The 135,865-nt window shown below is 48.4% G+C and overlaps 10 protein-coding genes, 1 long non-coding RNA gene and 2 other non-coding genes across 25 annotated transcripts; 9 read left to right on the top strand and 4 right to left on the bottom strand.

Moving 5' to 3' along the window:
* The first annotated feature begins 11,591 nt into the window (after positions 1–11,591).
* ZG16 (zymogen granule protein 16) lies at positions 11,592–14,439 on the top strand. 2 transcript variants are annotated; one of them, XM_090277588.1, is made up of 4 exons: positions 11,592–11,612; positions 12,779–12,840; positions 13,009–13,141; positions 14,011–14,439. In XM_090277588.1, exons 2-4 carry the CDS (start codon positions 12,786–12,788, stop codon positions 14,324–14,326), a joined length of 504 nt encoding a protein of 167 aa, XP_090133714.1. In that variant the 5' UTR covers positions 11,592–11,612; positions 12,779–12,785; the 3' UTR covers positions 14,327–14,439. The 2 variants fall into 2 exon arrangements, with proteins under 2 accessions (XP_090133714.1, XP_090133713.1); XM_090277587.1 differs by lacking the exon at positions 11,592–11,612 and adding an exon at positions 11,945–12,062.
* Positions 14,440–26,120: 11,681 nt separating this feature from the next.
* KIF22 (kinesin family member 22) lies at positions 26,121–42,595 on the top strand. The gene is made up of 14 exons (XM_090277585.1): positions 26,121–26,210; positions 35,077–35,272; positions 36,566–36,693; positions 36,783–36,937; positions 37,160–37,369; positions 37,448–37,678; positions 37,815–37,968; positions 38,086–38,221; positions 39,907–40,075; positions 40,626–40,794; positions 41,157–41,224; positions 41,990–42,202; positions 42,306–42,365; positions 42,453–42,595. Exons 1-14 carry the CDS (start codon positions 26,153–26,155, stop codon positions 42,498–42,500), a joined length of 1,995 nt encoding a protein of 664 aa, XP_090133711.1. The 5' UTR covers positions 26,121–26,152; the 3' UTR covers positions 42,501–42,595.
* Positions 30,310–30,472, top strand: LOC150009643 (U1 spliceosomal RNA). The gene has a single exon (XR_016511469.1). It is a non-coding gene; the product is annotated as a U1 spliceosomal RNA (small nuclear RNA).
* A 717-nt stretch (positions 42,596–43,312) lies between the features above and the next one.
* MAZ (MYC associated zinc finger protein) lies at positions 43,313–48,329 on the top strand. Of its 4 annotated transcripts, XM_090277583.1 has the most exons (7): positions 43,313–43,392; positions 44,002–44,088; positions 44,172–45,022; positions 45,401–45,464; positions 45,735–45,906; positions 46,695–46,919; positions 47,226–47,286. In XM_090277583.1, the coding sequence occupies exons 1-6, from the start codon at positions 43,357–43,359 to the stop codon at positions 46,895–46,897; spliced, it is 1,413 nt and encodes a 470-aa protein (XP_090133709.1). In that variant the 5' UTR covers positions 43,313–43,356; the 3' UTR covers positions 46,898–46,919; positions 47,226–47,286. The 4 variants fall into 4 exon arrangements, with proteins under 4 accessions (XP_090133709.1, XP_090133710.1, XP_090133707.1 ...); XM_090277584.1 differs by lacking the exon at positions 46,695–46,919 and having other exon boundaries at positions 47,226–48,329; XM_090277581.1 differs by lacking the exon at positions 43,313–43,392 and having other exon boundaries at positions 43,804–44,088.
* Positions 48,330–49,314: 985 nt separating this feature from the next.
* PRRT2 (proline rich transmembrane protein 2) lies at positions 49,315–52,893 on the top strand. 2 transcript variants are annotated; one of them, XM_090277579.1, is made up of 4 exons: positions 49,315–49,485; positions 50,156–51,099; positions 51,441–51,573; positions 51,733–52,893. In XM_090277579.1, exons 2-4 carry the CDS (start codon positions 50,221–50,223, stop codon positions 51,741–51,743), a joined length of 1,023 nt encoding a protein of 340 aa, XP_090133705.1. In that variant the 5' UTR covers positions 49,315–49,485; positions 50,156–50,220; the 3' UTR covers positions 51,744–52,893. The 2 variants fall into 2 exon arrangements, with proteins under 2 accessions (XP_090133705.1, XP_090133704.1); XM_090277578.1 differs by lacking the exon at positions 51,733–52,893 and having other exon boundaries at positions 51,441–51,716.
* Positions 52,894–53,073: 180 nt separating this feature from the next.
* PAGR1 (PAXIP1 associated glutamate rich protein 1) lies at positions 53,074–55,331 on the top strand. Its single transcript, XM_090277580.1, has 3 exons — positions 53,074–53,984; positions 54,188–54,270; positions 54,945–55,331. The coding sequence occupies exons 1-3, from the start codon at positions 53,503–53,505 to the stop codon at positions 55,142–55,144; spliced, it is 765 nt and encodes a 254-aa protein (XP_090133706.1). The 5' UTR covers positions 53,074–53,502; the 3' UTR covers positions 55,145–55,331.
* Positions 55,332–55,555: 224 nt separating this feature from the next.
* On the top strand, positions 55,556–78,709 carry MVP (major vault protein). 4 transcript variants are annotated; one of them, XM_090277575.1, is made up of 15 exons: positions 55,556–55,715; positions 62,240–62,378; positions 62,566–62,761; positions 69,497–69,620; positions 69,721–69,852; positions 70,757–70,851; positions 71,159–71,395; positions 72,791–73,072; positions 73,914–74,158; positions 74,235–74,432; positions 75,437–75,823; positions 76,560–76,676; positions 76,882–77,008; positions 77,524–77,712; positions 78,438–78,709. In XM_090277575.1, exons 2-15 carry the CDS (start codon positions 62,254–62,256, stop codon positions 78,630–78,632), a joined length of 2,649 nt encoding a protein of 882 aa, XP_090133701.1. In that variant the 5' UTR covers positions 55,556–55,715; positions 62,240–62,253; the 3' UTR covers positions 78,633–78,709. The 4 variants fall into 4 exon arrangements, 3 of the variants coding, with proteins under 3 accessions (XP_090133701.1, XP_090133700.1, XP_090133702.1); XR_016511190.1 differs by lacking the exon at positions 78,438–78,709 and adding an exon at positions 77,326–77,405 and having other exon boundaries at positions 55,647–55,825; positions 77,524–77,588; XM_090277574.1 differs by having other exon boundaries at positions 55,647–55,825.
* Positions 78,710–82,208: 3,499 nt separating this feature from the next.
* CDIPT (CDP-diacylglycerol--inositol 3-phosphatidyltransferase) lies at positions 82,209–85,968 on the bottom strand. The gene is made up of 6 exons (XM_090277573.1): positions 85,338–85,968; positions 85,105–85,239; positions 84,275–84,428; positions 83,766–83,847; positions 83,295–83,376; positions 82,209–83,160 (listed from the first exon to the last, which is right to left on the bottom strand). Exons 1-6 carry the CDS (start codon positions 85,378–85,380, stop codon positions 83,015–83,017), a joined length of 642 nt encoding a protein of 213 aa, XP_090133699.1. The 5' UTR covers positions 85,381–85,968; the 3' UTR covers positions 82,209–83,014.
* Positions 84,998–93,678, top strand: LOC150009636 (uncharacterized). 2 transcript variants are annotated; one of them, XR_016511189.1, is made up of 3 exons: positions 84,998–85,162; positions 87,764–87,821; positions 88,383–88,641. It is a non-coding gene; the product is annotated as an uncharacterized LOC150009636 (long non-coding RNA). The 2 variants fall into 2 exon arrangements; XR_016511188.1 differs by lacking the exon at positions 88,383–88,641 and adding an exon at positions 93,378–93,678 and having other exon boundaries at positions 84,999–85,162.
* Positions 93,679–94,969: 1,291 nt separating this feature from the next.
* On the bottom strand, positions 94,970–112,887 carry SEZ6L2 (seizure related 6 homolog like 2). Of its 4 annotated transcripts, none has more exons than XM_090277566.1 (18): positions 112,309–112,886; positions 111,274–111,405; positions 110,276–110,575; positions 109,785–109,924; positions 109,319–109,520; positions 105,138–105,323; positions 104,299–104,467; positions 103,508–103,671; positions 101,690–101,890; positions 101,101–101,239; positions 100,103–100,299; positions 99,772–99,966; positions 97,318–97,509; positions 97,043–97,234; positions 96,507–96,545; positions 96,208–96,325; positions 95,998–96,094; positions 94,970–95,536 (listed from the first exon to the last, which is right to left on the bottom strand). In XM_090277566.1, exons 1-18 carry the CDS (start codon positions 112,385–112,387, stop codon positions 95,507–95,509), a joined length of 2,772 nt encoding a protein of 923 aa, XP_090133692.1. In that variant the 5' UTR covers positions 112,388–112,886; the 3' UTR covers positions 94,970–95,506. The 4 variants fall into 4 exon arrangements, with proteins under 4 accessions (XP_090133692.1, XP_090133694.1, XP_090133695.1 ...); XM_090277568.1 differs by having other exon boundaries at positions 110,276–110,455; positions 112,309–112,885; XM_090277569.1 differs by lacking the exon at positions 99,772–99,966 and having other exon boundaries at positions 112,309–112,887.
* Positions 112,888–114,050: 1,163 nt separating this feature from the next.
* On the top strand, positions 114,051–117,668 carry ASPHD1 (aspartate beta-hydroxylase domain containing 1). The gene is made up of 3 exons (XM_090277571.1): positions 114,051–115,127; positions 116,268–116,381; positions 117,030–117,668. The coding sequence occupies exons 1-3, from the start codon at positions 114,257–114,259 to the stop codon at positions 117,137–117,139; spliced, it is 1,095 nt and encodes a 364-aa protein (XP_090133697.1). The 5' UTR covers positions 114,051–114,256; the 3' UTR covers positions 117,140–117,668.
* LOC150009634 (U6atac minor spliceosomal RNA) lies at positions 116,663–116,786 on the bottom strand. The gene has a single exon (XR_016511601.1). It is a non-coding gene; the product is annotated as a U6atac minor spliceosomal RNA (small nuclear RNA).
* On the bottom strand, positions 117,418–131,009 carry KCTD13 (potassium channel tetramerization domain containing 13). The gene is made up of 6 exons (XM_090277572.1): positions 130,739–131,009; positions 129,268–129,437; positions 120,673–120,762; positions 120,531–120,583; positions 119,676–119,871; positions 117,418–118,206 (listed from the first exon to the last, which is right to left on the bottom strand). Exons 1-6 carry the CDS (start codon positions 130,980–130,982, stop codon positions 117,970–117,972), a joined length of 990 nt encoding a protein of 329 aa, XP_090133698.1. The 5' UTR covers positions 130,983–131,009; the 3' UTR covers positions 117,418–117,969.
* Between the last annotated feature and the right edge of the window lie 4,856 nt (positions 131,010–135,865).

Below are 135,865 nucleotides of genomic sequence, written 5' to 3'. Positions count from 1 at the left end.
TTGGTGACTCACTCCAGTGGAATGTGGCAGAAGTGACAGCATGGTTTCCAAGGCTAGTTTTTAAAAAAACGATAGAGCTTCCATCTGGCCTGGGCATGCTTCACCCTGCCACTTGATGCACGTCCATGGAACCCAGCTGTCACATGTGAGAAAGCCCAAGACACCAGCTAGGGTCCCAACTGACAGCCCACTACTCAGCCCCAGCCCTCCACCCACTTCAACTGATGCCAAGTAGAGCAGAGGTGAGAGCCGCCTTGAGCTCTGCCCCAAACATGGATTTGTGAGAAAAATAAATATTACTGTTTTAGGTCATTAAGTTTTGGACTGGCTTGTAACATTCTACACCAGTGGTTCTCACCAGATGAGTAAGGACAGTGGGGCCTTCTCCAGCGTTCACTCTATATCCCTATCACCATGCCCCCTTTCTATTGCACTATTTTAGGGTCTGAACTGGGGAGGATGAGGAGGCACACAGCAGCAACAAAAGTGTTGAGCTGGTTGAGAAACACTGCAGGGGATTCAGACATGCGCTTCCCCTAGGTGAGATCCGCCAGCCTCGTTCTGTCTAATATAGTAGCCATTAGACATGTGTGATTCTCCACATTAATTCAAATAAAATAAAATAAAATCTTCAGTTCTTCAAACTCATTCATTACAAGTTCTCAGTCAACACATGCAGCTAGTGGCTGTTGTATCGGACAGCACGGCTACAGATGTTTCCGCCACCACAGTGAGTTCTGCTGGACAGCGCTGTGTTGGAACCTCGCTGAAGACCAGCAAGGTCAGCATTCCCTAGGAGCGCACAGGATACAGACTCTCAGGCTCTGCCCAGACCTGCTGAATCAGAAGCTGCATCTTATCAGGTGATCTGCAGGTGCATGAACATTTGGCACAAAGCTTGGCACTAGCCAGAAGTTCTCAGCCTTGGCTGTACATTAGCAGCATCCAGGGAGCTGAGTCATCTGAGGTGGGATGCGCATCAATCTTCTTTAAGGTTTTAGGGGATTCCAACATACAGCCAAGGTTGAGAACCACTGCTCTAGTCTACATCTCCTGGGGGGTCCAACAGCTTCTTCCCTGTAGTGGGCACCTGCTGGATTATTTGAGCAGTGCCACTATCTGAGAAATTATCTTTCCAGAATGGTAGTAAGAGCAGTCACATTTGTGCAATGTCAACTCCCATCTAATCTTGAGTTATTGAGTTGGGTGCCTCAGGCATGCTAGACTAATTACTGTAGCTCTTTCCCTTGGAGTTTTGAAACTGAATGCTCTCTGGGTGATTGAATCTGTTAGATGTAAAAGTTGGAAACCCTGTCACTCTGTGATACGTTGTTGCCCAGCAGAGGTGCCCAGGGGAAAGCAGGGCCCAAAGGCCAACCACATCTTTTCCCAGCTCGGGCATGTGATGAGCCTGACCATACTTGGGTTCTTAGCCTGATTCTGGTGGAGATAGATGTTCTCAAGAAAACATTAAGCTCCATACACTCTACAACATACCTGGCTACCACTGGCCATCAGGAAAGTTTACTACCTCCGAGCGCTGTTAGCCACCTGAGATCCAGCTGGAGGACGCACTTGGTCCTGTTCCAGGAGATGCATCCGTCCTCCAGTGCTTCTGTCCCAATGCCTGGGACTTCAGCTGGGTCCTGAATACACCAGCCACTGCTGCACTTTCTACATGCAGCGGGACTGGGTGGCCAAATTTTATTTAGTATTATTTCTATTGAGCTATAATTCACATGCTATGAATTTCTCCCTTTTAAAGTGTACAATTCAGTGGTTTTAAAGACATTCATAAAATTATGCAACCATCACCACTATCTAATTCCAGACCATTTTCATCACCTCAAAAAGTAGCCCTGTACCCATTAGTAGAGTAACTCCCCATTCCCCACTCCCCCATTCCCTGGCAACCACTATCTGCTTTCTGTCTCCATAAATTTGCCTTTTCTGGACATTTTATGCAAATGTAATCATATAATATGTGACCTTTTGTCCTTTCATCCATGCTGTAGCATGGATCAGTACTTCATTTTTTTATAGTTGAATAATATTCCAGTGTATGAATATACTGCATTTTTATCCATTTACCAACTGATAGACTTGTGAGTTGTTTCCCCTTTTGGTTATTATGAGTAATGCTGCTATGTACAGGTTTTTAAAATTTTTTAATTGATTTTAGAGAGAGAAAGAGAGATGAAGGGAGAGAGCGAGAGAAACATTGGTCTCTTATTCCACCTACCCATACATTCATCGATTGATTCCTACATGTGCCCCAATAGGGGATCGAACCCACAACACTGTCGAATGAGGACAAAGCTCCAACAAACCGAGCTACCCAGCCAGGGCTCCTGTACAGGTTTTTATGCAGACATATGTTTTTCATTTCTCGTATGGTAACTCCATGTGTAACTTTTTGGGGAACTGTGGGTGGCCAAATTTACATCTGCTGAGTTCATCCACTTTTCCTTACTTTCTGCTCAGAGCTCTCCTGCAGCAACAGGAGCTCCCTGCCTTCTCACTCTACGTTGTTGAGTACCACTGTGAACCAGGCCCCTGGGCAAATGTGGAGGCCACCAACTTCAGGCAAGAAAAGGATCAGCAGCGGGCACCAGGGGAGACTGCTGCAGGAAAACGTCTGATCCCTTCCTGCGATGCTCATGTCACCCATTCTGGCGGCCCTCTTCTTATGCAGTGTTAATGGGGCTGCAGTTCTGGATTTTAGGCTTCAAGCTGCCTTCATCCACACACACCCCACCCCCTGCTGACTGTGGTGTGCTTGGGCCTTGCCATGCTCACCTGTGAAGGAGCAAGCAGCAGCAGCAGCCAGAACGGTAGGGGAGGGGAGGTGATCAACTCAGGAGGCTCTTGGCTCATGGTCCAGGCTGCAACTTGAGCAACAGCTGAGAGCTCTGAGCAGAATGTTGGGGAAAGTTGCTCTGCACTTCAGAAGTTCAGCTTCAGCAGATACAGGAGTATACAGTCAATCCTAAACTTCTGACCAGACAGAATTTAAACCTTAATCACAGTTCATGGGTTTTCTGAAAAGCACACCCCCAGGTGGTGAGAAGCAGAGAAATGGGCAACAGAAAGATGCATTTTAACTCAGAAACTGAGGCTCAAAGGACTTGAGTAGCTTGTATGGAGTGACTAACTGGGAATATCCTGATTTTAGCACTGAAAGTTCCATGTCACAGAAAACCCTTCAATGCTGGGCCAACTGAGAAAGTTGGTCCAGGTCATCCAAAGTCACACAACCCAAGTTCTGGAGCTGAATGTGGACCCAGATCTCCAATGTCCTCATTCCACTAAATGAATGAATTGCTGAGCAGGTCAATCACATGAAACATATTCAGAGATTCAACAGGAGTAGAATAGGCACTTCCTGCTGCTCTTCCCTTCACACTTGTCCTCTCTGCAGTGGGGCCCAGCCCAGTGAGGGCTCCAGCCCCCACCCAGAGCCATTTTGCTGTCAACAGGGAATAAAGACAGAATTGAGCCCAGGAGTTTCATCACTTCTCAGGGCTGACCAGATCTCACCTACCTAGCTCCCCAAGATACCAAGAGCGGAAGTTCCAGCCTTGAGAGCTGTGAAAAATAAATTGGAAAGGTCTCAAGTGCCACCTCTTTGTGGAAATCTGGGGAGGTGGAAGGCACGTGAGCTTTGTAACCAGTCAGTCCTGGTATTAAATCTAAGCTGCCCAGTTTAGCAGCTGTGAGACCCTTGGCAATCTATTTAATTTGTATCTGCATTTCTATTTTTCACAAATCCCGAACTTGAAGGGCTGTTGGGAGGATAATATTAGATAGTTTATATAAAGCACCTCATACACTGGGCATTCAACATTTGGGTCCCCTTCTGCCTTGAACTAGCATTGCTTCTCATCTTTGAAAGAGCATGAAGAATTTACTTTTTCACATTAGGGACTCACCTTCAATCTTGATACCATTCAAGACTGCTCTACATTGACCATCAAATTCCCCAGGCTCTGAGACTTACCTTTCTCCCGTTCCACCTGCTGCTGGTCCATCTTATTGACACTTTTCCCTGGAATTCATCACCGACTACTCACCCTCCCTGACCTCACTCCATTTCCCCTATAACCTTGACTGTACAGTACATTGCTTCAGCCCCTCTCTGTTCAGCACTTGTCATCCTGGTCCTTCTGCCACCCCTTCCTCATAAATCTTCTCTCCTGGACCAATACACCACCTTCCTTTTGTCCTATACCAGGTTAGTAAGTTCTGTGGAGAAAGTCACACAACTCATCACATTTAGTGTCTCCAACTCCACCTGGATGCCCAATCAACCTGTAACATGGATCTGGGCAACTTTTTCTCCCTTACTTAGAGTTGCTCTTCCAAACTCTCCCTAAAGAGCCCTGCCCAACTCCAGCAGCTCTCTCTATGAATGGATAGCCCTCTTCTTCTCTCTCCATAAAGAGAGTAGGAACTCCAGCTCTCTTCTTTGTTGATTCTCAGACTCCAAGGGAAGGGTTAGCCTCCTTTGCCACCCCAGCAAGGGTAGATTAGTAATCAGAAAATATACATCGTGCTCAGCTCTTGGCTCCACTCACGGCTAGCCTGGGGATTCTTCTTGGCTTCCTTTAGTCCTTACAGCCCTATCTGCCTTGATGCTTTTCTTCTGTAGGGAAGGAAGATGTGTCCCTTTGTGTCCTCTGCTGATCCTTCTACCTTGTTCAAATGTCTCCACTCCTCCTGTGCTATTGCTCTGGTCATAAATGATTGTGCGTCCTCTATGTGCCTAGCAATTTGCTAAGCACTTTTTATATCTCATTTAAACCTCTAAAATAACGCTTTGAAGTGGATCTTATCCCTCTTTTACTAATGAGGTTCAGAGATTTTAAGTAACTTGCCCAAGATAATGGCAGAGCTGGACCTCAGCCAGCTTCTCTCTGTTCACTCTACAGTCCTGGCATCTGTGACTAACCTTGCTGGCCATGGGCAGGATCCTCATTGCCTCCTCTGTGCCTGACCCAAATCTGCTGGCCTTGCTCACTCATGGCATTCTGTCCTTTTAGGTTTGCCCCTCAAGGTGGCTCTGAGCCCGTCTAGGGCAGGAAGCTTCATTTCCATTTCCAAGTGCCCTCTATAAATGTTTTACATTGCCTTAAATTCAAGCTATCTTTGCCTGTGTATCAGTGTTCTGTGATTAGTTGAGCATTTTGCCCTCATTCTTTTATACATAGAGTGGACATAAAAAAGTGATGAGACTAGAGAAAAGATATGAGATTCACAACCTTGGTGTGATAGGGCTGAAAAGTACTGTGGATGCTAAAGTCAGTGACTGGCCTCAGTCGGACACGCACAGGGCTTTGGTTGTTCTGGAGCATGTTCGGTTGAGAAGAAAAAGTGCAAATTGAAGCATATGTATGGAATGCTAGCAATACATGATTTAGATTTATAACTAAAGCAGCAGGGATAACTAGGAATTTTATGGTTTTTCTCATTTCCACAGGATTTCCACCCCTTAGAATGAGATTCTGATTTTACTTGTGCTCACTTGCTACATATGGAAAGACTTCCTTGCACTCACCATGCCCGCATGTGCTGGAGCTTTATTCACATTCATCATTGGATTCTCATAGCAACCTGAGACATAGGTACAGTTTTCTCCTTCTCCTTCTCCTCCTCCTCTTCCTCCTTCTTTAAGATGAGAAAACAGAAGCAGAAGTGAAATAACTTGGCTCAGGCATACGGCCTCTCAGTGGTGGCAGCTGGGTTCCCACAGGGCCTTGCTCTGAGCTAGGACCTTGCACTTCCCTGTCTAATGCACCTGTGGAACACACCGTGTGCAAGAGACCAGATCTGCTCATATTTTTAGATAATTTTTTCCTGACACAAAGCAAGAACTAGCACATGCTGGTAGAATGATCTAAGCACGCTCCCATGGTGGCAGCTCATCCTGAAGAGGGAGCCCTGGGTCTGGCTGAATCTAATCAACCCGGATGAGTGAGGGCTTCATCCCTTCGAATATTAGATTGCCATATGTTTAGAGACTGATTGGTCTTTGTGAGCAAGGAAACAAAGGAAACAAAGGGAAAATAAACTAAAAAATGGGGAAAAAAGAGTTGCAGTGGATCACTCAATTCAGTAAGAGGCATGGAGACTGAAAGCAAAAAGTGTGGAGGCTTTAAAAGCTACCATATAATTGTATCTCAATAAAAGGAAGTGAAAACCAAGTTCCCACGAGACTTTAACTCCAGTCATCCAAACCAACTTACATAAAATTCTTTTTAAAGTCTTTTATTATGTATTTGACAACATTTCTAGAATTTGAACTCAAGCAAAGCCATCAAGTAAAGCTACTCGCATGAAAGATCACGGCTGCCCAGATCAACTTGCTCTGAGAGACCAAAAAGAAAAGCTGTGTTTTGCAGAAGTCCACATGGAGAAGAGAATAAACATTTACTCAGTACCTACCACATGCCAGGTCTCTACCAGAAGGTTGAAAAAATTGGTTGGTCTAATTGTCTCCAAGTTACAGACCAAGAAACTCAGTGGGTCATGAAGCAAGTAAGGGCTGGAATCAGGTTTTAAGCCCATATCTCTTTATAATACAATATTCTGTCTGTGAATTCTTAGTACATTGCTATAGGTTTCTGACTTCAAAATGATTAACTCATTTTGTAGCATATATGTATATAAAATAATTATATTGTATACTTTAAATTAATACAATGTTATATGTCAGTTATATCTCAATTAAAAAATAATTAATAATGTACACTTACCTGTCCTGAGTCTGGGTCTCTGGTGCTGCTCTAGTTACTGCCCTAGAGGCGTCTCAACCATTTCTAGCCTGACAGTTTCTTTCTTTTTTAAAATAAACTTTCTATCATTGGAAATCTTTAAAAAATATATTTTAGTTATTTATTTTTAGAGAGAGGGGAAGGGAGGGAGAAAGAGAGAAAGGAAACATCGATGTGTGGTTGCCTCTTGCATGCCCCTAACTGGGGACCTGGTCCACAATCCAGGCACGTGCCCTGATGGAAATCAAACTGGCGACCCTGCAGTTTATAGTCTGGTCTCGAGCTACTGGGCCACACCAGCCAGGGTAATGTCCTATATTCTTCTGAATACAGAGTTTCCCCAGGGAAATTGGAAATAAGAAACTAAAGAAAACCCAAATACAACCCTCCAAGAAGAGAGACACAAATATGTGAAAAGACAAAGGAGAAGCATTAAATGGAAGTGTCTCTGCACCCTAGGCATTTGACAGTCATTTATGGGGCACCTGCTCTGTGACAGGTGAAATGTAGGAGCTGGGCATTCAGAAATGGATTAGACAGTCCCTGCCTCAGAATGTGCTCAGGCCCCAGCTGGGTAGCTCAGCTGGTTAGAGCATCATCCCAATATACCAAGGTTCAGGTTTAATTTCCAGTCAGAGCACATACAAGAATCAACCAATGCATAAATAAGTGGAACAAAAAATTGGTGTGCTCTCTCTCTCTTCCCCTTTCCTCTCTCTCTAAAATCAATCAATCAGTCAATAAAGAAGACTGTGTTCAGGTTTAGTAGAGGAGGCTTCTATATAAACAGATAAGTTACAGTGCAGTGTAATTAGAAGCAGACTAGTGATGTAGGAAGAACAGCTGGAGACCAAAGAAAGGAATGAGGAATTCTGTTTGAAGTGGAGGCACTGGGAAGAGAAGGGACCCAAGGAGTTTGTGACAGAAGGCTAGTTGGCGGGTGCAGGGGAGTGGCGGCGGTGGCAGTATGGGCTGAAAGTCTTGAGGGCAAAATATAATGGGTGGGCAAAAGGAGGAGAGCATTTTAGGCGGCTGGAGTAGTGTGAGCAAGCCGCAGGGGCTGGCATGGGGGCACAGGGCACACAGGGGAGGACATGCAGGGACCCTCTTTGCAACTTAGTGAAGTCACTTCTGCTCACCAGACTCTTCCTTGGAACAGTGAAGGGTGAACAGAAAAGCAGTGTCCATATTTGTTTTTGTGGTAAAATCCTTTGTTCAGATGAAACTGCTATGAAGGCCCACTGTGGAAGTGAGGAGGTAGAGAATTTTTTCTCCTTAACAAGAAACATACATGCCATTGTTTGGAAATATTTTTTTGAAAAATCCTTGATGGAGATAAAGCGGCAGATTGTCATTTTAAGGTCTGAATTTGTATCAGGACTTTAAGAAGAGGACAAAGCTGCTTTGTCTGAGAGAGGCAGTAGCTCTCAGACAGTCTAGGAGGGCTGGGGAGAGACCCAGTGAAACAGGAATGTCCACGTGGCTCCTGCTGTGGCCTCCTGCTTACACGCTGACCCACCCTCCAGTCCTTTCTCCCTTTATCAAAGTCCAGAGTAGGTGATTTTCGGAAAAGTCAAAACCCTTCAATGGCTCCCCTCACTCTCAGAACGAACCCAAACTCATGACCATGGCCTCCCAGGCCCCACACCCCCTGCGCCCTGGCTGCTTCCCAGGCCTCGCCTCCCGCAGGCTTTCCTCGCCTACACTAGCCACCCTGCCCTCCCTGCTGTTTCTGCAGTCATCCCACACACTTCCTGCTTACAGCTTTGGCTCTTGTCCGTTCTGCCTGGTCTACTCTTCACCCAAATATCTGTATTTCTCTCCATCACTTACTTCACTCAGGTCTCTTCACAAATATTACCTGAGCTGGGGGCCCCCAGCACAGGAACAGCCTCCCCATCCCTCCTCATGCTCTCTCTGCTTTATTTTTTGTAGTATATGGCACGCAGTAACATAGTTGTTCATTTGTCAGGCTGCCCACACTGGAGTGAAAGTTCCCAGCAGGCAGGATTTGACTCTCTTCATTGTGCTATCTTTCCAGCATTACAATGGTGCCTCCAACATAGATGTTCCATAAATGTGTGTTGAGTGAGTTGCTTTGCCAAGGGGGCAGAGGAGACCACAAAAGGGGTTGAGTCAGCAGGAAGCTGTCAATAGCAGGAAGCTTTGGAAGAGTTTGGAGTTTCACTGTCTGTAGGACTGCAGGTGGGATAAGGTTTAAGGCAACTTCATCTGGATGTTAAGGGGCAGGTAGGCTCCCAGTGGGCATGTGGGTCAAATGTGAAACATATCAAGCCGGAGCTGATGAGATGGAAGCAGAGTGGGTCCTGGTGTCCCATTGCCTTCCCCTTCCTCCTTCTGACTCTTCAGGCACTGCATCTGAGCAAACCCTAGAGGTAGCAGCGTTAGCTACACAGTGGACTTCCTTGTCTCTGGGACCCACAGAAGATGAACCCGAGACACCTTCCACCACAGGAAAGGCAACTCTTGCACTCTGGAGAGGGGACTGGAGACTTGTCTTGGGGAACCCAGGGACCAGTCTGCAGGCCTGGAAGAGACTGGATCTCTGCACAGGTGGGGTCAGTGCATCAGAGTGAAACTTTAACGCTGTGGGAGCTTGTAGTCTGAGGTTCCCAGATGTGTCATGCATGTAAATACCAGGACATGCTCCCATAGTATTTACCCCAGACCTCTCGGGGTGGCCATCATTGATTTCCTGACTTTGGTCACATATTGTGTGATATGCTCCTAAGAAGAAAGAGTTGAGATGGATAATAGTGAGAGGGGACAGAGAGGAAAGAGAGAAAGAGCTTGGAAGAGCTGGAGAAGCAAAGAAGAGGAGAGGCAGAAGGAAAAATGGATGGAGAGAGGAAATTTAAAGAAAAAGTCTCAGAACAAGAGATGTGTGGGAAGATCAAGACATAAAGGGAAATGTCTGTGACAAGAAAAAAATTCTGAAACTTCCTAAATTAAATTACAGTGGGCAGGAGAGGAAGAAAAACAGGCAAGAATAATTAACCAGTTAATCACTGTGGGCCAATGAGCAAAAGGCTACCGACACTGCTGAGTGTGTATCACAGCTTTGAATCAAGCTCCAGGCGTCTGTCAACCCGCCCCCGGACACCACGGCATCCTGAATACGCACTAACTTTCAGGACCAATCAAGAGTCATAAATATTTCTTCCCTATGGATTGTGCACCTATCCTAGAACTGCTTCTCTTCACCTTTTCCAGCCCCCTTTGTCTGTAGCCTGTGCAAATCCTTTCATAACAACTTACATCTTCCTTCCCCAAAACATAATGCATAAAACATTCCTTCAACTCCAGGACAGCGGACAAGCTTGTCGTTTCCACCCAGCCCTGCTGCTGGTGTTTCAGACTTCACGACCCAGGACCTGGTCCTTTTCTGACTAGCATATAGTTCAATAAACTCTTTTAAAAAGGCTTCCAGCCACAGAAGTTATGTTTGTTGTTTATCATGAGAGAATTGGGGAAGAAAAGCAAACAGAGAGGACAGGGACATACAGAACAGAATGGCTGGAGTTGTAGAAGTCATGTCACCCGGACATTTTGTTTTGGACTAGGAGGAGGTGGACAAGGAGAGCTCAGACGTGGCATCCTTAGCCGTTCTCCTGGCACCCGGAATCTCCCTGCCAGGAGCCCCACCTTATCTCCAGCTCCTCAGGGTGGGGATCCTATCCCCTTGTTTCCTAGGAGGAGTGCCCAGTCCCAGGTGGTGAGCCTGTAATGGGTGTGGTGCTCTGAATGCCCCATTAATGGTCGTTAATAACTGATGCCCCACCCTTCTCTCCACTTGGAAGGACATGCTGACTCAGGGTTAGAGGACCGACCCTAGAGAGGTCACAAAGTAGAACTCAGGTGTCGGCCCTAGGGAATTTAGGTGGAGAGGAATCACCCTGGAAGAGAAGAGCCTGCAAAGACAATAAATCAACCCTTATATCAGCCCTGGGGAAGTTTAAGACCTACTAAAAGAAACTATTGTTTTGTGTAGGCTGCAGGGCCAGGAGTCCTGGGGGCCCTGAGCGCAGAGCGGCCTCTGCGGGAGGACCTGTTCACTCTCAGCCCCTCATTTTCCAACCTGGGCACTGAACTGACTCTGTGCTTTCCTGGGAGGGGATCCGCATGTGTTCAGTGTCCACCTGCAGCCCCAAGTCACCCTTTTCAGAAAGAAAATGTTTGTGAAGAATCTGGAAATTTGAGGATGGAGAGATGGGAGGGGAAAAGAAAGCAAGTGCAGCAAAATATAACCAAGATAAAATCTACATGGCATGTATATGGTGTTCACTGTACATTCTTCCAACTTCTCTATATGTTCAAATTTGTTTCATATAAAATATCATGGGAGAGAGAAAAATTGTCTGGCAAATAGCAGGTACTCCTAAGTATAAGATGTGGACACTGTAATTCCTTTCTTGGAGAATTGATATTTCAAATGTCAGGAGAAGGCAATGTTATCTCTAAAGATGATAGATTGCAGGTGAGAGCACCTGCAAATATTCAATAGAGGGGGGAGAACCTTAGGTCACACCCAGAGGTGATTAGTACCTTTGTCCACTGAAAGCTGTTGGCTATTTGCTTGGAGACCTTTTCTCAAGTTTATTCTGCCCCTCCTGATTGGACCCCACCCTGCCACCTGTAACCCTTGGGAGGAGGGGCAGGATAAGATGTTCTAGACCCTGCCTGACAACTGACCCTAAGAGATTGATCATGTTTGCCCAGGAGGTGAGGTTCACACGATAAAGAGCAGAGGGAGGGCTTAGACCTGGTATAAAAGACCTGGAAGATTCTAGGGGGTTACTTTGCACCTGAAACTGCCAGGTGAGAGGTGCCAGAGGCCTGGGCTAAGGGTGACAATGATGCCTGGACTTGAGTTAGGGGGAATTCAAGCTGAGTGGGAGAAGAGCCTACCTGGATTGAACAGCAGAGGGTGACCTGGGTGTCAGTTAACTGGGGATTCTGGATCTGAGCTAGACATAGTTATATCGATATCTGGGTCTCAGTTGATGGACTGGGGACATTTGGGATGCTCAAGGGTATGGATATGGCCAAAAATGTGTTAGTGGAGGAAGAATTATGACAAATAGACCAGGCACCCAGGATCTAATATCTTAAGCTGGTCCAGAATCCTACTTTTCAGTCTATCCCACCGCCACCAGAACTGCTTGGAAACCAGTGTTGGCATAGTCTCTTCTGTCACTGCTTTCACTCCCCAGGCGACACAGAGACACACCTCTAAAATGCTCTTTTCCTTCTGAGACCAGGGTGAAGGTAGGAATTTAAACTATACCCCAGATGCCCCATAAGCCAGGTCAATCTACCACAAGTGGACTTTGGCTAGGTTTTCTCAGATTCCTGGTTTGGTAAACCCAATCATTTCTATGATTTGGCGATTTCCTCTACTTTTTCTTTATTTTATTTTTATTTTTAAAATTTTAATTTATTTTTAGGAGAGGGGATGGGAGGGAGAAAGAAAGGGAGAGAAACATCGATGGAAGAGAGAAACATCTATCGGTTGCCTCTCCTACACGTCCCAAACCCACAACCCAGGCATGTGCTCTTACTGGGAATCAAACCAGCGACCCTTTGGTTTGCAGGCTGTCACTTAATCCACTGAGCCACCCAGCCAGGGCTCTATTTTTTCTTTAGAAAACTCCTTTCCTGCTTTGTGCCAGGAGGGAACAAGGCATGACACAGCTTAACCCAGAGGGAGTGTTAGGACTGATTTTCTGGCTTGGCACAGAAGAGGAAGGTTGACTGTAGGCCGACCAGGGAGAAGCAGAGGGGTTAAGGACACAGAAAATGGTATCTGTGAGTAGCAGGACTAGAGACTATGGGCGATTCTTTCAAAGCCCAACGTTATGTGGGCTAGGTATGACTTAAAGGACCAAGAAGCCTGAGTCTCAGCTGGAGGTCAGAGACACCTGGGTAAATAAAGTCCCAAGGAAAAGGGCAAATCTTCACTTTCTCATTTCTTGCCATTCCAGCTCCAAAATGTTGATCGTTGCTCTTCTTGCCCTTCTGTGTGCGTCCGCCTCTGCCAATGCCAGTAAGTGAGAAGCCAGGAGCCCAGTACCAGGGTCACTGCTGGTGGCCACGGCTTTCAGAAGCAGGCTTTGGGTGGTGGCAATTAAGTTGTGGGGAGGGGGATAGGGATGGTAAGGAGGAACTGAGCTCTCAGGGAATTTCTCCCTCTAATGCCTACTTTCCCATCCAGTTCAGGCTAGGTCCTCCTCCTACAATGGAGAGTATGGAGGTGGCGGCGGATCACGATTCTCTCATTCTGGCAACCAGATGGATGGCCCCATCACTGCCATCCGTGTCCGAGTCAACAGATACTACATTGTAGGGTAAGATTCTTTGAGTTTCTGTGATTTGTGGACCTTATTAGTTGGGAAGTTCTCAGTCACTTTGGGTCATATCTGTTCCAATCAACAAGTCCCAGGGACGACACGGTATGTGAAAGTTGTTAGAGCTTGGATTTGAGACCTGCACTCTTGAAACCTCTATAACCCAAACATGAGTGACCTTGGGTAAATCAGATGCCATAAACTCTCAGGGGCCTGGAAGTTGTTGAGTTTGGCCCCCTCCCAAGGTTTATTTATATTTATTAAGTTGAGATGGAAGGAGAGAGAAAGACATCAATTTGTTGTTCCACTTATTTATGCATTCATTGGTTGCTTCTTGTATGTGCCCTGACCAGAGATCAAACCCACAACCTTGGTATATCAGGTCAATGCTCTAACCAACTGAGCTACCTGGCCAGGGCCCCACCCAAGGTTTAAGTCCCCTCTGGCATCCCCATCTTTGCATGATGCCTCTCTCAAAACATATCCTTTTGGTCCTGGATCTGCATGTTGGAACAACAAAGACAAGTCTTCTTCCTCATGAGAGCCTTTCAGATATTTGAAAAATCGCTTCGCTTCTTTCAGGTATAGGGTGGGGGGGACACAGTGGGAGTCTAGACTTCAAGATCAAGCTCTGACACTTACTATCTGGGTGACTCTGGGCAAGTTGTCTTCACTCTGTGAGTCTGTTTGTGGTCAACATGAGGAGCTGAAGTTCCCTGTATGATCTACCAGCCCTCACATACTGTGGGACTGGCAGGAGACTTGTTCCTGTCACCAGTTTGAAGGTCTCAGCATATAGGCCAAGAGGTTCGGAGTTCTGATCGCCCTACTCAGTGTCTCCCTTTCTTCCTTCCTCACCCTGTCCCCAGTCTCCAGGTGCGCTATGGCAAGGTGTGGAGTGACTATGTGGGTGGCACCCAGGGAGACCTGGAGGAGATCTTTCTGCACCCTGGGGAGTCGGTTATCCAGGTGTCTGGCAAGTACAAGTACTATCTGAGGAAGCTGGTCTTCGTGACTGACAAGGGCCGCTACCTGCCTTTTGGGAAAGACACAGGCACAAGTTTCAATGCTCTCCCCTTGTACCCCAACACCGTGCTTCGATTCATCAGTGGCCGATCTGGTTCCCTTATAAATGCCATTGGCCTGCACTGGGATGTCTACCCCAGTGACTGTAGCAGCTGCTGAACCCCAGCCTCCTCCTGGGCAGGAGCAAAGCAGTGGGGGTGTGTGTGAGAACCCCCTTACCCCTAACCTCATCCATGTGGCTCAATTTAAAAAAATAAAAGGACATGGCTAAAGCTTGTGTGTATGTGGGTGTCTGCAGCTGGGATGCCCTCCCAACTCTGGGTATGGATGTGGGAGTCTCATACTTGGCTATCTGTAGGATGTCAGTCTGGGGAAGTGTGAGTGTGGGAGGATGAGGGAAAGGTGTTCAAGTCTTAGGGTTTTCTTCATTATTTATCAAAAGGTGATAAGATTCGGACTTGCACCAACTCATTTTCCAAGGTTAGCTCCTGAGAGTGTTTACCCAAATTGGAGTTCTGAGGCTGAGGGTAAGGCCTCGTTGTGACTTACTGCCCAAACCCAAAATGTTCTGCTCTCCATCCCTTCTCTCTCCTTGTCCTCCCCTCTCCTTGAGATAGCACCTCTTCACTAGGGCCATCACCTCACTCTCTTGACCTTAACCCATTCACTGTACGTTGGTAGCCTGGACTATTATCCTTTGTTTTCCCAGAACCCACCTGACTCCTAAAGTTTAGCCTAATGTGTCAAGGGCTCTGCCTATTACTCCAGCCTAGATCCTCCCCATCTTTACCCATAAGCCCTGGTATCCTTGCTTAGTTCTTTCAGAACTGTGGTTCCTTTCCTAGGAAGCCACCACTTCCTCACAGCTTCTATGATGCCAATGCCATCCTCAGAAAAGGGCATTCCAGCTCTGACCAGGTAGCTCAGTTGGTTAGAGTGTTATCCTGATACATCAAGGTTGTGGGTTCAATCTCAAGTCAGGGCACACACAAAAATCAACCAACGAATGCATAAATAAGTGGAACAACAAATTGATGTTTCTTTCTCTCTCCCTTCTTCTCCTACTAAAATCAATCAATAAAAATTTTTTTCAAAGAAGGTCATTCTTGCCCTGGCTGGTGTGTAGCTTAGTGGATTGAGTGCCAGCCTGTGAACTGAGAGGTCGCCAGTTTGATTCCCACTAGAGGACATGCCTGGGCTGCAGACCAGGTCCCCAGTTGGGGGCATATGAGAGGTAACCAATTGAAGTAGCTCACAAATCAATGTTTCTCTCCCTCTCTTCCCCTCTTTCTAAAAATAAATAAAAATTTTTAAAAAATAAAAATAAAATCAAAAGGTCATTCCTGCCTTGGCTGGTGTGCTCAGTGGATTGAGCACTGGCCTATGAACTGAAAGGTCGCCAGTTCAATTCCCAGTCAGGGCACTTGCTTGGGTTGCAGGCCAACTCTCCAATTTGGGGCATATGAGAGGCAACCTATTGATGTTCTCTCACACATCACACATCAATGGTTCTTTTCCTCTCTTCTCTCACTCTAAAAAATAAATAAAATTTTAAAAGGGGGGCATTCCAAAGTGGGGGGGTGGGTTCCATTGTGGGTTTCCATGAACATAAGTAAGGGATTGGTTGAAGTTCAGGGGAAGCATCAGAGTGACTGGGTAGACTCAGCAATATAAAGCTGCTTTGAAAATAATTCTTAGGACTCGAGTTCCCAGTCCTAAAATGTTTCTTCCCAATTAGACAAAAATAACAGTTATGCACATGTAATTTTATAAATATGTACATTATAGAAAAAACTCAGGCCTAGCCTATTTTTATAACAATCCTTTTTTCTTAAACTATCAATTTCGTGGAATGGAATTTTACGTCACTGTGATTTTCTTTATTGAGATATAAATCATATAGTATAAAATTCACTTCAGTGGTTTTTAGTACATTTGCAGATTGAACAACCATTGCCACTCTCTAACTCCATTATACTTCCATCACCTCAGAAAGGAGCCCCGTGCCCTTCCAGCAGGCACTCGTTCTCCTCCCCAGGCTCTGTAGCTGCTCATCTACCCTGTCTCTGGGGCTCTGCGTATCCCACACAGTTCATACAGATGGACTCTTACAACAATGTGGTCTGCTGGGTCTAGCTTCTTCCATTTAACATGTTTTCAAGGTTCATTCATGTTGTGGCATGTACCAGCATTTTAATCCTTTTTATGGCAGAATCTGACAGATTTTTGACAGATCATATATCTGGGCAACTTTAAGACAGCCTTTAAATCAGTGGTTTTCACACTGTGCCCAGTGAAAGCACTGGCACCTAAGAGGCAGCCACAGCAGAAGAGGACTAAGTGATGGGATTCCTGGCTGTTATCTAGTCTACATATTAGAATTTTGCAGATTTAAAGAAAACTTTCCTTAATAAAGTTTTTTTATGAAGTCTTTTTTAAAAAATATTTTTAAAATATATTTTCAGAGAGAGGGGAAGCAGAAAGGAGGGAGAAAGAGAGGGAGAGAAACATTGATCACTCACCTCTCACATGCCCCCACACAGGGACCTGACCTGCAAACCCAGGCATGTGTCCTGATCAGGAATCAAACTGGTGACCTCTTGGTTGACATGCCAGCACTCAATCCATTGAGCCACACCAGCCAGGGAAGTTTTTAAATTCCTGAATTGAGCTAATCACACATTTATCAAACATTCCCTGCTAGGTGCTAGGAACATAAAGAGTACTGAAGATTTATTTCTTTTCTTCTAGTCAAATAGTTTTACTAGTGCTGTAACAAAGGTGTTTTTCATTGGATGCAAGGAGCTGGAGGAGGGGTAAATTTCTCTGGGAGTGTCATGGAAGACTGTGAAGGAAGGGGTGTGTGTATGTATAGGAGGGCAGTACAGGGTGCTGGGACCAGCTTTTGCAGACATCTGAAGATATGAAAACCAAAAGTGGTTCAGCACAGCTAAAACGTGAAGCACAATTGGCAAAAGGTGAAATCTCATGGAAAGGCGGGGACCATGAATATCATGTTATGGGCTACAGGAAGGTACTGAACAAAAATTCTGTGCCTTCAAGGGATTGATACAATTTATGGGAAAATAAATTTCCTGGTGTAAGTGGGGGAAATGGACTGAAGGTGAAAGCAGGACAAGAAAATACTTAAGAGACTAGATCTACATCAGAAATGATGAAATGTCTGTACAAAGGCAGTAAGTATGAGGAAGAAAGGAAAAGGAAGAATTTGAGAGATTTGAGTGGGAGAGTAGACTCAGAAGAACTTGATAACTGGAAGAAAAGGGTGAGTGGAGAAAGACAGTCTAGTAGAACTACCATATCTGTAGCTTGGGCAGCTGAGAAGAGAGGGCTATTCTCCAAGATGAGGGAACACAAAAGAAAACATTAATTAGCTTTTGGACCTGTTACATTTTGATGGATCTGTGGTACATCCTGGTTGAGATCCAACATTAGGCAGAGGGATATTTGGGAATAAAGCTTTTTGATACAGGGCTTAGATTCAGGAGTCATCAGCACATAGATATTGACATTCAAGTGATGGGTGTAGAAGAAGTCTCCCAGGGAAACTATGGGCATATAAAATGAGAGACAGTCGGAGTCAGGGGATTGGGGAATATCAACTTTTAATGGTTGGTCCAAAGAAGAAGAGTTAGTTAAAGAAATTAAAAATGGAGGGTCTGGGAAATAAAGAAAATGAGGAATGATGCACTAGAAGGCAAGAGAGAAATTTCAAGGAGTGGTTAATGTCACTAAGTCAACAAAAGGACAGACTTAATTTCCTTGCCTTTGGCAATCAGGTCATTAATTATCTTGACGAAGTTTCAGTGGATTAGGGGTAGCTGGACCAGGCTGCAATTGGTTAAGGAATGAATAAGAAATACAGGCCATAAGAGCTGAATAAGTTTGGCTCTAGTAAGCCAAAAAAATAGGCAAGTCACCGTTATGAAGGATGTAAGGAAGGAGGTTTTTTTTTTCCTAGACAGGAAAGACATGAGCATGTTTATATGATGAAGAAAGAGTTAGAGGGAGAGGCTTAAGATTCAGGAAAGAGGAGATAACCGATGGAACAAAGTTTCAGAAGTGACTGGAGAGGAGGTTATAAAGTCATTGGAGCAGGAAACTAAAAAAAAAGAAAGAAAATAAATGAGTGAAGATATAGGTTAGTTTGTATGGGGAGGGGTATGGAGTAGAACTTGAGGGAGTTAGTACCTAACCTTTAGTTGTTTAGTTAAATAAGTAAAGCCATTTACTGTATCAGTCAGATTTTATGAGAAAGGACCAGTAGGAGATATAAGTACGTATATACAAAAAGCCGTTTGTTGCAAAGGGTTGACTTCTGCAACTGTGGAGGCTGGCTCTGCAAGTCTTAACTCTGGAGGGCAGGCCAGCAGTCTGAGAACAGCCCTGTCAGAAATCTCAGTTTTACTTCTTTTCCCCCCTGCAAATTAATGTGTTAGGTTTTCAAAATTTATACTGTTAATAATGCAGGTTCTTTAAATTTTTTTTCAAGCTTTATTGAAGTACAACTGACAAATAAAATTGTAACATATTTAAAGTATACAACATAATTTGATATATGTATATATTGTGAAGGGGTTCCCGAATTAACACATCCATCATTCACCTAATTACCCTTTTAAAAATTCAGTGAGCTTAGGACCTACTCTCTCAGCCAATTTCAATTGTACAATGATACAATAAAATATTATCAACTATAGTCACCATGTTGTACCTTAGATCCTCAGAACTTACCTTATAACTGGAAGTTTGCAACCTTTTACCAGCATCTCTCTATTTCCTGCACTTCCCAGTTTGACTTTATAATTTTAGATTCCACGTAAAATGATACATTCAGAATCAGTTTTGCTCTTAAGTCTTTCAGCTGACTAGATGAGGTCTACCAGATTATCCAGGATAATGTTTACTTAAAACAATTGCAGATGCTAACAATGTCTGCAAAATATCTTCACAGCAACAACTAGATTGGTTTTTTGTGTTTTTTTTTTAAAAGGACTTTTTTTTTTTCCAGTTCATTTTATTTTATTTTTAACAGGGTTACTTTTATTTTATTTTATTTATCTGTTTTTAGAGAGAGGGGAAAGGAGAAAGAGAGGGAGAGAAACATCAATGTGCAGTTGCCTCTCACGTGCCCCCAACTGGGGACCTGGCGTGCAATCTAGTCCTGTGCCCTGACTGGGAATCGAACCAGCGACACTTGGTTAGCAGGCCGACGCTCAATCCACTGAACCACAGCAGCCAGGGCCCAGATTAGTTTTGATTGAATATTATACTATAGCCTAGCCAAACTGATACTTCTAGGAATTTATTGCTACATAAAAATAACTGGCATCATTGTCCAGTGGTTGAGTGTTATATAGAAATAACTGAGATATGAGTGTGGAGAAGGTCTCAGACACATAGCATGTGATGACCTGGAATGGGGCATGTCTGGAATGGCTGCAGTCTGAGGCCAACTCGCATAGGAGGTGCTCTGGATTATGCCTGAAGTAAAGGGCCCAAAGGCCATGGGCTACAAAGGGAGCCCAAAGTTCTTCTAATGACACCTTGGGAGTTGAAAGGTAATCTCTCAAAAGGAAGACCCCCCAGGACTATAGGATGTCACCAAATTAACTGGGTGATTTGACTACTTCCTCATTTGGATCATCATGGACTCCACTGTGGCTGGTACGGATCCTCAAGCTCCCACCGCTGAGGGAAGCAGGGAGAAAGCTGTACCAAGGGGACAGGGACAGGCCTCTTGAGCAGTCCCAAAATTAGAGTCTCAACCTGCACAATGGATGCAGTCATCCAGGAGACAGCTAAGGTCAAATCCCTAAACAACAATTACCAAGAGAATTAACTCTGCAAGTAATGGAAGACTCCTCTTAGACTACAGTTCATGGATTTCAAGAATGTTTTGGGCTCAATAAATTCAAGTCCAGCCAATAAAAGTGTGCATTCCTTGGTGTTATGAATTTGGACTTGTGTGTGTTGGGGAAGGATAGCAAATATAGATCAATTATTAACATAGGGCATATGAAAGATCATTTAAGGATCTCTTCAGACAGAAAGACTATATTAACAGTCATACATGTTTTGGGGGAGTTATTTCAGAAAAAACAGTAGGGAGAGATGAAAAATGGAAGAGGCAACTAACATTTATTGAGCATCCGTCATGGGCTCAGGTACTCTTCAAAACCACCTCATTTCATTGTGATAACAAGCCTGTTGGAAAGTATTAATATTATTTCCATTTTTCAGATGAAGTCACCCAGACAGAAGGCAGCTTATATGTTTGTAGGGCAGACGAGAGATACAAGGGTAGATGTCAGAGGCCACTGTGTCCCCTTACCCACCCAAACCTACACCCATGACTATTCCCTGGCATTTAACAACTAAGCACACTCGAGCAAAAAGCATCTTTCCTATTCTCTGCTTCGGTTTGCCATCTAAAGGAAACTCACCCCAAAACCCTCTAAATCTTGGTAGAGCAAATTAAAATGAGATTATTTGGACTTAGTACAAAACTAGAGCTCAGAAAAATAATATTATTTCATTTAGTCACATTACAAATATCTGTTAGGTGCTTATGACACGTCAGGTACTCTGCTAAATGCTGTTACTTGTCCGAAGTAATAAACATAGTTTGTAGCAGTGGCAGGAATAAACTCGGGTCTTTCTGATGTTGCAAAACCTGAGCATTTTTCACACATCTATGATTTTCAAACATCTTAGAAACAAAACCTTACAAAAAGTTCCAATATGAGGATCACACAGTTGAAAAACCATGTCATGTTTTGACAAATGCATATGCCTATATAACCCAAACTCCTTTAAAGATATAGGACATTACTATCACCTCAGAAAATTCCCTCTGGACCCTTCCCAGTCACTTCCTGCTCCAGCTCCCAAGAGGCAACCACTCTTCTGACTGCATCTACGTATTATGTGGACTGTGGAAAACTTCACTTATAAGATAGTAAGAATGAAAAGGGAAATGACATCTTGGCATTATTATGAAACAGTTTTAAGTTTTCAGAGGCCAGGGACCCCCAGATCACATTTTAAGAATTCTTGCTCTAGAGATCACAATAGTTTGTTTTGTCTTAAACATTAATATACTATTCCTTTTTGTCTTCTCAAGGCAAACTCTGCAGTGAGCATATCAAACTTGCCCATGCACAGCAGCCAGAGCTAGTTTCAGTCCTCAGCGCCCCTTTGGGCAGATTGGTGTCAGCTTCCTGACTAGCTGTGGTGCTCTATCATGTAAGGCAGTGATTTTCCACCAGTGTGCCGCAAGAATTTTTAAAACATGCAATACCTGACTATTTAGTCAGGGTCACTGACCTCTTTTCCTTTAGAGTGTCAAATTAAAAAAATGACAACAGCCAACACAATAGCTGTCTGGTGTGAATGCATCAAAATTATACCCATTTTTTGTCAGATCAGCAAAAAATAACATTTTTTTGGTGTACCGAAGAACTTCAGTCATTAGTTTACGTGTAACATGAGATGAAAAAGGTTGAAAACAGCTGACCTAAGAACTCTTTCTCCACCTGGCCCTCCTAGTGTGGTCCTCTCTTTACAGCCCCCATTCTTTTCTTCATCACTGCCACTATGCCTTTTACCCCAGATTACCCTCATTTACTCTTCCTAGGCTTGAAGAACAGAATCATCTCCTCATCCACTAGCCTCTTTCCAATTTTTATGATGTAAACTCTATGTTCTACTTTGTTCTCCTTTGCTTTTTAAGGGCCTACTTTGGCCCTTTAAAAAATTTCAGTATATTTCTCTTTGAATATCAGGTGTTTACCCTAATTTCCACCAGGCAGATGCAGACCTTGATACCCAGTCTTCCCTTAAAAGTTCCATTTGTTGTCTGTCACCATCACCCACTCCCACACTCCTATCTCCACAAAAAACAAATTCCAGGAAAATAGGGAGCATGTATGTCTTCTTGGTCACCATCGTACCCCTACCACCTAGGAAAGTTGGCCCGCACACTACAAGCAAATAATACACTGTGAATGGAATTATCTTTTTTTATCTTCACCCAAGGACATTTTTTTCATTGCTTTTAGAGTGAGGGGACAGGAGAGAGAGAGAGAGAAAGAGAGAGAGAGAGAGAGAGAGAGAGAGAGAGAGAGAGAGAGAGAGATCAGTTGACTGCCTCCCATATGAACCTGCAACCTCAGTCTACGGGACAATGCTCCAGCCAACTGAGCCACACCAGCCAGGGCTGAATTATCTTGTTTTCTTTGAATATCAGCCCTAATTTACACAAGGCAGACACAGACCCTTAAACCAACTCTAGGAACTGGGTTCAACCATTATTCTCTCTTAAAACTTGAGGAAATGGAGGCACAAAGAGGCAAAATCTCTACCACGTGTTGCCTGGCACCAAAGCCCGGTACCTGAGCTATTTATTCATCCTTAAAAATCCTGACTCCCTGACCTACGCTGTTTCCACTATTTCTGGTAGGTATCTTACCAAATATCTAGCAACAAATGTGAAAATCTTAATAGCCCTTTCTGAGTGCAAGAGAAACCCAAACTGTCAAGACCCTATATCAGTGGTTCTCAAAGTGTGGTTCAGGAAGCTCTGGAGGTCCCTGAGACACTTTCAGGGGCTCTGCAACGTCAAAACTATTTTCGTAATAAAACTAAGGTGCCATTTGGTTTTTTTCCCCTTGCACTTACCATTTTTAAGTGTATACTTCAGCGGTTCTTAGTATGTCCATTATGTTGTGCAACCGTCACCACTAATTACAAAACACCACCCACAAAAGAAACTCCATATCTATTAGCAATAATCCCAATACACCAACCCCTCACCATCATCTGGCAACAGCTAATCTACTTTGTCTCTACAGAATTGTTACTGTAATTTTTAAGTGCATTAATAAATATTTTAAGTTTGTTTTAATTTCTAATACAGTAAATATGAACAGATAAAACCCATACAAACAAAAGATCTTTGGGGCTTCAATTTTTAAAGAATGTAAAGGGATTCCAAAGCCATAAAAATCGAGAACCGACTTCCAGCCAAGATGGAGGCCTAGACAGACACTCTGCATCTCCCTCCACAACTAATAAGGATACAACTACCTCAAAACTAGAGACAACCAGAAGTTCCATAAAATCAAGCTGCATAGAAATCCAACAAACAAAGATATAAAGAAGAAATACTTATCCAGACATGTAGGAGGGACAGAGCTGGGGCAGAGAGGACACAGTGTGATGGTGGCAGCAGGGTTGGTAGCGGCAGGCCAGCAGAAAGCACAGTCACATGTTTTAAAAAGTCAGGAGGGACACATGGGGAGCACTTCCAGCACCAGACCAGACCACACAGCTCATGGTCCAGAGCTGGGGGAAAATAAAGCCTCATTGCTTCTGACTGTGCAAACCAGTTGGGGCGGAGGAAGAAACTGCTGGTATCTCATCAGTCTGCAGGATTAAAGGGCCCCCATGGTCCTAGAACGTCCGCAGACCCACCCACTCTGAGAACCATGGCCAAGGCAACAGCTAGAGAGGCACCAGTCCCTTAGGGAAGTGGGAGAAGTGCCTGGAAAAGGGACGAGTGCTGAGCAAGCAGCATTGTTCCCTCTAAGACCCTCCATCACATACAGTGACATAACGTATGTAATGACGAATCCCTAAGGCTCCACCCCTTACAATATAACAGGTGCTACAGCTCTACCTAAGACACAGGCAAACAAACACAGGAGACTGTCAAATGAGGAGACAGAGAGATATGGCCAAAAAGGAGGAATGGATCAAGGTTCCAGTGGGGAATTAAGCAATGAAATAGTCAACCTAACAGATGAGGAGATAACCAACCTAACAGATGTAGAGTTCAAAACACTGGTGATAAAGATGCTCCCAGGCTTGACACAGATATGCTAAAGTACGGCAAATGCATAAGGGAAGAAGTGAAGGCTATGCTAAATGAAATGAAGGAAAATCCACACAAAACCAATGGTGAAGGGAAGGAAACTAGGGTTCAAGTCAACGATTCAGAACATAAGGAAGAAAAAAAAAACAATCAACCAGTACAGAATGAGGAAACAAGAATTGAGGGGAAAAAAGAGAAGCGGCTTAGGAACCTCTGGGACAATTTTAAACGTGCCAACATCTGAACCATAGGGGTGACAGAAGGAGAAGAGGAAGAGCAAGAAATTGAAAGCTTATGTGAGAAAATAATGAAGGAAAACTCCCCCAGTTTGGTGAAGGAAATAGACATACAAGTCCAGGAAGCACATAGAGTCCCAAACAAGCTAGACCCAAAGAGCACCACACCAAGACACATCATAATTAAAATGCCAAAGGTGAAAGATAAAGAGAGAAACTTAAAAGCAGCAAGAGAAAAGCAGAGAGTTACCTACAAAGGGGTGCCTATAAGACTCTCAGCTGATTTCTCAAAAGAAACTTTGCAGGCAAGAAAGGGGCTGGCAAGAAGTATTCAAGGTGATGAAAAGCAAGGACTTACAACCAAGATGACTCTATCCAGCAAAGCTGTTATTTAGAATGGAATGGCAGATAAAGTTCTTCCCAGACAAGGTAAAGCTAAAGGAGTTCATCATCACCAAGCCATTATTATATGAAATGTCAAAGGGACTTACTTAAGAAAAAGAAGATCAAAATTATGAACGTTAAAATCACAACTCACAACTATCAACAACTGAATCTAAAAACTAAAAACAAAATCCAACAAAGCAAACCAGAATAGGAACAGAGTCATAGGTATGGGGATCATCTGGAGGGTTATCAGCTGAGAGGAAGAAGGGGGAGAAATGGGGAAATGGTGCAGGGGTTAAGAAGCATAATTGGTTGGTGGTACAAAATAGACAAGGGGAAGTTAAGAATAATATAGGAAAGGGTGAAGCCAAAGAACTTATATGCATGACCCATGGACATGAACTAAGGGGGTGGAATTGCTGGAGGGAAGGGAAAGGGGAATACTGGGCAGATGGGAGCAAAGGGGGGAAAAAAAGTTGGGACTACTGTAACAACATAGTCAATAAAATATACTTTTTAAAAAATTGAGAACCACTGGACTAATACTTGTTTTGTTTTTTAATAGATTGGACATAATGTCTAAACCAGGGCCCTACCAGAAACTCAAAGATGCGATGGTCTTCACTGCTAAGCGTCCAGAAAGGTTAGGGATCTACCTAACAGACAGCTGAACCTATAGGATATGGGACCGACATGTTGAAAGCCGAGTTGCAAAGTAAGGAACATCTGAGCTGGTCTCCTTGGCTCAGACTTGCGACATAAGGGGGCACATCTGGTCTCTGTACCTCACTCAGCGACTTTCGGCTTAGCAAGAGGTGAGTGCCGCATGACTGCCCACAATGCAGCAAGCGTGCTCAGACCTACAGGACTTGGAGTGGTTAAAGCACCAATGACTGACACTGAGGTCAAGTCCCGCAATCCACAAAACGACCCGCTTCACAGGCGCCCTAAAGAACTTCTGAGGCAAGAAACTGGAGGAAGTGAAGATCGCTACCAGTCGTTTAGAATAATCCCGTTTCCACGCAACATTTTCCTTATTCGTATAATCAATCACCTCTTCTGCCACAAAAATAGTATTCGGCCCAGGGAAATTTTTGGATAAATTCATTGTTTTCGATTACGTCTGATTGGGGCGAAAAGTCTGCACTTACGCCAATTTACGCCTCAAAACCGGGAGCGCTCAGCAGCTCCCCCAAAGGCCACTGTCACCAATGCCCCGCGTGCCCGAGTTTGCCAGGAGCGCGGGCCGAGACGTCAACGGCTGAGTGGCTAACGTGCGCGCTTCCGTCCTCCTGCTGGGGAATCTTTTTCTTGCAGGACTCTGAGGCGAGGCCTAGGGAGCTGAAAGTTGCAACCCCCAGCAGGAACTTCCGGTGACAAATAGCCATGATTGGTGAAGCCTAAGAGAGGGGGCGGGGCACCGGGAAATTCGAATAGGAGAGGCGGGTCCAAGGAGGCAGTGGAATGGACGTGGGGATCTCGACGCATCTGAGACGACGCGAGATGGCGACAGTGACCTCAGGTACATGAGCCGGTCCTGGGCTGGTCGCCGAGGTCTGGAGCTTGGTTGGGTAATGCGTCGGAAGGTAATCCGAGCTCCAGAGGTTGTCCCTGAGGGGCGCGGGGACAGGCGGCGAAAAATGAGGGTCGCAAGCTAGTAAGCCCACCTCACTGTTTCCACTGTTTCCTACTCTCCGCGCGGATCAGTACACTCGGGTTGAGACCCGATTGTGGCACTTAGAGCCTCGTTTGAGCCCAGCACACTTTTCCTTTACGCGCTTCGGTTTCTTTGCAAAATAGGGGCGATGATCCCATCTCAAGAGATTACGTGAGTAAGCGAACGAGAAGTGGCAAGCACTCCAACCGTAGGGACAAAAAGAATGGAGCTGGTTGCACGTTTAGGGGGAAGGAGTCTGTGTATGACGCGTTGTTGGGTAGGGGGACATCCCTAAGAGAGGTAGGAGGGCAGGCGAGGTTTAGACGGATTGCAGCTGGGTGTGAGTTGACGCATAAGATATGCCGAGACCACAGAAAAGGGAAATAAGGGACTGTTTTCTTTACTCTAGCTGTGGAAGTCAGTGCTATTTTAAGGTTGGAAAGGCTGTTAGGACATTCAGAATCCTGTATTTGTTTACATACGTCTCTGCTCTCTTCCTGTGCACTGAATTCTTGTTAATGGTTATGGTAGGCACCATAGCAATTTATTCAGCCCCTTAGTCTTTGTCAGGCCCTGTGGAGAAACAATGCTATTTAGCAGAATGTCAAATACATGGTGAGCCCTTGCTGGCTGCCAGGCACAGTTATAAAAACTTATGGTGGTGAATCTTTTAATCTACGTAATGCCATGAGATGACTCACAATTGTTTTTTTTTAATCCTCACTGAGAATATATTTGATTTTAGAGAGAGGAAGGGGGAAAGAAAGAGGAAAACATTGATGTGAGAGAAACGTTGATCGGAAGGTATGCGCCAGACTGGGGATCAAACCCGCAACCTAGGTATGTGCCCTGATGGGAGATCGAACCTACAACCTTTTAGTGTATGGGATGACACTCCAACCAACTGAACCACCCGACAAGGCCTGAGGTGGTTTACTATTGTTGTCCTGGTTTTATAGATGAGGAAACTGAGGCATAGGTGAGTTAAATAGGTTGCTCAAAGTTAACACAATTCGTCAATATTGAGGTCTGAATTCACACTTGGGCAGTCTGATTCTAGAGCCTCTGTCCTTCACCATTATGTCCAAGCACATAAAATTCCTGCTGTCTGAGCACTGCCTGCTCTTACTCTTCTGAGACCCACTGTGTCTGGTATATAGGAGGTATCATAAAAACACTTGAATGAATATGAACCCTTCCCTAGAGCAGATTATAGTCTGTTTCAGTAGATAATCATAAACATAAAACAACCTGGAAAGCAATGTGAGACGTGTATAAACTGCTATAGAGAGTACAGAATCTGAAGTCAACCCTTGGGTGTTCTGGGGGGACCTTATTAAAGAAGTGATACTTGGGGTGTGCTTCAAAGGTTAGATAGGAGTTTGCTAGGCCTTGGCAGAACAAAAAGTCCACCAAGTGATTTCTTATTTATGATGTAAAGAGAGGCCAAAGATACGGTCTTTGGCTCAATTTCCTCATCATAAAAGAGGGAAGAGTTAAGTTAAATAAGGCTTAGGAAATTGTATGAGAGGGGAATATTAAAAGAAATAAGCCCCATACAACCTCAAAGTTATTTTCACAATGAAGTGGAGAGATTTGTCCTGTAAGCAGTTGTTTACATGTTCCTCTTCTTCCCTCCTCTTCTGGACTTTGAGCTTTGAGGCAAGAATGGCAATGAGCTATTTTTAGGATGAAAACAGGAAACAAGTTAATGTTTTATGTTAGTTTATTCATCAAGTCTTATTTTGTTCAGCAAATACTCTCTGAGAGCCTGCTCTGTGCTAGGTATTGGGGATGTGAAGGTGAACACAGTAAGATTTGTTTTCACTAAGTTCACAGTTAGATGGAGAAGGCAGACAAATGATAGTTACAGTGGTGTGTTACTAGTGCTTGGATGGAGGAGCTAGAGAGAGCCATGGGTGCACCTGACAGTACAAGGGAAGGTTTTTTTGTTTTTGTTTTTGTTTTTTAATAGGAAGTAAGGTGTGTTTACCTCAGTCACTTAGTGGGGTTGGGTGGGGTAGGGAAGATATTCCAGGGAGACAGAGTAGCGTGTGCAAAGGCCCAAAGGTGTGAATGAATTTGGTGTGTTGTGGGAACTGAAGGAATTCATTGTGGTTGAGCGCTGACAGTGTAAGGAAGGAAGTGGAAAGAGAATGATTGGAGGGGAGTGAGACTGAAGGCAGGGAGACCAGTTGGGAGACTGTTGAAGTGACGACCACCTGGGCAAAGGTCGTGCAGTGGGATAGAGAGAAGTGGACTCATTTAAAAAGGTAGAATTGACAGATGTAATGAATAACTTACGTGGAAGGTAAGAGAGAAGGTGAAGTTAAGAAAGATTCCCATTTTGGGGTTGGTTCCTTTCATTTCTTTTAGAGAACGTAGAAGGAGGATAATGTTGCAGAGAGGAGAGGAAGAGTCCAGTTTAGGACAGGTGGAGTTCCATGCACTTTCAAGCAATGTAAGAGAAGATGTCAGAGCAGCAACCTGGAAACGTGGATCTGAAGCTCAGGAGAAAGCTCTGGTGTTGGAGGTGGCAGGATTTATTAGCTTTAAGATAGTAATTAAAGCCAAGAGAGCAGGTGACCATGCCCATGAAGTGAATGAGTAGTGGTTCTCAACTAGGGGCAATTTTGTTTCCCATGGGAACATTTTTCTGGGTCATTTTTGGTTGTTACAGTTGGGGAGAGGGGTGGCATGAAATGCTACTGGCATATGTGTTTGCATGTGTGCTAAATATCCTACAATGCACAGGACAGCCCCACCACAAGAATTATGCAGCCCACAATGTCAATAGTGCCAAAATGAGCAGTCCTGATCTAGAGAGAGAATAGGAGGAGCCTAGGAAAAACATTTAAGAATGGCATAAACTGAGAAGGTGTAAACAGAGTGGGTGGCATGGAAACTAAGGGAAAAGTGTATTTCCCAAAGGAAAACAGATCAGGTTGCTGAATACTGCTGGGAAGTCAGATAGGAAGGGGACCGAGCTGTACTGGATTCAGCAGTAAGGAGGTCATTGGTAACCCTGCTGAATGGTGAGGGCTGAAGCTAGTTGCTGCCTTGGTAAGGGGGTAGCAAGAGAAAGAGTATAATAATAACAAAACAATAGATAACATTTACTGAGCACTTGCTGACAGCACTGTGCCAAACATTGTTTGTATACTTTTTTCTACTTTTTGACTCCTGACAATCTTATGAGGATACTATTGTTTGATAGATAGATAGATAGATAGATAGATACTCTTATTTTTATAAAGAGAAACTGAGTCTTGAAGACATTAAGCCTTCCCAAGTTCACACAGCTGGTAGGTGGAACTTGTCTTAGATTCCAAGGCACATAGGGATACAAAGATGAAGGGGCTGGGATGGCCTGGGGAGTCATATACTGTAATGAACTTTGGAGTTAGACCTTTTGAAGTTCTGTCACTAGCCAGCTATTGACCATGGGCAACCTAGCTAACCTCTCTATTCTGAGGTTCCCTCATTTGAAAAATGGGTAAATATAAAACACTTACTGAGCTTTTACCAAGAACCAATGCTGTCCTAAGCACTTTCACATGAATTACCTTATTTACTGCCTTAACAACCCAATGAGTAGGTATTTTTATTTATTCCCATTTTACAGGTGTGGAAATTAAGGCACAAGAATAGAACATTTCTTCCTTACGTTATTTAGTTAGTTGTAACTGGTAGAGTTTGGATCTAAATCTAGGCTGTCTTATCTTGAATAATGAGGCTACCTACTCAGTGCTAGTTATTGTGTTGGAATTTATGCTGTCTTTTAGTCCACATTAAGCTCTTCCAAGGCCCATCCCTCCCCATTTTATAGACAAGGGAACCCGGATACATGGATGTTAAGTCACTTGATCAAGGTCACAAGCTAATAACTGAGAATTTAATTTCTATTTACTTGCTGATGACTTTCAGGATTGCCACGAGGCTGACATTAAAACTACATGCCCTTATACTTACCTGGCAGGGGAGAGACCGTGATCAGGAAGGTGGTTTTCCCAGGGCAAGGCTTATCCATTGCACTCAGATGTGCTGACCCCTGCCATTTCCGCAAATGTGGGAAACTTGACTGCATAATTTGTGGTAGTGGGGGACTGTGTTCGCGCTCTCCCCTGGCAGTGGGGCAGGGGGGAACTGCATGCCCCAGTATTTTGTAAACCATAAAGTGAGAAATTATGTAATTAGCTTCATTTGTTAGTTTAAGGAGCAGAGGCCCAATGTTTGAAATAGGCCATCTGCTTATGGGTAAGCCTTACTTATGTATAAGATTCTTTACAGGGGTAGTCTGTCTACCTTTTTTATCTTGCTATTTCTGTGCTGGCCAACACATACCAGTTACCTACCTTATATGAGGCCCATGACTCCCTACAACCAGCAAAAAGGAGTCAGAGCTGCCAAGAACTTTCCTAGTTGGTACACAACAGGTTTGAATTTTGCTGTTAGCTGTGAACTATGGTATGGTTTCCTCTAATATAAAATAGAGAAATACCCTCTTCATAACATTCTTTTTTAGCTCATTCAATCCTGACAAAAATAGGTCTTTTTTTTTTTAGTTTTTTCTTCATGTGTTTTCTAATGATACTTGATCTTTTTTTTAATGACTTAAATTTAATTATTGAAAGCAAACTAAACAGAATCCTTACAATAAAGAAAGATTGCATGTCAGTGCCTTTTGCAAACTAAGCTGGGACAGAGAGAGACAAGGGGGCTGCCTCTCAACCACATCCCTTCCAAAGATGTCCACAGTGCCATTTTTTTAAAAAATTATATTTTACTGATTATGCTATTGCAGTTGTCCTGATTTTTCCCCCTTCTCCCCTCACGCCCTCAGGCAATCCCCCCCACCATTGTTCATGTTCATGGGTCATGGGTATAAGTTCTTTGGCTACTCCATTCCCTGTACTGTACCTTATATCCCCCTGGCTATTCTGTAACTGCCTATTTGTACTTCTTAATCCCTTCACCTCTTCACCCATTGCCCAAAACTCCCTTTCCATCTTGCAACCATCAAAACCTCTCTGTATCCATGATTCTATTTCTGTACTTCTTGTTTGTTTAGTTTAAGACTCAATTGTTGATAGATTTGTATTTTTTGCCATTTTATTACTCATAGTTTTGATCTTTTTCTTAAATATTATAAGTCCCTTTAACATTTAATGTAATAATGGTTTAGTGATGGTGAACTTCTTTAGTTTTTTCTTGTCTGGGAAGCTCTTTAACTTCCCTTTGATTCTAAATGATGTCTTTGCTGGGTGGAACAATCTTGGCTGTAGGTCTCTGCTTTTCATGACTTTAAATATTTCTTGCCAATCCCTTCTAGTCTGCAAAGTTTCTTTTGAGAAATCAGCTGACAGTCTTATGGGAACTCCCCTGAAGGTAACTAACTTCTTTTCTCTTGCTGCTTTTAAGATTCTCTTGCTCTGGTTGGTGTGGCTCAGTGGATTGAATGACAGCCTGCGAACCAAAGGGTCACTGGTTTGATTCCCACTCAGGGCATATGCCTGCCTGGGTTGTGGGCCAGATCCCCAGCTGGGGGTGTGCAAGAGGCAACCACACATTGATGTTTCTCTCCCTCTCTTTCACCCTCTTTTCCCCTCTCTCTAAAAATAAATAAATAAAATCTTTAAAAAAATAAATAACTAGAAGATTCTCTTTATCTTGAACCTTTGGCATTTTAATTATGATGTGTCTTAGAGAGGGCCTCTGCATCTGTCTTGTGTAGGACTCCCTGTGCTTCCTGGATTTGCATGTGTATTTCCTTCACCAAATTAGGGAAGTTTTGTTTCATTATTTTTTCAAACAGATTTCCAATTTCTTGCTCTTTCTCTTCTCCCTCTGGCACCCCTATGATGCAAATGTTGAAATGCGTGAAGTTGTCCGGAGGCTGCTTATACTATCCTTACTTTTTTGGATTCTTTTTTCTTCTTCTGATTGCTTCTTTTTTGCTTCTTTATGTTCCGTACCACTGACTTGAATCTCGGCTTCATCCCTCTACTGTTGTTTCCCTGGAAATTGTTCTTGATTTCACTTAGTGTATCCTTTGTTTCTGACTGGATCTTTTTCTAATGCTGCTGAGGTCCTCACTAAGTTCCTTGAGCATCCTTATAACCAGCGTTTTGAACTCTGCATCTGATAGATTATCTCCATTTTGTTTAGCTCTTTTTCTGGAGTTTTGATCTGTTCTTTCATTTGGGCCATATTTCTTTGTCTCCTCGTTTTGGCAGCCTTCCTGTGTTTGTTTCTATGTATTAGGTAGTGATGCTAGGACTCCCTGTGTGGCATAATGCAGTGGGTGTCCTGTAGGGTCCAGTGGCACAGCCTCCCCTACCACCCAAGCTGGGTACTCGAGGTGCACCCTTCGTGTGGGCTGAGTACACGCTCCTCTTGTAGTTGAGCCTTGGTTGCTGTTGGCAGATCAATGGGAGGGACTTACCCAGGCCAATCAGCTGCAAGGATTGGCTGTGACCACTTGCCACCAACCACCACCCTCCGTGGAGGATCAGCTGTGCAGGGGCAGGGTGGTGGTGCTCCAACACAGTCTGTAGCTTGTCCACTGGGTGCGCTGGCCCTAGTGCTGGGCCTGGGGCCCACTGAGGCCAGCTGTTGCTTGTTTGACAGGATTTAGGAAGTTGTGAAGCAAGAGCTAAGACCTGCCATTCATATGGAAAAGCAGCTTGGGTGGTCTGGCCAAAAGTTGGATGGGGCGGAGTCATACAGCATTAGCCAAGTTGATAAGGTCTCAGATATGGCACCAGCTTGCCGGATCTGTTGAGGGGCGGTTTAGAAAAGGAACAATGGCCTCTGATCACCTTGATGCCAGACACTTCAGGTTCTCCCTGGTGCTTTTCAAGGTGCTACCCTGGTGCTGGAGCTCAGAGGATGTGAGTCTGAGTAGGTGAGTCTGTGTGAGGTCTTTAAGAGGGACCACTTGGGGCTCAATCCTCCTGCTGGTTTTTGCAGTCAGAAGTTGCGGGGACTTATCTTCCTGGGCTGGGGGGCCTGGTGTGGGGCTGGGACTCATTGCTCCCAAGATGTCCCTCCTGAAGTTTCATCTGCCACATGTGGGTGAGGAACTGGCCACTTCCATGTCTGCGCCCCTCCTACCTGTCTTGATGGATGTGGTTTCTTTAATTTTGTAGCTGTCAGACTTCCATTCAACTTGATGTCTGACAGTTCTGAGGGATGGTTGTTCTATATTTTAGCTTTAATTTTAATGGGGTTGTGTGAAGAGGTGAGCCATGTCTGATTGTGCCACCATCTTGACCGGAAGTGTTTTTTGTTTGTTTGTTTTAATGAAAACATTACAGCATTACAGAACTAACAGAAAATAAACCTACATAATCCCCCATTAAGAGAAGGCCATCATTAGCAGTTTGGTGTGCTCACCCATGTATATATCGCATGTAAATATGTATTATAAACCCCAGATAAGAAATAGAGTCACAGAAAATCAATTCATTGAGTGATTTTAGGTGTGGGCAAATGTCAACTCTTAAACCTTATAGGAACCCTGTCAGGTGCTGGTCTGCTACACCTTGGCAATTCAAAATGTGTCCTGCTCTGGCCAGGTGGCTCAGTTGGTTGGCGCCTTGTCCCATACACCAAAAGATTGTGGGTTTGATCCCTGGTCAGGGCACATACCCTAGGTTGTGTGTTCGATCCCCAGCTGTAGTACATATGAGAGGCCACTAATGGATGTTTATCTCTTACATTGATGTTTCTTTCTTTCCCTTCCTCTAAAATCAATGAATGCATCCTTGGGTGAGGATTTTTATTTTTATTTTTTGAGTTTTAAAGTGTGTCCCACCAGCAGCAGCAGCATCACCTGGGAGTTTGCTAAAAATGTAGAATCTCAGGCTATCACCCCAGGTACAGAAGCTAAATCTGTATTTTAACTAGATCTTCCAGGTTAGCTGAGTACACATTATAGTCTACACCCCACTGAACCTACTTGAAGAGCAGGGAAGGAACTGAGGCCAAGCTTGGGGACACCCACAGCATGGCCAGGGGGGAAAAGAGCTCCTGAAATGAGCTGTGGCTACTGGCCCACCCAATGGTATCCCCAGAGTCCCAGCCTCCAGGCCTTCTTCTCATCCCCTGGTTATGGGCGTCCTTAGTCTTCTAAGATGCTGGGGTTTTGTTTTGCTTAAAAGACAATATAGGCTATGATATATGATAAAGTACTGGCCTCATGGCCCAAGGTATAAAATACCAAGGTGCTCACAAGAGCTGCTACTTCTCTATGAGTTTCTTCTTGATAAAATTGGACTAATAGAACATGAAGATTAAAGTGTGCTTGGCATGTTAATAAAGTGCTTAATAAATGTTAATGTTTGTTAAGTACATGATATGGTTTACAGTCCCTGATTTGTATATAATTTCTCTCCTCCAACCACCCCCCACACCATATGCTGCCTAAGACCATATATTTGATTCATATTTTTTCTTCCATCCTGCCCTTCTCTGCTCACCCTCCCCACCAACACACACAGAGTACTGCCTCACCGTTCTCCAAGGGATCGCACGCTTTCACACCTCTGCTTTTTTGCACATGCTATTTCTTCTACCTGGTATGTTTGGCAAGTTCCCATTCGTCCTTCAGAGCTCAGCTATATCAGATACCTCTTCCTCTAACACTCCTACCCTTTATATCTCACCAAAGCTCATCCGTAATTCCTCTGTGCTACACATACTTCATGCTAAAACTTCTCTTCTCCAGGAGCTGGTCGCTGTCGGCTAAGCAAAGTGGGAGCTGGTCGGCGCCCACCTCCAGCTCGAGTAAGGGTGGCTGTGCGACTGAGGCCATTTGTGGATGGAACAGTGGAAGCAAATGACACCCCCTGTGTACGGGGCCTGGATAGCTATTCGCTAGAGATTGCCAACTGGAGGAACCACCAGGAGACTCTCAAATACCAGTAAGTTTTAGGCCATTCTTTCTTCCCATACCTCTTTCCTAGGCCTGCCCACAGCTTCTCAGGCCTGCCCACAGCTTCTCAGACCTGCTTCCTCAGGATCCTTGTCCCTTCCTTAGCATACCTTTGTTCCCCATACCTTCATTTGTTCACTCAGTAAATATTCACAGTTGCCCGCTGTGATGGGTCCTCTGTAGGATACTGTGGGGAAAGACCAGAGGCTGAATCAGGCATACATTACTGTTCACAGTTTTGTGGGGGAAATAGGCACAAAGTAGGGAAGGAGCCCCAACTAGGATCCATTGTGGGAGGAGTTGGGGGAACATAAACCAGCCAACCAACCCATGCTGCAGCTGGATGGTGTCACAGGAGAGCACCCAGATTTGGGGGACAGAACTCACAAGGGCAGCTATCTTAAAATTCCATTGGAGATTTAAAGTTCAGACTCCTTGCCAAGTCATCCTCAGCCAGGGGGAAGCAAACTACAGCCTGCAGGAGTTTGACCAGTCTTTATAATAAAACTTAACTGGAACATAACCATGCTCATTTATTCACATATTGCCTAAGTCTGCTTCTCAATGGCAAGATTGAGTAATTGTGAAATGAGCCATATGGCCCACGAAGCCTAAAGATATTTACTCTCTAGCTTTTTTACAGAAAAAGTTTGCCAACCCTTTTCCAGGCCCTTAACAGTTTGGCTTTAATTTCTTTCCATCCTCATCTGCCCAATACATGCTATACTCCCTTACATTAATTCCTGCTGTGGCCTTGGCCACAGCTTCTCCACCAGAGTACAGTGAATGAACTATAGGTGTGTTGGGTCTCATTAAGTCATAAGCAACATCCTTTATTTACTCCATTATGGTGTACAAATACTATTCTATATATACTGTGATGCGAAAAAGATTGGGAAGCCCTGCCCTTTCATACCATGTCTTGTCTGTGTGCTATTTTTAATACTTAGGGTATCTTTCTCCTCTCTGGCAAAATCTTCCTTCCTCAAGCAGTATCAGTTACTTCTTCTACTGCATTTTTTGTTTCCTAAATCACAGCAAAGTATGGGTATCTATCCATTTTACCAGACTACGGAACTCCCAATAGCAGGGACATCAGATTCATCTCTGTATTCCTAAAACCAGTACAGGGACTGGGATGGAACAGGTGCTCAGTGGGTACTTTCAGGGGTCTTCGTGTAAGAAAAGGCAAAGAGACTCTTAAATCTGGGGCCAGTATTTTCCTCTTGGTCTGGGTGATATCCAAATCGTCCATCAATTCCCTCCTTTCTTCCTGCTGCAGGTTTGATGCCTTCTACGGGGAGAGGAGTTCTCAGCAGGACATCTATGCTGGATCAGTGCAGCCAATCCTAAGGCACCTGTTAGAAGGGCAGAATGCCAGTGTGCTTGCCTATGGGCCCACAGGGGCAGGTAAGGGAGCCAGAGAAGGAACAGCTATGGGTTAGAAAGGGCTCTGGCGTCAGAAAGAAAATCTCATAGCTCTCTCTATTCTTTCCCAGGGAAGACACACACAATGCTGGGCAGCCCAGAGCAACCTGGAGTGATTCCCCGGGCTCTCATGGACCTCCTACAGCTCACAAGGGAGGAGGGTGCTGAGGGCCGCCCATGGGGCCTCTCTGTCACTATGTCCTACTTAGAGATCTACCAGGAAAAGGTGAGGCCCTGCTGGTTGAGGAGGAGAGAAGCAAAGGGTCAAAGTAAGACCTAGTTCTAGAATATGAAGCTCTGCTGTAGCAAGGAGCTAAGATCAGGAAAGACAGAGGTTGGTGTAGGAGATGGTACAACTTTAAGAATCCAACAGAGAAAAGGAGAGTGATCCCCGGGAAGTAGGGAGCCTATGACAGGAAAATTGGCCCTACCTCTCCTGCTCCAATAGGTATTAGACCTCCTGGACCCTGCATCTGGCGACCTGGTGATCCGAGAAGACTGTCGAGGGAACATACTGATTCCGGGCCTCACACAGAAGCTCATCACTAGCTTTGCTGATTTTGAGCAGCACTTCCTGCCAGCCAGTCGAAATCGGACTGTAGGAGCCACCCGGCTCAACCAGCGCTCCTCCCGAAGTCATGCTGTGCTCCTTGTTAAGGTGAGGCCCACTGACAGGTGAGGACCTGGGAAGCCTCTTGGGCCTGAGCTAAGCCTAGGGCCTTGTTCTTACCCCCAGGTGGATCAGCGGGAACGCTTGGCTCCATTTCGCCAGCGGGAGGGGAAACTCTACCTGATTGATTTGGCTGGCTCAGAGGACAACAGGCGTACAGGCAACAAGGGCCTAAGGCTGAAGGAGAGCGGAGCCATCAACTCCTCCCTCTTTGTACTGGGCAAGGTGGTGGATGCACTGAACCAGGGCCTCCCTCGTGTGCCTTACCGGGACAGCAAGCTCACTCGCCTATTACAGGTCAGGCCACCCATATCAGGGCAAAAGGGGCTGGTGAAGGAGGTACTTAGGCATTCCAGGGTGCTGAGAAACAGTAGTCAAGGACTGGAAATATGGGGCCTCTGACCAGTCCATCCTGCCCATGCCCATCCCTCAGGACTCTCTGGGTGGCTCAGCCCACAGCATCCTCATTGCCAACATTGCCCCCGAGAGATGCTTCTACCTAGACACCGTCTCTGCACTCAACTTTGCTGCCAGGTCCAAGGAGGTGATCAACAGACCTTTTACAAATGAGAGCCTACAGCTTCATGGTGAGGGCTAGGGTTGGCAGGAGTGGAAAGGCTGGTCTGGACAATTGGGGGTTTGCTGAATCCGTGAAGCAGTAGCACAGAGGCTGACATACCCCCTACCCTATCTATCCTTCCTAGTTTTGGCACCTGTTAAAATGTCTCAGAAAGAACTAGTAGGCCCTTCAGAGGCCAAGATCACCCAAGGCCCTGAGGAAGAGGAGATTGGGAATCATGAGCTCCCAGCACCTCCAGTCTCTACTTCCCAGAATTTCAGGTGAGCAGATGGGGACAGACCTTGGGCATATTCCCTTTCCTGTTATGTCTGGGTTGTGTGCAGAGCAGCAGTGAGTTTAGCCTGTCAGATCCTTGTGCTGTGAACCTGTTCCTGTCCTTGGTGCTGTTGCCTGAGGCCCTACAAAGGCTTCCTACTTTAGCACCTAGCCCCCTCCCTTTACATTTTCCAACCCTTTTAATCAAAAACTTCACATTTGGGGGCAGCTGTTTTGAGGACAAGTACTTTTGTTTCTGGCTCAAGGAGTACTCTGGATCAGGTCTTTCAGGTCCAGGGGATAAGAGCAAAGCAAAGGAGACAAAGAGTTAAAGAGAGATGTATTGGTTGAGACCTCTCAGTCTGTGTTAAGAGTCTGATCTCATCATGGCTCTAAGGACGTGGTTGCTATCCTAACATTGCCCTGCTTATACTCTCAATCCAAACAAAGCCTCTCTAAACTGAGTCCCTTCTAGGTGTGTGGCCTCCCTCCTCAGTTCCTATAGCCTCATGGCCTAGTAAGCACTAAGCCTCAGGTCACCTCCAATTAGTGATCTTGCTTTCTATGTCTTGCCACATGCCTTCCTTAACTCCAAGGAGCCAGGTGCGGTTTTAATTTTGCCTCGTTTCTACCAAGCCCAAATAAAGCCTCTGTACACCGTATACTGAACAGAGGTGAAGTGAAGAGGCCAAGGCTCAGTGTCCCAGGGGGCTATTGTAGCTGAGGAAGAATGACATATATTACAGTGTGCTTGTTCATTAGAAACCCATCTTTCCATCTTGTCCTCTCAAGCTTTTTGTCAGCAGTCTCCTCTCCTATGTACACACATATACTTGCATATCTGTATCACATGTGAGCAGGCAAAATCTCTGCCAGATAGGCATTCTGAGGGTGAGCTCAGAGATGGGGCACATCAGACCTAGTCAGACCCTGACCTCAAAGGGCTCACATTTTAGTAGGGGAAATAAGATAGAAACATCAGTATATGATGCAAGGTAGGTAATACAGAGTGCAGTAAGGAAGGAGAAGCTGTTCTGTAAGAGTCAGAAAGGAAGAAAAGACTTCTAATGTTCACCCATATTTTCTGGTCCTGTTCTTCCTAGCACTTGCACACAAAGAACGGGGCAGTCCCTGTCCTTGAGGAGCTAGTTCAGAGTGTAGGAAAGATGATGTATAATCAAGCTGGGTATCATGGGAAAGATGGCATCAAACTCACTTTGAATGATAATTGAGATCAGATGTGAGGGGAGAAGGAACAGATGTTAGGCATTATTATGTGCAGGATTCTACTTGAATAGCCCTTTCCTATTGCCCACAGGAAAAAAGCCTTGGCATTTGAGGTCTTTAGTGGCTTTCAAAGCTCTGTGGAAGATGACCTCCTCTGTGAAGCTTCCCTGATTGCTCCTCCAAATGGACAGGCACACAGGCCCTGAATTCCTAGAACTTAGGTGTTCATTAAATGCCCATTCTCATCTGATCTGGTATCCCTGAGAGGTTACTTGGATAGGTAGTGATTGATCTCCACACTGCACTCAGAGTCTGGATGACTTGCTCAGAGTTGTCCAACAAGTTAACACTAAAGTTCTGGAACCACATAATACATCAAGTTAGGCATGATGAGAAGAATCCTGCTGCTGGAGAGGATGATGAGAGAAGAGGTCGGTGGGGAGTAACCTCCTTGTCTACTCAGCCCCCTACAGAAGCTAAGTAGCATGGACCCAGCCATGCTGGAGCGCCTTCTGAGCTTAGACCGTCTGCTGGGCTCCCGGGGGAACCAAGGGACCCCTCTGCTGAGCACCCCAAAGCGAGAGCGAATGGTACTCATGAAGACCGTGGAGGAGAAGGATTTAGAGATTGAAGTAAGTGTTGGAGAGGTGGGGGCTGGGATTCCTGTTGGCCTTGAGAAGCAATCTGAGGATCTGCAGACAAGGAAAGACACTGAAAGTCTGGACTAGCATCCAGTTTTCACCCAACACTGAAATCCCTCAGTTTTTCAGCTTCTGCCTGAATTTCTTTAACATGGCTGAACTTTGAAAAATAATTGAGATCAGATGTGAGGAGATGGGGATGGGGGGAAGTCCAGGTAAAAGAAGCAAATGTAAGACATTACCATTATCTTAAAACCTAGCTCTCATTAAATTAGGGCTCTCCGCTTGAATAGTCCCTCCCCTATTTCAAAAAGACGCTTGTTTCACCAGCTCTGATCACCAGAAAACCCTTAATTATATTGAGTTCCCATTGTCTCCTGGTACCTTCTCCCGTCAGCCCTCACCCTGCCCTCTAGGGTCTTGGAACCCTGCACACTCACTTTCCTAACCCACTGTCCTTCCAGCTGCCCTAAAGTTGGTTCTGGGTCACATCTCTCCCTGACACCCCCCCCCCCCCCCCCCCCCCGATCCTTTTCAACAGAGGCTTAAAATGAAGCAAAAAGAACTGGAAGCCAAGGTGCAGGCCCAGGAGGCTATGGACTCAAAAGAGAAAGAGAATTGCTCTCCCATAATGCTCCAACCCCTTGCCCGTCGCACAGTCACAGTGGCTAAGTCACTCAAAAAGGCTGTGGTGATTCCCCTACAACTGAGTAAGTGTGGCTCTAGGGGCCAGAAGGGCACAGATAACAGAGAATGTGTTAGCAGTAGTCTTCATGTCACTCATGTCCTCCCACCATATGCCAACCCTGGGGATAGGAGAAGAGGATCAGAAATAGAGCTAATGCTCTGCTCTCAGGTGCTTAGTACAATGGGGTAGACTGACAAGTGCATGATTGATTATCATGCAAGACCAACTGAGATTATTTCAAATAATGGTATAAGAATGGTCACATGGAAACACAACAAAATTAGTTAATTCTGGGTGGAGGGGAGCTGGGGAATCAAATGGGAGAACCAAGTGGCTATTAGGGAGGGTGAAAAGTAGCTTCTGTAATGACTCTAGATCTTTCAGTTCAGGAGCAGGCAGCATCCCCAAATGCCGACATTCATATCCTGAAGAAGAAAAGCCGCAAGAGAAAGGTGAGAGTAGCTGTAGGCTTATGCTATACCTAGAGTCTAGAAGTAAGGGGTAGAGAGCTGTAGTGGGAGAGCAATGGCCATAGTTACATGATCTATTAAAACATTTATCAGCTACTTACAACTCTTCCAAATTGCTATGGTCTCAATATAGAGATAACTCACAGGGGATTTAGGAGGAAATGCCACAATATATATGTACCTAGCAGAGTGGTTGTCTACTATTTGTGACTTTACTTTCTTCCTGAAAGCTCTTGACACTCAGTAACTAATTACTAGTATGGTGTATAGGCTGGGTCCTGCCCTCTACAATCTTAGGAATCCGTATAGGAAAACATGACCTAAACAATGGAGAAATCAAACAACAGTGGAAGAACTACCTAAAAACTGAGATGGCATGGTTGGGGGAGGTGCCATTTATTGACTACCTTTTCCTATGTGTTTTCCTAGGGGTGAAAAGAGAGCTTGTTCTTTTCTAGAAATGAGGGACCATATTTAAGAGCTTACTATGTGCTTTACATTCATTGACTCATTTTATCTTCACTCTATTACCATTCCTTCACAAGTTGGATAAAATTAGAATCAGATTCACTGACCAGAGGGAAAAAGTTTTTGGACAGACACTTGACAGGAGAGAAACAGAGGCTGGAGAGGGCGGGGAAAGTAGCTGCTGTTAGGCTCCTATTCTTGGTAGAGGAGTCCAAAGCCTGCAGTGTGTTGAGCAGCACACTCTGCTGTTTTTGTCACTCACCTCCCACTGCCTCATAGTTGGAGTGCCTGGATGCCACAGAGCCCAAGGAGAAGGTTGAGGACTGCTGGGAGCTACAGATCAGCCCCGAGTTACTGGCCCATGGACGCCAAAAAATACTAGAGATGCTGAATGAAGGCTCAGCCCGGGATCTGCGCAGCCTGCAGCGCATTGGCCAAAAAAAGGCCCAGCTTATTGTGGGCTGGAGGGAGCTCCATGGCCCCTTCAGCCAGGTAATGCCCCAGGGAGGGCAGCCATGGAATGGAGTTGGAAGATTTGGGAAAAAGCTTGGTACCCGCTAGACCCTTTCTTTGCCCATCGCTTTTGTCTTGCCAGGTGGAGGACTTGGAACGTGTGCAGGTCATGTCAGGGAAACAGCTGGAATCTTTCCTGAAGGTGAGCTCGTGGCTTGGCCTCTTCCTCTCCCTGGCCTGTTCCCTGCCCCTAGCTCTAAAGCTGCTCTCTCCTTCCTTCCTGTTGCAGGCGAACATCTTGAGTCTCGCTGCGGGTCAGCGCTGTAGCTCCTCCTGAGTGCCAGCCCCTGTCTTAGGCCTTTTTTTTTTTTTTTTTTTTGCAGTTCTTGTATTGTATAACCCCTTCTTGTATAAATACAGTTTAACTCCGTTGCTTCAGCCTGGTTCTTGGGACTATGGGGATGGGGTCAGGGGTATAATTTCTCTGCAGACTGGTCACCTTCCTTGCTAACTTATTTGGGCGCCATCTTTGGAAAAACCTGAGGTGGCACAGGATTGTAAATAAACTATGGGAGCTGGAAAGGACGGTGGCCGATATGAAGCAAAAAGCAATCGCGAAAGCCTGAGGGCGACGACCGTTAGGCGAGTGCGCGCTTTGATTTTAGCTCCGCCCCATCTATACCCCCTGGCGCGCGCTCCCTTTTTCTCCTGTCCATCGACAGCGGTTTTATGCGCGTGCGCGTGAAATAACGGCCGCTGGCGGAGGGAGAAGGGGGATAAAAATCTTTGAAGGGGGGGAGAGAAGCCGCTGTCTCCCGAGCACCCACCACCTGTGCCATCATCAGCCAATCAGCGGCCACCTCAGGGGTCTCGAGCTTGGGACGACTGGGGTTGCTGGGCGGCTCCTCCAGCCCCTCCTCCCACCAGAGTCCGTCTCCTACTTCCCCCCTCCCGTTGGCCTCCAGCGCGCTCACGCTCGCGCCCGTTCCAGCCTCTTGTGTGTCCTCGCGCCCCCCGCCCGCCCTCCCCGCGCGCAGTGTGCTCTGCTCCCCCCACCCTCCTCCTTTCCCCCCTCCCACCCGCCCTGCGCACCTCCTCCCTAGGTTCCCCCTCCCCCACTGCCGCCGCCGCCTCCTCCTCCTCCTCCTCCCGCCCCAGGGTGAGCTCGAACCACCTCCCTCCCTCCCTCCGCCATGGATCCCGGCAACTGGAGCAGCTTCATCTTCCAGGTAACAACCCCCTCCCCCCGCCCCCACCCCCCCCCCTTCCCACACCCCCTCCCTACTGCCCTCCCTCCCATCCCAACACCCCCTCCGCGAGCCCGGTGCGCGCGCAGCTGTCCCCCTCCCTCCCTCGCGCCCTCCCCCGCCCTCCCCGAGGCGCCGGCTGGGCGCGCGCGCGGCGGGGGCTGAGGCTGCTCCCTCGCTCCCCCACCCCGCCCCGCCAGGCTCCAACTGCCGCCGCCGCCACCTCCTGGGCCCCCGCCCCCGGTCCTCGGCCCCACGGGGCCTCCTGCCCCCACCGTCGCTGCCGCGCTCCGCGGCCAGCCAGGCGCCCTCCTTCCCTCCCTCCCGCCGGCCGGGGTGCGCGGGCGGGCGGCGGGGCGGCCCTCGGGCCATGCGTTCGGCGCAGCCCAGCCCGGCCGGCCGGGGGCGGCGCCCCGAACTCGGGCCCCGAGCGGCCCGCGCCCCCGGCCCCCGCTGAGCCCCAGGGGGCCCGCCGTGGCCGAGGCCATGTTCCCCGTGTTCCCTTGCACGCTGCTGGCCCCCCCCTTCCCCGTTCTGGGCCTGGACTCCCGGGGGGTGGGCGGCCTCATGAACTCCTTCCCGCCACCTCAGGGTCACGCCCAGAACCCCCTGCAGGTCGGGGCTGAGCTCCAGTCCCGCTTCTTTGCCTCCCAGGGCTGCGCCCAGAGTCCATTCCAGGTGAGTAGGGGCCTGCCGTGGCGGGCCGGGCCGGGAGGGCGCCTATCAGAGGCCGCGGCCCACATGGTGCCTTGTCTCCGCAGGCCGCGCCGGCGCCCCCACCCACGCCCCAGGCCCAGGCGGCCGAGCCCCTCCAGGTGGACTTGCTCCCGGTTCTCGCCGCCGCCCAGGAGTCCGCCGCTGCCGCGGCTGCGGCCGCCGCCGCCGCCGCCGCCGCCGCCGTTGCTGCGGCACCCCCAGCCCCGGCCGCCGCCTCCACAGTGGACACAGCGGCTCTGAAGCAGCCGCCTGCACCCCCTCCTCCGCCCCCGCCGGTGTCGGCGCCCACAGCCGAGGCCGCGCCCCCTGTCTCTGCCGCCACTATCGCCGCAGCCAACGCTGTGGTAGCCCCAACCTCGACGGTCGCCGTGGCCCCAGTAGCATCTGCCTTGGAGAAGAAGACAAAGAGCAAGGGGCCCTACATCTGTGCCCTGTGCGCCAAGGAATTCAAGAACGGCTACAACCTCCGGAGGCACGAGGCCATCCACACGGGAGCCAAGGCCGGCCGGGTCCCTTCGGGTGCTATGAAGATGCCCACCATGGTGCCCCTGAGCCTCCTGAGCGTGCCCCAACTGAGTGGAGCTGGTGGAGGAGGGGGAGAGGCGGGTGCCGGTGGCGGAGCGGCCGCAGTGGCAGCCGGTGGCGTAGTGACCACCACCGCCTCGGGAAAGCGCATCCGGAAGAACCACGCCTGTGAGATGTGCGGCAAGGCCTTCCGCGACGTCTACCATCTGAACCGACACAAGCTGTCGCACTCCGACGAGAAGCCCTACCAGTGTCCTGTGTGCCAACAGCGCTTCAAGCGCAAGGACCGCATGAGCTACCACGTGCGCTCACATGACGGCGCTGTGCACAAGCCCTACAACTGCTCCCACTGTGGCAAGAGCTTCTCCCGGTGTGCACGGGGCCTTGGCCGCTCACTAGGCGGTGGGGAGGGAGGGACTGCGATGGAGGTGGCCTGTCCTTGGCTGGTGGGGAGGGAGGAGGTTTCTGAGGATGGGGACTGGGAGCCACTCCCAGGAAGGAGGGAGAAAAGCCTCTCCGGGTTACCAGGGAGCAGGGGGTGGTACTTAGCAAAGGAGGTGGGTCTTTGGATTGTTGGAAAGCTTGGCCTGGACAAGGCAGGGGAGATATTTCCTGCCTAACTAGGACTCTGAAGCCCCGGGCTTGGGAGAAAATGTAGACCTTTGAAAGGCCTCTTGTACTAGGTTAGGCATATTTGGGAGCACCTCCACATCACAGGGCCCTAACCCCGCCCCCAACGTATCCCCAGGCCGGATCACCTCAACAGTCACGTCAGACAAGTGCACTCAACAGAACGGCCCTTCAAATGTGAGGTAGGAAATCCACCTCCTCCTGTCTTGGTTTTCATGATTTTGATCCTCATTATAGTTGTCTGAGTTCAGCCTCTCAGACCCCCTTTTTCTCTCTTGCTTTTTCACTCCATTTTCTCATCCCTTCTTCAAGGCCTCATCGTCTCACTACCATTTCCTACAGATCAAAGATCCCCAAGACTCTGATTCCTTTAACCTCTTGCTCCCCTCTCCCCACTCCCTGAAGCTTTAACTCTCCTGACACCCCCCCCCACACCCCTCCCCCTTCCCCAGAAATGTGAGGCAGCTTTTGCTACGAAGGATCGACTGCGGGCGCACACAGTACGACATGAGGAAAAGGTGCCATGTCATGTGTGTGGCAAGATGCTGAGCTCGGCTTATATTTCGGACCACATGAAGGTGCACAGCCAGGGCCCTCATCATGTCTGTGAGCTCTGCAACAAAGGTACATGCTGAGGGATGCTGGGAGGGCCAGGGACACAGGGTGGGAACAAAGCCAGAGGCCCTTTCACAGATGTGAGTTAAAGGTGCTGTAGCTGAGAGCTTGTGGCATCTAGAACCCTCTAGGAAGCAAATGAAGTGACATTGGGACCACTGGACATCATTAGGTTCTAAGAGGTCATGGCTGGAAAAGGTGATCTGCCAGAAAGAATCAACTTCTGGGTGTACATGGGGAGAATGGGAGTGGGACATGGCTGCTTCGGTGAAGGAGTGGTCAAGAGAGCCAGTGCCCAAGGACTGAGGGATGGTCTTAGCTATACAGCCACAAGTTCTCATCTTCAGCTCCTGGGACAGGTGGAGTACTTGGCAGGGGTTTCACAAGCATGCACCCTGCCCCAGTAGTAGAGAAAGTTGCTTTTAAATAGATTTACTTATTCACTGAGTAACTGGGCTGAGACTGTAGGGGACACTGGAGGGAGGGGACACAGCCGTCTCTACTGAGGGTCAGCCCTTCAAGTGTCTAGGAAAAAGTGGCCTGTCACCCCAGGAGAGATGGAGAATGGGTTCTGGGTACCAGTGTCAAGAAGCAGATCCTACTCAATCTGGTCCCAATTTAAGGATGGGGCTGTGCCTTACCTGTCCCAGCAAAATAGTTGGCCCCAGGTTACCAAGGATGTGGTGGGTGGAGGACAGGGCCACCATCTGAGGAGGGCGTCCCCAGCCTAGGAGAATAACCCCGTCTCTGGGGTCTCCAACTGGCTGACCCCATCCCCCCATCCACCCCCCCAATAGGCTTCACCACGGCAGCATACCTGCGCATCCACGCGGTGAAGGACCATGGGCTCCAGGCCCCGCGGGCTGACCGCATCCTGTGTAAGCTGTGCAGCGTGCACTGCAAGACCCCTGCCCAGCTGGCCGGCCACATGCAGACCCATCTGGGGGGGACCGCACCCCCTATCCCGGGAGATGCCCCCCAGCCACAGTCCACCTGCTGAGGGGGACCCCTGCACCCACCAGGCAAGGCGTGGGGCATGGCTGGGGGGAGATGGTGTGTGTGGGACAACAGGGCTCAAGGGACCCAGTAGGGGATCTCAGGAAGGCCAGGGATGTCCATCCTACCACTCATGTTAGGGAGACTTCTGGGGACAGGGAGGGCCCTTTAGGAGAACTGGGTAAGAATGCAGGCCAAAGCCTCTGGGGACCAAACAGGAAGTGAGCAACGGCTGTGTCCCAGGGGAGGGAATCTGGGGAAGAGTCTGGGGTAAGGGGCAAGGCTCTTTGCCATTCAGATGTCGCTGTGATCTGGTGTTTCTTACCATGCAGGTACCGGTGAGGTTTGTCCAATGGCGGCGGCGGCGGCGGCGGCGGCAGCAGCGGCGGCAGCAGCGGCGGCAGCGGCGGCAGCATCAGTAGCTGCCCCTCCCACAGCTGTGGGCTCCCTCTCTGGGCCTGAGGGGGTGCCTGTGAGCTCTCAGCCCCTTCCCTCCCAGCCCTGGTGAACTCCCAAGTTGGTGAGGGGGAGAGGGGAGAATGGAGGAAAGTCCCTTGGAATAATCTCTTTTTCACCCCTCTCTTCCCACCAACTCCTCACTGCTTCCCCCACTACCCAAGGAGCCTCCTGAAGGAAAGGAGGTAGAAATGTTTTCTTAGGGGAATTCACTAGGTTTTAAAGATTTGTTTGTCCTGCTCCTTTCTTCCTATCAGACCTGACCCCACACACACCTATTCCCTTGGTTATGTTGAAGCCCCCTGGACAATGGGCAGGGGTGACAGAGGACAGGAGCAGCCACTGCCCTCACCCCCTCTCCTCTCTGTAACCCTTTGCCTTGCCTTTCCAGGGATTTGTGAACCTTCTCTCTTTGATGGTCCTTCTTGCTCTTCTTCCAGTCCCTCCTACTGTCTGCTGCCCCTCCCTGGGGAGTTGGTGCTTTTTTTTTTTTTTTTTTTTTTTTTTCCCCCAGGGGGAGGGAGGAGAGAAAGGAGGGGAAGCCAAGATTCTGCCCTAGAGGGAAAAAGGTGAGATTTGAGAAGGGGCAGAAACAGGGAAGGCAAAGGTGGGGTTGTTTAGGGGCAGGCCCTAAGCATCATCCTACTTGAAAATTTGTCAGGGGAAAACAAGTCAAAGGGAGCAAAAGAAGGAGCCACTTGGGCCAGAGGCAGGGCAAGAGATGGAACTTTATGGGGCCAGGGTAAATGGAGGGGATCCAGGGACTAGAGGTGCTGCTTGGGGTTGGGGGGAAGGCAGCTGCAGTGTCTCCCCCTTTCTGCTTCCACCCCAGCTCCAGTCCTGGCCTTTTCATCCCTCTCCTCCAAAGTAGAAGCTGTGGCCCTGGCCATGTCATCGTGTTCCTGTGTCCCCTGCATGTTCCCAATCCTTCACTCCCTCTTGCGTGGATCCCATTACAATAAATTTTAAATAAAAACTTGGCTCTGGCTTGAATGAATTGCTCTCACCAAGGCCCCTGTTCCCACCCCCAAGGGGTTTCTTCTTGGGCTTGATGTCAGTCCCAGCCTCCCTCTGCCTCCTGCAGCTCTGGCTCCTCCCTCCCTGGAGGCAGCACAAGTGGCTGCAGCCCAGATTCAGGGTTGAGGCCAAGTCTCCAGAGGCTGTGGAGAGCAAGTTCCAGGACCCCCAGATCTCTGGGGGATACCCAATCTGAACAGGTCCAGAATAGCCAGCCACTGTAGGTTTGAAGAGGCCTGGGTTAGTAACCCAAATAGTTGCTAGAACCCACCCGGATACCTGCACACCTTTAAAGTCCTGAGAGGTGATGCTGGATGATGCAGCTGCAGAAAGGCAGGGGAAGTCTGAGCCATAGGACTGGGAGCAAAGAGGTTGAGAATAAAAACTACACTTGTCTGTTCTCAGCATGGTCCACCCTGCCTTAACTCAGGTTCCTCTGCCCCAGCCCTTTCCTGCTGTTTCAGACTGCCCCTGTAGCCTCTGCCCTGCCCCTTGGAATTCCCAAGCCAGCCCCTCTCCTTTCCAGAGACCCTTTTCTTGAGCCTCCCGGTACCAGTTTCTGCTGCTGCTTCCTTAGTAGAAGGACGTCCTGATGTGCAGGCTCCCTTCTCTTGAAACCCACCCTGCAGAACTCCCCAAGTTTTGCCTCATCTCCCTTCCCTTCTTTCCGGTCATAGGGGTACTCCACCCGGTCCTGCCTGTCTCCCTGGACCTGCTTCTCGCAGACCCAACACCCTGCCTCTGCCAGGAACCCGGTGACGGTTGGGAGGGGCACGGGGCTTGGAAAGGGGATACCCCCAAGAGGTGCGCATGGCAAACAGAGCTGGCGCGAGTGGTCCTCCGGCAGGTTGCCTGGGTAACGCAGGCCTGGCACGCGTGGCTCCCTTGGGCGGACCTGGAGGGGGCGGGGGCAGCTGCGCCGGCAGCAGAGCGTAGGGGAGGGGACCTGAGAGGAGGGAGAGGAGGGGACGAGCAGAGCAGAGGGAAGACCCGCCATCTCCCTCCCTCCCTTGCTCCCTCCCGAGCTGCAGCTTCTGCACCGGCGGCTGTAGCAGCAGCAGCGGTGGCGGCGGCGGCAGCAGCAGAAGCAGCCGGAGCAGTCCGGAGGCCAGCGTCGAGGTGAGACAGGGATGGACTGAGGCTGCGGGTAGGACTGGACGAACAAAAGGCAGACGCCGGGGAGGGTTGCACTGCACGGGAATACGGGCTCCTGGACGACTGGCTGGTGATGGTGGGCACGCCAAGCCAATGGAAGGAGGAGGTGCCGGGGGCACCCCGGGGGTAAGGGAATCCCTGGGAGGGGGGCTGAGGAGGGGCTCAGAGGAGATGCCCAGGACCCCCAGGGAGGAGCGGGGGCGTCTGCACCCCAAAACACGCAGCAAGAAAACCGCACCCACTGGCACCCAGGTAGGAGGGGAGGATGCGAAGTGGAATGTAAGGGGCCTCTGCCCAGTCTGCCTGTCAGAGTATATGGGTGTTTGCACAGCTTGATTTTTAGGTGCTGGGGCATCTGTTAGGATCTGGGAGGCTGGATCTTATTGGGGGTAGCCAGGAGGAGACCATGGGAGGGTCCTGTTTACAAAAGAGTTCATCTTCCCAGGGCTCTCCAAGCAGAAGAATTTCAGCAGAGCCCTCCTCCCCATAGATCTCCCACCCCAAGGCAACTTTTCTTCCTCTCCCCAGAGGCTGCCCAAGGCTGGCCCTGTGACAGGAGTATAGTCCTCTTAGGCTGCAGTGCTGAGAGAAGCCTCTTTCCTCCTCACACCAAGCCTGTCTCCTCCTCTTCTAGGTTTTGCTGCTGTCTCTGCTGCTCCATCCTCCCCACAGAGGTCCTCTCCCCTCTTCCATCTCAAGATGGCAGCCAGCAGCTCCGAGGTCTCTGAGATGAAGGGGATAGAGGAGGGTCTCCAGACTCAAGGAGAAAGGCCTGGCCATTCTGAGACCAAAACAGGCCCTCTCCAGGTCCCAGCTGGGGTCCCAGATGAGCCAGAGGCACTGCAGCCAGGTCCAGACATTGCTGGGGCCCCTGTGGACTCAGAGCCCAAAGCTGGGATGGCTCCAGAAATCACAGAGATCCCAACAGGGGCCCCAGAAACAGCCCAGGCCAAAGACCTTAGCTCAAGCTCAGGAGGGGAACCAAAGGTCAGCTCCAGTCCCAAAGAAGCATGCCAAGAGCCAGCATCCAAGGCAGAAGTGAGCAAAGAGGTCACTGCAGACCAGGGGACCAACCTGGAGTCTGCAGGCATCCTTGAGCCAGCCCCAGAGCCCACTTCCCAGCTGGACCCCCAGTCAGGTTCCCAGCCCACCCCCAAGCCAACCCTTCAGACAGAGCCTCCTACCCAGGAGGACCCCACCACTGAGGTCTTGTCTGAGAGTATGGGGGAAAAGCAGGAGAATGGGGCTGTGGTTCCCCTGCAGGCTGGCGATGGAGAGGAGAGCCCATCCCCCCAGCCCCACCCACCACCCTCAACAAAACCTCCCCCAACCAATGGGGCTCCCTCCCGCATGCTGCAGCAGCTTGTTGAGGAAGACCGACTAGGAAGGGTGCACAGTGGGCATCCAGGATCTCCCCGAGGTAGCCTGAGCCGCCACCCCAGCTCCCAGCTAGCGGGGTCTGGGGTAGAGGGGGGTGAAGGCACCCAGAAACCTCGGGACTACATCATCCTCGCCATCCTGTCCTGCTTCTGCCCCATGTGGCCTGTCAACATTGTGGCCTTCGCTTACGCAGTCATGGTGAGCCCCATGGGACCCTGGCTTCCCGCACTGGAACAAAGCTGCAGGAGTAGCCTGGCCTTCCCTCTCTGCATGGATCTCACTTCCAAGTCAAAGGGCCTTGCTTGCCTCTCCTTAGGACTTCACCCTCTGAGCCACTACTGCCCCATCCCTTCAGGTGGGAGGGATATCCAGAAATGTTTCCCACAGCCTTGCTGACCTGTGCCCTCCTACCCCCTGCCTCTCTCCTTCCTCCCTAACCATGGGCTGTGTCTCCTCTGGATGACTCTTTCACCTGATCCCTGCTGGGCTGGCTTCTCCTCACCTGGGTCACGGTATCCCACCCCTCACCCTAACCTCAGTCCCGGAACAGTCTGCAGCAGGGGGATGTGGATGGGGCCCAGCGTCTGGGTCGAGTGGCCAAGCTCTTAAGCATCGTGGCGCTGGTAGGGGGGGTCCTCATCATCATCGCCTCCTGCGTCATCAACTTAGGCGGTGAGTGGGGGTCTGTAACAGGCTGGGAGGAATGGAAGGGTTGGCAAGGACAGCTTTACTAACTCCCCTCCCCCTCCTGTCTGTCCTCTCTACTCCTTTGTCTTTCCTTGTCTCACCCCCCCACTGTCTCTGTCCGTTCCTCCCTCTCCTCTTCCACAGTGTATAAGTGAGGGGCTCTGCCCTACATTCCAAGACTTTTCTTCCTGTTGGGAGCTGCCTTGGGCCCATCCTCCCCTGCTCCCCTGAGGGGAGCCCGATCGGTGGCCCAGGCCCACACCCATAGGGACCAAGGGAGCCTGAGCAGCCTTGTTTACAGTTTCTTTCCTGCTCCTGCATCTTGCCAGGCTCCTCTGCCAACTGTAGGCCTCCCTTCTCCCTGCACTTCTGCCTGCAAGCCAGTCCAGCATCTTGGCCTCCCTATCTCTGCACTTCTGGAAACCTTCCTGAACATCTCCCGAACTTTGCACTCAGCTCCCCTTCATCTCTCCCATCCTTCCTGCACTCCTTCCAACCTCCTGAAATCCCAGCACCTCAACCTTGATCTCGCCCATCCCTCAACTTTCACTGTCTTGGCATATTCCCCCATTCCTTTCTTCCTTCTCTCCTTTATCATTTCTCCTTTCCTCTTCCTGCCTCATCTCCCCTCAGCATCCTTTCCTCCCCTAAGGATCCTCTCCTCCACCCTCCTGCCACCGTTTATTCTGCAAAAACTCCAGCACTCAGATCAGGCTGGGGGAGGGCGGCAATGTCAGGAGAGGACTCTAGCCAGGGGCTGTTCTCTGCTGGGACCATCTACGTCTGAATACCTACAGGGCGCCATGGGGTCACAGAGCTGTCACCCCCCCCCCCGGGTTGTTTGGGGACTCGTGCAGGAGTGGTGAGCACTGTTTCAAACACATACCTGGGAGGGGGTGCGGCTTTTGACCCCCATGGTCAGCCGGAGTTGACCTCCCCCACCTGGGCTTTTTAACCCAGTAGGCAAGTGTCTTAAAGGCATAGGGGGCTGGGGTCACTCATATGCTTTGTAACGAAAGAACCCCGCAAATAGGACCAAAGCCCCCAGCCTCAAGGAGTGAGGGAATCGGGGAGCTATATAATTATTTTCTAAGAGGAGGAGGGAGGTGTCTTGCACGCCATGGTCCACTAGAGAGGCAGAGACCGAGCTACGGCATGGTTCGGAGTTAGCGGGCTTTCTGTTTTCTTAAAAAAAAAAAAAAATGTGGGCTGAAAAAAAAAAGGTATACATCAAACTGATCCTCCCTTTTTGTATGCCGGATGCTGCATGAGCCTGAAACATCAATAAATGGAGACTGCATGAAATTCGCCTCCGGCCTCAGTTCGTATCCCCGCCGGTTTGTCAGCGGGTGCGCAAGTACTGCCTCTTTGGGGGAGAACCTACTCGGCGGTATGCGTCCCGACGGCCATCTTTACTGTGGGCCGAAGCCTGTAATGCCCAAGCGCCTACCTGCGCATGTGCAAGCCTTCCCTCGCTTTCCTCTTCCCAGGAGCTTTCACTAGAGTGGAGCCTAACGCGCCATCTCTGTGCGCTTGCGTACTATGGCCCCGCGCAGCCTGCGAGGCAGGTCTTAGCTCCAGGTTCGTACTGCAGCTGAGGAGGCGAAACTGCGAGCTGTGGAGAGGGGGCCATGTGAAAGCGAGAACGGAGGTCCGGCCGAGAAAGTGGTTTTGGGGGCTCCTTGGGAATATCCGAGTACTGGATCTCAATCCGTGGGGCGGGGTCCTTGGAGGAAACTGAGCGCCACCTCCTGGGAACGGGCGGTCTGGTCACAGGGACCGCTGTTGGAGCCTGATTGGTTGGAGATTCATCCTTGGGGACACCCCTGGGGAGCCCAGTTCCTGGGGGTCGGGGGAATCCCCAGCTAAGTACTCCTGCCTCCCATAATCGCAGGGTTCCTTCCCTAGTGGCTTATGTCCCTTGTCCGGGGTCATGGAGATATTGCGGCCACCACGGCAGCACCTCTGTATGAAGAAGGGGAAGTAACCTCCGGCCTCCAAGCTCTGGCTGTAGGAGATACCGGAGTCCCCTCGGCTTCGGCCAGTAAAGCCGAGGAAGAGGGGGAAGGTGTCCGGGAGGAGGCTGAGCGTGAGGGGTCGGAGATCGAGGAGGTGCAGGGAGAAGCCCTCAGCGCTGAGGGGGAAGAGCATGCCAAGGGAGAAGCCGAGGACTGGTGCGTGCCCTGCAGTGATGAGGAGGTGGAGCTGCCCGCCGACGGGCAGTCCTGGATGCCCTCCCCCTCGGAAATCCAGCGGCTCTATGAACTGCTGGCTGCTCACGGTACCCTGGAGCTTCAGGCTGAGATCCTGCCCCGCCGGCCACCCACGCCTGAGGCCCAGAGTGAAGAGGAGAGATCTGATGAGGAGCCAGAGGTCAAAGAGGAGGAAGAAGAAAAGTGAGGGCACACGCTTACACCTTATTCCTGAGGCTGCTCCCCTGAAGCCAGGAGGAAATGGGGAAGGGAGGTGGGACCCAGAAGCTTGTAAAGTGGAGGGTGGGAAGAGAGCAGGGGAGGAAGAGCAGGCAGGCTGGGCAAAGCACATGTGTAGATGTTTGAGGAGACAACCCTTACCCTTCACTCTCTGTCCACCTGTCCAGACCACGTATGCCCACAGAATTTGACTTTGATGATGAGCCAATAACGCCAAAGGACTCCCTGATTGATCGGAGACGCACCCCAGGTACTGACAAGAGGGAAGAGTTGGGGGGAGTGAAGGGTTGCTGCTCCCACTTACCTGAAAAATGGCTACCTAAAAGAGGCCTTTGGTGCCTCCTTGCTGCAGGAGAGAGCATTCACACAATGGGGCCATCCTTTCAGCTTAAACTGATAACCTTTTGTTCCCGTCAGAGAATGTCATAGATAGTTCTATCATGGCTCCCATTTCATCTCCATCTCCCCAGAAGTCCAAGTCTTCCTAGTCATTCATTATTATCTAGATTCACATCCCTATACTACTGTGTACATCTAATCTGACCCACTCTCCACTCTATATGCCTTCCTAGAATTTATCCTTAGAACCATTCTTGATTTCTTGTTGATTTGTCATTGTAGGGGAGAGGGGGAAGAACATGCTGAGAGAGAATGCTACCCACCCCACCACGCTTCCAAAGGCATTTCCATTTAAAATAAGAGATCCAAACCCCTTATCATTGCCTACATCTCATTTCTTTGGCTTCATCTTTGATGTTTCCCCCTGTTTGAACAGACCTTCCTGTTCCTGCCCTGGGGCCTTTGCACTTGCTCTTCCACTGCCTGTGATGGTCTTCACTGGTAATCCCCCAAGTAGTTACTAATATCCATGCAGGTTTACACTGCCTCACTCCCTTCCACATTTCTCACCTTCCCCTTCTCCAGGAAGCTCAGCCCGGAGTCAGAAACGGGAAGCCCGCCTGGACAAAGTCCTCTCAGACATGAAGCGACACAAGAAGCTGGAAGAGCAGATCCTTCGTACTGGCAGGGACCTATTCAGCCTGGACTCAGAGGACTCCAGCCCCAGCAGCCCCCAACTCCGGCCCTCAGGAAGTAGTCTCTTCCCCCGGCAGCGGAAATACTGACTGGAGCTGCTGGGGCCTTCTAACTCTGGGAGCTGGGAAACTTGGGAAGAAGAGAGACACGCCAAGCTCCCAACACAGCACCTTGCCAGAAAGAGGGCATATGTGTGTGTGTTTATGTTTTCTGTGGAACATTTATTTGAAAACCTGGGCTGAAGTTTTTGAATCTAAAATAAAAAATACAAAGGTATCTTCTCTTAGAGGATGGGCTTCAGCTGGAGCCCAAACAGTTGTAGAGAGGCAGAATTGTCTTCACCCAATTTGGGAAGTTCGAGCCTTATGGGGCAGAGGTGAACTCAATCAAGCACCTGCCTTAGGTCCTCTGACTTTTCACAGTCTCTTTCCAGTGAGGCCAGCTAGCCCTGAGTGTTAAATGAGCTGCAGTGCCTTCAGCTACAGTGAAAGCCGCCCAGAGAAGAAAAGGAGAACCAGCTGCAAGGGCCCTTTAAATGCCCAAGCCCCACCCCCGAGCTTGCCCTGCCCTGCCCTGCCTGCCGGGAAGTGATCCCTTGGGCTGGGTCCCTGAGATTTCCCGAATTGGAGGAGTCTGTTGCAGTCAGCCTCACTTCTGGATGTGAGTACTTCATACTGGCCCCCAAACCTCGAATCAGTGGCAGGGCCTTGTGTCCCTCAAGGCACTGTAGCCCAGTCCTGCCTTCTAGGGCCTTCCTTGGGCTGGGGCAGGTAAGTCCTTTCTGGAGCAGAGTAAGGGGAAGGTGGGTGAAGGTTTTGCTTTCCTTGTTTTTTCTGTCTTTTGAAGTAAAGGTAGATCAGTTTACCAACTCGCTAACACCCCTTACCTCCAAAATCTCGGGCCTCTCTGACTTCAGTCTCCCACATCAGAAGTAAGAATAGGGGAAGCTTAAGGGGGTCTGTTCACTTTCCCTCCTGGAATTAAATTGGGTCCTACTGTCCTCATCTGGGCTCTCTTAACTGGGGACCTTGGCTCTGGCCTGTCCCCTTGAGCTCTTAGAATGTGATTTGTCCCCATTGAGATCCCTCAACTTTGCCAAATATTGAGGTTTCCTCCCTTTTTGTATGCCACTCAGGGCTATGCCAGCTGTGGGCTTTGCAGATCATTTAAGAAGTTATTAGCAGAACGATCTTAAGGCAGGCTTGATTTCCAGAAGGAGTAGAGTTTGGTGAGCAAGACTTTTTTTTTTTTTTTTTAATCCCTGTGAGCAGAAAGTGGAAAACAGGAAGCTCAGCTCTGGCCAGTGCGGCTCAGTTGATTGGAGCATCATCCTGTAAATCAAAAAGGTCTTGTGGTTTGCTTTCTGGTCAGGGCATACATACTTAGGTTGCAAGTTAAGGGGCACATACGAGAGACAACCAATTAATGTTTCTCTCCCTCCCTTCCCCTCTAAAATCAATAAGTATGCCTTCAGGTGAGGACTTAAATAAATAAATAAATAAATATTCCACTCCTTTATATATATATGTATGTATGTATGGAGGGGAGCTCATTTGAACCCAACAACATGTAATTATGTAATTCTGGGGATCTTAGATTTCAGGAGTGAAGCCTGGAGGGGTTGGAGGGTAGTAGTGGAGACAGATGTCCTCTGTGTTCTACTCCTTGCCTGGCTTGACCCCTGGGTTATGGGGTAAAGGCTGGCTATCAGGAAGCCTGCCATCTGATTCCCTAGAAACTCCTGTCTTCTGCCCTTGACACATAGGGCACCCAACCTGCCCTGGGTTGGTGCTTTCTGGGCAGGACAGCTCCCCAAAGCCATGAGTAGATAAGGCAGCCACTTGAGGGTTCCCTGGTAACTCAGGCTAACTTGTGGGTGCTGCCCTCCCAAGTTGCAGAAAATGCTCACCTTTGAATTGTCATTGGCACTATTTCCTGGAGAGTACCCAGCCCCACCCAAGTCCTTGTTCTAGGTTTAGAATCTTGTTGACGTTTGTGCCCAAGAAGCCAAGCTGCTCCTGGTTTGGGTGCTCTGCAGTCCTGGTACCTGGGGTGGGATTCTGGCTTCAACCTTTGATCTGTGATCGCGAGCAAGTTCCTTAACTTATAGGTTCTTGTGAGGGTCAGATGAATTAATTAAAGGTATTTGACACAATGCCTGACAGATTTAAGTTTTTAATAAGTGGGAGCTGTAATCCAGGGGCACTTGCCGGTGATACAAGTTCCAGAGTCTCTTGAATACCTCGCCCCATTGTGAGACCTGGGAGCACTCTCAGCTGAGTCCTATGACTGGATGAGTTTAGAAAACATTGATCCGGATCAGGGCTTCTGAAGACCGGTTCCTGGGTCACTTCTAATCGAGGCAATCCTTGCCTTCAGTGGTTCATGTTGAACTGCAGCACGCAGCAGATCAGACGGAAGTAGGATGAGAGGCATCTTGAGCTGGCAGAGCTGTTCCTCCCACAAAGTGGCCCAGGTGGGCTGTAGCTCAGAGAAGACTTTCCTAGGAAGAAAAGTCCCTAAAGTTTTGCTGCTAAATGACTTATGTGAGACAAATCCTCAAAAATTTTCACTCTAGTCCCCTAAAGCAGAAAATAATTTTCCCTATACCAGGAGCTGTCTGGTGAAAGCAGCTTCTGCAGTACCTGAGTAATATGACTTTGGCATTCTCCAAACAAAAACTAGAATGTGTAAAGTCAGTGAAGGGAAACTGGGAAGATGAGCACCTGTTTGTGCAGCACTTTCTGTGCATTTTTCTAAACCTAAGCTTGATGGAGGTGGTGGTAACAAGGCTGAGTCACTGACCTCACCTCTTACTGCAGGTGTGCCTGGACCAAGGGTCTGGGACTTTGGCCAGGGGGCGTTGTGTTGGCTAGGGGACTACTTGTCCTTGGAGATGAGGGCGCTGGGGGAAGACCAATGAAATACCCTGCCCTTGAGCAACAGTCTGTAATCTGAGCTCATCTTTGTTCCTCCTAGACGTCCTCAGTCTCTAAACCCTCTAAAATTCACTGATCTCCAGTATCCAAACCTAGTAAATAGTCACTTTTATTCCCACTTCGAAGTCTAGGAAAGTAAGCCTCAGAGGCTAGCAAGTGGCTCCAGATCATGCTGACAGTGACAGGACTAAAATTCTTGCTCTATGAGTCAGGAGAGAGCTTTTAAATACAGTATAGCACTGCTTGGGCCTCATCTCAGACCATTTAAATCAGAATCCCCAGACATGGGTAGTTCCAAAAGGTCTACAGGTGATTCTAATGTACAGTCAGGGCTGAGTGTGGCCACTGTAGACCAGAGCTGCTCATACTTAAAAGTGAGCCCAAATAGTTGGGGTTTAGTTAAGATGCCAAATGATGAAGCAGCTCGCAGGTGGGACCCAAGGCTCCGCGTTGCTAACAAGTTTCCAGGCGAGGCTGAGGCTGCTGCTGCTGCTGCTGCTCACTGCAGACCAATATGCAGTGTAGCTGGCCACTTGGGCATCAGTTAAGATTCAGTCAGCCACTCACAACTGACCCTGAAGATCTCTGATATGTAGTGACTTGTTGCTCATTAATTAAATTTTGCTGCAGCATAAGTTTACTTTTGAGCCAAGACACAGGTGAAGAGCTGCCTCTTTAACTAGAGGATGGACCCAGTTTCCCCTTACAGGCTGTTTTGTTCTCTGCTCATCCACCCATTACCCCAGCCGTCTTGGTATATGAGTGTGGAGGTGTGGTGCAGCCAGAAAGCTTTGGGTTAAAACTGACTGGTTATTACACAGGAGCCTCGTGACCCTTGAGGGACATGTGATCAGGCAAGTCTGGACATGTACCCAGGGAGCTGACTAGGACAGGTCTCAGAAGCAGGCACTGAAGGGAGAGCTATGAGAGAATCTGGGGCCAAACCCAAGTCCAGGGCAGGACCTTCCAAAGGTCAACAGACTCCTTAACCATTGTGTTTCGAGGGTTCTGACACATCAGAAGTAAAATGCTCTAACTATATATGTCACCTGGTAAACCACAAAAGTCTAAATCTGAGACTTGTCACAAACATGCTGCCTGCGTCAGATGGTTTCTGTAGATCCCCCAAGAGGCCCTACATTGAAACTCACTTCTGTGGACGGTGAGTGAAAAGGCAGTCTGTTCTTGGGTGAACTTGGCAGATGGTCTAGGTGGAAGGCACAGCGTTAGAGCCTGGTGGATGGGTGGTCAGGGAAGTAAGACAAAGTCCTGGTATAGAAACAAGGGTTATTGGCATTGGCTCAGCTTCAGAACAAGGCAAAAGTCCAGTTTGATCAGTTGAAAGGATGACTCGAAGCTGAGTCACTGAGCTGGGCCAGGCCCTTAGCCCCGCTGACTGAGTGCAGCTGGGGTGACAGATGGTGAGAGGCCTCAGCCATAGCAGGTGGGAGGGATCATCCAACAAGGAGCCATTAGAGGCTTTTTCCAGAGCCTGCTTCCCAGCCTTGTATAACCCAGAGTTCAAATCTTCCCTGTGGGGCCTCATGGAGCCCTGTCCATACCTCCGCCTACGTCCCTAGCTCTTCCTCTTCCTCCATCTGGCTTCCTGGCCAGGCTTCCACCCTGCAGAGAACCTGGCAAAGGAGCAGCTGGGAGAGGCTTCACTTGGCTGCCAGATGCCCCTTTTCTGTTTTTCTAGCCCCACAGCTGGGGCAACCACAGACTTGCCACATTCCTGACCAGTGCACAGGATTGAGGCTGAGGTGCCAAGAGCGAGGGGGAGCCTCTGGTGCTAGGTCACGTGCCCTAAATGGATAAGGCAGCGGCCTCAGGCCACCTCAGGCCTCAGCAGTAAGACAGTGCTTCTGAAGAGCCAGGCTCTGTTCCAAGTGCTTTATGATGAACTCAGCCCTCATAACTTGGGTAAATGCCCTATCTACTCCCAGTTTATTGGCCAGGAAACAGGTAGGGGGAAGACAAGGGACTTATTTAAGATCACCTATCCAGTAAGTTTCAAACCAAGAACACTTCCAGCCCCCGGGAGCACATGGGGCCCCACATCAGGGAGCAATTTCTGGGATTGGAAGCATAGCTGAGCAGAATGGGGCAGTAGAGAGGAAAAAAAGAGAAGGTCCAGATGAGAGTGAGGAGGGGAACAGAACCCCAAAAGCAGAACGCCAGCCCTGGTATTTTCAAACACTACCTTACATCAGCAGAAGAGGGAGCTCTGGCTTTAGAAAAGCCACTCTCCTACAAGTTAAGGGGAAATCACGTCACCTAAAAAAGAAGCATCGGAAAAGTATCAAGGTCAAATCCCATACAAAGTTGCAAGATAAAAGAATGAGGAACAGAATAACATACCTCTGATGTGAAAAGTGTACCAGCGAAACATCAAAACTGTAACCTCTTTTAAAATGAGGTAAGGCATTAAGGAAACAATGCAAGGCATGAAGGCCACAGATCAGAATTGTAAGGAAGCCCAGGCTGTCTGACTCTGCACCTCTAACCACTGTACTGTGCTGCTGCTGGAGAGGGGCACTCCATCGAGACAGATTCTCTTCTGGATAGTACCACTAGTTTGCTGTGTGGCCTTGAACGACTCACTGTCCCTATCTAGGACTTAGCTACTTAGAGCTACACTATCTAATACGGGATCAACCAGCCACTCTTGGCTATTGTTTTTTCAATTGCGGTTTACATTCAATGTTATTTTGTATTAGTTTCAGCTGTACACACTTGGGGTTTCTTTTTTTTTTTTTTTAACAATTCGTTACCTCATATGGGGTACCTTCACACTTGGCTATTTTAATTAAAATATAAAATTTACTTTCTCAGTTACACTAGTCATATTTCAAGTGTTCAGTGACCACGTGTGGCCAGTCCAAAGACAGTGCAGACTTAGAATATTTCCATCATTGTAGAAAGTCCTATTGGGTGCTGTGCTGCTGAGTTAGAGCATTTTAAGCAGGAGCCAGGCAGGTACTTATGAGTACAACAGCCCAGGAGTAAGGCAGGGAGTGGGGGGGACTGGTAAGCAGGAAAATCTGTGTCCCAGCTGAAGGGCATAGCTGCTACTTGGCTCTAGCCAATTTTGCTATGTGGGAATGTAGGGCCTAGCTCCTAATTCAAGGAAAGCAGGAATTGGGGGTTTGTGAAAACTCCCTGTTTCTAAACCCCAACATTGAAATTGTACAGATTACGTAGATGAAGTAAAACTTGTGGGCCTCCACTTGATTCTGTAATGTCGTAGCTCCTACCTGTTTTTCCTGTGCCAGTTCTCCCTCCTGCTTCCTGTTTCTCACCCAGGTTGGAAGCTGGATGATCAAAGTCTCAGAAGATAAGGCTTTGAGTTGCTTAGTAAATTGGGTTCCTTTTGCGTGACTCAAAGGCCCATGTTGTCCAAAGTCCAAGGCAGCTGGAAGCAGCAGGGATGGGGTTTATGTAGAAGGTACGACTTCCTGAATGGACCAAGCACTGGGTGGAACTGCCCGAGGTTCAGGAGCAGGGAGGGTGGGGTAGGTGGAATACAGTACTCATTTACCCCTTCTCACTTCTCACTCACCCCACCCCTACTCTGGACAGCAGGGAGTTGGGGGTGGCAAGGAACCAGAGTGAAAGGAGAGAAAAGGACTAGAATAATTTGTGCTGTGTCTATCCAGCTGATTCTATAGGAGCATCAGTTCCGTCAGGGATCCCAGGACCACTTAAAGCACAGGGGTAGAGGGGGAGGAGCAGATAAAGATTATGCAAATATTCTTGGGCTATGGGCTGATATTTGAATATTGCTTGGGTCCTTGGGATCCACTGAAATAAGACTGCCTGCTCCCTAGAGGATCCACTAATCCCCACTGTACTGGAGAAGACCCCCAGAGACTGACCTGCACTCCCAGCTCCTCCTACACCGCGGGGGTTGGAGACTGCGAAAATGCAGGCAGCTCAGGCTGTAAAGCTGATCAGAATGAAGGGAAGGATCAGCGAGAACCCTGAGCTTCTGTGGTTAACTGTGTCTGGCAGATCTTGGCAGGGGTGATATCTGGATACTCTGTTCTGCTCTGGATGGGAAGAAAAAGGAAGAAGTGGGCATGTGGACAATGAAGGGTAGAATAATCTGAGTTGAAAGAGAAGGGGTCCTTTTCCCCGAACCCCAGCCAGTTTTCAGGTTCATGCCTGCCTTATCCTAGGCCCCGGCCTGTGTTCACCTTGTGTCTTCTGTCCACCCACCTATCACTCTATATGCTGCCCTAGGCACAGGAGTTACCATGGCAACTGAAGAGTCCATTATCCGTATCCCCCCATACCACTACATTCATGTGCTGGACCAGAACAGCAATGTGTCCCGTGTGGAGACTGGGCCAAAGACTTACATCCGACAGGACAATGAGAGGTTGGTGTCAAGACTGGGCTGTGGGGCAGCTGGGGCTGAGGAGGGCCTGTTAGTCCAGCTGGCACGATCGTCTGTCTCGTCTGTGGATTGGCCCTCTTCGGCCACAGGGACCTTTCTCTTCCATTCACTGCCTCCTTTGGGATTGGAAGTCTCCTGGGTCCTCACACCACTTCTCACCCTCCAACAGGGTCCTGTTTGCCCCTGTGCGCATGGTGACTGTCCCCCCACGCCACTACTGCACAGTGGCCAACCCAGTGTCCCGGGATGCCCAGGGCTCAGTGCTGTTCGATGTCACGGGGCAAGTACGGCTCCGCCACGCTGACCTGGAGATCCGGCGGGCCCAGGACCCCTTCCCCCTGTACCCAGGGGAGATACTGGAAAAGGTATCTGATCTGCTCTCCCCATGCTGCCATCTTGTCCTAGGGCTCCACATTGCCTTCTGAAGGGAAAACAAGTTGGGGCCATAGGAGGGAGTTGGGGGGTAACATTTCCTGCTTTTCACCAGAGGTAGAATTGATTCATTGCCCCTCCACCATTCCCCAAACACCCCTTTTTTCCTCACACACCCACAACAGACTTACTTGCCCCTTTTTTGAGAGCTGTCAGCCCATCTCACCACCCAAACAATCAGGCTCCAGAGCCTGCTGGAAGCTCCCGACCAGTCTGGCACTAAACGACTTGTGCCAAGAGTAAGCATTTTGTACACTGAAACAGTGCCAGACACTGGTGGGCAGTGACAGCAGTGGTGGACAAGATGAGGTCCAGGTTCAGATGCCTGTGATTCTTCCACAGGAAGGCATCAAGGCCCATACTTGCAGCCAGGTCCTTGTCCTGTTGCACTTGGGCCCTGGGCCTGAGCAGGCGGACATCCTGTCTCTATTTTCATAACTGTTCTTCTGCCTCACCTTCTTGCCCTTTTATACTGTTCCACTCTGAGTCCCTCTCCCAGGCACTGCTTCCTGATCCTGGAAGCATAATAGCATGACCCAGGGAACTTGGGGCATTCCTGTCCACTTAGATGTAAACACTCTGCAGAAAAGTGTGTGTGCAGAGCTAGAAAGTGACGAAGAATGATTAGAATGTTAACCCTTGAGGAACTGACTGAGGATGTAGGGGTATTCTTTGCATTACAATAACCTTTATTTAAGTCTGAAACTGTCAAAAGTTGAAAATCACCCATATCCAGGGCCTACTTCAGACCAACTAAATCCCCAGCTGGGTGGTGAATAGTTGAGGTGGTGGAACACGAGTATTTAAAACCTCCCTAGGGTAGGGAGGAAGCATTCCCCGTCCCTGCCTCTTTCACTTCTGCTTTCCACAGCAGCTCATCCCCTCAAACCCCATGTGCTCCAACCTAGGAGGACCAGGCCCTCCCTCCTCAGAGCCCAATGCCTCTGAGATGCTTCTTTTCCTCTCTTGAGTCAGGACTTGCCTCTTCCTGCACCACCTTTTTTCCCAGTCTTCACCGAGGGTGGCACCAGGCTTGGGCCTCCCTTCCTTTGCCTCGCTGTCCTCCTCAGGGCCTCATAAATGTTCTTGCAATGACTGTGTCAACAACTTGGCCTTCCTGACTGCAACTCTGACTCTGCTTCTTCTGCTCTGTTTCAGCCCTGCCCACTGCCATGTCCAGTCTGGACTTGATTATTCTCCCACCTGCCCTACCTCTGAAATTAAACTCCAGCCTCCTTCCTACCATCTGTCTCCCTTTCCTAGCCCTCCTCTGTTGCTAGGTCCTCTCAAAGCTTTGGATCCCATCTTTTTTTTTTTTTTAAGATTTTATTTATTTATTTTAGAGAGAGGGGAAAGAGAGAGAGAGAAACATCATTGTGTGAGAGATACATCAATCAGCTGCCTCTTGCATGCCCCCAACAGGGGATCTGGCTCATAACCCAGTTCTGTGCCCTGACTGGGAATCAAACTGGTGACATTCTGGTTCACAGGCCAGCACTCAGTCCACTGAGCCACACCAGCCAGGGCTTGGATCTCTTTTTCATTTATTTATTTTTATTATTTATTTTATTTTATTTTTATTTTTTTAAGTGTATTTTATTGATTATGTTGTTCCAGTAGTTCCAATTTTTTCCCCCTTTGCTCCCCTCTTCCCAGTACCCCACTTCCCTCCAGCAATCCCACCCCACTTAGTTCATGTCCATGGGTCGTGCATATAAGTTCTTTGGCTTCACCCTTTCCTATATTATTCTTAACTTCCCCCTGTCTATTTTGTACTAACTGATTATGCTTCTTAATCCCTGTACCATATCCCCATTTCTCCCCCTCCCCACTCCCAGCTGATAATCCTCCAAATGATCCCCATACCTATGATTATGTTCCTATTCTGGTTTGCTTAGTTGGATTTTATTTTTAGTTTTTAGATTCAGTTGTTGATAGTTGTGAGTTTGTTGTCATTTTAGTGTTCATAGTTTTGATCTTCTTTTTCTTAAGTAAGTCCTTTTGACATTTCTTATAATAATAGCTTGGTGATGATGAACTCCTTTAGCTTCACCATGTCTGGGAAGCACTTCATCTGCTCTTCCATCCCAAATGATAGCCTTGCTGGATAGAGTAATCCTGGTTGCAGGTTACCTTTCATCACATTGAATACTGCTTGTCAGTCCCTTCCTGCCTGCAAAGTGTCCTCTGAGAAATCAGCTGATAGTCCTATAGGCACCCCCTGTAGGCAACTCTCCACCTCTCTCTTGCTGCCCCCAGGACTCTCTTTTATCTTTCACCTTTGGCATCTCAATCATGATATGTCCTGGTGTGCTCCCCTCTGGGTCCAGCTCACACGGGACCCTCTGTGCTTCCCAGACCTGCATATCCATCTTTGCAAAATTTGGGAAGTTTTCCTCATTTTTTTTTCAATTCTTGCTTCTCATTCTGCACTGGTTGACTATTTTTTTCTTCCTTATGTTCCAAAACATTGATTTGAACCCCGGTTTCCTTCCTTTCACCATTGGTTTTGTGTGGATTTTCCTTTGTTTCACTTAGCATATCCTTCACTTCTTCTCTTATGCATATGCCGTACTCAAGCATATCTGTCAAGCCTGTTAGCATCTTTATCACCAGTGTTTTGAATTCTGCATGTTAGGTTGTCTATCTCCTCATCTGTGAGGTTGGCTATCTCCTCATTGCTTAGTTCTCCCACTGGAACCTTGATCCATTCCCCCTTTTGGGCCATACTTCTCTGTCTCCTCATTCTGACAGGCTCCTGTGTTCGTTTGCCTCTGAGTCCCAGTTAGAGCTGTTGTTGCTCCTGTTAGGTTGTAAGGGGCGGAGCCTTAGGGATTTGTCAGTGCAGGGTGACCTGTTTCACCACGTTGTGGTGCTGTATGTGGGGGAGGGGTCCGAGAGAGAACAATGCTGCTTGCTCAGCACTCATCCCTTTTCCAGGAACTTCTCCCACTTCCACACTGGACTGGCACCCCTCTAGCTGCTGCCCTGGCTGTTGTTCCCAGAGTGTGTGGGTCTGTGGACATTCTAGGACCGTGGGGGCCCTTTAAACAAGCAGACTCTGCTGAGAGACTGGCAGTTTTTGCCTCTGCCCCAACCCCCACTGGTTTGCTCAGTCAGAAGCAATGAAATTTGATTTTCCCTGGTGCTAGGACCATGAGCTGCGAGGCCTGATTAGGAGCTGGGAACGCTCCCCAGGTGTCCCTCCCGACTTTTTAAAACGTGTGACTGTGCTTTCTGCCAGCCTGCTGCTGCCACCGCTGCTGCTGCTGCCACCACCACACCACGTCCTCTCCACCCTGGCTCCGCCCCTCCTACCTGTCTGGATGAGTATTTCTTCTTTATATCTTTGTTTGCTGGACTTCATGCAGTTTGATTTTCTGGAACTTCTGGTTGTCTCTAGTTTTGAGGTAGTTGTATTCCTTCTTAGCTGTGGAGGGACATGCAGTGTGTCTGTCTGCACCTCCATCTTGGCCGGAAGTCTGATCTCATTTTTTACTGCCTCAGATTCCCTTCCTGGTCTTGCTTTCCTACTCCAATTGAACCTCATAAGTTGAACACTTGTGCTCTGGACCTGTGGCGAAACCAGGTCCTGGATCAGTGTTGCCCCCTACCCTTCCTGTCCTCACACCCAGGAGTGGTTTCCTAGCCTGTGAATGGCTCCACGACCACCATAGTTCCGCAAGTAAATAGTAGGTCAAGTGATTCATTCCAACCCAAGCCCTGCTCATCAGTTCTCTTCCTTCCCAGCCAGCTTTCTCTCCTTTTTTTCTCTGTATGCTTCTAAATATATATTATTCTCTACTCTTTTCCTATATTCTGCCCTCTCTCTCTCTCTTGAACAACTTTGGTCACCTTCTTAGTTAGAAGTTGAGGCCATCTGGCAGTATTTGGATCTGTGTTCCACCCTTACCTCCTTTCCACCCATTGGAGCCTCCAGGAGGTTCCCCTCCTCAGGTGGCCCCAGGGAGACTTATCCTTCTATCTCTTGAAACTTTGTTCCCCACCTAGAGCTTCTCTCCCCTGTCTTTTACTTCTTCACTACTGATGACTTTCTCTTGGCTAATTAACGTGCTTTGCCCCTTCCATCCTTTTCTGGTCTTTAAGGCTTATTTCTGTAAGTTTTTCTTTTTTTGAATTTAAAAAATATATTTTTTATTTATTCATTTATAGAGAGAGGGGAAGGGAGGGGAAAGAGAGTGAGAGAAACATCAATGTGTGGTTGCGTCTCGTGCACCCCCAACTGGGGGCCTGGCCTGCAACCCAGGCATGTGCCCTGACTGGGAATCGAACTGGCGACCCTTTGGAATGTATTCATAAGGCTGTAAAGTCCTCCCTGATTTCCACCATCAATATCTGCTCTCCATTCCCCAGAGGTATCTACTACCATTCATTCAGGGTATACACTTCCAGAAATGTCTATGCAGTCACATAAATATGTATTATAACCAGAAAAGTATTATAACATATTTGCATAAGGGTATCACATTGTCATTTGCCAGTGTCTTTTGAATGAACTTCTGCATCTTGGTTCATAAGTCATATCTTTTTAAATTGTTGTTGTAATTCTATGTGATATATAGAAGTTCAGCCATTCCCCTATTGGGTGTCATTTAGGTTTCCAATTTATATGAAAAAAAACATGGTCCTCTGGTAAATATTCTTGTCTGTATGTCTTGTGCATGCTAGTTGTTTTTTGTTTTGTTTTCTTTTTAAGAATAGAAACTAATAAGAATTGCTGGGTCCTAGGAAATGGTAAATTTGTACACACTTTTGTGAGTGGCCCTTGAATCTAATTTCTAGCTATTTACTGCTTTACTTTCCCTACTCACTCTTGGATGACAACTTGTACTTGATGTTTTCTGCCTTATACCCTCATAAGCCCCTGCATCTGGCCCCTGGCCCCACCTCCACTTTACTCCCTTTGACAAAGCACCAAGACACCCAAACTGCTGGCCCAGTGGACAGTCCTGTGTCTCACAGGCTTTCTCAACCACATCCATTGTTGATCTGCTCTTATTAAAACGTGTCTTTACATTTTTCTCTGTGGATGTCTTTTTTCCATCTGGGAGGTCTCCCCTTCTCCCTGCTCTCTCTGCCCTCAGCTTCTGTGTTATGTCCTCTCCTGCTTTCATGGTCTGGATTGAAAACACACACCCATACCTGAGCTCGGAGTCCCCTAAGTACCTTTAGGAAGCCCTCCTCCCACAGCCACCTCGTCCTGGACTTCCAAACAACACTTTCCCTGACCCCAAGTCTGTTCTCCCATATTGCCAATCTTACTTGGTGATACTACTGGGTACTCAGGCACCCAACTTGAGAACTTGCCTGCAAAGGCCTGGGGGACAACTGGAAGAAGACAAAGGTGGTAGCCAGGAGATCAATTAGGAAGAGACTTGCATCCTCCAGGAGAGAGCTGTTGACAGCTTAGGTGAGGGCGATGGCAGGGATAGATAAATTTAGACAGAATTTTCAGTGGAACAGATAAGAAGTGGTGATAGAGTAGATGTGGGTGGGGGGTGGAAAACACAACTGTGCTATGTGCTTTTCCCATAATGCTGACCTTCTCCCTTCCTCCCACACCTTTATCAAAAGCCAGCTCCCCCTTTGAGCCCCAGCTCAAATGCCACTTTCTGAGGGCCTTCTCTAATTTCTCCTTCATCTGAACTTCTGCAACCTCTCTCCCTTGACACTGCCCCCAGTCTGCTTAGAGAGAATGGTCTGTGTCCAAGTCTTATCACCTGCTGGCACTTAAACTCCATGATGATGGGGGTATGTCCTGCCCCCAGCACCACTCGCTGAGTGCCATGCACATGTAAGGTGTGTAGGGAGGGGCTTGCCAAGGCAGTAACCTCCAGCTCTGCCACTCTTCAACCCAGGGTGTGGTCAGTGGGTATAGTAAAGTTACTTGACCTTCTGCCCCAGGGCCACCCAGTTGGAATAAGGAGCAGCAGGTAGGCTTCACTGAAGACTGAGGTTCAAGTCCCGATTCCATCCCTTACTCATTGTGTGACCTTGGTCATATTCCTTAGCCTCTGTGAGCCTCTCTTTCCTTACTTTCCTGCCTCCCTCAGATCAAAGATAAAGTGAAATCCTATTTGTAGAAACACTTCTACCAACTTCTAAAAGGCCTAGCTACTTGTTTCCAGGTCCCCACTCCTGAGGGTAGGAGATGTGATGACTGGAGTACAATGGCTATCTTGTGACCAGGAGGCAACCTTGAGACAAAATCGCATGCTTTAAATGTGCCTGTTATAGCAATTTATACCTTCCCACCTCCTTATACTTCCTACAGGGCCCCGGTGCACACTAGGCCATGAGACAGTCATTAATTCAGCTTTTCAGATGTGTCTTCCACATCTCCCATCAAGCCCTCTACCCAGTTTCCTGCCTAAATTTCTAGTTCAGAATGGCTTCTAAGCACTTTCTTCAGAGGAATGTGTGTCCCTGGCTCATCAGCAGTGGCATCCTCTTGCTCTGTCCACTCTGTCTTAGTTCCTCAGAGCACATGGCTTTGGGGCTACCCCTGTCTTGTACATTCCACTCCAAGTCTTACTTTGGGACATATGTGAAGATTGATGCTGTGGATTTTAACCTCCAAGGTATCAGGTGCGACTCTTGGGGTCACAGCACTGAATGCCCCATGACCCCCCTTCTTCCCCTATTAGGACATCACCCCACTACAGGTGGTTCTGCCCAACACTGCACTCCATCTTAAGGCGTTGCTGGATTTTGAGGATAACAACGGAGACAAGGTTGTCGCAGGAGATGAGTGGTTATTTGAAGGACCTGGTTAGTTCTTCCCATCGGGCTGGAGGTGGGGTCAGGGGCTTCCTGCCTTCCCATCATAATATTGTCTGATCTTCACTTCTGTCTCATCTCCCCTTTCAAGGCACATATATCCCCCAGAAGGAGGTGGAGGTCGTAGAGATCATCCAGGCCACGATCATCAGGCAGAACCAGGCCCTGCGGCTGAGGGCCCGCAAAGAGTGCCGGGACAGGGATGGCAAGGAGAGGGTGACAGGTGGGATTGGGAAGGAGCCCTGAGGAGGGAGTGGGCAGGCTATGGCTCTGACTGCCTTAACTGCAGGGGAAGCGGGGGAAGGTTGGGAAAAGTCACTTATAAGTGATTACAGCCTGGGAGGAAGTGCTTACCTGGAATCTTTTAGAAGCTGTCAGGGACTGCCCACAGCTGCTTCTCCCACCCACCGTCATGCAGGCAATGTCCCTGCCTTGATCCGGTGATCATGATCATGTTGACATGCCTTATCCCTCCCCTACCCCACCCATTTTCATGAGCTGGGGGTAGTGGCTATGTCTCTTTTTAGTTCAACAAAGCAGGTGTTCACATGCAATGGACAATTGTATTTACAGTGTCTTAAATGCAGTGCTTATTCTGTGCCATGTGTAATTCAAAATGCTTTACAAATAATAACTTAGTTGGTCCTCAAACAACCTTGAGTCACCACTATTCTCATTTTCTGTATAATAAAATGGAGGCACACAAATCAGGTTACTTACCTGGGTTTATGGCCAGGAAGAGCAAGACTGGAACTGGGACCAGACACTCTTGCTTCTTCAAAAACCTCAACGACATCTACAATTCTAATAGAGGCAGTCTGCTGCCCATTTTATGGGAAGGAAACAAGTTGGTCTTTGGAGCTTAGAGAAGTCATAGCAGGTATTGACACAGCAACAACTAGGTACTTAGAAAGGCTTCTTATTTTCTTGGTTGGGGGTTAGTTTTCCTTTAGCCTCGAAGAAAGGAATAAATACATGGACTCCTGTCAGGCCCTTGAGCCTGGGGACAGTGTCATCTCCTTGCCTACAAAGTCCCATGAGTCCCTTGTTGTTGAGGCTTCGGAACAGGTGACTGGGGAGCAGACGTGGGTGACCTTTGACCCTTAACTGCTTCACACTTGACCCAGGAGAAGAATGGCTGGTCCGCTCCGTTGGTGCATATCTCCCAGCAGTGTTTGAGGAGGTTCTGGATTTGGTGGACGCTGTGATCCTTACAGAAAAGGTCTGTACTCTGGTGGATGTGTGTTAAGAGACCCTGGGGTAGGGAACACTCAGAGTGGCAGAAATGGTGGCAGATATAGGAGTGTAAAAAAAAAAAAGCAATATTTCTAGGGTCACTAGAAGAAAAATTCAGAGACCAGATAACCTGAGGAGTATCCTGGGTCATCTGAAAGGGTTCAAAAGTCCTCTTAGGTTAGTAGAAATTGACATTGAGACCTGGGAGCATTTGGTGGCCAACAGGGTTCCCAAGTCCCCTGAGGAAGTTGGAGGTGGATTTACTCAAACACCCAATATGTCTTGCTCTGCAGACAGCCCTGCACCTCCAGGCTCGGCAGAACTTCCGAGACTTGAGGGGAGTGACCCGCCGCACAGGGGAGGAGTGGCTGGTGACCGTGCAGGACACAGAGGCCCACGTGCCAGATGTTTATGAGGAGGTGCTGGGGGTTGTGCCTATTACCACCTTGGGCCCCCGCAACTACTGTGTGATTCTCGACCCAGTTGGACTGGATGGCAAGAACCAGCTGGGGCAAAAGCTTGTGGTTAAGGTAAGTGCCTCCACCTCCCCCAGAGGGTGAATGCCTTTGAATAGCAGGAGCCTCAGACTGCACTCCCTTCTCACCTCCCAGCCTGGGTATGTATTCTGGAAATGCCAAGCTTGTCATGGCTCCCTCTGCGCCTTCGCACACTAGGTTCTAGCTCTGCGACACAGACCCAATGACCTCCCCAGCAGCCCCTGACCTCAGCTCGCACGTGGTGCCTTCTGGGAGTGCCTCCCTGGCCCTGTCCTGTGCCGCAGACTGTGAAACTCTTTATTTCTGGAAACTTTGTCATCCTGCATTAAAAAAAATCTCTTGGTTTACCCTTCTCCCCAGCCCCTACCTTAGCCCCTCTCTGAACTATATAAGGGATTAACAGGGGTCAGCAAATGTTTTTCTATAAAGGGCCAAATTGCCAATGTTTAGGGCTTCATGACTGGTGAGGTTTCTGTTGCAACTACTCAGTTCTGCTGCTGTTTTATGAACAGTGACGAGTGCCACGGTGTTCCTGTACCATTTTACTTGCATAAGCAGGCAGAAAAAAGTGGTTGATGAGTGTATAAAAGTTGTGGTATATCCATACAATGGAATGTCGTTCAAATATAGAAAGAAATGAACATGATCGGCTTGCTACAACATGGATAAACTTAACTGTCGTGCTAAGCAAAAGAAGCTAGACATAAAAGACAACATATTGTTTGACTCCGTTTACATGAACTGTCTGGAATAGGTAAATTTATAGAGACAGCAAACGGGTGGGATGGGCAGTAACTGCTACTAGGTACAGTGTTTCTTTTCAGGGTGTAATGAACATGTTCTGGAATTAGATTGTGGTCATGGATGGACAACTCCGTGGATATACTAACACAACTGAATTATATACTTTAAGTGGGTAAATTTCATGGCATGTGAATTATGTCTCAATACATACCAGGTGGGCAAAACTAGGTTAATAATAACAAATAAATAATAATACAATAAATTCTGTATTTCACATACTTACTTTTGCCCACCCTGTATATATTTTTAAAAGGCAGCAGGCTAGATTTGGCCCAAAGACCAGAGTTTGCCAATGCCTAGACTATACCATCCCAAAACAAAACATAGGAGAAACAAAGAGTAACAATATGTTAAGAGTAACAAGCTATTGAGCTTGTGGGGATTCAGGTCCTGACAGTTTACAGAATCTTTTAAGGGCAGGTTTGACCAGATCTGTAGTCATTTGTAGGGAGCCTCACAGGCCAGATAACACTTCATTGTGTTATAGTGTGGGGATGGGAAAAGTGTCTTATGGGCTCCTGTCCTCAAAAGGAGCCCACGGCCCCATGAGGTTGGGAGAGGTGCCATCCAAGGCACCTGCTAACCTGGGTGGCAACTGCTACTAACCCCATGTCTCCCTACTAGGGAGAGAAGTCTTTTTTCCTCCAGCCAGGAGAGAGGCTGGAACGAGGTATCGAGGATGTGTACGTGCTGTCAGAGCAGCAGGGGCTTCTGCTGAGGGCCCTGCAGCCCCTGGAGGAGGGGGAAGGTGAAGAGAAGGTCTCACGCAAGGCTGGTGACCACTGGCTCATCCGTGGGCCCCTGGAGTACGTGCCATCTGCCAAGGTGGAGGTGGTGGAAGAGCGTCAGGCCATCCCCCTGGACGAAAATGAGGGCATCTATGTGCAGGACATCAAGACTGGAAAGGTAATAGCTGAGGATTGGGCACTGTCACTGCTCTGTGGCCATGGTGGTGGCTGGCTCTGGGCAAGTGGGTGACGCTGATGGGGAGAGGTGCATGGTGGAGGTGGCGAGGGCACTTCAACAACATTGGTGGCAGCAGCTGAGCTGCTGGCTGGTAGGTATGAGGGGATTCTGTGGAGTATTTATCTTAAATATTTGGCTTCAAATTTTAAGAACCCCCAAGAGAAAAGGTGAACCAGGCTTCAGGACCAGGACTCTGTTCCCACTGCAGATCTGGCCCTGGCATAAAGGTCTGACTAGGATACTGCACAGGAACCCTAAGAATGCACCTCCTCGATATGGCTCTGATGGAATCCTTCCTCTTTGCCCCCTTACCTGAAACCTCGACCTTGGTTTGACCTAGGACATCTCTGACCTCTTTCTCTAAGAGTCCAACCTAGAAGTAGAGCTCAGAATCCAGGCAGTTAGTGTATGCTACATGTTTCCTAGGATTGCATCTGTCCCTAGGACACTGTCCAAGCTTCCCCATGGAGGAAAATTCCAGAAGAAATAGTATCAAGCACTTACTATGTGCCGAGTTCTCAGCACTAGACATGGGAGATGTCATTCATTCCTCAGCCCTATGAGTTGGCGTCTGTCAGGTCCGTTTAGCAGATGAGGAACTGCAGTACGGAGGTGAGGCAGCTGGCCCAGCATGACTGAGCCGGCAGTGGCCAACAGGAATGAGCCTCACCCCAGGACTGTGTTTAACCACAATGCTCCACTCCCCCAAGACCAGTTCTGGGTTGGTCTTTCTCCCTTTTACCCTTCCTGGTGACATCCCTCCTTGTCCTCCTTTCTTGAGGTGCGTGCTGTGATTGGAAGCACATACATGCTGACTGAGGACGAGGTCCTGTGGGAGAAAGAGCTGCCTCCTGGGGTAGAGGAGCTGCTGAAAAAGGGGCAGGACCCACTGGCAGACAGGGGTGAGAAGGAGATGGCTAAGACCCTTCTGCCCTCCACTCCCCGGAACAAGACCCGAGTGGTCAGCTACCGCGTCCCGCACAATGCTGCCGTGCAGGTGTACGACTACAGAGAGAAGAGAGCTCGGTGAGGGGCTGGACGCGGGGAAGGGGGAGTGAGGCAGGAGAGGCTCTCCAGTGTCTGACTCCTGCTCCCTCTGCAGTGTGGTGTTTGGGCCCGAGCTGGTGACGCTGGGTCCTGAGGAGCAGTTCACGGTGTTGTCCCTTTCAGCTGGGCGTCCCAAGCGTCCCCATGCCCGCCGTGTGCTCTGCCTGCTACTCGGGCCTGACTTCTTCACAGATGTCATCACCATCGAAACCGCAGACCATGCCAGGCTGCAGCTGCAGCTCGCATACAACTGGTAAGGGGCGGGGGGCGGCCAGGAGGGCTTCTGCTGGAGCGGCCCCAGGAGAACCCTGAGAACAAGAGATGCCTCCTTGAAGTGCTGGGCTGAGGATGAGGGCGGTGCGCCTGACCCTGCTGTGGTCACGAGGGCCATGCAGGGGCTCCCAAAAATCCAATCTGATGCCCCAGGTAATGGCAGGGAAGATATGGGCATATGGGCTCCCATCCTGGGAGCAGGACTTTGGGGACAAGATAGGGCACTCCCCAGCTAAACTCTCAGCCTGTGTTCAGCAAAACACATAACTGCAGAGCAATGAAAAGATCTATCAGACACTCCTGGTGGGAGTGGGCGGGAGGTCAAGAGCACGTGCTCTGGGGCCGACTGCCTGGGTCTGCATCCTAGCCCTGCCATTTGCTAGCTGTGGTTCTGGGCCAGTGACTTGGCACTTTCCTCAGTTTCCCTATCTGTAAAATGAGGATGACACATGACCATCAATTCCAGAGGCCAACGAAAGGATGCAATGAGCATGAAAATAATGCCTGTGTGTAGTTAGAGCTCGAAGGGCAGCGACTAGAAATAGCGAAGACAAGTCTCACCAGAAGCGATGCTTCATGCTCCCAAGGAGTTGCTCTATACCTCTTGGCTGAGCGGCCAGAACTGTGACAGAGGCAGATGAGGCGCTGCTACCTTTGGGGTGCTAGAGCGTGACAGCTAAGAGCATAGATAGGCCCTGGAAACCACACTACCTGGATCTGTCACTTAATCTCTCTGGACCTCTATTTTCTCATCCGTAGAGAGGATAATGCTCCTCCCCCTCTCACAGAGTTAGAGAACGAGAAGGGAACATGTGTGAGGTTCTTAGGATGTCATCTGGCGCATGGTGGGTCCTAACCAGCATTCTCTATCCTGAAAGACCCTGCCCAGCTACAGAGGGTGGGTGTAAGAGTCCCGTTCAAAGATGAGAGAGAATTGTTTCCTGGAGGAAAATACTTCCCTGTTCTGGCCCTCTTTGCTCATAGGCACTTTGAGCTGCATAACCGGAAGGACCCCCAGGAGACAGCTAAGCTCTTCTCCGTGCCTGACTTTGTGGGTGATGCCTGTAAGGCCATAGCATCCCGGGTGCGGGGGGCCGTGGCCTCTGTCACCTTCGATGACTTCCATAAGAACTCAGCCCACATCATCCGCACTGCTGTCTTTGGCTTTGAAACTCTGGGAGCCAAGGGCTGTGACAGTGAGGCCCTGCCCCAGCCCCGGGACCGGGCTGTCTTTCCCCAAAATGGACTGGTGGTCAGCAGCGTGGATGTGCAGTCAGTGGAGCCTGTGGACCAGAGGACCCGGGATGCCCTGCAGCGTAGCGTCCAGCTAGCAATCGAGATCACCACCAACTCCCAGGAGGCAGCTGCCAAGTGAGTGAGGACAGCTGCCCACTGTGGGCCGGACCTCTCTGAGGTCTCCATCTCCACCCTCTGCTGGGCCCTGCATAACACGGCATCCCCTGATGGTCAGTCTGCTGTTTTCCTTACCCAGCAGATAGTTTGGCCCACTTAAAGTGGGACTAGGTGCCACCCTGCTCCTGTGGCTTTTCACCATGCTTGTGCTAGAACCCAAACTCATTTCTGCGGTCTTCCAGGCACTCTGGAGTCCAGCCCTGCCTCTCCCACCTCACCTTCCAGCCTTCTCCCAGGCTGCAGGCCCAGCAGCTCCTTTTTGCTGCTCAGATGCACAGTTGGGCTTCAGGCATTCTGCATGGGCTGCTCCCTGTGCCCAGGGTTCTTGGGAGCTTCAGGGCAGGCTCCTCCTTGAAGATCCCTTTGCTTTCTACCCTCACTGGGGCAGCACCCTCTTTGCCAATTCATTATCACATCACTCATGTTCAGGGAACTTGTCCTTATCTGAAATCATTCTCATTTCTTTCCCCACTGGAAGGTAAATTGCATGAAAGCAGGGGCCTTATCACAGTTCCCGAGCCCAGAATCGTGCCAGGCTCACGACGCACATGCCCTCCTCCCGTTTCATGTCGAGTGCTGCCTGGGGGCCGGGGGCCGTCCTGGGCACCCAGCAGGCTGCGGGTCTCCACACTTGGAGCTCCCGTTCCAGCTCTCCCCTCACACCAGTGTCTTCCCTGTCCCCTCTCCCACCCAGGCACGAGGCTCAGAGACTAGAGCAAGAAGCCCGTGGCCGTCTTGAGCGACAGAAAATCTTGGACCAGTCAGAAGCCGAGAAAGCTCGCAGGGAACTCTTGGAGCTAGAGGCTCTGAGGTGGGTCAAGAACTAAAAGAATAAAGTAAAATAAGATTTTAAAAAACGGGGGAAGGATGGCCTGCCAAAGTCTTGGTGAAGCAGCTGGTGGGGGACGCCAGAGGTGTGTTTGTGAAAGCTACTAGCCAAAGTCAAGGCTGGAGGTGAGCAGGGCTGGGCTTTCTCCTGGGTCTCGCCTGACCGGGAGTGCGGGGGTTGTCTCCAGCACGGCAGTGGAGAGCACTGGGACCGCCAAGGCGGAGGCTGAGTCCCATGCAGAGGCGGCACGCATCGAGGGACAGGGCGCTGTGTTGCAGGCCAAGCTGAAGGCAGAGGCCTTGGCCATTGAGACTGTGAGTGGGAAATGCCCCTGGAAGGGTAGGGCTTTGGGGTCTGGAAGAAGCCCAATCCCTGCAGTGCCTGAAGCTGAGTAGGATACCAAGTACCCTAATGTACAGCTCTAATCAAATACTTTGTGTTTTATAAAGTCCTTTGCCTTCTATCAATTCACTTAATACCTGCCTGGAAATCAAAGATTATTACACCCATCTTACGTGTAACAGGTGCTCAAACATTGGACAGTGTTGTGCCAGGTATTGTGTATGTTTCACATGCATGATCTTATTTAATGCTTGAAACCCCATGAAGTAGGTATTATTGCATCTTACAGATGAGGGCACTGAGGATCTAAGGGGCTCCCAGGGTCGCTCTCTAAAAGTTGGCATAGCCAGGATTCACACTTAACTGACTGTAAGTTTACAATTCCACCCCTTCCACCTCAGTTCCCTCAGGCTTGCTGGCTAGGTAACTTGCTGGACTGTCCCCAGGGGCCACATGATTGAAAAAATGCTGGCTTTTCCCCTTTCAGGAGGCTGAGCTCCAGCGGGTACAGAAAGTACGAGAGCTAGAACTGGTCTATGCTCGAGCCCAGCTGGAGCTGGAGGTGAGCAAGGCCCAGCAGCTGGCTGAGGTGGAGGTGAATAAGTTTAAGCAGATGACGGAGGCCCTGGGCCCCAGCACCATCAGGGACCTTGCTGTGGCAGGGCCGGAGATGCAGGTGAGAGTGAGGAGAGTACAAGGGAATTGTGTGTGTGTCTGGGGACCATACTTAGAACCAAGAAGGCAGAGCCAGGGAGGCAACTACAACATCTAGAGAGATGTTGGGAGCAGAGGGGTGAGGTGAGGTAGTGATGGAACTGTCCCTGTATCGCATGTCCTGACCTGTATCATTTGAGCATGGTATCCTACTGGGCACTGTACCAGATTCAGCAGTGAACTGGAGCTTCTAGGGGAAGAAACATGAGACATCACTGTGACAAGTGCTTTGAAGAAAGTCAAGTGGGGTTATATGATGAAAGGGAGGTGACATTTCTAATTAGTTGGTCTAAGGAGGGTCACTCTGAAGAGAGGATACTTGAGCACTATGTAGAGTTGACAAGAACTTCCCAGGAGAGGGTCCAAGTGCAAAGACACACAGAGAATGAAACTTGGTGCATTTAAGGAACAGAAAGAACTAGCAAGCCAAGGGTGAAATGGTGAGCTCCCTGGAGGTAACTGCAGGTAGGGGCCATATCTTTCAGGCCTTCTAGGACCCAGAGGATGAAACCGTCAGTCTCCCTTTATGCTTCTCACTGATCACTGACTAATCCCAGAGGATGGCTCAGGTGGCAGCTGCAGTGTCAGATCAGAGTGGATGGCAGCCCACCCTAGAGAGGTGGCCAAGGGGATGAGAAGGGACCAGGGTCTGACTCTGTCTTCTCATCCTCTTCTTGTTCCATCCAGGTAAAACTGCTTCAGAGCCTGGGCCTGAAATCCACCCTCATCACTGACGGCTCCACCCCTGTCAACCTTTTCAACACAGCCTTGGGTCTGCTGGGGCTGGGGTCTGAGGCGCAGGTGCAGGCCCCAGCCACGAAGGCGGCCAGCACAGCTGGCCCCGAGCCACGCTTGCTTCTCCAGTCCTCTCCTGTCCCTTAAGTTCTTGGAAGCAACTGCATCATGCCTTAGCTCCATACTGTGCTGACAAATAAAACTTACACTTTTGGGCATTTAAACCCTCTTCTGTTGCCTCAAGTCTGTGCCACAGGGGAGCTTAATGCAGGGGTGGGAGAAGGGATAGAGAATACCCCTGAAATCTTGAGAGTTACTGGAGCCTACCTCCATATGTAATGTGCAAGGAAACTGAAGCAGGGAGAAGACTAACCTGAAGTCACCCTGATAGACATGGCCCCAAAGTCTTACTCATCAGTGTCAGGTCCAAGGCCCCCAGATAGCAGGGAGGGCTCTGGTCCAGCAGTGAAGAAAAACTTGCGCGGAAATGGAGGGAGGTTTTACATGCTTTACTGGTGCAGCAGAGAGTGCTGGCTACTCACACCCTCTTCGCTCTACCTATATACCACAGTGAAGCAGTTTTACATTCTTCGTGAACAAAAGTGGCTCATAGCCAAGAGGTTATATAACAAATGCTGAATCATTGCTGTCCAGAACTGACTGTCTGGAACCAGGGCTGACTCCATCTTAAACCACAGTCAGCTACCAGGGCCTCCCCCGGACAATCAGCCACTGTCCTTTTGGCAGTCAGCTTTCCTTAGACTCCAGGTGGGGGAGATGATGCCACTGGTGAGAGTGGGGCCTGCCTGGCCAGCCCTTCTGGGATGGCACCTGCACTAGCAACATCTCTTCTCACTGCCAGTTCCTCCAGCACCTCAGCTTGGTCAAGGGAGTTCTGGAGTCTATAACGCCCTGGCTGCAGGTGCATCCGTCCTGCCCTTTGGCGCCACCTGCTAGTCACAAGTACAACTCAACCTGGAAAGGGACAAGGCTCATGGGGTCAGGCCCCAGGGTGGGGGTTGGGAGGGGAGGGGGAATAAACAGCTTCAAAAAAGCTGCAATCCTGCTCAACAGGGGCATTGCTGGCCTGTTTCACAAAAAGATCAGAGGCTCAGTCGCCCCCTCTTAGACTCGCAGCCAGTAAACCCAAGCTTCTTTCTCCACTCCAGATCTTTTTGCTTCCTCAACGGAGACCAGGCAGCTGTACCTGGGCCGAAGGGATGGTTCACCCTGCAGCCTCCAGTTGTATGCCCAGACTGATGGCACCTGGACTCTTCCCCCACATAAGGGCTCCTCACTAGTCATGGTAGAGGGTGGGGAGGGGACACCCTCCCTTTAATGCTCTCAAATAACCCATACTAGAAGCCCAGGAAGACATTCCACTTTCTACTGCCCCGGGGCAGGATCCTCCTCCCCATCCATCAGACATTACCATTTGAGAGGGACAAGTGCACACATGCCTTGCTTGCAGGCTTGCCAGGTATGAGGTGTGACTAGGAGGTGGCGCCAAAGGGAGCCTCCCAAGCGCTGAGGGCAGGATGGATGCAACCGCAGCCAGAGTATTAGACTCCAGAACTCCCTTGACCAAGCTGAGGTCCTGGAGGAATTGGCAGTGAGAAGAGATGTTGCTAGTGCAGGAGCTGAATGCTCTTAGAAGTCGTGTTGGAAATGGTGTGACTCAGTAGATTAAGTGCTGGCCTAGGAACCAAAGGTCGCTGGTTCGATTCCCAATCAAGGCACATGTGTGGGTTGCGGGCCAGGTCCCCAGTTGGGGGTGTGCGAGAGGCAACCACACATTGATGTTTCTTTCCCTCTTTCTCCCTCCCTTCCTCTCTCTCTAAAAATAAACTAAAAAAGAAAGAAAATGGTGTAACTATAAAATGGGAGGAGCCTTGGTCCCCAAATCTCCATGTCAGGAGAGCTGCATCTGATTAGGGCTTAATATAAGTTAAAAATAAACTTCTCATATTTGAGCCACTATACATGTTGAAGTTTGTTACAGCAGTTAGGGTAACTTTAATCACAGTATGAGAACCAGGAGATTCAAGGCCACCTGAGGGAAGAACAGATGCTTGGGGCCCCTCCCACAACCCTCCACCCTGAGGCAGAGCCCACTGAGCGGAGTGAGCCAATGGAACGTCTAGCATGGTGGTTATTCATTCAGTCTGAACGCACAGTTGAATTCCTGAAGTTATTACTGCACATATCTGAACCCATCTGGGCTACTACAACGAAATACCACAGACTGACTGGGTGGCTTATAAACAACAGATGTATTTCTCCCAGTTATGGAGGCTGGTAGTCCAGCATGGTCAAGTTCTGGTGAGATCCCTCTTCTTTTTCACAGCCAGCACCTTCTTGCTGTGTCCTCACATGGTGAGAGAGGTCTCAGGCCTCTTTTATAAGGGGCATGAATCCCATTCATGAGGGCTTATAACCTAGTCACCTCCTAAAAGCCCCACCTTCAAATACCATCACATTGGGCATTAGGTTTCAATGTATTAATTTTGTAGGCACACACATTCAGACCATAGCAATATATAATGCAACTCCTCTACATTCCCTGGATCAAATATAGTGACTCCTTCTGCCTACTTTCCCCACCACTCCCTATGGAAAGATACATGTGTGAAAAATTTAGAGACACATAAGCAATAAGCAGCAGTGGCCTCTGTGAAATGAGAACTTAAGGTGGCAGTTGACTTCATCATCCTTTTGTAGTGTGTGCAGTTTAATTTTTTTACCCTGCGATTTTTTTCCCCCCTCTTATTTTGAAAGATTCCTTCCATGGCTCCACGTGGCCCTCAGGACAGTCCAAATCCCCTACTGGGCTCCTCAGGCTGCCTGATAGCCGGCTTCGCTCAATCTCTCACCAGTTCTCTACTCCCCACAACCCCCAGCACACGTTCCAGCAACATCATCCCATTTCCTAAACTTGCTCTGTGGCCTCCCTGTTCCCTCAGCTGAAAATCAGCTCTTTCCTCTGCGTTAACTCTTCCAGCCCCAATTCCTACCAGCTTCCTAAGATGCCCACATCCTTTACCAGCACCTAAGTATGCTACAGCACTCACTACTGCTGGGCCCCAACAAACATCTCCCCAACTGCATTTTTATCTCCCCTTCCTGGCCTGTGACCTCCATGAGGGCCAAGGGCTGGCTGGAAGCAGTGACCTGTTCCCACACAGACCCTGGGCTTAGCACAGGAATTGAGGCACAGTCCTGCTGAATTTCAGCTCTTGTGGACACAAGGGCCTCTTGGTTAAGCTACTGTAAGAATAGAATGAATAAAATCTTCAACAACCCCCAGCACAGGATCTGGCATGTGGTAGGCTCAATATAGTTTTAAAGAGAAAGCCAGTGCCAGACAGCAGAAAAAACTCAGATGGGAGGGGTAGCTGTTAGGGACAAATGTCTAGAACAATGTTTACCATCTGGTAGGTGCCAAAAAAATGTTTAAGAAGGAACAGTGATTTTCAAGCTTCTTGGGAAGAAGAATTGATCACCTGGAATTTATTAAAATTGCCGACTTCTGGGCCCATCCCTAGAGACTTCAACTCTGGTGCAGGTCCCAGATGTTGACTTTTAAAAAAATATCCCACAGATGGTCTAAGGACTGCACTCTTGAGAAACTAAATGACCTACCTGTGAATATTTATTAAGCAGCTACAATATGCCAGGTTAAGTTTAACCTTCATTGTAGGGACAGAGAAGGAGCAAGAAAGGTCAGTGCCGTCACAGAGTTTACTTCTAGTATGGGGTAGAAAATATCAGGCATACAAATAAACGTAGACAGCTAGTGACAGTATCGTGAAGGAAATAAAGCAGGTGGGCAAGAGGACATGGCGTGACCTTGGGTGGCAGGGAGGGTCTCTGAGGTCTCTGTGGAATGCTGAAAGGAGCCAGTCAGTAAACAACTGAGGGGAAAGCAGTCAGATGGATTTTCCTTCTTCCCCAGGTCCCAGTCGAAGACTATTTCCCAGGAAATCAAGTCCAGGACAGCGAAGCCCCTACCTTTATTATCGAGGTTTTCAGAGCTAGGGTATATTAGACAGAGGACACTGCAATGGAGGAGAAACCAGACACCTCCTTGTGTCCCAGCCACCGTACCCACAGGCTTCCTCTGGCCAGGGGCAGAGGTCTGATTCCCTGCCTTTTGGGAAACCGGGCCCTTACCCCATTTCCCTCATGCAAGTGTCCCTAAAGTCTCAGGCCAAGCCAGACCCCAGGCCTAAGCCAGCGGATATGAAAATACCCAGTCCTCAGTTAAGCCTCTCAGTGCCCCAGAAGCAGTGCCCATGTAGGTGGGAGTTCCTGAGCATTCTTCCTGATTTGGAGTCCAGGGGCAGAACTGGCCTTCAGGATTACAGAGAACATGACATCACTGAAGAGGCTGACCCCCTTCCCAGCGAGTTGAACAACACATGAGGAAGACACCAGTTTGGACCTTCTAGGAGGGAAAGGGGAGCTGTGTGGCACAGTGAGACTCCCAGGGCAGGTGTGCAGTCAGAGGCCGGAAGTTCCAGCCAGGGTCACTTCTTCTTGGCACGATCTGCTGCATCCAGGGCAGCCATGTTGCGGGCGGCTGTGATCAGGTGGATGACGCTGATGAGGGACTTGAGCAAGGCAACAGGGGCAGTGATCCACAGTCCCACTCGGAAAAGACCCACAGAGCCAACTACAGGAAGGGAGCAAGGGCAACACTGAGAAAATGGGACGCAGGTGAGGGAGGGGCCCACGAGTCTTTGGCCTTCAGCTCCCTGGGCAGACCAGAACCCCTCCCATCCCCCAGCCCAGCCCCTCATCTCCTACCTAAAGGTCCCTCGGAGAAACTGAACAGGTAGAGGAGGCAGTAGAAGAGCTCATTTCCAGCACACATAGTGAACAGAGCAGGCTGCAAAAATAGCAAAAAGGCTGCTTAAACAAGAGGGTGGGACGGTATGCACCCCCCACCCCAATACAGACACACAGGGATAGGCATCAAAACCCTCTGAGGATGGGGAGCTGGAACTTTACTGGGGAAATACGGGTGAAGTTTGAGGGGAGAAATAAAGAGCAATCTTGGCATATGACTTTTCTCTTTAAAAACCACTTGCTGCCTGGAGCAATTCACATAGGCCCTCCCACTAATCCTATCCTCTTTCATAAGGCAGCTTAGAGGCCTCTCCTCCCCTGGGTTGGTTGGTCCTCCTTTCTACTTGTGCCCTCTCCTAACCTGGGACCAGGGCATGCCCAGGATTTGGCACTAGCTGAGTAAATAAGGGAAGGGTAGGAAATGCTCACTCTGGAGGTATAGTAGATGCGAAGCACTGGATTTCCAGACAGGTCTATCGTCTTGTGACTTTCACTCCCTCGGACCACAGAACTTGGGGAGAAAGTAGTGGAGTCCATGAGCATTCATTACCAACGACACCCATCTAACCCTCACAGCAACCTCGCGGGACTGCCTCTGTTGTACGGAGGTGGAACCGTCTTTTCCAAAGCCACCCAGTTACCTAGTTGGGGACAGAGTCAGGATCCAAATGCCATATTCAAAAGCCCCCATGCTGTCATCTAGTTGGAATCTTCAAATATTCGGTCAGAAGAGTTTTAGGGATTGCTTAATTCAACTGTAAATAGGACTGCAGCTGACTCAGAGAGGACTTGCCCATGGTCCTTCAACAAAGCAAGCTAAAAAGGGCACCTCTCAAGAAGCCTGAAGCCATTCCTGACACCCTCCCATATAGTCTCACTCCTCCCTACTGCAGTGTCTTCTTCAGCTGCCAACACCCCCCGAGCAGCGAATCGCAGACCTGTGGAGGTGCATCCAGTGGCTGGCCACATCCAAGCTCATGCTGAGCTGGAAGAGAAGGGTGGCGCGAGGGTACAGCAGGGCCAGGTTGACCAGCAGACACATGGTAGAGCAGCGGTCTGTCAGCATGTCCAGCATGGCTCCAAACCGGGTCCCTGGAAAAATGGAGCTATTAGTTGGGAAGGCACTGTTAGGGAGCAGGGGATCTACAATGGGGGCCATATTTGGTGTATCACTGTGATGCAGAGTCTAAAAGACGGAAAATGTCCACCACCCACTGCCTAGGGAAGAAAACAGACTGCTCTCCATGGGGTGTGAGTCAGTGGGCAATGCTCACCATGACAAGAAACGAGGCATGGGAGTGTGAAGAGAGAGTGGAAGAGGGTGTAAGAAAGCTAATTTACAACTAACTCATCAATCCCAGAACCAAGGATCCACATCTCAAAACAAGGAGACTTAAAGTCTTAGGGGAAGTCTTGGAAGTGTGTCTGGAGAACAGATTCAACCCTCCAGAAGCCATCTTCCTTCTCTCCATCCTCCCTCTAAACACACCTTCTGGAAAGGGTATTCCTGTGCTTGGCACACAGTAGACATCCAGTAAACACCTATTGAATGAATAATAATTCAGAGAACTCCAGCACTGCCACTACCATGTCCGGTGAGTTCTCAACAGCTAGTTTAAATCCCTTTTGCTATAAAACCAGACCATTCAGCTCTGCTTTATAGAGATGGGAAATGACGGAGCCCCTGATCCCTGGGTCCTGAGGAGGCGGGAAAAGCGGGCAGTGGGTAGTCGTGCCTCAAGGTTGGCTGGGAGGAGTCGTCTGTCACCTTGGTTAAGGATTCGAGCAGCGTGTCCATCGAAAGCGTCCAGAAGTCCGCTGAGCAGGTAGAAGGAGGAGGCCGTGAGGGGGCAGCAGGGCATGAAGTAGAAAGAAATGATGGCGAAGACAATCCGGGCATAACCTTGGGATGGGACGGGGCAGAGAGACAGGGCGGGATCAGGGACCTTGCCCAAGGCCCCCCTCTCTCCCGCTCAGCCCGGAGTCGATGGCAGCACTCACCTATTAGGTTAGGCACAAACAGGAAGATATTTTCGCTTGGCATTGCGGCGGCGCCCTTGCCGCCCCGGGCCCGATCCGGAGGTGCCAGTTCTGTCTCGGCCCCGCCTCGCAGCCTCACCCTCTGGCACGGCGCATCGGCCGCGCCAACTGCGCGCAAGACCCCACAGTCCCCGCCCGGTCCCAGATGTTAAAGCTCGCTGCTGGCGGGAGCACAGGCCGCCCCAGATGGGCGCGGGGCACAGGGGGCTCGCACACCCAGCCGTTCCTAAGGGCAGACCCTAGTCTCCGCCAGCCCCGGAGACGCTGAAGCCTCCTGCTCCAGTTGTGCTCAGCTTCCGAGAACCTACTCTTCTCTGCTCATACTTCTGATATTGGAGAAAGGAAAAAAAAAAAAAAAAAAAAGAGGCTCTAAAAAAATGGCTGCGGCCCCTTTAAGACCGGACTGCTTCCTTTTCCTTTTCCTCCCTCCACCCCTTTCCAACGGCTCGTACCAAAGTACAGAGGGAGGCGAGGGAGCCAAGAAGTAGCCACACCGAGCAAGGAACAGAAAAGGAGAGGTCCAAAGAGTGAGAGACCTAGATAATATTTCTACTTTCCTTTCCGAGGAGGGTGTGACTTCCTGGGGACAAAGCTAAGCAGAAAAGATTCCGCCCTCCTGCGTCTTTGCGCGCGCAAGAGGCAAGGTTATTTAGTACAGTCCACATCGCTCTCTTTCCTGCCCCCCGCCCCACCAGCCTCATTGGCTCTAGCAGGCTCCGGGCTACGAGATGACAGCTAGAGAGGCGGACGGGCTGGCGGCCTAGGGCGCGGTTGCTTCTTGTGCGCCCCTAGTGGTGGGAGAATTAAGTCCCGGGCTCTACCTTACGTGGTCTTCCCAAGTTTCTCCAGCCTCAGGCGCTGGAGTCACAACCCCCAAGTAGGGGGACCTGGAGAAGGGTGAAGGTGAAGCCGGTGGAGCGAGTGCAACTTGCTCGGAAAATGCCCCGCCCCGCCCCTCGCCCACTCCCAGCCTTTGGTTCTAGAACCCCTAATCTCCTGGCTACGGGACTGCGGCACCTCCGCAAACACCACGGATTTTATAGCAACGGGTAGCGACGCCGTCCGGGTTCCCCCTCTTTCCCGCCTTCCTTCCCAGCTCCACCTCCCCGTCCCCCACTAGACCTCCCCGTCTCCCCTCCTGCTGAGCATCCCAAGATTTCAACCCATCTGCCATGTCGGGGACGGCAAGTCGGCTGCCTAGTCTTAGGAAGGGTTTTGGGTAGGAAGGAAAGAGAGGCCTCCTGGGCGAAGCGGAAGAGAGAGGGGATTGTTATGGGACTTCCCACCCCACTCTTTACCCCAGGAATATTTAAGACAACGAGTGTTTCCTCCCAGAGAGGGAACAGACAGGATGGTTTAGCTGAACGTCCTGTTTTTTTGTTTTTGTTTTTAAAATCTGGGCCTGGGGAATGGTGTTGGGAAGGGTTTGGGGGAAGTGGGCTGGTGTCTCAACCTAACAAAGGGGAGTTCTAGAGGTGGAGGTGAACTGTAGCAGACAGCTCCTAGGCTGAGGGCACTGGGACCTCTCCCTTGAGTCTCTAGCCCATAGCCCTCAGCACTAGGCCCTGAGGCCCCCAAAGACTGCTCCCCACTTACAAGGCCTTCTAGGCAAAAACTCAAGGCCCAGCCCTTTAATACCAGACTCCTTAGACCCAGAATCTGCAGCCTGCAAGCCCCTAGACCCAGTGCTCCCATGTAGGAGCTTCCAGGCTGAGCTCTCCTGACTTTCCCTTTAGCAGAAGGCTTCATTATCCCATTCTAAGGAATTTCTGACCCGGATCAGCGCTGAACTCACCGATGAGGCCTTATTTATTGCTGGCTACCACATGAACCCTGTGCCCACCAAGGAAAAACAGACACAAGACAGAGGGACTCAGATATCCAAACATGGTGATTCCCCACCTACCTCAGGACCACTATGTCCAGAGACTCCCCATACCTCTGGTTCAAGTGCCTGCCTCCCTCCTAACCATAGCTGACTTCCCCAGGAATCTGTGCCCATCTCCCCCATCTCACAACCAGACTACCCCACACCCACTAATCCAGTACCCACCACTCACTGATGGCTAGGATCACCTCAGCCCCTTCCTCCCTAGCCACATCTCTTTCTGGTGATGTAATTAGAGGATAGTAATTTCTCTGACTGGGGCCTCTACTTTCAGTGATCTTCACCAAGACCCGAGGCACAGACACCTGGTGAGTGAGGCTTCAAGGGAGATGCCCTTTGTCCTAGGAGAAAGATGAGGAACTGTAAGGGGAACGAGTGAGGGTTTGGCAACATGCCAGCAGGGTAGGGGGATTTTTAGACAATGTAGCCCTATTCTATTCTGCTCTGACCTTTGAATTCAGAGTTCCTATCCCTATACTTTCCCTTCTGCCATCTCTAGCTCTGACAGAAACCGTACCTGCACCAAGGCACACCTCCTGCCATCCCCTCATGACAAGGTATGTACAAGGTCCCTGGATGACAAGGTCATTCAGTATTAACCAGACATTTAGAGTTTACAATGATATGTCAGTCCCTGTTTTAGGAACTTGGAACACAGAAGGGAATGATACAGTCTTTGCTCTTGTAGAGTTCACAGTTTAGGGTGGGGCCAGTTAAGTATACAGCCAGTTGTAATATAATATGGGTGAGTGCCCGTAACAAAAATGGAAACAGCAAGAAGAGCACTTATCCCAGCCTCAGCTGGGACGGAAACAAAAAGAATCATGGAGATTCCTGGAGGAGGTAACACCTACAAAAAGAATTTTCCAGGAAAAAAAAAATGGGTTGGTAGGGATATTTCAAGTGGCAGGGGTTCTGTGAGCAAAGGCACAGAGATTAGTTTCAGTAGAGTGAGTGTGAGTGTGTGTGTGTTCTCAAGGCAGGGAGACAATGGGACCAGAGTAGTTTTAACTGCTGGAGTATGCAGGCAAGGTAGTCAGGGACTAGATCAAGTGAACTTTGTAGCCAGGGGACAAACAAAGAGGCCTTATTAAGATCCTTATATGTGCCTTATTCAGATCCATAGATGTTTTCCTAGCTGAGGAGTCATTGAAGAGTTTTGATCAAGAGAGGTTGGAATATGCCCTGGGTGGTGTGGCTCAGTGCATTGAGCGCCGGCCTGCAAAGCAAAAGTTTACCCTTTCAATTCCCCATCAGGGCACATGCCTGGGTTGTGGGCCAGGTCCCCAATTGGGGGCGTGCAAGAGGCAACTGATCTATGTGTCTCTCCCACATTGATGTTTCTCTCCCTCTCTTCCTCCCTTCCCCTCTCTCTAAAAGTAAATAAATAGTCGGCGGCGGCGGCAGCCGTCCGTCTCGAGAGAGGATGGTGTAGCTTCTTAAGAGTCTATCTGCACCGCCGAGAATGGCTGTGCAGTCCGACTCGGGAGTGACACGGTATCTGTCTCCTCCCGTGTTGAATCGACATCTTGCGATGACGCTGGAGTGTCCTCTCCAGTGAAGCTGAAGCTACAGAGCCTGGGCAGGGTGATATGGAGGGTCTGCTGTTGCCCATGCAGCAGACCCCCCCTCTCTTCGCAGCTGAAGGGTCCAAGGGAAAGACGGAGTCAATACAGCTTGGCTTCAGGTGCGTGCGCCGCAGGAGTTGCCGGTGTTGACTACAACGTCAAACCGCCTTAGGGACTCCGGCTCCGGATTTTCTGTCGGGGTTTACTCCCTTAGCCTTTCCCCTGAAGAGGTATGCCGCAAGGCAGCGGAGGTTTTTTGGAGTCAGAGTTTTCCTTCTCTGATGTCCCCTGACTGGAAGATCTAACCAGTGACACTTAGCTCGCAGGCCGACGCTCAATCCACTGAGCCAAACCAGCCAGGGGCTAAAGTAAATAAATAAAATCTTTAAAAAAGAGAGAGGTTGGAATTTTAGATTGGTCATTCTGGTGGTCAATGGGGAGAATAAACTGGAAAGGGGAGAGACCAGAGGCAGGGCAGCCAGTTAGAAAATTATTCCAAGAGACTAAGCTAGAGATGATTAGGTCCTGAATTGTCACAATACTAGTAGAGTTTAGAGCAAGAGCAGATATAAGAAATAAAGACCAACCGAAAGCAATCTATAGATTCAGTGCAACCTCTATCAAAATACCAATGGTATTAGCACAGAACTAGAACAAATAATCCGAAAACTTATATGGAATCACAAAGGACCCCAAATAGCCACAGTAATCTTGAGAAAGAACAGAGATGGAGGGAGGTATCATGTTACCAGATATCAAACTATACTATAAGACTATAGGAATCAAAACAGCATAAAACAGACACATAAATCAATGAAGCAGAATAGAGAGCTCAGAAATAAACTTATGCCTATATGGTCAATTACTATATGACAAAGGAGGCAGTCTCTTTAATAAATGGTGTTGGAAAAACTGGACATACACATGCAAAAAATGAAACTAGACCACTTTTTTGCACCATGTACAAAAATAAACTCAAAATGGATTAGAGACTTAAATGTTTTAAGACCTGAAACCATAAAACCTCCTAGAAGAAAACATAGGCAGCAAACTCTTTGACATTTCTTTTAGTAATATATTTTTGGATATATCTCCTCAGGCAAGGGAAACAAAAAATAATAAACAAATGGGACTACATCAAACTAAAAAGTTTTTGCATAGCAAAGGAAACTATCTACAAAACAAAAAGACAAACCTAACTAATGGGAGAAGATATTTGCCAATGATACATCCAATAAGGGGTTAATATCCAAAATGTATGACATAAAGAATTCCTACCGCCTTGACCAGTGTGGCTTGGTTGGGTATCATGCTGCAAAGCAAAAGGTTGCCGGTTCAGTTCCCGGTCAGGGCACACGCCTATGTTACAGGTTCAGTCTCCAGTTGGGGTACATTTTAGAGGGAACCAGTCAATGTTTCTCTCTCACATTGATATTTTTCTTCCTCTCTTTTTCCTTCCCTTCCCCACTCCCTATAAATAAATAAATAAATAAACTAATTAATTAATTAAAGAACTTATATAACTTAACACCAAAAAACAAACAATCCAATTTAAAATTGAGCAGATGATCCAAATAGGACATACAGATGGCCAAAAGACATGAAAAGATGCTCAATGTCATTAATCATCAGAGAAATGCAAATTAAAACCACAGTGAGATATCACCTCACACTTGTCAGAATGGTTATTACCAGTAAATCAAACAAGTGCTGGTGAGGATGTGGAGAACAGGGAACCCTTGCGCACTATTAGTAGGAATACAGATTGGTACAGTCATTATGTAAAAGATGGAGTTTCCTCAAAAAATTAAAAATAGAACTACCTTATGACCCAGTAATTCCATTTCTGGATATTTATATAAAGAAACCAAAAACACTAATTTGAAAAGATATATGCATCCCTATGTTCATTGCTGCATTATTTACAATAGCCAAGATATGGAAGCAACCTAAATGTCCACCAATAAATGATTGGATAAAGATGTTGTACATATATACAATGGAATGTTACTTGGCCATAAAAAATAATGAAATCTTACCATCTGTGACAACATGAATGGATCTAGAGAGTATTATGCTAAGTGAAATAAGTCAAAGACAAATACCATATGAATTCACTTATATATGGAATCTAAAGAACAAAATAAATGAACATCCTGACTGGATGGCTCAGTTGGTTGGAGGGTCATTCTGCACACGAAAAAGTTGTGGGTTTGATTCCCAGTCAGGGAACATATCTAGGTTGTGGGTTCAATTCCTGGTTGGGGCATGTATGGGAGGCAATCAATCAATATTTCTCTCTTCAATATTTCTCTCTCTGTCTCTCTCTCTCTCATTCTTCTCTTCCTCTTTCTCTAAAATCATTAAACAGCCCTGGCTAGTGTGGCTCAGTGGATTGAGGTCTGGCCTGTGAACCAGAAAGTTGTGGGCTCAGTTTCCGGTCAGGGCACATGCCTGGGTTGTGGTCCAGGTCCCTGGTTGGGGGTGTGTGTGAGAGGTGACTGATCGATGTTTCTCTCCCTCTCTTTCTCCCTCCCTTCCCCTCTCTCTAAAAATAAGTAATTAAAATCTTTAAAATCAATAAACATATCCTCAGGTGAGGACTAAAAATAAATAAATAACTAAACAAACAAACAAAACAGAAACAGACTCACAGACACAGAGAACAAACTGACAGTTGTGGGGCCAGGAGAAAAGGTGAAGGGATTAAAAAGTACAAATTGGTAGTTCCAAAATAGTCACGAGGATGTAAATAAATTACAGCATAGGCAATATAGTCAATAATATTGTAATAAGTAAGTATGTTGCCAGGTGGGTACTAGACTTATCAGGGAGATCACTTTGTAAATTATATAAACTGTCTAACCACTATGCCATATACCTGAAAGTAATATAAAATAATATCAAAAGAAAGACCAGGAAGATTGAGTTGGATAATTAATTAGAAGTGTTACGAGGGGGGAAATGCAGGAATCAGATAATTGCCGGGTTTCTGATTTGGGTAACCGTAAGTCTGATGATGTCGTGCCTCTGCTTAGACCTCTACAGTAGTTCCCCATTGCAGAGTAAAAGCCAATGTCCTTCAGTGGCTTAAAAGGCCCTCTATTATCTCTCTCCTCCCAACTCCGTTGTCACTCCAGCCTTGTTGTCTAGAACGCCTCCTCTGGTTTACACCACTCAGTCATGCCAGCCTTCTCATTATTCCTGGAGCATGGAAGGCATCCTCCCACCTTTGAACAGATTGGGTTTGAGGTGCCTGTAGAAATGCCAGGTGGAAATATCTTTTAGACAGTTGGAAATACGGCTTCAAACTCATTGAGCAGTCTGAGCTGGTGATAAGAGATCTGATCTAGGAGGGAGGTGGCATTTGAAGGGTGTGCAGTTGCCCTGGGCAGGGTTGGGGGTGGCATACAGAGTGAGAAAGAAGAGGGCACTGAGGATGGAGGTGTGAACCTCTCCTTAAAAGAGGTTGGCAGAGAAGTGTTCATTAGGAAGGCCGAAAAGTCAACAAATGTTTATTGAGTGTCCATTATGTGTCAGGTCTGACAGGCCATGGGGATAGTAATGTCTCTGACAGAGGCTGATATTTCAGATGTTCATGACCAAGACCAGAGGCAAATTCAGCTGACAACAAGCCATTGTCCTTGTCCTCAAGGAACTGACTTTGTGGACAAAATGCCCTGTGAGGGCCCTATTTGCCCATAGTTTACTTCTCCTTCCCAAAGGTACTTAATTGAGGATTTCATCCTGCCTAACACCCCCTCATCCACCTGCCAGCCTCCAGTGGTCTCAAGAGACTTTTTCTTCCTCATCCTCAAGAAAGAACAAGGAAGTTTACAGATCTCTGAACTGCCCCTTGAGTTGTAGGGCATTGTAGGTGGTCAAAATGTTGGGTGTGGAAATGGATGAATAGATTGGGGAGGGTCGGTAGATGTGCAAATGGATAATTCATTGAACATTTAATAAGCACCGCATGCCAGGAGCTAGGAGCTAGTGTATAGAAGTCAGCCAAACAGAATCCCTGCTTTCAAGAAGTTTAAATGGGGCCCTGGCTCATGTGGCTCAGTGGATTGAACACTGGCCTGGGAACCAAAGGGCCACTGTTTCGATTCCCAATCAAGACACATGCCTGGGTTGCAGGCCAGGTTCCCAGTCTGAGGTGCACAAGAGGCAACCACACATGGATGTTTCTCTCCCTCTCTTTCTCCCTCCCTTTCCCTCTCTCTAAAAATAAATAAAATCTTAAAAAGTTTAAATGGAGGGGGGCATGATAGATTAGATGGTAGAGATGAATGGGTGGGCAGGTAGATGAATGGGTGATATAGATGGGCAGACAGATCATGAGTGGAAAGATGGATGGGGAATGATGGGTACATGTGTGGATGAGTGGAAGCAGAATGGTGGGTAGATAGATGGGTGGGTGGGGAATAGGGGTTGGATGGGTGGGTGGGTGGGGGATAGGGGTTGGATGGATAGATGAAGAGTGGAAGGATAAAAAATACATGAGCCTTGGGTCTAGAGTCAAAGACTTTTTTTCTTTTCCAGGGAGCTCTGCCTCACAGCTAGACACCTGGAGGATGATCCCAACCCCCTCTGGTGCTGCTCTTGGCCTCTCATGCCCTCCCTGATTCTGTCCCTGTAGAACGTGCCTCAAAGCTCCTCTTTCACAACTCATTAATCACTTCAGTTAGTGAGGGGAGGGGACTTCTGGTCATGAGCAGCATCATTGCTGAAGCCTCCAAAATGTTCTGAAACCATCACATACCTCTTTCTACTCTCAGCTGGCCAGGACACCACCAGAAATCCAAGGCTTTAATAAAGAAATAGAAATCCTTCCCTCTCCCAATCCAAGGCAGTGCTCTGGTGTGACTTCTCTGGCATGGAAATGTAGGAGTGGCTACCGCTACTGCTCGCCCCCCCCCCGCCCCCAGATATGGGCACATAATTGGAATGGCTTATTATTGCAGTGGTTTTAATTTAGGGCATTATCTATCAACCTACTGACAGAGGTGAGCTCATGGATCCCAACCCAGCCTCCTAGCCAAACTTCAACACCTTAAGGTCTAGGCCTATGGCACCTGACCAGGTCTACCCTTGCTTCTGAGGTGCAATGTCTGCCACCAAAAGCCCTGCTGCGGTCTCCTCTGAGCTTTGGGGTTTCTTGCCCATGGGAACATGGCATGTCCATTACTAGCCAGAAGGCAGTGCACTAGGCTTTGTGGAGTTTGCGTTTATAACCCTGTCTGGCCACTATTGTAGCTTCCTGAGGAAGTCAAGTCACATCTGTGAGCCTGTTTCCTTATCTGAAAATGGGAATAATTGTCCTTGTCTCACAGGGTCCTTGTGAAGGTTAAAAACAGTGCATACAAAGTGCTTAGCACAATGCCTGGTATAAGTGTCCCAAAACTTTAATATCAAGATCAATCTGCCTCATATTCTCCTAAAATTCAACCCACTTTTGAGTATTTTAGTATCCTTTTGAGGGACATAAATGTTAAATTGTATTTCAATATAAAATTTTAATTAAGTAAAATTCAATTAATTTGAGACTCTTTAGACAAACAGCCTATAGATTTCTTGCACTGTTCAAAATTACAGGCTACAAAACAAGGTCATTGTTTAACAAATGCTGTAAATGGGACCAATACTTAATAGACCTTAACAACAGATATGCTTAAATGTCAAAAAGATGGGGTGGGGGGAAGATAGTGTACTTAGAAGGATAACAAATTCTCTAGAGGGTAAACTGGCTATGAAACAAATAGCTCTTTGTCTACTGTCAAACAGTGAGGTAGGAGAGGGGGCCACATCAGCTACCTCTGACTAACAGAGCCTAGAGACATCAAGCCCGGGTGGAGAGATAGCTGAGCCCTGGAGGGGGCTTGTCCCAAGAGACATCAAGCCCGGGTGGAGAGATAGCTGAGGCCTGGAGGGGGCTTGTCCCAGTCGGTCCTCCACAAAGGCTGACTGACCCTAAAGCCCGTTTTTTTGACTCCTTGACAGTGCCCTGAGCCTAGTCTTAGATTTCCATCTTTTTTTCCCAAATTGTTCCCCTTTCCCTAGCTCTCGCTCCAGAGAAGCCACCGTTGCCGTCTCCAACGCTCAGTGACCCACCTTCCCACACCCCACCAGCCCAGTTACAAATGGTGATTTTCTGTTTATTGCTCAAAAACAAAAATCCAGAAGCAAAGGTGGAGAGAGATTGTGGGTTGGGGAGATAGCAGGAAGGGGATAGGGGCCTTGTCCCAGCTCTCCCCTTCATCCTTCTTCTGACCCTCCAAGGCCCAGGGGTTAGGCCAGAGCCAGATCATCTGGGAAGGGCAGAGCCTTCATGGCCAAGGCAACAGTAGCGCTCAGGGGCAGTCCCTATGGGCTAGCCTGGACTGGAGGGCCCAGGAGTTTCAGGAGAGCTGAGTTCCCATGCCAGGGTCCAAAGCCAGTAGGGGGTGCTGGGGTAGGCCCCTTGTTTGGCAACTGAGAAGAGGAAGTTTTGGGTGGTGGGATGCTGGTTTATTTACTGTAGGGTCTCCAGGGCCATCAGATCCCCACCGTGGGACTGGGAGACTATTTACACAGCAGGGAAGAAAGGAGCCAGAGACCAGGTCCTGTACTCTTGCCTGCCCAGAATGAGGAAGGGAGGGGCGTCTTGGGTCCTGCAGCCTTAGTCTTGGGATTCAGATGGAAACTTCATACTCCCGTGTATCCTGGAGACAGAGAGGTGGGATCAGTTGCTGGAGTGGGAAGAAGGTGGAGGAGGCAGAAAAACAAGAGAGGCCACAGGAAGGGGAAAGACCCCTGATTTTTAAAGTAACAGTGATTTGGAGGCTGTGGGGTGGGAATGGGCCTGAATCTGGCCAATGGATGTTTGGTTCATCCTACAGTGTGTTAAAATCACATTAACAAATCTGAATTTCTGGATTGTCTTGAACATCTGGCAGTTGGGCCTGTTTCCACTATGGACTAGATGGGACACCGATACTCCAATTAACCAAAGTCCTCACCACTCCCTAGTGTTCACACCTGACTTGCTTTGTTTATTGACGTGGCCTTTGTAGGCAGCTGAGTTTGAAATTCCCAAGATAGATATTACGGAGACCTTGAGAGAAGGTTATAGAGTCCTGGGGGAGCTGAGAGATGTGACATTCCAGGGGGAGGGGAGGCTCACCCCAGCTTCATACAGTGGATTGCTGAAGTCTGACTCCACAGTGATGGGGCTGTAGGAATGGGAGCCTGAGAAGCCGAAAAGGGATTTTCCCTGCAGCCTGGGAAATGAAGGAGATAGAGAGGTGAGCCCCCAACTCCCCCTCACTCAGGCTTCTGCACCAGGCAGGCAGGATGTTGGCCCTGACCATAGCTCCCTAAGTATGGTACTTACTTGGTGTAGTATATGTAAACACCACTGCCGAGGACAATGACCAAGCCTAGGGGCAGCAGGATGGCCAAGGCAAGGTTCCCGCTCTCCAGCTGCTGTGTTGGGTCTGTGGTCTGGGTCACTAGAGGGAGGAGGAAGGGCCATTGAGCTGGGGCTTGGCTGAGCCCTGAGCTCTCCCAGCCTCCTGCCCTGGGCCCTGAACCCTGGGTCTCACCCCTCCGGGGCCTGGCTTTCTGCCCCCAGCCTCTGCCTTGCCCTCCCGACTCAGCCAGGCCTGGGTCTCCACCTGTGCCCTCACTGACCTTCCAGTTTTCGGTTGTCCTGGAGCTCCTCATAGGCCACTGCAGGGAGAGGAGGGGGAGGGGACGGGGTCTGAGCCAGGGAGGGAAGGAGGCTGGCTAGAGGACCGGGAGCCCAGTGGGGCTGGGCCGGACAGCCTGGTTCTCTCTGCCCTCTGCTCAACCTAGACTTTATCTTTCCTTGGGTGGGGGTGGGGGAGGCGGAGTCAGGACAGGGCCTTTTTCCTCCTCTGTTCCTAACTCTGGGCAGTCTAAACCATCCAGGTCTACAGTATTTTCAAAAACAGGAAAACTTAAGACCTATTCAGAAGGTAAAAGACTTCCAAACCAAAGCCCCTTCTATTATATCCTTCAGTATAGTTTTATGACCTCAAACTTCCCCAGGACTTCTGTATGTACCCATGCGGACAAGAGCTCACAGGAGGTGAATGGGGAGCTCAGCAGGGTTACCACTGGTCTCAAATTTGCTACCTGACTTTCTCAGGCCTGTCACTCCCCAAACACTGCTATGAGCCCTCCAGCCCTGTCTGCCCAGGCACCTTTGCAGAGTGGGGGTTGGCTGGTCCACTGTGAGGGGTGGCCGGGAACACAGGTGATGGTGACCTCGCCGATGAGCTCAAAGCCTTCATAGCAGAAGAAGCGCAGAGACTCGCCTGCCTGGTAGTGATGCTTGTATAATGTCTGATAGCCATTCTCTGGCACCCCAGGATTCAGGCACGGCTCGTACTTCACTGTAGGAAACATGTCAGTCACATGCCAGCTGCACTCCTAAGCAAGCCACCCAACCATCCTCTTCAGGTATCCCCAGACTCACAGGCGCACTTGGGGACCCGGTCGCTCCACTTGGGAGTGCCTGTGTCTCGACTGTAGCAAGTGAGTACAGCCGCCCCCTCCAGGCTGTAGCCCGGTAGACAGCGGTACTGGACATGGGAGCCAACAGGGAAGCCAGCATCCGAAGTGGTACGGTGCCCGTTGGTGATCTCGCCAGGGTCGGCACAAGTCATGACTGTTGGCAAGAGGGCAAGGTCATGGGGAGCTATAGTCTTAAAAGGTTTCCCAGCCCTGGCTGGTGTGGCTCAGTGGATTGAGCGCTGGCCTGCAAAACAAAGGGTTGCCTGTTCGATTCTCAGTCAGGGCAATGCGGGCCAGGTCCCCAGCTGAGGGTGCACAAGAGGCAACCACACATTGATGCTTCTCTCCTTCCCTTCCCCTCTCTCTAAAAATAAATTTAAAAAATATTTTTAAAAAATTTCCCAGAAGCTTAGGGCTGGGAGAAACCTAAACCCCCTACTTCCCATTATTTCCTCAGAAAGAATGGAGCAGGAGTTGGAAAAACTTAAAATTCAATGCATTTTATATTTCTGACTTCTTTGGGGAAACAGTAACTGGGGCAACCCAGGTCCCCACCCTAGGATAAAATTTTAAATATATAACCACTGTACTGAGTGTATTGGCTAAATCCCAGCAGTCAACCCTTCATGACAGACCATTGGCGAAACAGCAGCTCTCCTCTTTAGAGGGGCCCAGCTATCCTGCCCCCCACCCCCCCATTCTATCATTCTCAGCCTATTCTACTCACTAATAGTGCCTGCTGAGCCGGGCCCCTGCAGATGTTTGAGTTTACAACCTTGTGGAAGAGTCACAATCATAGCCATTTCTTGTATATAGGCTGATGCAAAGCATCCTGTTAAATGTTTTGTTTTTTAATATTTTACTTATCCATTTCTAGAGAAAGGAGAGGGGAGGGAGAGAGGGAGAGAAACATCAATTGATTGCCTCTCTCATGCACCCAACCAAGAACCTGGCCCAAAACCCAGGCCTGACCCGAAATCAAACCAGTGACCCCTCGGTTTGCAGGGCAACGCCCAACTCACTGAACTGCACCAGTCAGAACCCTGCTAAATATTTTATAAATACAATATGTACTCTGATGATTCTCAGAGGTCAATGTTACTATCATCTGCCTTGGGAGCCAGGGCTCAGGGCATTCAAATGACTGGCACACAGTCACTTAGGGCGTAGCAGAACTGAAACCACTCAGGGTCACAGCTAGGGAGCACTGGGCTGGGATTCAGAGGTTTAGGTCTCAGCTCAGCTTCAGGCTCAATGTGCCTCCTTGGGCAGATTCCCTCCCTAGCCTGGGTCAGGCCCAATCCCCTTTGAACTCCGCCTCCATCCTTTTCTGTCCTGTCTGGGTTCCAGACTGGACATCCTATGAGTCCTTCCACAAATGGGAAGCTGTTTCAACTGTAAAGTTTTCCCTGTGTCTGACCCAGATCTGGCTTCCTGAAACTTATGCTCATTGGCCCCACCATTGTCCCCAGGGACCAGGTAGAAAACCTACAATCCCCTAATCTTGTAATAGGCTTTCCAAAATTGGGGAAAGTGACAAGATGCCACCCCTTTTTGCTCTTCTGGAAGAGAAAAACTACCAGCTCCTTTAAATGTCACCTTTTCTGTGAAATCTGCCACCTCCCTGGGACAAGTAACCCACCCCTCTCCCCACAGCCCTTCTTCATACTTAATAGCCGCTACAACTTACTGTTAACACGCACCAGGCACTGTGTGAAAAACTTTTCATTTGCTCTTCACAACCCCCTATTCCTACTTCACGGATGAGGAAGCCGAGGCTCAGAGATATTAGGTATTTGTGGTTACCATTCAGTAATATCCTGAGTTGTTTAACTATCTGTTCTACTCCCAGCCTGTGAACTCCGTCAGGGAAGGGAGGGACCCCAATCCCTCTGCATAAACCCTGCCCCAACCCAGAATGGGGCTTCAATGACTGCCTAGGCCCTAGCACAGTGACTCCCTGTAATGTCGAGGGTTGGGGACTGAGAGACAGGTGCAGGACCTAGAACAGGAAAAGCACAACCATGCCTTGACGGGCCAGGGCCAGGCAGGGGTAGAGCTCAGGACGGAACAGCGGCGGGGCCACTAAAAGATGAGGCAGAATCTAGAGGAACCGGGGTCAGAGCCCAGAGCAGTACAAGAGAGTGGGATGCAGCCCGCAGAAGATGAGCGTGAGATCCAGAGGGAACAGTTTCAGGGCACCGAGGATCAAATGAGTGGTACCAAAAAGGCATAGGGGCAGGGCCTGAGGAAGATCCGGGCAGAACCCAGAGAGAACGGACAGAACCGGGACAGGACGGGCGGGGACAAAGGACGGAGGCGGGGTGAGTGAAATGGGCGGGGCCCAGGCGGAGTGGTGAGACCCAGAAGGGCAGGGACGGAGCTATGAGAGGACGGGGGCGGGTCCCGGGCTCACTCTTTTGGCAGGCCGGCGGTGCTGCGCTCCAGGACAAGTCCCACTGGCAGGTGAGAATGTCGGAGCCGAGCAGCTCGTAGCCAGGTTCGCACTGGTAAGTAAGCACAGTGCCCCGGATCAGGTCCCCGTGGGAAGCCGTCCTCCAGCCCCACTCCGGAGGTGGAAGTTCAGGGCACGTGTCGTTCCTGGGGACCTCTACAGGGTAGAGACAGCGAGTTTAGAGGCTGTCCTGCGACTCAGGGCGCCCTTCCAGCCTCGAGGGGCCTCGCTCCTACCGAGATCTCTGGCCTGCCCGAACCCTGTCCATCTTGGGGCCCTAAGACCTCGGTACCTTTGAAGTGCAGCACGAAACCCTGGCCCAGGCCCGGGTTTGGGGGCCCAGGCGGTGCCTGGAACTGCAGCGTGAGGTCGGGACCAGAGGAGAGGAGGCGGCGACGTGGTTGAGGTCCCCGCAGCTGGGCCAGGACTCGGGCGCTGGGACCGTCCCCGTCGAACAGAGTCAGCATGTCCCCTTCGCGCACGTTCAAGCTGCAGGGAGTAGGACCACGTACAGGGGCTGGACTACAATCCGGTTCTGCTCAATCCCTAACTCAGTTTATTAATACTCTGCCTGCTCTCCAGCCCCACCCCACAGTCCCCTACCCGGTATGCCCCGCCTCAGTTTTGACCCATTATGGGCTTCTCTATGCTAGTCTCTCCAGTTCCGCTTGCTCAGTGGCTCCCCTCAGTTCCTGATTCCCAATCCCCAACCCTGCTTACTACTAACTCCTCCCACTCTCCATCACCAGGTGATGCACAGCCTAGCTCAACGCCAGCTCTGACCAGTCACAAACCATGATCACTACCATCCTGCCCAACTCGAGATCCCACCAGAGGACCTGCTTTTGGCCCACTTCTGGTTCTGTTCAGTCACGTGACCACCTCATACCAAATCAGCTCATTGTATTCTCCCCACACCCACTTTATGTTTTGTTGATGCTGCCACAGCCTGGGCCTGGGACCCTGGAGATCTGCTTCCGGGAGGCCTCAGAAACAGCCAGAGTGGGAGACGTTAGACCAGAGCCCCCTTTTCACAATAGCTCCTGAGGAAGCTACATTATCCCATTTACTTGTCCTAGGCTGCCTGGCTAATTAGTGATTTGTACCTAGGTCTACCTGACAACCCACACCTCCATCCTGAACCTTTAGTCACCTCTTCCATTAGACCATATATTCACCAAATGTTGTGTAGATGCAGGAACCAGCCAGGCTCAGAATGCAGGCTAGTGTGTTGTTATACCACTCTGCTGAGCCCATACCCACTGCGCCCTCTGTAGCACCCAAACATACATCTCAACTTGGAGCAAGATGCGCTTCTCTTCCTGGACATGTAGGCCCCACACACAGTCCTGGCCGGGGCTGTAGCTCTGGGGCCAATCCGGAGAGAGCACCACGCCAGCTGGCTCTGACAGCTCCCCTCCACACATGGCTAAGGTAGAAAGGGTGTCAGATTCAGGACCCAGGTGAGCATGCAGTCTCCATTTCACCCCAGTCCTCACCACTCCCAATTGTCTGCACCAAGGCCACTTCACACATTTCCTATTATCTATCACCCACCCGTTTCTTGCCTCACCTAGTCCTGTGTGTCCAACCTCCAGCCCCGCTCTTACTTAACCCCACTACTCTCCACCCAATCCACAACTTGCCCAACTTCACTTCTAGCTCTTGGAGACATTTGGGTTGTGATCCCTGAAATCTGTAACAAGCCCGCTAATTATTTAGCTAAGAAAACTTAGTTTCTAAAAGGGACAGGGATTTACCCAAGGTCTGGGTTTATTAAGTTTGGCTATCCAGGTCTCCTGTGAATGTCCTTCCTAGGATCTCCAGCTCAGGGGCTAGTCTGTAGACTGAAGGATTACTGGAGATATGGAAGGCTTACCCTTGCAGGCTGGCTCTGTGTCATTCCAGTGGGGTTCTGTGGGATCCACACATTCAATGGCATTGGGGGGGCCAGGGGGCTCCAAGGCATATCCTGGGAGGCATGAGAAGGTAGCCAGTGCCCCTGGGCGGTACTCAGGGTCTGTGGTAGTGACGTTGCCATGTGCCAGGAAGGGAGCGAAGCAGCGATCTTCCTCAAAGGCTAAAGAGGAGTCAATCACGCAAATTAAGCATTCGGACAGGCCTCAAGTGGTTTCAAACTGGGGGACTTAGGCTGAATTCAAGTGTTGTTTGGCCACTCAGGAAGCTGTTTAAAACTGAATGCCTTTGGACTTAGCTTTCACTCTCCAGTTTCCCCCAAACCCTAACACTCCTCATTCAAGTTCATGTTACCTCCCCAGCCTCTGAAGGGAAGCCCCTAGGCTAGTCAAATCCCAGTCATCATTCTGCAGATGAGGAAACAGGTCCACAGGCAAAAAGCCACTTGCCCCATGTCACGCAGTAGGGCAGTGGCAAAACCTCATCTGAAACACAGGTTGCTTGATTCCCAGCAAGAAACACTCGGCCTGGAAACCACAAAGGAGGGGTGGGGGTATGCATGCCTTTGGAGCACTGGCTGTGTAGGTGTGTTCTCTCCTCAAAAATACCAGTTGGATTCTGATAATCCCTGATTATCCATGTTGTAGCTAGAATCTAAAAGTGCAGCGATCGCAAAAGCTACTCAGCTTTGACTTTGGACTAAGTCAGCAAAAATCAACATTTGTAGAGCATTTTTGCATCCCCCTCCCCCGAGCTTAGCTTCAAAACTATCTGTGAGGTAAGACTTGGGTGCCTATAATACAGAACAGGGATCTGAAGCTCATGAGGCATCAGTGGCCCACAGCTATGGAGGCAGGCCTCAAACCTAGGAATTCTCTTTGCACTCTCAGAATATAGCGTGGAATTTATTTTTGAGATTCACTGTTACTCAACCTAATAAGGTGTCATGTCCAAATCCTACACATTCATTAGGGCCCGGAGCCAATTCTCTGCTCCAGTCACACTGGCATTCTCTATTTCCCAAGCAGGCCTTTCTCTACCTCTACCATTGCTCACACTGTTCCTTTCACTCAAAATGCTAATTCTCAATCTCTCTCTTTTAAAATTCTCTCTATCCTGTCAGGACCAGCTCAAATGGCTCTTTTCCCCGGATCACTGACCTCCTTGTTTCTTCCTGTCCAGCATCTAGTCCCCCTTCTTCTGGTAGGTAACAACACTACTATTTTAATTTTGGCACACATGCCTCCCACAATTCCAGTCCATGAGGTTCATTCGGGGCCAAATAGGGGTGGCTGCATGATGTGAATCTGCCAATAATAACACCACCTGCCCCTAGCCACAGTGATACGACCTAAGCCAGGCCAATGAGAATACTTCCTGGCATTTTTTGCTGACACTCTTAGGAAAGTGGTATGCTTTCTCTCTTTCTCATAGAGTTACTAAGTTGGTAGTGTGTTAGTCTGGAATTGCTTAATACACCACAGACTGAGAGTGTCTGGGAATGAAGCCAAGATGGAGAAAAGAACTGAGAGGTTAAGGTAGCTGTCTCTTGGTTGTGTACCTGGATCCAGCCATATATGAGGCTTAAATAGAAAAGGTCACCTCATAGAATTAGAAGGGGTCCATACAAAGGGAACCTTGTAGTTTTGGGGTGGGAAGGCAAGTCAGGTTTTAGGAATCCGAACACAGAGATGAGCAGGGTTAGAGCATGTGCTTGTGACCACATGCGGACCTCAAGAAGAGGAGGTGCTAGGGTTGGGGCCGAGAGGAGGGCAGTTACCTTCAAATCGGAGGCTTAGCAGCAGGGGATTGGCAGGTGTCTCTGAGAGCAGCTCCACATAGAGGGACTGGGCATCACTGATGAGACCTCGCTCTGGGACATCATCCATGTCGGAGTCATAGATCACTGGGGATAGCGGACTGCCCCCTGAGCGTACCATCAGCCTGGGATGAACAGAAAGGTGGCCAGGAGCTCAATTTCCCCTCAGAAGCTGCCTCAACTCTTGCCTGCACTTCTTATTTTCATAGCTGTTATTTTCAAACATTAATTATATGTCATGTATTTTTCTAAACCTTTACATATTTTATCTTGTTTAATGTTTACAAGAACCCTTGAGTCAGATACTATTATTATTACTCCTCATTTTATAAATGAGGAAATTGAGGCACAGAAATTAACCTACCTAACTTCACATAGCAACTACTGGCAGAGCTGGGATACCAGTTTGTTAGTTAAAGAATGATAATGATGAAAATGCAAGCACATTTCTGGTGCTCACTGTGTGCTAGGCACCATTCTGAGCACTTTACATATCTTAATGCATTTGTCCTCATAGAAACCTTGAGAGAGAGGCATTTATTATCTCCATTCTACAGATGAAGAAACTGAGGCATAGAGAGGTTAAGAGATTCATCTAAGTTTACGTAGCTATACCGCCTAAGAAAAAGAATGACTAACATGTGTTTGACACGGATCCCAACTGGGGTCCACCCAAGGTCTATCTGATCCCCCACTGTAGCCTCCCTATTTCTCTGTGCTGGGGACTTCTGATCCAAGGCTCAGAACCTCACCGGTCATTGTCCTCATCCAGTGAGACTCTCTCAAAGTGCAGGTGCAGCCGGCGTCCCTCAGCTGCTTCAATGACCCAGCGGCAGGTGAGGTTGGGCCCTGCAGCTCCCCCAGGCTCAGGTGACACAATGCGGCCCAGTGTAGCATTGTGGATGGTGCCACCACAGGATGCTGTGGGCAGAGGAGGGGCAGGTTAAGGTGACTTTTCCCCCATCTTCAGAGCTGTTGCATCCATACCTTTGACTGGGACCTGGCCTCAGCATGGCCTCTGTCCTACATGCTCACCCCAGGGAACAGGACATCTTTCAGGCTACCATCGAGGTAGGGACCCAGATCTGGAACAGGAAAGCCCAAGTGGATACCCCTAGGATGGAGATTCCACTGAAGAGAAGATTTCCCAGATGTGTACATGCTGGGATAGAGAATTATTGGGGATTGACCCCCCCCCCCAGTTGAAGCCCTCAGATGGAAAATCTTCAGGTTGGGATCCCCAGGATGAAGACTCCTTGGGATAGAGACACTTCAAAGGTTTGAGACCGCCCAACAATGGTTTCCTCTAAGATGAAGAGTCTCCAAAAGAAGGGACCTCCAGAATGGCGATTCCAAATATGGAAACTTTCCATGTGGGACATTATCAGATAGAGATCCCCCCACAATGGAGGTTCTAAGGATAGAGAGACCCTCAGTGTAAAGAGCTCCAAATGGAGGCCCCAGGATAGCAACTCTTCAGGGTCAAAACCCCTTCAAGATGGGTGTTCCATAAAGATGGAAACCCCCAACATAGGGCCCTTCCTAGGGCTCCTAGGACAGAAGTCCTCTCCTACTGTGGCAGGAGACTCACCTATGCAGCTGGGGGGCTCACCGCTCCAGGCTGGCCGGGTGCTATTGAGGCAGATGAGGGTCTCATCACCCTGAAGCTGGTAGCCTGAGTCACAGTGGAAGGTGGCAGTGCCCCCAGGGTGCAGGTCTGTCACACTCACATCCCCATGGGCCAGCCGGGGAGGGAAGCCACAACTCAGGAGGTATGCTGGAGCAGAGAGGGGAGGGGGAAGGGGAACTCATTTTCCCATGCCACTCTCTCTCACTAGTCCCCCAGCACTTCCTCCCCCTTACCAGGACCCCTGGGGGTACAAACTGGCCCCATACTGGAGTCCTCACATGGGCACATTGTCTCATGAAGAGGTCATTTCAGCATCCCCCATCTCCCCTAATCTTTGTAATCTATGCACTTTAGCTCCCATTTTAGAGATTAGGTACCTGAGATTCAAAGAAATTCTGGATCCTAGCACTCATTTGCTATGTGACCTCAGGCAAATCAATTGACTGAACCCCATTTAGCTCTAATAAAAACAAATAACATTTTCAGAGCTGTTCAGCTTACAAACTGAATTCACACTGTGATTTTGAGGTAGTCAGAGAAACACTGTGACCTATTTTCCAGGTGCAGAAAAGGAGGCTCCAAGTTTTTAAGTGCCTCAGAGCATTTTCTCCCCTCTGTACCCATAGCAGACTCTCTTTCACTGAAATATACTATGGTTTTATACCCTCAGCTTTCATCCACAGGAACTAAATGAAGCTCCTTTAGGAACATGACTATTTTATCATTAAAGGCCTTAATACTCACTGCTTTCTAAATGAATGCCCCAGTGTAGGTGAAGTGCTTTGCTTTCATTTAGGAACTGTTTTATTTTCTCCTTTCTTGCTTGAGAACTGTATAATCTCTCTTTTTGCACTGGCTGTTAGGAAGCTCAGAACCTGATTAAGCCTTTTCCCTAGCAACAAAAGTCTGTCTATTCATATTTTGCTTTCTCAATTTTAATAAGCATTACCTGGTACCAACTTTTTTTTACTTGTTCTATTTAATTTTATTGCTTGAATTCTTTTTTGAAAGCCTCCTGAAATTCTTGTGGAATCATATGGGATAAAACAAATAAATAGAAACTGACTTGGCAGTAAATGATGGATTCTGAACTTGATCCTGACAGAGCTCTGTGTGTCTATTTCAGACCAGGAAGAGTTCATCAAGAAGGGCTTCTTGGAAGAAATACACCAAAGCTGGGTCTTGTAGGTGGGGCAGACTATAGTTAGCAAAAGGCTTGGGAGATAACAACTTGCCTAAGCCTTTGTGTTTTCTAACTCTCTAGCCCTCAATGATTCTGTAAGAGACCTGGTCGCTCCCTATATTTAAAATTCAACAAGAATTTCCTTGGCAGGGTCCCAGGAAGAAAGATGAAAAGACCCAGGCCTGTCTTTTTGGGAATCTACAGTCTACTGAGATAGACAGACATAAAAACAACTTTCTAGAGCACACTGATTTTAATAATGTTAGTCCCTGTGATGGCTCTCCATGACCAGCAGAATTGAGTCTGAATGCTTTAGACTGACATTCAAGCTCCATAGCTGGGTCCTATCCACCATAGCCACCTCCATTTCTCATCACCTATATGTCCCATATATACTACACAATGTAGTTTTGTGACTTCTTATGGTTTTATCTTCATGTCTTTTCAGGCTCCCCTTACCCGCAAGGCCTTCTCCTGCTCTTTCTCATCTTTCAAGGAGTAACTTAAGTGCTACCTCTTCCAGGAAGTCTTCCTGATCCCTCCTCTTTCCAGTAGAGTTAGTTGCTCTCTTGCCTATACACAGTCCCACAAATATAATTTTATGATCACATTAACCACTGTCTAGTGCCATTAAGAGACTAAGCCAAGCCTTATTTATTTTGTCTCCTATGAGCCTGGCCTAGCTGATCAATTGATGCTGCCAAGAGGCAGTGTGGAACAGTGCAAAGAGTACTGGATTTGGAGACGGGCAGATCTGAGAAGGCGACTTCAACTCTGGGCTTCTAACCTATAAATGGCAATAATAATCCCTGTCAATTAGGACTGGCCTTAAAGTGAAACAAACATACAAACATGCAAAGTACCCAGCATATAAAAAGTGCTCAGAAAATGTTAATCGCCTGCCTCTCACCAGCCTCAATTAATGAATGACTGGGAGTCAGGGACTCAGGATTCTGACTTCTGACTCTGCAATGAATTTGCAGGTGACTGAACAATCCACATAATCTTGAGTCTTTTTCTTCCTCTCAGAGGTGGAGTTGACAATGGCCACCTCCAGGGCTGCTATGAGAAGCAAATGAAACAACAGTTGCTGGACTTGGGGTGAGCGGTGATGGAGCCTCTGGCCCATCAGAGAAGCTAACAAGGCCACTCTGGACCAGAGGCCCCAGCTAGGGCAGATTTGGAAGGGCTTAAACAGGGCTTTGGTCCCAAAGGTGCCTGGAGAGGCTGTAAAGCAGGCAAGACCGAGGCAGGTAATGAAGGGCAATTTATGAAATAGCTCTGTTTCCCCTAAATGTTCTACTTAACCTAGAGTCCTATTTCCAATGCCCTAGGGAAGTAGCTGCTTAAAGGAGGCAGCAGGGGGGCATTCTGTAATATCTGTAGTTCCCACCTTTGCCCTGGGCCCTCAAGGCATGCCCTCATTTCCCTGTATATGGCCCTGACCATATATGTTCCTCAGTTCACTGGTCTCTCTACAAATAGGCCTGAATAGGCCTGGTGCTGGGTGCCTCCACCTTGTACATATGAGTCCCTGGAGCAGGTCCCCAGTGGAAGCCTCAGGAAGGGCTGGGGAGGTTATGAAGAAGGGATATAAGTTGTGTGTGTCCTGGGAAAGAAATCTGGGGTAAGCAAAGCTAATAAGGAGTGAGGCAAGGCCATGAGGTGATATGAAAGGGACATTGGCTCAACACAGTTTCCTCTGAGGCGCATAGGGAGGCATTTTGGAGAGGTAGCAGTGTCTAGAATGGGAAAGCAGGCTGAGCCCCTGGCCCCATGCACACATGTGTGCTAGAACACATACTTGCATTGTGGGGAGGTTCCCTATACGCACAGCCAAGTGTGGATATACACATGTGTAGGTTGTCCATGGGTGAATGCTCATGAATGCAGTCATGTACAGATATATCCCACTTCCCTGCCCCTAGAAGTCATCAGGATCTTTCTAGGTCACAAATCTGAGGCTGTCACTATCCTGCTTTGAACATTTCAAAATATTCCCCCTTCCCTTGCAGGAAAAGAGTCTGAACTCCTTACTGAAGCTGATAAGGCCTTTCATGATCCAAATCCAACTTACCTCCTGGTCTGGTCTCTTAGCCTACTTCCCCCCCTCCCTCTTTCTGTGCTTTTACTATAATAGCAATGACTGACATTTTTGAGCTCTGCCTGTGTACCAGATGCTATTTTAAGCACTTAATATGTATTAACTCATTTGCTCATCCTAATAATACCACTAGGTAAGTATTATAATCCCCATTTTTCAGATGAGTCAAGGAGGCACAGAAAGGTTAAGTAACTTGTTTCAGATCACACAGCTAGGATAACTCTATCTGCTATGCTGAATTAACGCAACTCTTCAAGGGGCTTACATTTTTCTCCTCTCTGGGTCTTGGAATGTGTTTTTTCATCTATCTAAACATCTGCCTTCCTCTTTTGCTCCCTCCCACCCTTTCCCTAGCTAATTCACCTTTTAGGTCTCAGCTTAGTTATCATCTCCTCCAAGAAGGTATCTCTATATTCTTTAGGAGAAATTTAGGTCACTTTGATATTTGCTCCTTCTGCCTATATTCCTCCATCATAGGGATATGAGTCCTTAGATCATTATATTATAATCACCCTGATTACTTGTCCATCTCCCTATCTAGATTCTGAGGTCCTTGTCAGATTTACATGTGGCTTGTTCATTCCTGTCCCCGAGGCTAACACAGGGCCAGTATGAAGAGAACACTAGATAAACATTTGTTGAGTGAACAGATGAATTGTCACTTGGATGAGTGTACACTCAGACACAGGTCTGTAAGTGTGTAAAATAAGTGTGCACAGGTCTCCTCTGAGGGTTCTGTCCCCAGCGTGCTGGTCAGGAGGAAAAGTCCCTGATTTGCCCTGTGCTTGGAAGATGTCACTGTGCCAGTGTGCCAGTGTGGCCCCTGCCCTTCCACCAGCACCCTGGACTCCTCACCCTGATAGTGGATCCTGAAGCCACCACCCCTTGGAACCCGAGGGCTCTGGAAGTGCAGGAGCAGCCGATTGGTTGGGCTCCGAAGGACCTGTCCTTCTCCCAGCATGGAGGAGTTGGCCAGGAGTCGGGGGGCCAGGCCCGGGGCACCCCCACCAGCCAGCACCAAGAGTTCCTCCTCCCGAGAGAGGTTCAGCATCTGCACCTAAAGAAGTCAGACCCAGACCCACCAGGGCAAGTCAGCCAAAGTGGGAAACCCCCAAAGTCCCCCACCCCTTGCTTTCCTTTTCCCTTTTTGTGACATTGGCCAAGTTGTAGAACTCCAGGAGTCTTCTCGAATATCAGAAAACAGGCTCATTCAAGCTAAAAACAGGTTGTCTGGCTCTCACATCAAACCTGTGCCCACCCCAGGACCCAAAGGAAAGGGCTTGCAGGTTTCAGTCATATTTGTCTGCTTAAGTCCACTTACCTGGATCTCAATGCCATAACCAGGGTAGACATGGATGCTGTATGTGCAGTCCAGGGGTCCCAAGGTGTGGCTGGTGCTGCTCCCCAAATCTGGAGACTCCACATGCCCTTCACCCTCGGAGATGTTGTTATTACACAGAACTAAAAAGATAATAAATGGCTAAGGTTGAATGAAGACTTGTGTTCTTACCCTTCCAGCCAAACAACTCTGGGGGTTCTCATCTGCCTTTTTCCCCACACCCCCTCCCCACCATTTTTATCCAAAACTCCCTCTCCAACCTGTGCCTGTCACTCCCTTCTCCAACTGCAACATGGATAAGACATATAAAGGTACATAGTATGGGTATATAAATGCTGGCCTTTGTTATTAAGCAGAAGCTCCTCTTCTACCTGTACCCAGACCCCTTCTTTCACACCTTCCCTGCAGCCTCTCAGACCCATCCATATCCTACTCCTCTTGAACACGGTCCCATTCCTTTTCAGTTGCCGCACCTGGGCTGGTCACCGTGGTGGTGACAGTCGTTGTGGTGATGATGGTGGTCGTGGTCTCCTCCTCTCCTCCCTCAGGCCTGAGGGGCGGGCTTGGGGAGGCGGGGCCGGAAAGGGGCGGGGCAGTAGTTCCTGGGGGCGGGGTCAGCAGCTCCGGCGCGGTGGGGCCAGCCCGCCTACTCCCTTTAGGGGTTACGGCAGTTGTCAGAGGCCCTGTCCCTGACTCAGTGGCCCGTGGCAGGGAGGGCGATGCAAGAGTCTGGCTGGCTGGAGGGGTGGCTAGCGTGGGGTCTGGATCAGTTCCTGGGACAGTGCAAGACAAATCAGAGCACAGGAAGAGCTAATTGGTGGGCCTTGGGTACGGAGTAGCGCTGAGAGAAGTTGGGGGCTCCCCACTGAACCAAAAGACCTTCCCCACAATGTACAAACCCTCCACCTCTACTTTCCTTACCCGAACTCCCCACTTCTCCCAAGGCTCCAAAGCCTGACGCCTCCCTTCTCTTCCCCTCTCCTCCTCTGAATCAGGCCCTTCCACTCTGACTGTCCCTCTTCTTGAGCCTCACTCTCTGCCACCCTATTCAGATTTGGTTCCTCTTGGCTACCCCTTTCTGTCTCCTCTGTGTGGTTCTCTTTTACTCTCTCTGGAACTCTCCATCTCTCTGATTAGTATTCTTATCACTCTTATTTTACGATTCTGGATTTACTAATTCCTGTATCTCTCTCTCTCTCTCTCTCTCTCTCTCACACACACACACACACACACACACACACTATTTTTCTGAATCTGGTTCTCTGAGTTTCCATCTGTCTCTTTCTTTGATCGTCTGTTTGTCTGTCCGATTGTCTCTTGATTATTCTGACTCTTTCTCTGTCTATGCCCAGTTTTGACTAATCATCTCCCTCTACCTCCTTCTGAATTTTACTGGCCTAGCTCCCCATCTCCCTGAGTTAATGTCTCTCCTTCTGCCTCTATGTCATTCCTGCCACTCTGGGAGCCTCACCCGGCAGGTAGCCTATCTCTGGGCCCCTCCTCAGCAGGGCCCCATGGAGCAGCTCAGCCAAGGCCTCTGAGGCCACTGTGGGGGTCTCACTTCCAGGCTCCAGCGGTGCCTCCTCCTCTTTCATGGGCAGACCTAAGAGATAAAGTTGTAAGAGCCCTTCCCCTTCCCCACATTCCTAGATTCACCAGAAAGATCTTTTCCAGAATTATTCTCCCTCCTCACCTGAGCTTGCAGGAGCTCATAGGGTTCCAGGCTGAACTAAGAACCAAGATGGGAGGAGAGGCTCCCAGATGCTCCTCACAATCCTATACCTTCCTCTCCCCTTTCCCCTCAAGCCGTGTAAGCCTTCAGTGAGCACCTTGGCTGTAACGGACAGTGGACAGTGCCAGCAGGGTGGAAACTGGGGAATGGTGCTACCTTCATTTTCACCTCAGTGGTCTCCTGGTCTCTGCAGAGTGTCTGACAGCACCTGCCAGCCCTTTCCTCCGCAGTGCCCAGCTTTCTCTCTGGATTTCTGTCTCTGCAGTGTGGTGTTCTCTCTCTCTCTCTCTCTGGTCTCTCCCTGGAATCTGGCTGAGAGTGTGGCGGTGGTGTGGGGGGGGGGCGGCAGTGGCAGAAAGGGGAACTGACTCTGGTCTCTGAGCAGTGCTTCTGTTCATCTGCCTTTGTCCATACATCCAAGAGCAGTTGTGTGTGTAGTGACTGGCATCCCTCCCAGCATCTCCATCTCCTACTCAAGTACTCTGCATGTTCTGCCGCCTCCACAGACAAACCCCCAGCTTTCCCAGCCTTCCTTCCTGGATTTAACCCTTGAGAACCTGCTAAAAGCTACCCTCACTCATTTCCCCACTTCCTCTATAGTGCGGTTAAGGGGTCCAGGTACAAGCTAGAAAGCCCTGGCTTGCCCCTTCCCATCAGTTGTGCCCCTCCCTTTCCCTGGGAGCTTGGAAAGCCAAGGGTTTTTGGGAAAGGGAGGGTAAAGGGCCCCCCTGGAAGCCTTCATGGGCCCCACCCCCCATGATCCCATGTCCTTACCCTGAATCCAGGGGCAGCTCAGCAGAATTAGGAACAGCAGCTGGGGAGGCCGTGGGTGTTGGGCCTTGGGAGTCCCCATGGCGACTCACACTTATCTTTTCTGCGTCTCTTAAATAATCTAGCTGTCACCTTCCTTCCGTCTCCTTCTATCTTTCCCTTTAATTTTTTTTCCTGCTAGCAGTTAGCAAGGAAGACAATTTCTTGGCCTCTCGGGATGGAGGGGCAGAATTGGGCTGGGAGGTCGCCTGGAGCCCACCCCTTTTTGCCCAATCTCCTCGGTTCTCTGCTCCGGAATCTGTGGGTGAGGGGGCGCGGCTCCGGCTGCAGGGGGTGGAGCCGAGAGGGTCGAGGGAGCCAAAGGAGCCAGGTCTCCTGTGTTACCCTCTTGCTCCGGTGCCTGGGTCTACCAAGGTGGGATCCAGCTGAGGAAAGGCAAGACAGCTTCCGGGGACCTGAGGTGGGGTGGCTGAGCGGGAAAATCCCTACTGGGCTCTAGAGGGGCTTGGCGGGGATGAAGGGGGTTGCGGAACCTAGAGAGCTGAAGCTCGGGCACTAGAGCTGCGGGAGGGAGAAGCTGAGAAAGGTGTCGAGCTCACGTCAGATCCTGGGGACGGACGAAGGGAGTGGCCTGGGATTTATTGGGGGGCGGGAGGGAGGAGAAGGAAGTGCAGATGGAAGAAGGAGGGACCATATGAGCCAGGACCATAATCCTCACTCCCGCAGCCCCTAAGGGAGGCAAAGGAAACACTCTGGTCCCAGCAGTAATTACGGCCGCCTCTCCCCGCTGTTACAGCAACATCTGGAATCTGAATCTCCCCTTCCCAGTGTGTCGATGGACGGCACAGCTGGGTTCGCGCCTGCTCAGCCCCTAATATGCCCCTGTCTGTATCCAGAACCTCCTGTGGGACTTCTTCCTTTTTACAGAAGTTCATGTGTAATGGGCTTTCTCCTGCTCTAGGAGGATGTCAAGTTTCTACGCTTGTGGCGTTTCAACTTCGATTTTTTATTTCTGATCTCTCTCACAACGCCTCTGAAGCGCCCTTTTCAGCACCACCGGCGCGCGGACAGCTCTTCCCAGCCCCGCCCGTGTGGGCTCCGCCCCCGGCGCCGTGGGCGACTGGCTGAAGCCCCGTTCACCATCAATCAGGGGATCGCCTGGGGCTGGCCCATGTGAAAGCGAAGGGGGAGGAGGAGGCACAGGCAGACAGGTTCTGGGTTCTGCAGACCCAAGGACAGCCTGAGGCGTCCCGGTCCGCAGTCCGCACGCTCGCCCCGCCTCTTGGTTTGTCCCGCCCCTTCTTTTCGCATTGCGGGGTGGCTGGAGGTTGGCAGCTTGCTCCTGGCGCCGCATATGGCGCCCCTTCGGGGTCGGGGGAGAAGGAAATATGGAGACCACCCCCTATTGCTCCCTGGCTGAGTGCCGCTGACGCTGGGCAGGGGCTGGGGTAGCTAAGCTGAGACCACTGCAGGGAGGAGTGACGTCAGGGTGTGTGGGAGCCAAGGATGGAGCGAGTAGGGGAGAAAGAGAGCGCGCGCGCGCGAGAACCTGCCGGTCGGATCTAATGAGAATAGAGGGCAGGGAGGAGATAAGGGGGAGGAAGGAGAGAGGGAAGCCGCTGCGGAGGACGACTGGTTGCAGGTCCCCAGGGCTGCGGATCCAGGTGGGGTAGGCACTGCTTGTCCAGGGAAGTTAGAAGGAAAGGGGCGGGAGAAAAGAGAAAAAGGAGGGGTGGGGGTGAAGGGAGAAGAAAGAAGAGGAGGAGGCCGAGGGTGGGGAAAGGAGAGGCAGAGGGTGAGAGAGGAAACTGCCACAAGGAGAAAGAATAGGTTAGAGGAGAAAGGTAGAGGAAAGGAAGGGAAAGGAGGGTTACGGGTACATGCAGGAGGAGAGAAATCGGGAGATACAAGGTGGAGAGAAGACCTCAGAAGACAAGAGAACACAGTGGAAATGTGGAAGGGAAACAGCCCAGGGGGTAACCAGGGAGCAGCCAAAGAGGATGAACTGGGGGCACAGGGGAACTGGGGTCAGGAAGATGCCCCAGGCCTCTTGGCCATGGCCTCCCTGCCCATCATGCCCACATGGCCGTTGCCCCTGGCCTCCTCAGCCTTTACCCTGCTCCTGGGAGCCCTCACTTCCCTCTTCCTCTGGTACTGCTACCGCTTGGGCTCCCAAGACATGCAAGCCCTGGGGGCTGGGAGTCAGGCAGGAGGTATCAGTGGTGGGCCTGGTAGATGCTCTGAGTTTGGCAAGCCAAGCCCAGGGAGCCCTGGGGAACCTGAGGAAGGACCTAGGACAGAAGGGCTAGTGAGCCGTCGCCTTCGGGCCTATGCCAGGCGTTACTCTTGGGCTGGTATGGGTAGGGTGAGGCGGGCAGCTCAGGGTGGCCCAGGCCCTGGGGGAGGGTCAGGAGTCCTAGGCATTCAGCGCCCAGGCCTGCTTTTCCTGCCAGATCTGCCCTCAGTGCCCTTTGTGCCGCGGGATGCCCAGCGACACGATGTGGAGTTGCTGGAAAGCAGCTTCTCTGCTATTTTGAGGGACTTTGGGGCTGTGAGCTGGGATTTCTCAGGGACTACCCCTCTTCCTCGGGGTTGGTCCCCACCACTGGCTCCTGGGTGCTACCAGCTCCTGCTGTATCGAGCAGGCCGGTGCCAACCCAGCAACTGCCGCCGGTGCCCCAGGGCCTATCGGGCACTGAGGGGGCTGCGGAGCTTCATGAGCGCTAACACCTTTGGGAATGCTGGCTTTTCGGTCCTACTTCCGGGGACCCGGCTTGAGGGCCGTTGTGGGCCCACCAATGCCCGGGTCAGATGCCATCTGGGTAAGTAGATGATGCTTGCAGACAACCTCCTTGCCTCTCTTCTCTGCCACCAGAGCTTTCTGCACTGTGGTTCTGTTCATGCCTCTTCTCAGAAATCTTTCATGACAACCTGTTTCTCACAGCAGCAGCATTTCCTCAGCTTCAATTATCTGCAAAACATCATATGCTTTGCCATAGTCATTTACCACCTGTGCTATATTTCTTCATATGGACTCCCCTCCCCCATACTGTTTTACTTATTTAAAAGGAATCTTTATAGAACAATGATAATCAGTATTACTTGCCCTAAATGGAAAGTACTCATAAAAACAAATTTACTTTTTAGAAAAGGCTTTAAAAATTCTGACTCAACACTCTAGTCTCTCCAGGACTGAAGCCTACGCTCTCTTCATTTAGAAGGGAACAATGTTAGTGGGGTGTTAATGTAGCTCCAAACTGAGGTTTTCTTTTTGATGTTTTAAAGATTGAGAGAAAATGGAAAAGAAAACGATTTTCTTACTATTTAAAGACTTTGTTTAGCCTAAAATCACCTCCAGTACTACCATTTGGATATATCCTCCACTTGAAGCACATTGGCCTGAGGATCAAATCCAGACTGTTCCTCTCATCTCCCAACTGTTCCTTTCCTTGCCTTCCCTCCCACCATGCTCTAAAAAATAAAGGCCTTCTGACTAATCCTGGCAGACACCACACTCGTACTATACTCTTAACCTGAAATGTCTTTACCTTTATCATTTTATCACCTCCTGGAAAACTCCTACTTAGCCCTCAGGACTCATATTTTCAAGTATCACACCTCTTCTGGGATGTCTTCTTATTCTGAAGAGGCTGCTCAGTTTTCTCACAGTACTTGACTGTGTGGTGTCTGGGCAAGGACGGAGTCATTAGTTTTATACCTTGCGGGGAGGGAATCACCAGCACATAGATTCTTGAGTTAAATTGTCAGAAGCTCAGGAGATGTCGCTTCCTCCAGGAAGCCTTCCCTTTTCTCTGAAACAGAATTGTGCTTTGCACTGCTTTTCCCTGTATCTCCTAGCACTTCTCTCAGCCAGCATTGTTTTATAATTATACTCAAGTCACCTTCCAGAGAGCAAGGAGGAACCACCATAGAACCTGGTATGCCTTGGTCTTTTTTCACAGGTCTGAAGATCCCCTCTGGCTGTGAGCTGGTGGTTGGGGGTGAGCCCCAGTGCTGGGCTGAGGGACACTGTCTACTGGTGGATGACTCCTTCCTGCACACAGTGGCTCATAATGGTAAGGGGCTCCTGCTCTGCTAGGAGGGATGAGGGACTAAGAGTGTAGGGAAATAGATGAGAGGCTGCAGAAACAGTTCCCCCTGGCAAGCTGTCCCAGCACCACCATTTTCCAGCTGCATAATCTTGAACAAGTCACATAGCTTTTACAATCAACTGCGAAATGGGGAAACTGCCTTCTTGATAAGGTGACTAAAGGATTAAATAAATTAATGTAGGTCCAAAGTGGTTAACAGCACAAGACCCTGGGCCTGAACCACCTGGGTTCCTGTGCTACTTCTGGAACTTACATGGTTTAGATGCCACCAAGTAGGTGTCAATGCCTTAACTGCCTATGCGTTGTCAGGCCAGAGGGCCTCTTCCACCCTTGTCAAGGGCAGTGCTAGCCTCTCCTTTCATACCTTAGACACTTATTAGCTGTGTGAACTTGTGCAAGTTATTTAACCTCTTTGTGCCTCACTTTGTATAAAATAGGAATAATTGTGGTACTACCTCATTGTTTTGATGATTAAGAGTGAATGACTATAAGGGGTTAGAACAGGGCCTGGCACTTACAGAGTGTTTGCTTTTTTGAGTTATTTGGTGAGTACTCTGGCATATAAGTACTTAATGTCAGCTACTCCCCTGTCTCTATTTCCATGCACCCTAGGGTCCCCTGAAGATGGACCTCGAGTGGTCTTCATCGTGGACCTTTGGCATCCCAATGTGGCTGGGGCCGAACGCCAGGCCCTCGACTTTGTCTTTGCACCAGACCCTTGAAGGAAGGTGTTGCCTTCAGACATCTAGGTTGGAGAGATGCTGCACTCAGGGATGGCTTGAGTGGTACCAGGACTTCCTCTCCATTGCAGGGAGTGGGTCGGGGCTGAGGGTGGGAACTGGCGAGTGAACACTTAAATATAGATCTTAAACCCTCCCCTAACTCCTGACTACTTTCTTCCCAGCTACCAGCCCCAGGCCAGGAGTGCATATCTTCTCCCATCCAAATAGATAGGTGCCTTCCTGGTCCTCCTCCTGGGAGTCAGCACCGGATTCTCAACTCAATTTCATACCAATAATTTAATAGAAAATTAAAATAATAAATATATGAAACAGATTGAGAAGATAGCTGAGCTGGTGCAGGCCCAGGCCAGCCCAACACAAAGCTAAGGAGGTAGGGAGAAAGGTACGGGAAAGAAGGAGTCAAACTACCCTGCACAGTGGTTGGGAGGCAGCTCAGAATGTGGTGGGTGTTGTTAAGGGCTGGCTTGACACTTTGGCATGTATGATGTACCAAAAAAAAAAAAAGAAAGGGAATTCTAAATCATTTTAAACCAGCCAGTAAGGAAAAAGAGCAGGGCAAAATGGCGATGACGAAATGAATGTAGGCCTTCTGAAGGGCTCTGACTGAGGGAATAGGCTGGAATGTACCGTGTTATTAGCAATTAAGTGGGAATGAATGGAAAACGGCCGAACTGAACTGTATCGTGCAACAAAAGGACAGAAGGAAGACCCACGACTTGGCCAGCAAAGCCGGGGCAAAGGTGTGGGAAGGGGAGGAAAAGAGGGACTGGGTCCCAGTAGCAGGAGGAAAACAGGGAGAAAGGTCAAGATCAGTCTTTGAAGACAATTTGTTGGCCATGAGGACGCTCGTCGTGGGTGATGTGGCGCCGGACATGGATCCTGCGGACACGGTGTTCTCGGTTCTCCTCATCCTCCCCTCGGCCTGCCCCACCACCTCCAGCTACACCTCCTGTGGCCTCCAGGAGCGCTGGGTCTGGGCCACGGGGAGTCTCGTAGATCAGGATGTTCAGGGTCTCCTCAAAGATCCGGGCCTCTGGGAATTCCACCTGCAAAAGGCCAGCAACCCCCAGCTCCCACCCTACAGTCCAGTCACACAACCACCCTCTTCCCCCAGCTGCGCCTACACTGGCACACCTCCGAATCTTTGCAATCACAGGTCTTTGGCCTAGACTGTCCTCTTTGCAACTTCTTTACTCAGCAAAGTCACACTTGTAATTCAAGGTCCAGCTCTGAAGTCAGGCAGTTCTTTGTTTTCTCTCCTTTGCTACCAAGTCTCTTGGTATATTCTTTCATTAGACAAATATTTACTTAATGATTGCACTGTACCAGCTGTTACAGACAATGGGAACATAGCAGCGAACAAAACAAAGTTTCTATCCTTAGGAAATTTACATTCTAGGGGGAGGACACAGACATACATTTAATAAAATGTAAACTGTCAGATGATGACAAATGTTATGGAAAACAACTATAGCAGGAAAAGGGGTGGAGATGGTCAAGGCCGGGAATGTTATAAGAGGGAGTTTAGAGAAGACCTCACTGAGATGACATTTGACAAATGGCCACAGGAGGTTGGGGGAGGGAGCCAGGTGGGTAACTAGAGGAAGAGCAGTCTGGGAAGAGGCAACAGTAAAAGCTCTGGGGCAGGAGTGGGCTTAGTGTATTATTTGAACATCAGCAACAAGGCCAAGGCAATGACACAGAGTGATGAAGAGAGAGTAGAAGGGATAAAGCAAAGAGGTGATTGGGGGTTCCCCTTGTGTGGGCTGGAGTCATATAACTAGTGTAGCTCTTAACAAGCTACATTCTAATTATTAGTTTATCTTTCCGTCTTCACAATAACAGAGGAAACTACTTGAAAGCTGGGTTATTCATTCATACACTCAATAAATGTTTCCCAGCTTACACTGTGTGATAAACTCTTCTACTAGCTCTCATTAGTGCTAGAAAGATAGGGAAAAAAAGATCCAGCCCTACCCTAAAGGAGCTAAAACCTTACCACTCAAGTAAAACCCCCTCATCACCCTCGCCATCCGCAGACTACACCACCATGTTTAGTTAAGAAAGAAGTATGACCAACTTTGTCTGAGGCGGTTGAGGTGAAAGTTCATGAGTGAAGGTGTCCCAAAGAAAGTGATGCATGGCTTGGGTGTTATAGATTAAGCACAAGTTCATTAGGCAGACAGGGATGAGGAAAAATAATCCCAAGGAAAAGGAACAGTGTGTGCAAAGTTGGGGAAGTGTAATAGTATTGGGTACTTAAGAGACTTGCAAGATCTCTGGTGTATCTCAGGCACATCCATCATATTAAGGTCAGAAGAGACCAGGCAGATAAGATCATTGGAGGCTAGATGGTATGACATCATGATTTACAGTTAAGACCCCGGAACTTGGAGTTCGGCTCCTCCCAGTGATGGACTTTCCCCTGCCTGATCTGTTAAGCTGCCTTTGTCTAGGGTCCTGGTCCTGCCAATCACCACAGCCCTCCCTGACCAGGCCCTGAACCCCTTCTGACCTTGGTCTGCTTCTTCTCCGTGGCATAGACAATGGAGGTGCAGCACACCTCGGCGATTTTGCGGCCCTGCCCGTAGAAAGACCAGCAGCAGATCTCGTCCCCCAGTACATCCTTGAGGAAGAGCAGCCGCCCATGGAAGCGCAGGGCCAGTTTGTCAAACAGCTCGATGTTCTTAAGTAGATTGTCATCTGAAGTACTGAAGACCAGGGCCCAGGAGACCTCAGCACAACTGGCTTCCCTCCCTCTGTTCCCCCAGCATAGGGCCCAACACCCCGCACTCTGGTCCTGCTGGAGGGTTTGGCGCCCAGCAGGAAGCTACCCCTGAGGCCAGGCCAGGCCACGCAGGCCTCAGCAAGGAAGCAGCATTTGCTGAGCAAATCCCAGCACAGTGCAGTGGCTACCTTTGTAGTCTCTGGAGTCGGGCTGCATCACCTGGCATCCTAGCTCCACCACTTTTTAACTGGGTGAAACTAGGCTGGTTACTTCACCTCTCAGTGCCTCAATTTCCTTAGCTGTAAAATGGAGACCAACATAGTACCTCCCCTCAAACAACTGTGAGAATTATTCAATATATGTAAAGCACTTAAGAGTAATGCCTGTTATAAGCACTTAGTAAATGCTAGTAATTATCATCTAATCCTCACCTGAACCCCAATTTGCTAATAAAACAGATTCTCACAAGTGAAAATGACCTGTCCGGAGTACCCAGTGGGTAAGTGGCAGAGCTGGAATTCCCATTCAGGCAGTTACTCTTTTTGTCCCTCTGTGTGGCAACAGCCCTCCCCTTGGGCCAGGAGCAGGGCTGTCTTGAGCCCAGGATTCAACCCAGTGCACTCCCTACCCCATGGCGGTCACCTGGTGTAGGAGTACTTGTTGTTACTGCGGTTGTGCAGGAGCTTCACCACGGGCTGTTGAGGGAGAGAGGGTGGAGAAGGGTGGGGACCAGGTTGCAGGGAGAGGCCCCCAACCTCCACCCTACAGGGCTCAGGGGCCTCACCTTGGAGGTGCTGGCCAGGAGCTGCTGCTCCTCCTGGGGAGATGTCACCATGGGGATGAGGCACAGCGGAGACAGGTTCTCCCTTTTTTGCTGGAGAAGAAGCGGAAAGTGGTTAACAGCACAACCAAAGGTCACTCACTCACCCACTTAAAAGCCTTCAAACGCTGCTTGCTGCCTTTTGGGAAAACATCCAGACTTCTTAGTCGTCCACCAGGCTCTGCAGCACCCACACTGATGGTCTGTTGTGTGGCACATCCAGTTTGTGCCCACCTAGGCCTTTGCTGTTCCCACTACCAGAAACAGTCTGTACTCCGTTGTTTGTGGGGCTGGCTCCTCTGTACCATTCAGATAGCAACTCTGATAGTGCTCCTCAGGGGGTGCTGGTCCCCCTCCCTAAGCTCCCCGGCTAAAGCAGTCTCCTCTGCTTTTCAGAATATCAGTTCACTTTCTTCATGGCATGCGGTTCCCTACATTTTCTGTTTTTTGGTCTATACAGCTTATGGCTTGCCTCTTCCCATCTAAGTGGTAAGCACCTAGTGTATGATAGATGCTCAGTACGTATCTGTTGAATGAGTAAACCTGGCTGGGTGAGAGGTTGGAGGCAGAACCACAACCAGATACATAGGCTTCTTTCTTTTTCTCTGTCTTCTAGAATCTTCATGCCAAAATTCCTCACCTTTCTCAATCTAAAAACTAGATGTGCAATTCTAATGCAAATTCCAAAAACCTTTTTAAGATACCCATAAAACTTTTTCTAAAATTAATATGGAATAAAAATTTAACTAGTATTTAGGTCAATTTTTAAAAAGAGCCAAGAGGAAGGACCAACCTTACCAGATATTAAAATACCCTACAAAGCCATAATAATGAAAACAGTGTGGTTTTGGTGAAGAAACAAACAAAAACAATGGAACACAACAGAGTTGGAAACAGACTAATGTATATATGAGAAGAGATATTTACAATGAGGACAATAAAAATTAGTGGGGAAACTATGGAGTGTGTTTTGATTATTGCTGTGTAACAAATTATTCCAGAACTTAGCAGTTTAAATCAGTAATCAACATTTTTCAGTTTCTGTGGGTCAGGAATCCAGGAGTGGTACTGTCACAGGGTCTCTCATGAGGTTGTAGTCAAGTCAGCTGGGGCTGCAGTAATCTGAAGGCAAGACTGAGTCTGGAGGATATATTTCTGAGAAAGCTCGTTCATATGGCTGGCAAGTTTGTGCTGGCTATTGGCTGGAAACATCTGATGTCTGTCACTTGGACCTCTCCACTGGTTTGCTCGAGTGTCATCATAATATGGCAGCTGGCTTCTCTAAAGCAAGTAATTCCAGAGGGAGCAAGGTGGAGGCCTCAATGTCTTTTATGACCTAGTTTTGAAAGCCCTATTCAGTATGGGAGGGAACTACACAAAAGAACGCATACTAGAAAACAAGAATCATTGGGGAGTGCCTTGGAGGCCAGCTCCCATTGATTCAAATCTCTCCTATATGCAAAACACACTCACCCCCTCCCAAGATCCCCCAAAATCTCATCTTATTACAGCATCAACTTGAAGTACAGAATCCTGTCATCTAAATCAGGTCCAGGTGAGGATGAAGCTTCTTGGATATAGTTCCTTAACAATAGCTCCTTAAGTACATTTGCTCTTGATCTGAAGACCTGTGAACTAAAGAGACAAGTTTCTCTTCCATATGCCCAGGCATTAGGATACACTAACAGGCATTAGAGCACTCTTGTTCAAAAGGGTAGGGTGGGGGTCACCACTTCATGGAAATTCTGTAATCCAGTTGGACAAATGTTGGGAGCTCTCTAATGTCTACTCTTGCCCCAGGATGATTCTCTACGGCTCCTGGCTCTGCCCCAAGTCATCCTTCCTTTTCCATGAAAGACAGTTCATGCTTGCAGCTCCACGACTTCCTTAGTCTGTTTCCTGCTTGTAAGACTTTGGGGGTCTAACGGCCTATTCTCCTCTTGCACTGTCTCTGTTTCTGTCAGTGTTTCTCTTATGCCACACACATAAATCTTTGTGAACTAAGCTCCTCTACTTTGGGCTTGTGCCAAATCTGCTGAGGGACAACACCTTTAAGCTTTTTAGTTGTACTATTATTTGATCAAATGATTCTGAGGTATCTTCTTAGATATTTTTAAGGTCTTAACAAAAGATTTTATACTCACAACGTTAGGTTCCTCTTTAGACCATGTTTCGCTGAAAATACCCTGTATTTGATCTTTGCCTAGAAGCCATTAGTTTATTTTAACATTATTTGTTACCTGGAAAGGTTGGGAATTTTCAAACCCAATAATTCCTGGCTTCTTTTTGTTCAACTGTTTCTCCATTAGCTTACCATTTCCTCTTCTATTTTATTGTATGTAGGGGACCACTTCTTGTGGTTTTGGGAATTGTAGCCCAAGCCAAGAGCCAGCCCCGCCCCCCAGGAAGGCTTTTAAGTCTCAGCAGAAAACTGAAAAGCTGTGCAGCAGACAGGACTGAAGGCCACTCAGAGGGTTCCCATGGGAACTGGATTTAAAGAATGCATATATGTTTTAGAGCTTGCTCTGCTTTTCTTATCTCTTAGTTAACTACAAATAATCTGTAGCTAAAAATGTATGAAGTCTTGCACCTGCTGTCAGCATGGTGTCGAGATATTTAATAGATCCTGACACAGAGTGGTCACTGTGTTCTCCATATTGATATTTGTAATCAGGAACTGTCAACTATAACCTAAGCTTCTGAAAGGTTATTGATGATTCATAAGTCTTGATCTTGTATCTCCCGAATCCCCTCCTCAATAAAAGGCACAGGAGACAAAAGTTCTGTACTTTTCTCCTCTAGAGAGATTGGCCTCCTCCCATCCCCCCAGACAAAACACAGTGTCCTAGGTAAATTTGTTCCACCGTGGTCTTGAAACCTCTGCTGGACAGGGAGTTTCCAACCAAGCTGGGCATTGGAGGCAGCTCAGTCTCATCTGACGCCCAAACGTGGGGCACTCAATCAAATAAATTAACGCCTGGAACAGCTGCAGGGCCAAGAGCCTGGCCATGACAACCACAAGGAGCGGTCCCCTACAATTGTACCAACAAGAAACCTGGTGGCAACTTCAATATTCTGTCTGGAAATCTCTTGAGCTAGGTCAACCAGTTCATCAGGTATGTTTTCTACTTTCTACATTGCTGCAGAAGATACTGCTGCTAAACTTCTGCCACTACATAACAAGGATCACCTCTGCACCTGTTTCCAATAACATTCTCCTCACTGCAGCCTCCTCAAAGGTCACCAGACTTCTATAAACAGACTTCTTAAAACTCAGGCTTTTATTAACACTCTCCCTCTTCCCAGTTCTAAAGCCATTCCCACATTTTAAGTTTTTGTTATGGCAGAAGCCCACTTCAGATACTAAAATTTGTTATCTGTTGCTGGGTAACAAATTACTACAAACTCATTGGCTTAAAACAACAAACATTTATTATCTAACACAGTTTCTGGAGGTTGGGAACTTAAGACTGGCTTAGCAAGTTGGTCCTGGCCCATGATCTCTCATGAAGTTGGAGTCCAGATGTTGGCCAGGGCTGTAGTTATCTGAAGACCTGATTGGGCCTCAAGGATCTGCTTCTGAGACAATTCACCCATATCCCTAGGAGTTTGTGCTGGCTGTTGGCAGGAGGTTTTAGTTCCTCACCAAGACCTCTCCCTAGGACTGCTTGAGTATCCTCACATGGCAGCTGGCTTCCCTCAGAATAAGTAATCCGAGAGAGGGGCAGAAACAACAATGTTTTTTATGACCTAGCTTTAAAAGTCACACACTATCATTTCTGCAACACTCTACTGGTGACATAGGTCAGCCCTATTCAGTGTGGGAGGGGACTAAACAGAGCCAGAATAAGCAGGAGGCAAGAATTCTGGACAATTTTGGTGGCCATTTTGGACACTAGCAAGCACAGATTAATACACGGCAATGGGAAGACTCTACGAAGGACAAAAAAAAAAAAAAGTTAAATCCCTTTGTAATTCATATTTACAATAGTGAATTCCATTAGATTAAAAGGCCCATATATAAGAGATAAAACTATAAAGCTATTAAAAATGTAGAATGGAAAAAAACAAGATCCTAAAAGGATATACATTTAGGCAAAAAAAAGGAATTTGACTACATTAAAATAAAGAATTTCTCTACTTGACAATGGAAAATGTGATCTTACAAATAACCCCACATAATAATATTGAAGGAGTGATAGAATTATAATTATTTTACAACCCTAATGAAATTATTGATTCAGGTAAGGGTAATCAGTTGCCGTGTGCTTGATAGGTAAGTGCCATTCATATAGTGCCAAAATTACATCACACAGATAACTTCATAGTTGGCAACAGGGAATGTAACTACAATGAAAGGATCACATAACACAATATGCAATATATAAAATTACCTAAAATGTATTCTAACCAAAATGTTTCATATTAAGCCTTTAAATCCACCATTTAGTTTATAAAACACTCAGAATGGGGTCCTTTACAAACCAAATGAAAGCACAAGTAAACAATCAAGCAAATTTGGAGACTGGGTTACTGTGCGGGACAACTGGTAGTCTCTTTAACAAGTCAGCATCATGAGAAAAAAGGGACAGTTCTGGGTTGAAAGAGCCTTGAAGAACATAATAACCAGACATGATGCAAGGATCTAGACTGGGTCCTTGTTTAGATGAACCAGCTATAAAAGACATTTCTGGAATGAATGGAGAAATCTGTATACCCTGGATATTAGATAAGATAAAATTTTATTGACACAGAAAAATGGCAATTATTAACAAACAAAGCAGATTACAAAATACACCATGATTGTATTTTGGCACATGCACACACACACACACACACACACACACACACACACACACAAAAAGACCTTGAAGGACATTTGGTACTTTATATTTTTAATTACCTAAATTTTAATTTTCTAAATTGTTATGACATATACATATTGCTTAAAAAATAATAAATGGTTACAGTAAAATATCAAGGATTTCAGTTCAACAATAGACACTACAGACAGCGGACATTCTAAGAGAAAATATTGGCAACATCTAAAACTGATGAGAGGCCCTGGCCTGGTAGCTCAGCTGGTTAGAGCATCATCCCGATGCACCAAGGTTGCAGGTTCAATCCCCAATCAGAGCATATCCAAGAATCAACCAATGCTCCCCTCCACACTCCCACTCTTATTAGGGATTTCTGGACTCAAGGGTAGGTAGGACAACGACCATGTCCAGCATGAAGCAGCTAGAGGAACATGAAACCTTCGCCCATTGTCCTCTATAAGATTATAAAGGGTCTTCAGTCTGGGGGGCGGGGGGGATTGTTACAGAGCAGGGGTCCCCGCCAAAAATAAAGAATTAATTTTTTTTAAAAAGGAATCAACCAATGAATGCATGAATGAATGGAACAACAAACTGTTGTTTCTCTCTCTCACTTTCTCAAATAAGTATGAGAAAAATTACATAAAAATAAAACTGACTAGAAATTATTATGTGAAATAGACTTTCTCAACTGAATCTGAAAACCCAGCAAATACTATGAGTAATTATTTCCTCAACTCTCCCAAGAATGATAGGTAAGTAGTAGTCTTCTAGATACATAGGAGAACAGTAAATTTATTACGTATAGTAGTACATCCCTTAGGGTAATATGGCTTAATTCTCCCTGGGAAGTGAATTAAAATATGCAAGGATCTCCTGTTAAAGCAAAAAGATTAAAAAAAAAAATCAGTATAAAATTTGGTAAAGAATATGAATAGGCAATTCACAGAAGGGGAAACCAAAAAATCCTAGTATATGAAAAGATCTCATTAGTAATCAGAGGCATGCAAATAAAAATGAGGTCACTCTACACCAATCAGATTGGCAAAATCAGAACAATGGATCATGCTATCTGTTGCCGAGGATGTGCAGAAATGAGATCCCTGATGTGCTGCTGATTAAAAGTACAAAGTGCTACAGCCATTGGGGAGAGTAATTTTGATGATATTGCTGAAATTCGTTTGTATGTGTCCTATGACCCAGCAATTCCACTCCCAGCTACAATCATGAGAAACCCTGGCCTAGGATCTAACAGGGCACATGTATAAGGATGTTCATGGTGGCATTGTTTGTTGGGGCAGGAAGTGGGGAGGCAATCTAGGTCTCCAACCTCAGGGGAATGCATAAATAAAATCTATTGAATGCATACCACAGATTCCTGTGACCAGTTTGATTCCTGGTCAGGGCACACGCCTGGGATGCAAGTCAGGTCTCTGGTTGGTGGTGTGCAAGAAGCAACGAATCAATGTTTCCCTCACTTTCTCCCTCCCTTCTGGCTCTTTAAAAATAAATAAATAAAATCTTTAAAAAATTTAAAAAATGCTTTAGCTTTTCAAGGGTACAAAGATAATCCAAACATGTGTATCAAAACATCAGAATCGGAGGGGTACCTATGGGGAAAAGGGACATGGTCAGAGGATTAAAAATGAAGGAAAAAAATAAGAAGAAAAGATTTCATAGACAAATAATGATTAAGTCCCACATCTTGAGGAGTATGATGAACTCAGTATTCTGCACCTAAATCTTAAAAACCTTCAAACAAATAAGCAAACACTAGTCAAGTGGGGTGGGGACGGAATTGCTCTCAGGGAAACCTGTAAAGGAGGTAGTTGAAGCATAGAAGAAAAGTACTGCACTTGGAAGTCAGATAACCTGGGGTTGAATGTGAGCCCTGCTGCTTAGTAGCTCTTTGACGTTGGATGCACCCCCAACTTCCCTCATTTTTTTTTTTAATGTCAAACAAGGGTACAAGATGTACATACAAGCAGATAGCAGAATTGTTCCTGACAAAAAGGAGTAATTCTGTGGGTGTGGATAACATTAGATAAACATGACACTCATTACTAGGTATGGGATAACATTAGATAAATATAAAACTATAGCTCAGGAATGTACTTCCAAGATCACTCAATTTAAACTGCAAGTGGTTACCCATTAATGGGTCATGAAACAAGTTAAATGTGTCTCAAACAGCATTAACAGGAATAAAAGAAAACAATACAGTATTCCCTCACTTACCGCGGGTATTATGTTCCAGACCCCCCCGCGAAGTAGGAACCTTACATTTATTCTACACTCTTAAACCCACGTAACTTTAACAACATATGTATATAGTATGGCAAAATCCCGCGATATAGAGAAAAATCTGTGATAAATAATTAAATATAATATTTTTAAAAATCCCGCAATACAGTAAGGCCGCGATAAGTGAACCGCGATATAGCAAGGGACCACTGTATATCACAGTATAGTTCACTGAAAGTATCATTTTATAAATCTTATTTCTTACTTTTTTCTATGGGAGGCAGTCACAAAGTTAGAAAAACATAGATACAGCCCAAAGGAATTCTGTACTTTTGGATTCCAAGAATAAGTATTTCCCAAGGTAACAGACATTTGTTCATAGTTGCCACTTTTTAATATACAAAGAACATAAAAAAAGAAACCCATATAATCTCCATTAATACTGTATCATAAAAGAACATTTTTAACATTATAAAACCAAAACAGAATAAAAGGCTTTATGTAAAGCTCACTACATTGTACATATTTTCTCATTTTCCTGTCTTTTAGAACATGAGAACTGAATGCCAGAGGTAGGAATCGACTCATTCAAGGTCACCCAGTCAGCTGTGGTGGAGGTGACACTTAACCCACACATCCTCAGAACCCTAAGAGAGCCATAGAAATGAAACACAGAGGTGGGGCTCTGGAACCTCTAACCCTGTTTTATTGGGAGTGGCACTGCTTCTATGAGATTTCATTGCAAAAAAAAAATTTTTAAGCCCCTGGGGTGGGGTGGGGTGAGGGTGTTGCCTGCCAGGATAGAACCAGATCACAGAGGTCATTATATTCCAGTTTAAATTTAGTTTTTTTCCTAGTGGCACAAGGGAGTAATTTATGATTTGATTTCTGGGCTAAGGCGAGAATAGATCGGGATTATGTTTGAGGATAATTGGCCAGGTGGTAGTATAACAATTGGTTTGGCTGGATAGAAACAACAAGAAGCAGAGAGAGAAGTCATTTAACCATTGCAACAGTCTTGTCTTGAGATGTGAGGGGGAGCCCTGCCTGAGGCAGCAGGGATGCAAAAAGACAGCACCCCCAAATTTTCTGGGGTCATGACTAGTCAAAGCCAGGCCAGAGGCAGCTTCTCTAGGCAGTATCCCTTATTTCCTTTTATTTTTAAATTTTATTTTTAAAAATTTTATTTATTTATTTATTTATTTATTTATTTGCTTTTACAGAGATGGAAAGGGAGAGAGAAGAGAGAGAAACATCAATGTGTGGTTACCTCTCATGTACCCCCAACTGGGAACCTGGCCCACAACCCAGGCATGTGCCTTGTCTGGGAATCGAATCGGTGATCCTTTGGTTTGCAGGCCAGCGCTCAATCCACTGAGCCACACCAGCCAGGGCTCCTTTTATTTTTTTAATGTCCTTATATCTAACTACTTAAGCAGCTCTCCCAGGGACATGGGCATAGGGGTAGAACTCAGGAGATGGGGAAGGGGACCCTCACCTGCAGTGCCAGCTGGCAGTCCTCAATGAGGCCCTGTACCAGGTAGTAGCGTGCTTCGCCTAGGAGCTCTCCCAGTTCTCTGGTACTCTCAGGCAGTGGCACGGACCCATCCCGAAGGTAGTTGAGGATTGTACCAAAGTGGCGGCCACTACGGTCAATCAGCACCCAACCTGATTGGGTGGGGAGAGGAAGGAGAAAGGATGGCTTTACTGGGGGGCCTAGAGCTACTAAATTTTTATGAAAGAAAGGATTCTAAAGCTACAAGTCTGATTTTGTCTCAAACCTCTGCCTTATCCAAGAATATACTGTTAAAACATGTCCAGTGAGTGTTCCCATAGGCCCCTTTTTAACATATCCAGCCAGAAAATGGATTCCCTCCCATCTGTTCTACACTGAAAAGGTTCTCACCATGATAAAGTTCTTACAGATTACCTTATCAATAAATCTCTAACCTCATATTAATTCTAGCCATCCTATTGAATTTAAATGTCTACCCTACCCTCTAAATTCACTACCAGTTTAACCTTTATATTCATCATAGAACTTATTACTACTATCTGGAATTACATACCCCATTTTTCTATACGTTTACTTGTTTATTGTTATACCCACAAAAAAGTAAATTCAGTAAGGCTAATCTCAGATTCATTTACCAAAACAAAGTATCTTCAGCACTGGAACTTTACAAATACTAACTGAATAAATAATTTCTTCACCTTTAGATTTTTGAAGCCTGACCTCTACCTCCCAAATGTTTATTTTCCTGGTCTCACTATCCTTGTTAACACTCTCTGAATTCCATCCCCCCTCAAACTTTAAGGTTCCACTTGGGCACGTGGGGCCCAAACCTGAAAGCAACATTCCAAGAAGGTAATGTTCACCTGCCAAAGAGAGCTCTCCAACCTCCACTCTGGTGTCCCTGGCAAACCCAGGGCAGCCTTCTCCTACAATCTACATTTACAGATGGATTCCTAGAGGAGTGTGTTAGGGAAAACACAGAGACCAACAAGATCTTTCAACTCTCCAGGCTGGCTGTTAGCATTGCCAAGACAGAGTGGGGAACGAATGGCTAGGCAGTTGGAAAAAACGGATGAAGGTGGCTGGAAGGGTGCTGCTGGCCACAGGGCTGGTTCCCAAGTTCTTCGAGCTCAAGAGTGAAGGGTGGGAATGATAATGGAAATTCTGAAGGGAGACGTTGAAACACTTACCACAGCGCCCCGCAGAGCTGGAGAGGGGAAGTTGTTCCCTAAGGGTATGTAGGTTATTCCTAGGGGTAAAGACTGGGAGAGGAAGGCGATTATGAATGAAAAGGGAGATGAGATCTGATGTGGGGGCTTGGAGGAGGTGAGAATGAGTTGACTGGATGGCAGTGAAAAGAGAAAAGGGGCATGAAGACACTGGGCGATGAAGACGAGGGGAAAGCGTTCCGGAGGACGGAAGGCAGACAGCACAAGGAAGGGTATCGCAGTACCTCCGGCGTCCGTGAGAACCTCTGCGCGGCCGCTGAACATAGTCTTGAGCATGGTGTCCTGTGCCGTGAGGGTGCGCAGCGTAGTGTAGTGCAGCGAGCCACCCACGTTCAGCTTCACGTACTTGCTGTTCGGGGTCTGTCGCTTGAGACCATCGGCGGCAGAGCCAGGCTCGAGTGCCCAGGGCTTAGGAACTTCCAGGGATAGGGCCTCGGCCGCCGCCGGGCCCGAGGCCTCGGCCGACATGCCAGACGGTGGCGGCGGCGGCGGCCGGCGGCCGGCGACCTTAGGTTCTCACAGTGCGCTCCGCTCCCAGAGACCCCGGGACCTGAGCCGTCTAGCCAGAGAGCTGGACCAGCACGCCTACACGTCGCTGCTTCTCAGCGGCGTTGACCCTCAGCCCCAACAAGGCCGCACCTCCCAGAAGCTCAGCTCGGCTGCTGCGCAGGCGCGTCACAGTACCGTGCCAGCCTCGTGAGGCCGGAAGTGCTGAGCAAGCGTAGCGGCCTCCGTCAGGTTAAGGGGTAGTGGAGGGGCTGCGGCAGGGCTGGGGCCGTGGGAGGTCCGCTCCCTTCGTTAGTACCGGAGACCAGATCCGGGAGGCGCCTGCCTACCTGCCCGATGTGGAAAAGCGACGTCCCGCCCGGTGGTTGGATTTCCGCTCCCAGAGACATTCCCGGGCAGGACGGAAAAACTAAGGCCCAGACGGGCAGGTGATGGGGCAAGGTATCCCGCCCGCTAGCCCCTTGCGCTGGACAGATTGCTGCGAACAGACACCAAAGGACGCTCTTAAAAAAAAAAAAAAAAAAAAAAAAGCTGAGTAAAGAGTAAAGATCAAATTGGCTTTATTCAACCATTCATGAAACAGGATCCCATCTAGCAAGTAGAAAGGAGCTCCCAAAGCTACAGAAAAGGTTTTTAAAGGCAGAAAGGGGGAGAAAAAAGGAAAATTAGCAAAGAATGCATTATTCCAGGCAAGGTGGCCCTCCAAAGGGGACTGGAAGGGGTGTTTGGAAGGATTATCTCACTAGTGCTGACCAGGTTGATGGGTTAAAAGTTACATTCCTAGGAAATCTTGGGGTTGCGATTAGGTTACGCATTAAGTCTTGGTTTACTGATGGGCTTCGCACAAGTGACTCCCATTTTGGGCCTGTTGTTTCTTTTTAACAAGGCTAAAGAGGAGTGGCGTCCCAGGGGAGGTGGTAATAGTGCTAAGGTATGCAGAGTGGGAATAGGTAAGGTCATCATGGAGGGTCTCTCTGAGGAGGTGATACTGAGCCGAAGCTGAGAAGTAGCCAGGTAGAAGTGTGAGGGCAGAGAGTTTCGGGCAGAGAGAACGGCAACTACAAAGACCCTAAGGCAGGAACAAGCTTGGTGTACAGTATTTAAGGAATAGAAAGAATGTCGGGGGTGGTTGGAGCAACTGGGCAAAGTTCTTAGAATCCCAGTTAATATGGTGAGATACCCAACCATGAAAGAAAGTAGAAATAAGATAGAAACACGTGGCTGACAACAAAGTGCAGTTTGAAGTGTGATGTAACCATACAGCTTAATGCCTGCCAGGGAGACTTGCTGGAGGAAAAATTAAACATAGAATTATAGAACTGTGGGAGGAGGAGGTGGTGTTTCGTGTCCCTGAGAACTGCTTCGTTTAATTTCTTCTGCCCAGAATTAGAACATTTTCTCTGGTCCCTGATCAATGACAGTTGGCCTTTAGCCAAGTTCTAGAGCTACAAGGTTGCACAGCACCATCCTTATGGATCCTTGTGCCAACTGAAACTGGGCCAAATATCTGCTTCCTTCATGTTTTCTCATGGTTACTCTAACTTGTACTCTCATTTTTCTGATACAGTTTCACTAGGGACAGTTTAGAATTGCAGTGACCATTTTGGGGAACTTTTGACAAGACCAAGACTGTTTATTTTGAGAGGTACCACAGAACAAAAAGGGAAGAAAGCTTCATGAGGAAATTGTCTTGTTTGTCAAAAAGAGATCATTTTGTTTCGCATAGGCAATATTTTACCTCTGTATTTTGTAGGTTAATAAATGCTGACTTTTTATAAAGTATATTTTATTGATTATGCTGTTACAGTTGTCCCAATTTCTTTTCCCTTTGCTCCCCTCTGCCCAGTACCTCCCTCCCCTCCAGCAATCTCACCCCCCTTAGTTTATGTCCATGGGTCATGCATATAAGTTCTTCGGCTTCACCCCTTCCTATATTATTCTTAATTTCTCCCTATTTTGTACCAACCAATTATGCTTCTTAATCCCTGCACCATTTCCCTATTTCTCCCCCTTCCGCCTCCCTGCTGATAACCCTCCAAATGATCCCCATACCTATGATTCTGTTCCTATTTGAGGCTGAGCTGCCTCCAACGCCCACTCGGTTGGAAACTACTCTGTCCAGCAGAGGTTTCACAACCATGGCGGAACAAATTTATCCAGGATACTGTATTTTGTCTGGGGGGAAAAAGGAGGTGGCTGTTTCCTCTAGTGGAGAAAAAGCAAGACCTCCATTCCAATGCTTTTTATTGAGAAGGGTACGCATGGGAGATACAAGGTCAATATTCGTAAATCATCAATAGCTTTTAGGCACCTGGATTACAGTTGACAGTTACAGATTGTAAGTATCAATAGAGGGTACAGTGGCCAGTCTGTGCCAGGGTCTATTAAATATCTTGATGCCATACTGGCATTAGGTACAAGGTTTCATACGTACATTTCTTGCTAGAGATTGTTTATAGTTAACTTAAGAGATAAGAGAAGCAGAGCAAGCATGCCTATTCTGGTTTGCTCAGCTGGATTTTGTTTTTGCTTTTTAGATTCAGTTGTTGATAGTGTGAGTTTGTTGTCATTTTAACGTTCATAGTTTTTATCTTCTTTTTCTTCAATAAGTCCCTTTAACATTTCATATGATAATGGCTTGGTCATGATGAACTCCTTTAGCTTTACCTTTCTGGGAAGCACCTTACCTGCCCTTCCATTCTAAATGATGGCTTTGTTGGATAAAGTAATCTTGGTTATAGGTGCTTGCTTTTCATCACTTTGAACACTCCTTGCCAGTCCCTTCTTGCCTGCAAAGTTTCTTTTGAGAAATCAGCTGATAGTCTTATAGGCACCTCTTTGTACGTAACTCTCTGCTTTTCTCTTGTTGCTTTTAAGTTCTCTCTTTATCTTTAACTTTTGGCACTTTAATTATGATGTGTCTTGGTGTGGTGCTCTTTAGGTCTAGCTTGTCTGGGCCTCTGTTTGCTTCCTGGACTTGTATGTCTATTTCCTTTGCTAAATTTGGGAAGATTTTCTTCATTATTTTTTTCACATAAGCTTTCAATTTCTTGCTCTTCTTCTTCTCTGGCAGCCCTATGATTCAGGTGCTGGCATATTTAAAGTTGCCCTAGAGGTACCTAAGCCTCTCCTCATTTTTTTCAATTCTTATTTTCTCATTCTATACTGATTGACTTTTTTTTCTTCCTGTGTTCCAAATCATTGATCTGAACCCCAGTTTCCTTCCCTTCAACATTGGTTTTGTGTGGGTTTTTCTTTGTCTCATTTAGCATAGCCTTCACTTCTTCCCTTATCCGTTTGCCATATTTAAGCATATCTGTCAAGTCTGTGAGCATCTTTATCACCATTGTTTTGAACTCTATGTCTGTTATGTTGGCTATCTCCTCATTGCTTAGTTCTTCCACTGGAACCTTGATCCTTTCCTTCTTTTGTGCCATACTCCTCTGTCTCCTCATCTTGACAAGCTCCTATGTTTGTTTACCTCTGTGTCTTAGATGGAGCTGTCACTCCTGTTACATTGAAAGGGGAGGAGCCTTAGGTATTCGTCAGTGCATAGGGTGACCCATTTCACCACGCTGTGGTACTGTATATGGGGGAGGAGTCTGAGAGGGAACAATGCCGCTTGCTCAGCACTTGCCCCTTTTCCAGGCACTTCTCCCACTTCCGTATGGAACTGGCGCCCCTCTAGCTGTTGCCCTGGCTGTTGTTCCCAGAGTGGGTGGGTCTGCAGACATTCTAGGACTGTGGGGGCCCTTTAAACAAGCGGACTCTGCTGAGAGACCAGCAGTTCCTTCCTCCACCCCAACCCCTACTGGTTTTCACAGTCAAAAGCAATGAGGCTTTATTTTCCCAGACACTGGAACTATGAACTGTGCGGTCTGGTCTGGTGCTGGGAGTGCTCCATAGGTGTCCCTCCTGACTTTTTTAAATGTGTGACTGAGCTTTCCGCTGACCTGTCACCGTCGCTGCCACTGCTGCCACCACACCGTGTCCTCTCTGCCCCAGCTTTGCCTCTCATACCTGTCTGGATGAATATTTCTCCTTTATATCTTTGTTTGTTGGGCTTCTATGCAGCTTGATTTTCTGGAACTTCTGTTTGTCTCTAGTTTTGAGGTAGTTGTATTCCTTCTTAGTTGCGGAGGGAGACGCAGCGTGTCTGTCTAGCCCTTCATCTTGGCTGGAAGTCCCAATGCTGACTTTTTAATTGTATAGCTAGCTCTATTAAATTGTCAAGTGCCTGCTGTCTTTTCTCCTTGCAGAGGGATCACTGATTCCATTTTAGAGTGAAAATTGAAGTATTGTATAGTTCCCCCTCACTATTTTGTTGTTTGTTTCACAATCTTGGAAAATTTTAAAGATTAACTATTAAGAATTATTCCATTGTATGTGTGTACTCTAGGAACAATCAGTCCATTTAAACACTTAAAAATGTCTTAAATAGACTTCCGGCCAAGATGGAGGCTTAGACGGACACACTAGGTCTCCCTCTACAACTAAAGAGGAATACAACTACTTCAAAACAAAGGATAACTAGAAATTCCAGAAAATAAAACTACACGGAAGTCCAACATATGAAGTTATAAACCAGCGGTGCCACTTGGGCAGGTAAGAGTTAAAGAGGGCAGTGCTGTTTGCGGTCGCACCCGGAGCCGCGGGCGGCGAGGAGTCCCAGCTGCGCAAGCCCCTGGCGGTGCGCGACCCCGGCGAGGAGTCCCAGCTGCGGCCAAGCCCCTGCCGGTGCGCGACTCCGGCGCTGGGGAGAGCAGCCGCCGCATCGCCTTGAACAGTGAGGCCCAGGGGGGCGGGAGGACGGATCCCGGTCTCCTGGCTGAATAACTGTGTGA

The sequence above is a fragment of the Furipterus horrens genome, unplaced genomic scaffold (assembly GCF_987537825.1).
Source record: "Furipterus horrens unplaced genomic scaffold, mFurHor1.1.pri manual_scaffold_5, whole genome shotgun sequence".
In the NCBI taxonomy this organism is placed as follows: Eukaryota; Metazoa; Chordata; class Mammalia; order Chiroptera; family Furipteridae; genus Furipterus; species Furipterus horrens.
Note: the sequence above shows the minus strand (reverse complement) of the source record. Positions and strands in the feature narration are given on the sequence as shown.

Bases quoted from the DNA above. Each gene is read 5' to 3' on its own strand.
- MAZ (XM_090277581.1), top strand. From the start codon at position 43,897: ATGTTCCCCGTGTTCCCTTGCACGCTGCTGGCCCCCCCCTTCCCCGTT. The intron at 45,023-45,400 runs GTGTGCACGGGG...ACGTATCCCCAG, and splicing joins TGTGGCAAGAGCTTCTCCCG to GCCGGATCACCTCAACAGTC. The intron at 45,907-46,694 runs GTACATGCTGAG...CCCCCCCAATAG, and splicing joins CTGTGAGCTCTGCAACAAAG to GCTTCACCACGGCAGCATAC.
- MVP (XM_090277575.1), top strand. From the start codon at position 62,254: ATGGCAACTGAAGAGTCCATTATCCGTATCCCCCCATACCACTACATT. The intron at 62,762-69,496 runs GTATCTGATCTG...TTCCCCTATTAG, and splicing joins CAGGGGAGATACTGGAAAAG to GACATCACCCCACTACAGGT. The intron at 70,852-71,158 runs GTCTGTACTCTG...CTTGCTCTGCAG, and splicing joins CTGTGATCCTTACAGAAAAG to ACAGCCCTGCACCTCCAGGC.
- CDIPT (XM_090277573.1), bottom strand. From the start codon at position 85,380: ATGCCAAGCGAAAATATCTTCCTGTTTGTGCCTAACCTAATAG. The intron at 85,240-85,337 runs GTGAGTGCTGCC...TCCCATCCCAAG, and splicing joins GTTTGTGCCTAACCTAATAG to GTTATGCCCGGATTGTCTTC. The intron at 84,429-85,104 runs GTGACAGACGAC...CCATTTTTCCAG, and splicing joins TGCTCGAATCCTTAACCAAG to GGACCCGGTTTGGAGCCATG.
- SEZ6L2 (XM_090277566.1), bottom strand. From the start codon at position 112,387: ATGGGGACTCCCAAGGCCCAACACCCACGGCCTCCCCAGCTGCTGTTC. The intron at 111,406-112,308 runs GTAAGGACATGG...TTTATCTCTTAG, and splicing joins GAGCTGCCCCTGGATTCAGG to GTCTGCCCATGAAAGAGGAG. The intron at 110,576-111,273 runs GTGAGGCTCCCA...GCACTGTCCCAG, and splicing joins AGAGATAGGCTACCTGCCGG to GAACTGATCCAGACCCCACG.
- PRRT2 (XM_090277578.1), top strand. From the start codon at position 50,221: ATGGCAGCCAGCAGCTCCGAGGTCTCTGAGATGAAGGGGATAGAGGAG. The intron at 51,100-51,440 runs GTGAGCCCCATG...CCCTAACCTCAG, and splicing joins CCTTCGCTTACGCAGTCATG to TCCCGGAACAGTCTGCAGCA.
- ZG16 (XM_090277588.1), top strand. From the start codon at position 12,786: ATGTTGATCGTTGCTCTTCTTGCCCTTCTGTGTGCGTCCGCCTCTGCC. The intron at 12,841-13,008 runs GTAAGTGAGAAG...TTTCCCATCCAG, and splicing joins GTCCGCCTCTGCCAATGCCA to TTCAGGCTAGGTCCTCCTCC. The intron at 13,142-14,010 runs GTAAGATTCTTT...CCCTGTCCCCAG, and splicing joins AACAGATACTACATTGTAGG to TCTCCAGGTGCGCTATGGCA.
- ASPHD1 (XM_090277571.1), top strand. From the start codon at position 114,257: ATGTGGAAGGGAAACAGCCCAGGGGGTAACCAGGGAGCAGCCAAAGAG. The intron at 115,128-116,267 runs GTAAGTAGATGA...CTTTTTTCACAG, and splicing joins CCGGGTCAGATGCCATCTGG to GTCTGAAGATCCCCTCTGGC. The intron at 116,382-117,029 runs GTAAGGGGCTCC...CATGCACCCTAG, and splicing joins GCACACAGTGGCTCATAATG to GGTCCCCTGAAGATGGACCT.
- PAGR1 (XM_090277580.1), top strand. From the start codon at position 53,503: ATGTCCCTTGTCCGGGGTCATGGAGATATTGCGGCCACCACGGCAGCA. The intron at 53,985-54,187 runs GTGAGGGCACAC...CCACCTGTCCAG, and splicing joins AAAGAGGAGGAAGAAGAAAA to ACCACGTATGCCCACAGAAT. The intron at 54,271-54,944 runs GTACTGACAAGA...CCCCTTCTCCAG, and splicing joins TGATCGGAGACGCACCCCAG to GAAGCTCAGCCCGGAGTCAG.
- KCTD13 (XM_090277572.1), bottom strand. From the start codon at position 130,982: ATGTCGGCCGAGGCCTCGGGCCCGGCGGCGGCCGAGGCCCTATCCCTG. The intron at 120,763-129,267 runs GTGAGGGTCCCC...CTTCTTCTCCAG, and splicing joins ACTGCCAGCTGGCACTGCAG to CAAAAAAGGGAGAACCTGTC. The intron at 120,584-120,672 runs GTGAGGCCCCTG...CTCCCTCAACAG, and splicing joins TCCTGGCCAGCACCTCCAAG to CCCGTGGTGAAGCTCCTGCA.
- KIF22 (XM_090277585.1), top strand. From the start codon at position 26,153: ATGGACGTGGGGATCTCGACGCATCTGAGACGACGCGAGATGGCGACA. The intron at 35,273-36,565 runs GTAAGTTTTAGG...TTCCTGCTGCAG, and splicing joins CAGGAGACTCTCAAATACCA to GTTTGATGCCTTCTACGGGG. The intron at 37,969-38,085 runs GTGAGGGCTAGG...TATCCTTCCTAG, and splicing joins TGAGAGCCTACAGCTTCATG to TTTTGGCACCTGTTAAAATG.